General features: G+C 49.4%; 4 protein-coding genes and 1 long non-coding RNA gene across 18 annotated transcripts; 3 read left to right on the top strand and 2 right to left on the bottom strand.

Moving 5' to 3' along the window:
* Positions 1-8,273: 8,273 nt before the first annotated feature.
* On the top strand, positions 8,274-20,105 carry FNDC5 (fibronectin type III domain containing 5). Of its 5 annotated transcripts, XR_010411027.1 has the most exons (7): positions 8,274-8,517; positions 10,147-10,262; positions 10,768-10,966; positions 11,292-11,381; positions 13,207-13,340; positions 14,239-14,983; positions 19,969-20,105. XR_010411027.1 is itself a non-coding variant. In XM_064589533.1 (6 exons), the coding sequence occupies exons 1-6, from the start codon at positions 8,310-8,312 to the stop codon at positions 19,993-19,995; spliced, it is 774 nt and encodes a 257-aa protein (XP_064445603.1). In that variant the 5' UTR covers positions 8,274-8,309; the 3' UTR covers positions 19,996-20,097. The 5 variants fall into 5 exon arrangements, 4 of the variants coding, with proteins under 4 accessions (XP_064445603.1, XP_045754125.2, XP_045754123.2 ...); XM_064589533.1 differs by lacking the exon at positions 14,239-14,983 and having other exon boundaries at positions 19,969-20,097; XM_045898169.3 differs by lacking the exon at positions 19,969-20,105 and having other exon boundaries at positions 13,674-15,781.
* S100PBP (S100P binding protein) lies at positions 19,081-53,712 on the bottom strand. 8 transcript variants are annotated; one of them, XR_010411026.1, is made up of 8 exons: positions 53,574-53,712; positions 47,978-48,090; positions 46,451-47,262; positions 45,727-45,815; positions 43,729-43,832; positions 28,458-28,508; positions 23,972-24,059; positions 21,653-21,703 (listed from the first exon to the last, which is right to left on the bottom strand). XR_010411026.1 is itself a non-coding variant. In XM_045898173.3 (7 exons), exons 3-7 carry the CDS (start codon positions 47,258-47,260, stop codon positions 21,559-21,561), a joined length of 1,233 nt encoding a protein of 410 aa, XP_045754129.1. In that variant the 5' UTR covers positions 47,261-47,262; positions 47,978-48,090; positions 53,574-53,711; the 3' UTR covers positions 19,081-21,558. The 8 variants fall into 8 exon arrangements, 7 of the variants coding, with proteins under 7 accessions (XP_045754129.1, XP_045754127.1, XP_064445601.1 ...); XM_045898173.3 differs by lacking the exon at positions 28,458-28,508 and having other exon boundaries at positions 19,081-21,703; positions 45,727-45,812; positions 53,574-53,711; XM_045898171.3 differs by lacking the exon at positions 28,458-28,508 and having other exon boundaries at positions 19,081-21,703; positions 53,574-53,711.
* A 145-nt stretch (positions 53,713-53,857) lies between these two features.
* On the top strand, positions 53,858-80,078 carry YARS1 (tyrosyl-tRNA synthetase 1). Of its 3 annotated transcripts, none has more exons than XM_064589529.1 (13): positions 53,858-54,079; positions 57,248-57,394; positions 57,536-57,711; positions 63,576-63,786; positions 67,770-67,850; positions 69,650-69,742; positions 71,558-71,693; positions 72,375-72,460; positions 75,136-75,271; positions 76,148-76,245; positions 77,098-77,291; positions 77,788-77,929; positions 79,194-80,078. In XM_064589529.1, the coding sequence occupies exons 1-13, from the start codon at positions 53,915-53,917 to the stop codon at positions 79,302-79,304; spliced, it is 1,776 nt and encodes a 591-aa protein (XP_064445599.1). In that variant the 5' UTR covers positions 53,858-53,914; the 3' UTR covers positions 79,305-80,078. The 3 variants fall into 3 exon arrangements, with proteins under 3 accessions (XP_064445599.1, XP_045754134.1, XP_064445600.1); XM_045898178.3 differs by having other exon boundaries at positions 53,860-54,079; positions 63,576-63,705; XM_064589530.1 differs by having other exon boundaries at positions 53,940-54,079; positions 57,188-57,394.
* A 456-nt stretch (positions 80,079-80,534) lies between these two features.
* Positions 80,535-107,766, bottom strand: NHSL3 (NHS like 3). The gene is made up of 7 exons (XM_064589528.1): positions 107,344-107,766; positions 87,113-87,283; positions 86,977-87,032; positions 86,560-86,683; positions 85,850-85,966; positions 83,168-85,753; positions 80,535-82,727 (listed from the first exon to the last, which is right to left on the bottom strand). The coding sequence occupies exons 1-7, from the start codon at positions 107,576-107,578 to the stop codon at positions 82,705-82,707; spliced, it is 3,312 nt and encodes a 1,103-aa protein (XP_064445598.1). The 5' UTR covers positions 107,579-107,766; the 3' UTR covers positions 80,535-82,704.
* LOC135364204 (uncharacterized) lies at positions 98,523-102,560 on the top strand. The gene is made up of 3 exons (XR_010411028.1): positions 98,523-98,715; positions 99,922-100,015; positions 100,656-102,560. It is a non-coding gene; the product is annotated as an uncharacterized LOC135364204 (long non-coding RNA).
* Positions 107,767-133,093: the final 25,327 nt, after the last annotated feature.

Consider the following 133,093-nt stretch of genomic DNA (forward strand, 5'->3'; position numbering starts at 1 on the left):
CCTCCAGGAACCCCTCCCTCCTCTCCATCCCACCCCTCCTTCCTTCCCAAGTGAGAGTTCAACCAAAGGATGCCTCTCAGGCCTACCCTGTCCTCTCCCCACAAACCATCCCGTCCCACTCCCTCCTCTGGTGGTCCTGTATTGTCACCTGGTCCTCTTACAGCTCCCCAGCTTTTGGTTTCTCCACATCTAATCCCCTTCCTCCCTGCTTAATAACCTTCCATGGCTCCCCACTGCCTACCAGAGTAAGTGGGCATTGGAGACTCTCCATGACATGCTCAACCCTTGCCTCCCACTTTAGCTCCTACTCTCCACCTTCCTCTGATAAACCCCCTGAGGTCCAGCACCTCCTCTACAGATGGCCAGGATCTGCCCTACGCTGAAGAAGGGATCTGGAGCCAAGGCTGGGGAGCCTTGGCTGACCCCCAGATCCCTGCATGTGGGTTTTAACCTAGGTGGGGGTGGGGTGAAGTGATGCAGGCAGCTGGGGTCACATCCCAGCCACCCCTTGTCTGCACAATATTCCCTCTTCCCTCTGCTGGTGAAAGCAACTCTTAGCTGGAAGGGCCTCAGGCTCGATGGCTTGCCTTAGCTCCCCCATCCAGGCCCATCCTTTTGCCCCCTCCTCAAATCAGAAGTGACCCCTTCTGTGACACCTTTTCTGGCAAATAAGCATTTGGATCTTTCTTACACATTTTCATTGCATTACACATTCTGTTTGCTCCTGCAGCTCCTCCTGGTCTATCTCTGACTATTTGAAAATAGTTCCTGGGGTCACCGCAAAGGGAACGGTCACTCTTGGAAGTGGGATAAAGGGCAGGAGGCTGCGTGTCCACTTGTAACTGTATACACAATTCTGTGTGCATGTCTACAACCTGTGTGCATGCACTCAACCTCATTTGAGACTTGAGTCAAAATGTAAAGAGTCAAACATTTTTTTTAGGTTTTTTTATTTAAGTCGTCTCTACGCCCAATGTGGGGCTCGAACTCATGACCCCAAGATCAAGAGTCGCAAGCTCTTCTGACTGAGCCAGCCAGGAGTCCCCAAAAACATTTTTTAAAAGTCCTTCCTAAACTGGGATCTGTCTCCCAGAAGCCTTGTAGCAGCCCAGCTCTACCCTGGGGGGTTGCCCAGGGCTCATGGTCTCATGAGGACTCTCCCCCTGCCCCTCCCAACCCAGAAGAGTGATGGACTCCCCAGTCACCTCTGCAGCGTGGCTCCATGGCCTCAGGGACTGCACACATGCTGCAGGGCTGGGCCCCCAGCAGTGGGGGCAGCAGATCTGATTCCACTGTGGCCAGCTGTGTTCTTCTGGAGCTTCCGTTCTGCTGGGAACTTCCTCCTTCCTAGAGCTGCTGTGAGGAGCCCACAAGACACCGGAGGGTGGTGCACGTGAAAGAAGCTGCCCTGTGACACTGCGCGGCTCAGGGGTGCACACTCATACAGCCTGGAGGCACCCGCTCTTGTCCCCATCTTATAGACGAAGAAGTGGAGGCACAAAGAGATGGAGTTCCCTGCTTGAGACTGTGCATGGGACCCAGCTCTGTTTCTGGAGCTCTTTCCAGTGGGCCAGGATGCCTTGGAGAAGTGTGGGCTTCCCAGAGGGTTCCAAGGGACCCAGAGTCCCACAACCTAACCCCCAGGGGCTGAGGTTGCCATATCCCAGGAGCCTCGTGCTCCCGATCTGTCTCCCTTGCTGGGAAGATTGGGTCAGCTCTCCTTTCTGGCACCTTGGGCTCTCCCTGGAGCTGGGGATTTCCTCTTGGTTTCCATAGTAACAGTGACCAGAGGGGTCTCCTGAATCAGTGCAGGGATGCTGCGCGGGGACCTGCAAGTATGCACGCGCCCTGGGAATCACTGGGACGGACGGCCTTCGCTACAAGCACACAGACGCACGCATACTCACACACACGCTTGCACGTGCACGCACACCCAATGCACATGTGTGCACACCCACGCCCCCTTGTGAGCACACACGCGCAAGGTGCCCGATAACTGAGAAACGGATCCGGACGTCACCCACTCCCAGAGCCACCCTGGCCCCCTCAGACACAAGGAGGGGCTAGGGAATGAGGGACTTCTACTTTATAATACTCACTGCTACCTTTATAGATACTTACTGTGTGCCCAGTGCTGCATTTTCCTTTTCACGTATAACCCCTGCACCCCCCACAATGCCACTCTGAGACAGGCACCCAGTGAGGAAACAGGCTCAGAGAGAGGTGGGGGGATTTGCCACAGCAGGTGTGGGCCAAGCCAAGGTTTGAGTCCAGGATTGTCTGGCTCCTACCCTCCCCCCGAGACCTGTTGGTGCCTGACCTATGAGCCCTTGCCTGGGACCCACAAACACAGATGAGGAGGCCTGGCAATAGGTGGGACAGGAGCTGAGGCCTCCCAACTAGAATGCCAGGGTTCCTGGACTTATAGCTCTGGGTCATCAGATTCCTTCTCCAGCCCCAGTCATTCTGGAAACTGGGGAGTGAAGAGAGGTCCAAGGGACAGCAGGAACTTCCCAGTCAGCAGACAAGGAACTCTGAACAGCAACAAGACCCACCAGGAATCTTTTGCTGGTGAAGCTCCCTGGGTTCACTTGTGAGCTCCCCGCCCTTCCAGCAAAGGCAGGGATCCAGCAGCCGATGTCCTGGCTCCCCAACCTCATGGGCCTCTCAGGCAGACCCCTTGGAAGTGAGGGAGCTTGAGGTCAGAGGCCTGACCAGCCAGGGCAACCTGAGCAAGGCGTTGGGCTTGGGTGGCATCGTCCAGGAGGGAGCTTTCAGCAAGAGAATGTTCTGACAGTGCAAATGGGCTGCTAAGGAGATCGTGAGCTCCCTGTCACTGCAGGATCCCAGATCAGTAGGTGCTGGTGCTCCCTGCTTAGGAAACTGAAAATAAACAGTGACTGAGTCTTACATCATTGTCATCATCATTGTCTTTGTCATAGCCACCCCTGATTGGGTACCCTTTGCGTCAGACACTTGAAGACATGACTACTGCTACTGCTAATAAAAATAGCAGCCCCTATATATCCAGCCCTTATGTGGTTGCTCTTCACTGTCTCCTCACAGAGACCTGAGAGACAGGCGCTATTGTTAGGCCCATTTACAGATGAGGAAACCGAGGTTCCGAAAGGGCAGTGACTCGTGCACGGTGCAGGGACAGCAAGACCTACGTCCTGCCTGGCTGCTGAGTCTCTGGTCTGCCCACCTGGCAGCTGGCCTCCAGGGCAAAGCAGGGCAGCCTCCCCCAGTCAGGGCTGGGTTCCTGGAGCCTTTCCTACTCTGGGCAACATTGGCTTCACTATGGCCAACGAGGCGCCCTCTGCTGGCCATTCCTGGCTCTGCAGGACCATGTTCCTTCAGGCCAACGAAGGCCCTCTAGTACCTGGGATGAGAGAGGTGGGCAGGCCCTCCAGCCTGGGACCCTCACTTCAGATGGTGGTACCTGAGGTCACCCAGCCGGTCAAGGTTGAGCTGAGGTCGGAGTCTAAGGGCCATCTGATTCCCAGGCTCTTGTCCTTCCGCCCCTCCTTGGTAGGAAAGAGGTTTTACTCCAGGAGCCTTCACTTCCTACTGCAGCCCCCTCCACATCTGGGCCCCTAAAACAGGGCCTCTGGCCCCACTGCTCTTGAAGGATCTTGGGGAACCATAGTTTGTAGCTGAGAATCTGTCTCCAAGGGTAAAATGGGCCCCAGGGTTTGAGGCAATTTGAGGCATGGAGCTGCCCTTGATTGGCTGTGTGAGGTTGGGCGAGATTCTTAACCTCTCTGGGTGCTGTCAGATGGAAGTTGGTTCCTCTGTAGATGCTGAAGAACTGAAGAGATTTGAGGAAGTCTCTTTTGCCCAATCAGAAAGCCTCAACTCGCCCCTTACAGCACACCAGCTAACATCACCCCGCCCAGCCATTCTGTACCCCAGCACTCCATCTTTTTCATAGCCCCTAAGAGTCTCCGAAGGGCTATCACTTAGTCATTAGCTCACTGTTTTACCTCTCCCACTGGAATGTGAGATCCATGAGGGCGGGAATCTTATCAGCTTGGTCACGGCTGTGCCCCCAGGACCTCGCTGAGGACCTGGTACTTGTAGGTGTTCATACATACTTCTTGCATGAATAAAGCCCTCCCTAGCCCAACTTCTCTTGCAGCTTGGAACAGCCTTCCAAATCCGGGCTGTTTTTCCTGCTCCCATCATCACAGCCCATGAGCTTTAGCAACCCCTCTCACCCCTCCCTGCCATCCTCCTGTCTTCCCTGCTTCCCCCCACAAAGATTCTTTTTTCCCTCATATGACTAATTCCCACCTGACTCCCAGTACTAGTTAAGCTCAGGCATCACCTCCTCCAAAAAGGCCTCCCTGCTTTCCTTTTAAATTAATGCTCCCTTCTGACCTCTTTAGATCCTTGGTGCCTCATGGTGCAGAGGGTCGTGTCCTCTCTATTTTAAACATCTCTCTCCTCTACCATGGGAGCTCTTCGGGGCCTAGGGCCGATCTGGTTCATCACTTTGTCTTCAGCACCCAGGCCCAGGCTGGCCTGGCCCAGGCACTCAGGAAACATTGAGCTGGGCTGGTGTCATCACTGCTGTGATGGAGACTTTGAGGATTGGGCAGGCCAGACCAGGGTCTCCCATGGCAAGCCACTTCCTCACTTGGAGCTTCAGTTTCCTCATCTATAAAATGAGTATAACGATCTTGACTCCTCAGCGTTGTGAGGATTCAAAAGAAGCATCTCTCATGTGTGTAATGTGCTAGCACATGGAAAATATTTGGCGAGCGGTAGGTCTCTTCCCTGGTGTGGTCTTGGGCCCGGGCTTAGCAACTGCCTCTGTAAGCTGCAAGCGCCTGCTTGTACGTCCTTTAGTGAACCCTGGGCCAGGATCCCTGCCCTAAGGATCCCTCAGAGGGGAGGGGAGGGGGTAGGCAGCCTGGATCAAACTCCGTAATTCACTGGCTGTGTGATCCAGGGCAGGTTCTCACACCTCTCTGAGCCTCCGCTTCCTGATCTGGAATGGGAGCCAACAACACGTGACCCCTAAGACTCAGAATAACGGGACAAAAAGTCAAGTTCTTGGTAGGTGCTTGATTATTTATATACCCAAAGCAATCTCCTGCCCTTCTCCTGATTCTTCCTGTGATTTGGGGTGTGTATATCTAAGGAACTCCCTAGACAGGACCATGACCATTCTAGGCTGTGCAGGGGAGGCTTCCCATTCTAAATGGTTACCTGGGGTCTGGCCTGGGCACCTGCAGCCTGAGTGAGGTACTAGGACTGGGGGCAGCTCTGGGCACTCCGGAGGATCCAAGCACTCATGACTAGCCAGCCCCCTTGGAGAGGTCTGTGGAGTCACCCAAATGGAAACCAATGCAGCCTGAGAGGGCAGAGGCCCACCGCTCCATCCCCACCTAGATCCTCACTCATTCATTCATTCATTCTTCCACTGCCATATTTCCAGAATGTTGCACCGAGCCTGGTACATAATAGGTACTCAGTAGGTACATGTTGGAAGAGCAAATTTATTCCATAAATTCAACACACATTTATTGAGTGCCTACTGCTTGTAGCCCTGTGCTAAGAACTGGTGTACAGATGGTGCCCACACAGCAACTGGTCCTGAAGCCCACTCCCAAGATCACCAGGGGCTTAAATCCTCGCAATTCTTCCCACCTCCTACCCAGCTTCCACTGATTGCCAGACTCCAGGCAAGAAGGCTTTCCCCGGAATTGTGGTCATGCCCAAGCACCCCATGCATCATGGGGCCGGGGAAGGCTACACCCCCACAGGCACGACTCTCCGAATCCTCCCTGTCTTTCACTTCCTCCTCCAACCACTTTCCCCCTCCCTCTCAAAGTCTTAGACGCTGCCATCACCCACCCCCCTCCCAGTGCCCTACATCTACCCGGGGTTATACCTGGAGAGGCCAGCAGGTGGCGTCCGGGCTCCCCTTCCCCCGCGCTAGGCAGGACTCCAGACCCCACCAGGACCCTCTCCCTTCTCTTTTTCTCCCTAGCGGGGACAGGAGTGGACTCTGTGACCTCTAACTGACCCCTCTCCTTCCTGCTGGCTCCTGCGATGAGGCCTAAGGAGACTCCAGCTGCTCTTGCAGGCCCCCGGTTGTCTTATCCTGCCTGCTGGGGTTGGGGGGTCCCTAAGGGCCAAGCTGCAGCTGGTGGGGCGGGGCCGGGCGGGGTGGGGCGGAAGGCAGTTGCCGAGTGAAGAGAGAGAGAAGAGAGAGGAGAGAGAGGTGCTTTGGTTCCTTGGCTCCTGCCCCAAACAGGTGGAGGTCCCAAATGAGCCTCACCCCAGCACAAGGTATGTGGCTGGGGAAGCCGATGGGGCTGGGGGCTTCAGCCTGCCAAGCAGAGCAGTCCTGGCGGTACCGAGGGGCTGGCCGGTTGGGGTCCGCCCTCAGTAAGAACCCTCGAGCCCCCTCGCATCCTACCCTTTCCAAGGTGACCCATAGAAACTTGGGGGTCAGTGCAAGAAGTCCTGGGGTGGGCATTGGGAGAGAAGAGCCCCACTGCTGCTCCTGACCCACTGAATTTCGGGGAGCTATTTCCATCTCTGGACCTCAGTTTCTCGATCTAAAATGGTGGGCGAGGGAGATTTTGAAGACATTCTATGGGATAACTTTGCAAAGTGTCCCTTTTCAAAAAGGATTAGCCCTTCCTGGAGCCTCTGGAAGACCAAAAAGCCTTTCAGACCCAAAGGAGGGGCGCCGGGGTGGCTCAGTCGTTAAGCATCTGCCTGGGGCTCAGGTCATGGTCCCGGGCTCCTGGGATCCAGCCCCGCATCCGGCTTCCTGCTGGGGGTGGGCGGGAAGCCTACTTCTCCCACCTCCCCTGCTTGTGCTCCCTCTCTTGCTGTCTCTCTCTCTCTGTCAAATAAATAAATAAAATCTTTGGGGTGGGGGAAGACCCAAAGGAATGCCCCTTAACGGTGGAATTTCAGATGGGAGGGGCTCATCTGGAGATGTGGGGGTCTCTCCGTGTTGAGGGCCCTGGGGCCCTGGTCCATGCCTCCCTCCTCAACCTTGTTTCTCTGACTGGGACTCAGGGTGGAGAGTGCCACAAGTTGGGGGCCTTCCCTCGCAGCCGGCTCTTGGCGGAGGTCCCCCGTTAGGGAGAGGGTGGTAAGTGCAGGGCCGCTCTCTGCCTCTTCAAGAACAGACAGGGGGTGGATTGGGCAGAAGAGTGTGTGAGACCAAGGCAGGGACAGCAGTAGGCATAGGGGTGTCCCCAAGGTGGTGAGGAAGGAGCCATCCGCGCCCTTTATTAACTGGGGTTACTTGCCAAGTCTCCACAGCCCCCTGCACTTTAGAGTCATTAACTCATTCCCTGCTCACAGCACTCAGCGGGGCCAGAATGGTGGGGGAGGGGGCTGGAGCCACTCTTCCCTCACCCGCTCTTGGGAAGAGATTGTTCCAGATTGTTCTCTGGCTGGGGAGCATCTGGTACAGGCAAATTCTAGGATCTCAGGGATGGTAGGGTGCGTGAGTTCACTCTGGCTGCGGAGACAGTCGAGTCAAGCACACGCGTGGGAGTCAGATCAGCCTGTGTTCAAATCTGGCTCTGCTGTGGGTCCTTGGGCAAGGCAGGTGACCTCTCCGAGCTGCAGTCTCCTGTGCAAAACGGGGGTCGCAGAGCGCCCCTTAAGGGGTTCAGTGAGAAGGGGCACGATGCAAGTCAAGCTCTTGGCACAGGGTCTGGCACCCAGTAGGTGCGGGTTGTTATTCTCATGGAGCCAAAAATGGAGGCCCGAAGAAGGGGAAGGACTGGCCGGGCTCACAGAGCTAGGTCTCCAGTGAGTCTGAGCACCCTCTTCCCGGCCGCGGTAAACACTGAGCACCTACTGTATACACCCCAGCACTTACTCGGCTCTCTAGTCTACAACCCCCCCCCCCCCCACACACACACATGCTGTGACACTCCCCTCTGCTCACGTCTGTCCCGGCCCCGGCAAGGCCTCAGGTGTGGGGTGGGGTAGGGGGTGAGGACCCCCAGGCCGAGGGAGGGTGGTGGGGGCCGGGGGACACCGATAAGTGTCTGGAGCGCGCGTCCGCCCTCTCCCTGGGGGAAGGGCAGGGCTGGGGCCGGCGCGGGGCCGGGCGCGGGGGGACAGGGCCGGCGCGCGGGCGAGCCGTGGGCGCCCCGGCGGCCGGCGGGCCGGGAGGGGGCGGGCGTGGGGGGCGCCCTCCGCCCTCACCCCGCCCCGCGCCTCTCCCCGCAGCGGGGGCGCCCCGCCCCCCGGGCGCCCGACGTGGACGCGGCCGCCGCCGCCGCCGCCGCCGCGCGGGAGTCGCCGTCCGCGGAGCCGACATGCAGGCGGCGCGGGGGGGCGCGGGGCAGCCGGGCCGGGCGGGCAGCGGGCCGGAGCGCGAGCGCCAGCGGCCGCCGGGCGCCGGAACCGCGTCCCCCTGCGCCGCCCCGGGCCGGCCGGCCGGAGGAGCCGCCATGCGCCCCGGGCCGCCCCGCGCCGCGCTCCGCCTGTGGCTGGGCTGCGTCTGCCTCGCGCTGGTGCAGGCGGGTAAGGGGGCCCGGGCGGGGGGCGCAGGGGGGGCGCTCCGCGCGGGGCGGGCGGGCGGGCGGGAGTCCTCGGGCCCCTTCCTGCTCCCCGCCCCCCCAGCCCGGCCCCGGCCTCTTCGCCACCTCTTGCCTCCCGGGCCCGTCCTCCAGCCCCCGACCCCTGGCCCGCCACCCCAGCCTTGGGGGTGTAGGGTCTTGCGATCCCCAGTCCTCTCATCCCATGGCCCTGACCCCGGGCCTTTGCCTCAGGTGCCCGAGCTGAGCTCCCTTCTCTGGCCTGGGGAGCAGCTGAGGACACCAGTCCCCCCACCTTGGGCCTCCCTCCCTGTCCCCAAAGCCCTGCAGGACAACTCTGCGGGTCAGAGCAGGATGGGGTCCCAGTTTGCGTGAGCAAGTGTGAGGGGGATGGAGACTGGCACCCTAGAGCTCGGGGTGGATGGGGTGGACCCCTGAGCCCGCCGCAGTCATGGTCTGGCCTGCCCCCAGCGCCGGCCTCATCCTCACCCAGCCCAGCCTCTCCTGGGGCTCTGTATCTGTCCCTTTGGCTTCTGGCACCTCGCTCATCACTCCCTCTACCCATCTCTCTGTGGCTCAGTGCTTTCTCTCTCTCTCTCTCTCTCTCTCTCTCTCTCTGCTTCCTCTCTCCGTCTGTCTCTGATAGCCCACTTGTCTGTTTTCTGGTTCTGTGTCTGCCGCCACCTGTCTGTGTCCCTCTGTCTCTCTCTCCACCGATAGCTTTGTCGCCCCAGGCCCAGCCCCTGGGGCCTCAGGTCCACTCCTGTGTGGGGCAAAGGGTGCTGCTCAGGGCCAGGTCTTTCCCTTGCCGCACTCGCCCCTTGGGAGATGTAGACACTGTGTGACTCCAGGGACCCCCTTCCTGCTCTGATCTCCACCATCCCTGTCTCCCTCCCACTCCCTTCTCGACTGATCCCCTTTCATCCTCTTCCCACATGCAGAAGACCCTGCCTAGCCTGTACTCTTGACTCCCCTGAGAGAGCCTGCTCTGAGTGACCCCATCTTCCCCTGCAACCTCCCCACTTGCCTCTTGGAGCTGGCAGAGTGTGGAGATGAGGCTCACGTAGACCCTTCCCCAGGCTGCATTCTGTCTGCCTCACTGCGATATGGGGGTTCCTCTCCTGATCCTCACTCCCAGCCCAGGGCTCATCCTAGCCTGGCTCTTCTCAACCTCTGGGTCTTTCTCCTTCCCTCAAGGTCACTCACGTAACAGTGTGGTATTGTAGAAAGAGCACTGGACTGGGAGTCCTTTTGACTGCTTTCCATCAGACTAACTTTCAGCACCTGCAGACCTGGCCACCTAAGCCTCCCCTATGTCTGGCTCCCCACCTTTTACCACCCTTCCATTAGATCTGGCCCTGGCCCAGGCCCATCAGTTTTAGCTTGGCCCCGGATAGGGCCAGTGTGACTTGTGGGGGCTCCCACCCTGGACACGAGGAGCCTGGGCCTCTCAGGCCTCACTCTTGGACCACTAATGAACAGAGACCCACGTGCCAACCCCATTGGACGCCTTGCTTTCTTCCTTCCCCCACTGCGTGGCCTTCCCCAGGTTCCCACTTAGTGGGCCTGGGCCTCAGCAGGGGGTGCTCAGGCTCAGGTGCCTCCCCACCCCCAGATAGCCCCTCGGCCCCAGTGAATGTCACTGTCAGGCACCTCAAGGCCAACTCTGCAGTGGTGAGCTGGGACGTCCTGGAAGATGAGGTCGTCATCGGATTTGCCATCTCTCAGCAGGTAACCCTTGAAGGGCTGGGAGGGGAGGACACATCAGGATAGTAGCAGGGGATGGGGAGGAGGGTGTGCAGAAACAGAAAGGAAAAAGGAATCTAGAGCAAGAGGAGACAGGTGGAAGAATTGTACATATGGCTTGGAATGGGGACCCCAGAGGGGAATGGATCAGTGAGGAGGGCTCTGGGGCCTTTGACTGGAAACTGGGAATCGAAAGTCTGGTTTTGATCTCACACAGACCTGAGTTCGGGACCCGGTGCAAGTTCTCACTGGAGAGACGATCTCGGGCAACTGTTCTAACCTCTCGGCACCCACACCGTCTCCCTCTCTGTAAAATGGAGCTAGCGATAGTCTTAGCCAGCTGCAGAGATGAGGGGTGCGTGAGGAAGCTTAAGTGTGTAAAGGCTTTAGCTCAGTAGCCAGGTGAGCCCTTGTCACGGCCAGAGAGGGGGGCCGAGCGGGGTCGGTGGCTGGGCACTACCAACAGTGGGCCTGGCGTTTGCCCCGGCAGAAGAAGGACGTGCGGATGCTGCGCTTCATCCAGGAGGTGAACACCACCACCCGCTCGTGCGCCCTCTGGGACCTGGAGGAGGACACCGAGTACATTGTGCACGTGCAGGCCATCTCCATCCAGGGCCAGAGTCCCGCCAGCGAGCCAGTGCTGTTCAAGACCCCTCGCGAGGCAGAGAAGATGGCATCCAAGAACAAAGGCAGGCCTGGCACTGTTAGGGGGGTTGGGGGAAAAGGGGGGTCAGGGCCGGAGCAATGGGTGGCTCGAGGAAAGCACCAGCCCCCACTACCTCCCCGGACCCCCAGACCTGAGAGAGAGGAGGTCACCCTAGTCCCCGAGACAGTGGGGATATCAACTCTCAGCTTTGGCTGGCTGCCGCCCCAGGTAGCCATCAGCATGTTCTCGAATCTCTTTGTTAGGTGTCTGGACACCTGTAGAGATAAGCACTTAAGATCTTGGGCCTGGCCCTAGAGGGGTGGCTGGGGACTAAAAGAACCTCGGACCCAGTGTCTCCCTCCCCGCAGATGAGGTGACCATGAAGGAGATGGGGAGGAGCCAACAGCTGCGGACCGGGGAGGTGCTGATCATCGTAGTGGTCCTGTTCATGTGGGCCGGTGAGTGCCTCCAGGTTCTTCCTCACTTGGCCTCTGGGGAAGGGAGGCCCCTTTTCTCCCAAGAGTGGAGGCAGCTGAGAGGTGATGTGAGTAGTCTTGAAGTCCTGCTCTGGGGACCAGATGGGACCCCTTCTCTAGCTAAGCTCTCACGAGAAACTTAGCGGATTGAGAGCTAGCTGCCTCGGAGGACCTGTTATTTGAGTCCTTGCCCTTCCCTCCCTCGGGAGTAGTTTGGGCTCCTGGGGCAGACACACCCAAAGCCCCTTTGCCTTCTGGCCCTGGCTGCGGCAGCCACGCCTCCTTCTGGGGTGCCGGGCCTCCAGGTGCTTCAGGCTTGGGACACTCTTTGAAACCTACTCCTCCTTCTAGCCCCGGTTCTGAGTCCGCCTCCATAAAATGTCCCCAGTCTGTCCATGAGCATATGGCACTGCTTGTCTCTCCCTGTAGCTCCTCTTAGATGAGGTCGTTGGGCTCACGTCTCTGCCTTTTCCCACTTGTCTGTGAGCTACTCGAGGATAAATAACACATTTCATCTTGGTACTTAACTCAACCAGCATTTTCTGAATGGCCTCTCCGTTCCAGATAGTACTACAGTCATGACTAAGAAGAGCCCGGGGCTTGCAGGAATTGGCTTTAGGAGAAGCCAGACCCCTACTTAACTATAATTCAGTGTTATGGGTGCCAGGTATGGGGGCAGAGGAGAGGGTATTAATTCTAGCAGTAGAAACTAGGAAAAACACAGAGAGGAGGAAACATGGGATGGGAATTGAGCTTTGAAGGATGAATAGGAGTTTGCCAGGCAGCCAAAAAAGGGAACAGGGTTCTGTTGACAACATGTATAAGAAACAAATTCAGTTCAGTCTGGCTCAGTGCAGCTGTGACCCAAGAGAGAAAGTAGAAAGGGGGACAGTGAAGGAAGGTGAGGCTATAAAGTAGGCTGGAGTCCGTTTTGAGGGATTTGAACACCATGCCAAAGCTGTCTTAGTTTGGTGGTTGAGAGAGCAGGCTGTATTGTAGAAGCATCTGGAAAAAATATTTTGTAGGCACATCGAAAAACAGGCAGTTGTAAAAAAAAAAGGGAAAAAAGAAAAAATAAAGGCTTGTACCAAAGAGGTTTCTGGTGCATTATCAGATATGGCATAGATAGTATTTACATAATCGTAACAAGATAAACGTGGTGAACTATCCCAAGACTGCGATTGTGATCTGTTAGGATGACAGGAAAGGACGTGGGGGGAGATGCTAGCCTGTATCTACCAAGGTGGAAAGTCAAAAGATAGGATCTAAAGCAGGTGGATCCGGAAATAGCACTATAAATAAAGCAGAGGTAAAAATGGAGAAGACACCTACCAGAATTGGAGCTGGCTTCCTTAATAGTATTTGGCTTTCAAAAACTATCATGTTCACATATTAGTAGTTTGCTAACAATAAGCATTTAGCCGAGCGCAGACCCTGGAGCGCACACCCCGGCTCCCCGCACCGCGGGACCTTGAGCGGGTTCCTAGGTTCTCTACGTCGGTGCCCTCACTGCGAACTACAGGTGCCCTCCTAGCGCTCTGAGGACTTGGGGGCATCGGCCGTGCCCGTGCCCGGCTCGGCGGGCATTACTGTTTCTATTTCCCCTCACTGGAAAAGAGAGCTGTCAGGGGTTTGATGAAGGGAAGCGGGGGACTCGGGGCAGGGGGTGGCCGGCGGGGGGGCCGGTGAGGCAGGAGCCAGAGGCCACCCGGAGCTCAGCAGGTGCCAGTGGGAAGGAAACGGGTGGGGGCACTGGAGCTCTGGCGTCTCACTGCTCTCCCTTGTCCCCCCCCCCGCCCCCCCCCAGGCGTCATCGCTCTCTTCTGCCGCCAGTATGACATTATCAAGGACAATGAACCCAATAACAACAAGGAGAAAACCAAGAGCGCGTCGGAAACCAGCACACCAGAGCACCAAGGGGGAGGTCTCCTCCGCAGCAAGGTGAGCTCAGGTCTCGGGCCTGGGTGGGCGGCCCCTGGGCTGCAGCAGGGTCAGCGCGGGGCCGGGCGCGCATGCAGCTGGGCAGAGCCGAGCTTGGCCGCTGCCGGTGTGACGCAGGGGACGCTGCACGTGGATTTCGGACCTTCTCCTATGGCCGGGTGCCAGGGGCCAGTGGGGTTAAGAAAATGCTGTGAGTGGGGAGGGCAGAATGCTTGGTTGGTGTGGGACAGCACGAATAGGGGGTTCTGGGCTCATTTCGGCCCCTGCCGTGTTGTGTGACCTTGAGCAGGTGCTTCACCTCTTTGTACCTTCATTTCCTCTTCTGCAAAACAGATATGAAAACCTTGTCAGTGCTTGCTCTGAGCCGCTCAGAAGAGACGGTAGAGAAGTGGGAGGATCTCATGGTTCTGACGATGATTATCCAACAAACAAACATCTGGCCCTCTCTACATTTCCTCCTCCCTCCCATCTCCTCACACCCCCTGGCTTACTGTCTTCTCTCTTGGTTTCTCTCTGGAGCATTTTCCTGAAGCCTCTTAGTAACCCCCATCTCCAGAAGCACGTCGACAGTGTCAGGGGCCGAGGCCGCGCTCAGAGGCAGGTCTGCAGGATGGGAGAGAACCAGCCGGCGGGATGGCTCTGCTGGGGGTGGACCGGGGGCTGGGGGGCCCAGGGCCTGGCACCCAGTCTTGGCAGCTAAGTGAGTGAGGCCGAAGGCTGGGTTTGAGAAGGCAGAGAGACGAGACAGGCAGGCAGGGCTCCTCCTTCCCTTCTATGCGGGACAAGAGCCTGGCTTTCAGGCGGCAGCCCTTCCTTCTCGTGTCCTCCCCCTATTTTCAACCTTGCAAGAAGTCTATTCGATTAGCCCTGGCTGCTTCTCTCATTTTTTTCCTCCCAGTTTCCAAACAAGCCCTCGGTGAACATCATCGAAGCATGACTGCCTGTCTGCAGGGAGAAGGATTTCATTTTTCTTCTCTGCTGGTCTCCAGGTCCATGGGCACAGGGACAGGGAGGACTATGGTGGGTGGGAGGCCCAGCTAGCTGCACTGTTCTCCCTCTTCCCCATCCTAGTCTGGTGAAGGAGGCTGAACTACAAACCCAAATTCTGCAAAAAAATAAACAAGCCACAAAACTAAAAGGCCTGGCCCCATTCTGGAAAAGGCAAAGCTGCATGAGACACAGCCTTCTTTCTGCCTCCTCGCCTCTCCTGGACCGGCTTCCTCTTTGAGAAAATGCACAAAGCTCTTGGGAGATGACAAGCACCTAGACTGACTCCAGCGGTGTCTATCAGACCGAGAGCCATCAGGGAAGCCATGGGGCAGGGTCATGGCTGCCAGCAAGCCTTTTCTGGATCCAGCCATCAAGGACTTGTTTGTGGTGTGACGCACAACTTGGCGAGCGTGTAAGATGTTCTGTTTTGTCTCTTTGGAAAACACGACTGAAGGGCTTCACTCCAGAGGGCAGAGGAATTCCCCGAGCTGATTGCCTGAGGCCTCTGTCTTTGGCCCTTATTCCGACTATAACATCATTAGTCTGGAGTCTTAAGAAGACGAAGTGAGGAGGAGACCTGGGAGGTGCTGGCCCCATTTCTTTAGGAGGAGTCTCTTGGAGTTGGAACAATGCTGGCTTACACAACTGAAAAGGTATGTCCACGTGGGACATCCTAGGGGCTGCTGAGTCACCCGCTCTGGAGTGGAAACTGCTGGAAGACAGGCCTGAGCCATTACCGTGGACAGTCAGAGCAGCCCTGGCCTCTGGGGTCTCCATATCTCGCCATCTCATCCAGGGTTCTGTGAAAGCTACCCAGGGTCCTCATGTCCTTCCCTAGAGCCTGAGTGGTGTGAGGTGACAGGTCTCTCTCTCCACTGCCCCTTTCTGGTAAACAAAACAAAACAAAACAAAATGGTGCTTGATAAGGGAAGGCAGACTCTTCCCTGGGACTGACAAGTTACGGCTGCTGAATGCCTGCAGGGGAAGAGATGGGCCTCTGCGCCTTCCGTTGGTGGCGAATGACGGGCATGTGGGAGGACTGCGCCTAGCACAAGCCTGGCACAGAGTAGGCTGTGTGAATACCTGTTGAACTGAACGTTAAGAGCAAGTGGTCCCCCCGCCCCCCAAGCCAGAGAGCTGAAAGCCATCACCCAATGACCACCCCTTCCTTGCGGTCTACAAGAGCTCTCCCGGCTAGGCCAGCCACCACTCTGCTTGGCCCCAGTGTGGCAGCACAGGGAGGGAGGAGAGACAGGGTAAAAGGCAGATGTCAGCAATACTAAGGGCTTCCTCATGGAAGGGCATGAGGCTCCACTCATTGTCTTGTGACTTCCATCCCTGCTGAATGGGGCTGCAAGGCCAAGGCTCCTTAGGGGAGAGGTCCTTACCTCTGATCCAGTTAGAGCAATAACCTCTTTTTAAATGTAAAATAAAAGACAAATGAAAAGGCACATCCTTGTCTTCTGGTAAATGCCCAAATGTTACCCTCTTTTTCCGGCAATTGGCAGCAAGTCAGGATGTGTGGAGGAGGGAGTCCGTTCTCTCTCTCCATTTTGGCCTGCAGCTTCTTAGGGACATGCCTGCCAGCCAAGCTGGAGTTGGAAGGGAAATCTCGAACAGATGGGGGTGCACGTGTAGGAGGAGAAAATAGCTCCTCCGCCTTCCTATTACCGAGGCCTCCAAACCCAAGCTTGGGCTGCCTCGCCACACAGGTACGCAGGCTGGTGCTCAGTTTTTAGAAGGAAGGGTTCTCCCCTTTGGGCGGGGCTGGATGTTTTCCCTGACCAGAGGAATGCAGTTGTAGTGTCTCCCCAGAGTGAGGAGGGAAGGAAGGAGGAACTGCATGCTGTTTGGGGCGGTTAAAGGGACATCATTAGGATTCCAACAGCAGGCTGAAAGGTGGAGTAAGGATGTCATTAGCCAGTGAGCAAACCAGTGAATGGGACACCTCGAACACTCCTGTCCAGAGCCAGCAAGAGCTGGAGAGAAAGGGTCAGGTGAGGGGGACTTAGGGGCACACTGTAATGGAAGGTTCCAAGAGGAGGAGAGCAAGTCTTAAAGGCTGGGTGGGAAAGTGGAAATCTGTTGGCACCCAGAACTCTAAACCACACGTGAGAGAGGTACTTGCCAGGCCCCGGGTCCTGTGCGCCTGTCTAGTGCCATGTGGCGCAGAAGCCCCGAGGTCAGCACCAGGTACGTCCAGCCAGCTTTGGGGGCCAGGGGGTTAGCGGTACCTGTAGTACGTCAGCTGAGGGTATGAGGGGGATGGGAGAGGAGTGAACAGTCCGGTTTAGGGAAACCCCATTCCCTGTAGTTACCTCCCTAAACCCCCAAGTTCTACAGCGGAGCTATTCTTGGACCAGCCGTCATGCCCAGAACCCTACAGCTATGACTTGAGCCGGGGTCCCCTCTTCACCACATAGACCCGCAGATTCCTCACAGCTTGGGACGGGTGTAGGCAAGTTCTGGAGACAGAGGCCTGAACTGCAGGCCACGCAGGGCCTATGGGAGAATGCCAGACGAGAGGCGAGGCTTCCTTGTCACCGAGTGACCCCTCAGGCCAGCTACTTCTCTGGGGGGGGTGGTTTCCTTACTTGTCAAGAACAAAGGGGTACGAACAGAGTCCCAGAGCCCACCTGACACCTGGGAGTAGGAGCCAGGGGGCTTCCTCCCAGGAACAAGAGGGAAGCCCCAGGGTCTGGAAGAGGAGGACTGTGTTTCTGTGGGGCAAGAGTCCTTCTCTCTTTCTGATCCTGTCCTTTCAACCCAGGCTTTTCAGGGTAGCGTCCTCCAGAATCCACTTTTAAGACCTCTAATTCAGCTCTTTTTTTTTTTTTTTTTTTAAGATTTTATTTATTTATTTGCGAGAGAGAATGAGAGACAGAGAGCACGAGAGGGAGGAGGGTCAGAGGGAGAAGCAGACTCCCCGCTGAGCAGGGAGCCCGATGCGGGACTCGATCCCGGGACTCCAGGATCATGACCTGAGCCGAAGGCAGTCGCTTAACCGACTGAGCCACCCAGGCGCCCCTAATTCAGCTCTTTTTAAAAATATGTAGTATTGTACCACTCCAGTCATGTGACGTTTTAGATTGCCATGTTATTTCTTACCCTCTTTAAACCTATTTGAGTTTTTGGGTTTTGCTCTTAAGTGGCCTCCAAGAATGAATTACTTCCATAAATGGGAAACACCCCCTGGCTCCAGCCCCACCAAATATTCCCAGAATATTATGCAATATTCCCAAACCCTCAAGTGTCACTTGAAGCTAAGTCGAAGGAGATCCTCATATACAAATAGTTCCTTAGTGATAATAATGATTCAGGACTACGACATGGAGTGTTTTACAGGTTGTCCAAAAGATTACATACCACCCCCTTCTCAACGGGTGCTGGGGAAGGTCAGATTTTCTGTCTGTGGCATGTTCCAGTTGTCACTGGAGGAGGACAGGTGGGGAGGATTGACAAGGCAGGAGCTTGTTCATTAAGGAATTCCACCACTGACCAGCTGATACTTCCTGTGACAAGTGGAAATTTTTTTCCTGACAGGTGCTCTGACATACAAAGCAAGCATACCCTAGAACCAGCTTAGGAATAATTGTTTTCTCTTAGAAAAGCAGGACAACACAAAGAAAAGCCAGGAACTCTTTCTAGTTTTAGGTCCTTGGGTTTTTTTCTTCCTGTAAAAGCTCCAAACAGGCTAGAGAATGACCCCATTCTTTTGAGAGAAGGTCCATTTCTCCTCCTCCTCACTTTTCCGTAACATAAAACAAACTAAAGGTAAGAACACCACCACTTCAAGAGAATGCAGCCTGGTCTCTGAGACCTTTAATGTCTGCAGTAATGCATTGCTAAAAGGGAAATAAGCAACTACGGTACCAAGGATCTACACCTGACAGAAACAAAATGGGTATGTATAGGTCAAGAGTACCTCAGAGGAAGACAATATCAAATAGCTGAGTATTTAGCAAATCTATACTGAAGCTTTTGCTTGGACTATAGAATATCCATTAAACAAAACTTACATAACAGCAAGCCCGAGAGCCCGTCCAAACATGTCACTACTTATTTTCTCAGCATGAGTTGAGATTTTAAAAGCTTTGGCTAATACAGGTGACAAGCTTTTATTGCTGTTATCCTGGTCTCCTGGGTAAGTCTAAGAAGCTCAGGTTCCCAAAAGGGTTCTAAGGAACGCCGTGTCCCCCACATCTACCCACACTTATTCCACCTTCATCCCAGGTTCCAGGAGCAGTCAGTTTCTGGGGAAGTTGGGTTAAGAACTACCATCAGTTTTGTATGATCAGTTCTGGTTTCCCCTACCCCTTTCAAAGGGAGAATGCTCTGGGATGACTCAGCTTCCTCCTTAATCAGCACCAGCTCAGGAGAGGCAGACAGGGGTCCCCGCACAGCCATGGGAAGGAACGGAAGGCAGTGCTTGTCTGATCGGGCTGAGCTGGCTCCCCCTCTGCAAAAACAGCACAGTGGTATTTCAGGCTTTCCTATGTCAGGCTCCTGACATGCACTACATGTAGCTGCAAATCCCAATCAATTTCAACATTTCTTACCTGCTGGAAGGCCTTTCTCAACACTGTAATCTACCCTCAGAAGAATAGGGAGCGTGGACCCTTGCCTCCCCAGTACCACACTCTACTAACTGCCACCCCCGCCCAGACCCCACTAACCTGCCCACGCAAAAGAGGAAGGAACCCTCCTTCAAAGCCTGCAACAGACGGCCACAGTACATATGCCACGACAAGAACTTTTATTTCTCTTTAATGACATTAAACACAACTGCTACAAGGAAAAAAACATGATAAAGAGGAGGCACCAAACTTCGGTTTCGTAACTGATCCTGACATCTCAAGTCCATCAGGCCTGCACGAGATGCAAAGCTATAGGTTATTGCAAGCTCTTATAAGTAAACTATGTAAACAGCACGTTTTTACGCTTTGTCAAGACCCCTGTGGTGAGAACATCGTCATGAATGAAGAAAGCTAGGTAGGCAGTTAAACGCACATAACCCTTACTCAAATAAAATACAGCAAGAACTCAGGAAATACTAGACTGAGAACCCAACACCAGGTATGAGATATGCAGCTTTAAAAACATACTAAAACTCCAGATTTTACCTACTACCATCTTTAAGGCAAACATGCCTGGTAATGAGTTTTCTTTGGCTTTGTTTTTTTTCTTCTTAAAGAATACCATGTTAACCGCTAGAGAACAGTTCTCTCCTCCCCCAGTCCAACAGATTTAATTAAGCTGCTAACGCTTTGGAAAAACAGAATTATTTGAGCAAAGAGGAAATGTGATTGTCACATTTTCTAGTTAACCCGTCACTCATTTGGCAAAGGCAATGCTGCCATTACACATTCAGACTTAAACCCTCCTTTACCAGGAATGCGGGAAGATGAGCCTAAGCAAAATGCTGTCCCTTCACTCCTTGGGTTCGTGGGCAACTAGACAGCTCGGGTGCTAGTTATTCCAGCTACAATTAATTGTTATTATGCTATGGTTCCAAAGGTAGACGTCTGCTTATCTCACTCCATCATGCTAACTCAGGGAAACCTGGAGAAGTGATTAATGTAGTAAATGTCCATTATGCCAAGTAAAGTAATAGATTTTGACTCTTGCCTTTGAACAGAACTTTGCATTTGGTCCCAGAATCTAAACCAAATGTCCAAGGAAGAGAATTCTCACCTAGATGAAGACAGTAAACACCTCGGGACATCCATCTAAGCTGATTGGTGGCTTGAATGACCAAACCTTTCCCTCAGTTTCTAGAGCAAGGTAGGGTGTTTAAGATGGGTTTCTCACATACAAAGGTGGGGCTGATGAAAACACAAAACCAGACAGAGGCAGTTAGCCCAGTATCACAGGCCATGCTATGGCAACCATGCCCAGCCCTCACGGAGGGTGAACAGCATGAATGCGGGACTGCAAAACCTCCCAACAACTGTCTAGAGCCATCTGTAAAGAAAGAATAACAAACTCCTCAGACATCCCTCAGGATGGCTGCACAAAGTCTGTCAACTTAATTTAGAATACCAAACCTTTAGATCAGGTAATGCTTTTGTACACAGGCTTAATCACAACTACATTAGACCCACATTAGTGGTTTTGTCCAATTGTGTTTCAGAGGTTTAACCAAATGAGATGGTAACAGCTGGAAGCTAAAGGCACGTCTTGTTAACTAATAATGGAGACAAAAAAGTGCCTCTCCAAAGTCTCTCCGACAGGATGGAGCTCATTGACTAACACATCAACTCATACTTGAAGTTGGAGTTGAGCAGATGAAACGAAGACCAACTCACACCTCAGTAGCATGGGCTTTCTGGCTTGTCCTGGAGGTAAGACTCTGGGTGGGGAGCTCTTTAGTAAAGAGAGCAGGGAGGCTGTTCTTAGGAGGCAAATCTAGGTCTAACAGGATACAGGAACACACCAATAGAACCTAAGGAGCATAATGGTCACTGGTGAAAAAAGAAGGAAAATCCTTGAGAAAAGGCAGAGCAGACAATCCGTCACAAGACCACAAATCGACAAGGGTTAGTCAGCAGTCTTCCGTCAGAGTTAAGATGTGTAAGATCTGTAAACCTATTGTGCAAAACATATTTAATGAAGGGGGGGCAAAAAATAAATAAATAAAGGCAGCTAGTAAGTACAAAAAGGAGAGAAGATTTACACTTTTAATTTGTCCTTTCAACAGGATTTTTGTCCTGCTCCATCCTACTTCAAATGTCCTGGATTACCAACTTTAAAATACTGACAAGTACTCAAGAGATTCAAATAAAAATGTACAAGGGGTTGTTAAAAGTGACTTATGTCCACTTATAAGTCATCAGCAATAATTAACACTGGCTTGCAGCCTGGTAATCTCTTCCTTACAGGAGATTAGAAGATGATTCTCTTTTGGGCACCAGAAGGAGACTTCACCTCTGTGAGGAGGTGGGTGTTTTGCTTGAGCCTAGGTATTCTGGCTTAATGCAGGCTTTCAAGAAGTGGCCACTTTCGATTTAAATAAAAAAAATTAAAACGTAACAGTGCTTAAACTTACATGCACACAGACAAACAAGAAGGACCTTATACAAAAAAATTTCAAGTCAGCAATGGAAATTTCCAAAAGGTGACAAGTTCTTTAAATAAAAATCTTGTGGAAAATAAAATTCAAAATCTACAAAGCACAAAAGAGCAGAAGATAAGATGCTGCTCTGAACAGGACCCTGGATAGGGACCTTCACTGCTGATGGGATGAGACAAATGGACTTGATGGGAAGTCCGGGAGACGCTGGAACCGATGGTGGCTTCGCCTGTTCCTGTCGACCCACTGAGTCAGACTGTATCTCTGCAGAGGTTTCTGCCGGAACCGAGCAGCGTAGTTTCTATCAGGAGAGAAGGAAAATAAAAACAGGAAAGATGAGGGTTTCAGCTGGAATGGCTATTTGTACACAAAATTTAAATGGCCTAGGCAACCATTTTAAGAATATCTTTACTTTGGGGCGCCTGGGTGGCTCAGTCATTAAGCATCTGCCTTCGGCTCAGGTCATGGTCCCAGGGTCCTGGGATCGAGCCCCGCATCGGGCTCCCTGCTCGGCGGGAAGCCTGCTTCTCCTTCTCCCACTCCCCCTGCTTGTGTGCCCTCTCTCGCTGTGCCTCTCTCTCTGTCAAATAAATAAATAAAATCTTTAAAAAAAAGAATACTTTTGGGCACCTGGGTGGCTCAGTCAGTTAAGCATCTGCCTTCAGTTCAGGTCATGATCCCAGGGTCCTGGGATCAAGCCCTGCATCGAGCTTCCTGCTGAGCAGGGAGTCTGCTTCTCCCTTTACCCCTCCCCCCTGCTTGTGCTCTCTGTCATGCTCTCTCAAATAAATTTTTTTAAAAATCCTTAAAAAAAAAAAAAAGTATCTTTACTTTTGGATATCAGATATTAATTTTACATTTCAATCCTCACAATTTTAGAAATTATTTATACTATTTTATTTATGTGAAAGTCAAAATGTAAGCGCTTTTTCCTTCCAACTCCGAAGCCAGTTGCCAAAGAGGTATTATGGTGATATGTGTCATATACATGAATGTTAAGAAAACCTAACATATAACGTATAATAATGTTTCAGTAGGAAAAAAATATTTTCTCCCTCAAGAAACATTTAAAACAGGATCTATATTTCGTTGGCTGCATCAGACCTGTACCTCCAACAGGACCTCACTGTCTGACACAGCTCAAGGTTGCTCAGGACACAGCAGTTAAAATTAGAATAAAATTCCCAGAGAAGGTAAGTCAGCATGTGAGTATCACACTGCAAGTTTAGAGACTGAATAATTAATAGCATGGACTCACAGTAAAGTTTCTTGAGCTTCTCCTTTAATCACCCCCAGTCCTTTAGGCTGGGGTTCTGAGTAAGACCCTCTGAGATAATTTGATCTCATTCTCAACTCCAGCTGTTCCTAATAACCACCTGGGAAGCTTTTTAAAGGTAAAGATTCTTGCCCCCAACCCCTGACTTAATGACTTAGAATCCCTTGAGGCAGGACCTGGACATCTGTATTTTTAGATATCTCCGCAGGTGACTGTCAGTAGCCAGAGCTGAAAATAATTCTAACATTTTATGACATTTATCTAGCCCTATATGCAAGTACTTGCTGAATTCTTTAAATACGTCACCTCATTTAATGTGAATAACAATCCTATCAGAAAAGCACTATCGTTAATATCTTGTAGAGGTAAGGAAACTGAGTCTCAAGTTAAATAACTTGTCCAAGGTCATAAAGTGGAGTAAGTAGAAAAGCCTGGATTTGAATTCACACCTATCTCCAGAATTCATCTAATAACCATCATGCTGCCCTATCTTTCTGAGATCTGCTATGATTTTGGCAACTATAGGGTCAACACTGAGTATAAAGGCCCTGAGGTGGGAGCATGTGTGACATATTCGAAAAATAGCAAGCCAGTGTGACTAGTGCAGAATGAGCAAGGGGAAGAGTAATAGATGAGGTCGGTGAGCTAACCACGTCAGCCCAGGCCATGGTCCTTATAGCGGATTGTGAAGATGGGAAGCCACTGGAAAATTCTGAGCAAAGAAGAGAACGTGAATCTCTTTGGCTGCTGAGTTGAGAATAGTAGACAGGCAAAGGCTGAAGCAGGGAGACCATTTAGGAGACTTCCAACAGTCCAAGTGAAAATGATGAGAAATGGTCAAGTTATGGATATATTTTGTATGTAGAGCTTATGGGATTTGCTACTGGGTTGAATATGGGGTGTGACAAGAATCAAAGATGACTCCAAGATTTCTGAGTAACTGGATCAAAGTAACTGAATAAATCTGTAAAACCACACTACATCAAGAATCCAGAAGATCCAGAATAGAAAGGCCCTTTGACATGAATTAGTCCAACATATTAGTTTTAGTGATGTGAGGACCAGAGAAGTGGCATGACTTGATCAAAATTATATAACTAAGTTATAAACTGCAAAGCTAGTACTGGACCCCCCATTTCCTGAATTTCAGCTCAGTTCTTATTCCATTATATTCTACTGTTTCTTTTCCCACCTCTGGAATTAAACAACAATTACACCCCAACTCCCCACAACATTCCGCCTACAGCCAAATTTTCCTCCTCCTCCTCCTCCTCCTCCTAATCACCCACTCACCTCATGGTGAGGTCCGAAGGATGCTGCCATTTTGGGTTCTGCCTATGACAAACTTGACCCATCAGGGCATACAGTTCCCCCGAGGCACCTGTGACACAGAGGGATCGTGGTTAGGAGGCAGCTCAGTGAACTTGCCCATGTCAGCCTACGTCAAAGCATGTGCTTTCAGGGAAAGAGAAAACAGGCACTGGTCCTAATTATATGAGTATCACAAGCAGTCAGCACAAAAACTGTAAGCCAGAGAGGGGAGCTTGCTCTCAGATGATGATAATGATGATGAAGCAATAATGACAGCCACCATTCATTCACTCAACACTTAATAGCTCCTACAATGCGTGAGGAACTTCAGTGATCTCTAGAATATGGTGGTAGACAAGACACTGTACCTGCGCTCAATTAAGTTATATAGAAGACAGGAGATTCCAAAACTTGTGGTAAGTGCAGTGACAGGAGAAACACAGGCTGCTGTGAAGCACAGAGACTGGAAGGTGGGGGTTTGAGAAAGCCCTCTCCAGGGTAAGTAAACCAGAAGCAGGGATCAAAAGGATGTCTAGAAGTTAGTGAGGTAAAGAGGGGTGGGGGTGCGGGTATCCAAGAGAAATAGCTAATATGAAGGCCCAGAGTTCTAAGACAGCAAAATACATTCAAGAAACGAGAAGTTGAGAATAGAAGGCAGATGGGGGCTTTCTGCTAACAAGAAAAGTTGTTGGAGGCAATTTCTCAAATACCTGGGAGCCTGGCAAGGTGCTACGCACTTTATATACTATCTTACCTAATTCTAAAAAAAAAAAAAAAAAAAAAATCTCATATGGAGATAGTTGTTATTAACATCTTTTTGGAAAGGGGATACTGTGGCTCAGGGAGGTGGACTTGCCTTAAATGCTCAATCTCAAAACTGGCTCCTGTCTGACTCCGTACTTTTGCCACCATCTGATAATGCTAATTTTGCACTTAAGGGCTGAGACTTAGGTTGAAGCTTGCAAAAACAGAAATTATGATTAGAGAGAACAAAATAATTTGCCTAGACCAGTGATTCTCAAATTTCAAAATGTATCATAATCAGGGGAAGTATTGTAAAGCAGATTACTGGGTCCCAGCCCCACAGTTTCTGATTCTGTAGGTCTCCAGTGGGACCTGAGAATTTGCATATCTAATAAATGCCCAAGTGATGTTGATGCTGCTGGCCTGGGAACCACACTTTGAAAACCACTGCCCTAGACAGTAGAGACTTTTCTTTCAGCGAGCTCACACACTTCCCATTATCTTCTCCACTGTGCTCTCAGAAACCAAAAGCAGTTGAACTAGGCTACAGACTATCTTTTCAAGTTCTGGTAAAAGATATTTACTTAACTTTTAGGACCAATCTAATTTATTGGAAGCCTCAAGAAGTTGAGCTTTGTAGAGAAAGTATATACTTTGAAGTTAGGCAGACTTAAATTAAAATTCCAATCCAGCCACTAACTAGCTCTGTGACCCCGGGCAAATCGTTTCACTTCTTCCAGGCCCACTTGATTCATCTATGAAATACAGACAATACTACTATCTAGCATGAAGCCCAACATTAGGAACACAGCACATAAAAGACTCAGCACAGTGCCTGCCACAAAGCCGCTGCGCAGTACGTGCCAGCTATTGTTACGGTGTTAGAGCTACAGGCCTATGTTAGTTCGCAAAGACTCTTCGAATCGTGTGACACTCACCTCTCTGTAAGGAAAAATGTTTATTAAGTGGATCAGTCTACACATAAACTATGACATGCTTTATAACACTCAGCAGAAATTCTCTAACCATAATGAGATGATACTCTTCAGGAAAAATTTATAGATTCATTACAAGCTTCTGTGCAGTTAAAATAAAAAAGTACAACCAACGGTAAAAGAAGACAATTGACAAAATGAAAAATACATTTGAGGGCGCCTGGGTGGCTCAGTTGGTTAAGCAACTGCCTTCGGCTTAGGTCATGATCCTGGAGTCCCTGGATCGAGTCCCACATCAGGCTCCCTGCTCGGCAGGGAGTCTGCTTCTCCCTCTGACCCTTGCCTCTCTCATGTGCTCTCTCTCATTCTCTCTCTCTCAAATAAATAAATAAAATCTTTAAAAAAAAAAAAAGAAAGAAAAAAAAGAAAAATACATTTGAAACATGTCTGGCAAAGTTTTAATGTCCTCACTCTACAGGAGTAATCTCCTCATAAACAAAAGAGGTCAAAGGACATGAATAGGCAATTCATAAAAGTAATACAAATGATCAATAAACATAATGAAAAATGAGTCCAATCTCACTAATATGGGAAGAAAACATATGAATCTCACTTCTTGAGAAGGAAATATAAATCAGAAAAGAATTTCTCCTTTAAGAAGGGAAGTAGCTTTAGATTAGAAAATCCCTTGCCTGCTGGATGTCTTAAGTTAAAATCAAAGGTCTCAAATCAAATTGCCTTTCCCATATCCTACATTCACATCACTAGCACCCCAATCGTTCTAGGCCTGCAAAAAAAACATTTTAGTGAGGGGAAAAACCAGCTTTGTAGGACTTTCAAGATATGTTTTTCCTGCCAAAGCATCACTAAAGGAGGGCTGGCATGATACAGATACTGTGGTATCCGATCTCAAAATGGAACAAGATTATCTGTAGACCATGTCCTTCAGCTCACTCATCTCTTACCAGCTAGATCCTGATGATGGAGGCTAAAGATATACTATAAGCCCCCTACAAAGAAACCTATTCACTTTAAACTCAAAGGGGAAAAAAAACTGGTCGATTAAGCCCAAGGAGACTTCAAGTATTAAACAGCTAGGAGTCATAATCTAGCAGGAGCAACTTACATATAGCACTTACCGTGTTATCAGACATTGTCCTATGAGCTTTACCTATATTAACTCATTTGTTCATTGTTATAGTAATCCTATGAGGTATTTTGCCCATTTCATAGATGAAGAAACAGAGGCACAGAGAAACAATCTGCCCAAGGTCACACAGTTAGTAACGGAGCCTGAATTCTAACAATATAATACCATCATCGAGTTGAATTTCCATAAAACTTTTTCTGGACTGACATTTCTTAGTGGGGATTAGAAAGCAAGAATCATATCACAGTATGTCTCTTGTATACCCAGTTGGTACCTCGCACAGTGCTGAGTAAACAAGGGCTCAATAATGAGGTCTCAGCTCATGCACCAAGAAATGTTAGTTCTCCTTAGCACTAAGAACTTACTGATGGACTAGAGTAACCTTTTTTGATAAGACTTAATGATCTAGAGATAATGGGAGCTACATTTATTAAGCATTAATTATGCACCAGGCACTTTGCTAACTGCTTTGCATTCACCCTATCATCTAATCCTAACCACCACATGAGGCAAATACCATGATCCCCATCTTACTCATGATTAAACTGAAGCTTAGAAGATACTCATCTATCATCTAGTAAATGGGAAAGCCAGGATTCAAACCCAGGTGGAGCTAATAATCCAAAAACCTTATTTCAGCTCACAGCTCCTATCTCTTCTGCCAAATTTAGAGATGCTAACAAGAATGGAAATGTTTGAATTTTCTCTTCACAGTCTCTAACAGATGGGCTTTCTTGGACCAACAATCAGTACCATGGGTTTAAGTTGTGGCTAAAAGGTGGCGAAGACTGTCCTTTGTTTTGTGCCTAAATAACAATGAAAGAGAAAAAAAAACCTTAACATTGCAGGAATGAGATAAGCAATTCATCTAAACCTTAATCTATAAATATGTAGCTCACTAGTTTTGGGGACAATCCAGTCTAATAACTGTCTTTAATAAGTTAGGTCAATCAATTGTTAAAGAGGAGGAGGAATGGAAGATGCTGAATGCTTGCTATGCCAATGGCCCTTCAGACAAGTTTTATATGTCACCATACTTTGTACATGACCCTGTTTAATTAAGTGCGGCACATGACCCACAAACAGAGAATCTCTCAGCTGGCTAATGACCTAAGAGCTGGCCTGGCACCAACAGTAAGTGAATCAATCAGATACTCTCCTTCAGAATGAGACTGTGAGCTTTAGTAATGAGGGTGAGAGAGAAGAGCACACAGGCAGGGCTCCAGAAGAGACCAGACACACAGGAGACAGCTAACAGAGAGCAGCAGCAGAACTGGTCAGAGAAAGATCAGAAGTATGAGAATCACTAACTCAGCAGGAGAACCTGCACAGGGAACAAAGGCACCCATTTCTGAGGGGCATGAGGCTTGGCTCTATGGCTGATTCTTTTCACTACAAGAACCGGCTGTGTTGGTGTCTAATCTTCAGTAAATCCTTAAACTCGGTTACTTAAAGGCAATCACAATGTCTCTGTTCCTCGCAATCAAAAAAATACCTAATACAGGGGAGGGGATGAAAAGGGAAAGAAAGAAAAACATGTGCTATAGGGGTGCAGGCTACTGCTTTTATAAATACATTAATAAAATAGGAATAAAAAGGAAGAAAGATTAAGTGGAAAATAAGAATGCAAATGTGTCACCTCTAGGTCAACAAAACTGCGATGATCTAGTGCAAATCTTGACTGATTTTCCTTGCAGACAGGGCAAAAAACAAAAGAAAGAAATAGACATTATTATATATATATTATATAACTCATTTTTGAAGTGATGTATTAGATGGGGGCTATTGAGTGACATATGAATGTCCTCAACAGTAATGCCAAATGCAGACGCAGAATGTACATAACCATTGTTGCTTGTGATCTCCATTAACAATCAAAGCAGAGACTTCTACTCCTAAGCATGATGAATGGGCTTACCTCCCATTCTAGTAAGCAACTAGAAACTGGGCAAAATATATGAAACAACTGTTTTCAGACTGCTCAGAATCGTGATTCCTGAGAGAAGGGAAGTAACTGAAGTGAACCTGGAAACTTCTTATGAGTCTCTGAGTCTATAACTTTTCAAAATAAAAAGTTTAAAATGAAGGCAAAACAAACACTTTGTAAATAAAACAAAAGCAGAGAGACTTCATTGCCAGCAGACCTGCACTATAAGAAACTAAAAATTCATCAGGAAAAAGGAAAATAACAGATGGAGAAGAATCAAAGGCACTGAAAATGGTAAATATGTGAGTAAATATAAGACTTTATCTCATTTTAAAAAGTCTTTAAAAGATAACTGTTGAATGGGTTGAAGGGTTAAACATGTATGTATATGTAAAATGTATAAAAATAATAGCATAAAAAACAGAATGGAGGGGCACCTGGCTGGTTCAGTCAGAAGAGCACTCGACTCTTGATCTTGGGGTCATGAGTTCGAGTCCCACATTGAGTGTAGAGATTACTTAAATAAACAAATAAACTTAAAAAAAAACCAGAATGGAGATTTTGAAGTGTACTGTTATTAGGGCCTTATATTATATGTTAAGTGGTGTATTATTTGAAGGCGGACTGGTAGGTTAAAGATCCATATTGTAAACAATAGAATCACAGTTCTCAAGGTGTGTTCAAGAGTCCCTGGGAGTCCCTCCACACCCTTCTGAGGCTTTACAAGGTCAAAATTATTTTCAACACAATACTAAGATGTTATTTGTCCTTTCCACTTGCATTCTCTCAAGTGTACCATGGAATTCTCAAGAGGCTATATGACGACAGAGTACAGAACCACATATGAGGATCTGGCAGGCTTCTGTTAAGCCAGGAATTAAAAGAGATTTGCAAAAATGTAAATCAATGCCATTATTCTCCCTAAATTTTTGGTTTTGTTTTAAAAAAGTTATTTTTAGAGGCGGCTGGGTGGTTCAGTCAGTTAAGCATTGGACTCTTGATCTCGGCTCAGGTCATGATCTCAGGTTTGTGAGATGGAGCCCTGTGTCAGGCTCTGTACTGGGCGTGAAGCCTGCTTAGGATTCTCTCTCCCACTCCCTCTGCCCCTCCCCTCCTCTAAAAAAAAAAGTTATTTTTAATGGCGCCTGGCTGGATCAGTCAGTGGAGCCTGCCACTCTTGATCTCTGGGTTGTGAGTTCAAGCCCCATGTTGTGTGTAGAGATAACTTTTTTTTTTTAAGTTATTTTTAATAAAAACATATTATTTATGTTAATGTGCAAAAGTTTATTTTTTAAATATATTAATATTTAAATAATTTTTCAGTTCTAACTTTTAATATGATTGAGTATAGAGAGATGTAACCCATACAAACAAAACTTTGGGGTCCTGAATTTCTAAGAGTGTAAATGGGTCCTGAGACCAAAAACTTTGAGAACTACTACCCTAGAACAACCACTAAAAATAAAACAAAGGTATAGGTAATAAATCAAGCATGGAGATAAAATGGAATACTAAAAATACTTAAAAAAAAAAAAAAAGGCCAGGAAAAGATGAAAGAAGACACAAAGAACATAAACAAATAGAAAACAAGTAATAAGATGGTAGATTTAAAACCAGCCATACTGACTGGACTAACGCTCAAATTAAAAGACTGAGATTGTAAGGCTGGAAAAAAGAAAAGCTAGACTCACTATATAGTGCCTACAAGACATCCACTTTATTTTAATTTTTTTTTTTTAGAGAAGGAGCGGGGAGGGGCAAAGGGAGAGAAAGAGGGGGAGAGAAAATCTCAAGCAGACTCCAAACGCAGCACCTGCACGGGATGAGAGGCTCCATCTCACAATCCTGAGATCATGATCTCAGCTGAAATCACAGGTCGCACATTTATCCAACTGAGCCACCCAGGTGCCCCAAAACATCCACTTTAGAACACAAAGATATGAACAGATTAAAAAAAAAGGTATCATGCACACAGTAGTGAAAAGGAGGCTTAACGACTGCCTTCGGCTCAGGTCATGATCCTGGAGTCCCGGGATCGAGTCCCGCATCGGGCTCCCTGCTCGACAGGGAGTCTGCTTCTCCCTCTCCCACTCCCCGTTTGTGTTCCCTCTCTCGCTGTGTCTTTCTCTGTCAAATAAATAAATAAAATCTTTAAAAAAAAAAAAAAAAGGAGGCTTAATGGCTACATAAATATGAAACAAAGTAGACTTCTAAACAGAGTATTACTAAGAATGTTAATACTGAATGTTACTAAGATTAAAAAAATGTTCATAATGATAAAAGGGGTCAATTTATCAAGAGGATATAATATTCCTAAAAGTGTATGCCTCCAATACCAGAGTTTCAAAATACAAGAGGCAAAAACGGACAGAAGTGAAAGGAGAAACAGGAAAATCCACAATTAGAGTGGAGATATGAACACTCCTCTTTTAGTTAGAAAATCTGTAAGGATATAGAATTGAACACCACCAGCATCCTACAAAACCTCACTGAAATGTATAGAACACTCCACCAACATCAGAATATACACTTTCAAGTGCACATAGAACATTCACCAAACAGACCATATGCTGGTCTATAAAAATAAGTCTCAGTATATTTAAAAGAATTGAACTCATACCGAAAATATTCTCTGACCACAACAGAATTAAGCTAAAAATAATAGGAAGATAGATGAAAACTCTCAAATATTTGGAAATTAAGTAACACATTTCTTTTTTTTTTTTAAGATTTTATTTATTTGACAGAGAGAGACACAGCAAGAGAGGAAACACAAGCAGGGGGAGTGGGAGAGGGAGAAGCAGACCTCCCGCTGAGCAGGGAACCTGGACGTGGGGTGGGGCTCGATCCCAGTGGGCGCCTCTAAGTAACACACTTCTAAATAACCCATAAGTCAAAGAAGTAATCACAAGGGAAACAGAAATTGCTTTGAGCCAAATGCAAATAAAAATATATCAAAATCTGTGGGATGCACCTAAGCAGCACTTAAAGGAAAACCTGTGGCTTTAAATGCTTACAGAAGGGGCGCCTGGGTGGCTCAGTCATTTAAGTGTCTGCCTTTGGTTCAGGTCATGATCCCAGAGTCCTGGGACTGAGCCCTGCATGGGGGGGGAGGATCCCCACTCAGCAGGGAGTCTGCTTCTTCTCTGCCCTTCCCCATTCATGCTCTCTCTCTCAAAATAAAATCTTAAAAAAAAAATGCTTACAGAAAATAGAAAGATCTCAGATCAGTAATCTAACCTTCCACATTAAAAAGCTAGAAGACGGGGCGCCTGGGTGGCTCAGTCATTAGGCGTCTGCCTTCGCCTCGGGTCGGGGTCCCAGGGTCCTAGGATGGAGTTCCACATTGGGCTCCCTGCTCGGCGGGAGGCCTGCTTCTCCCTCTCCCACTCCCCCTGCTTGTGTTCCCTCTCTCACTATGTCTCTCTCTGTCAAATAAATAAAATCTTAAAAAAAAAAAAAAAAAAAAGCTAGAAGAGCAAATTAAACCCAAAGTAAGTAGAAGAAAAGCAACAACAAAGTGGAGAAAAAAATAAAAATGTAATAGTCAAAAACAATACAGAAATATGAAACTAAAAATTTGCTTTGGGGGCAAAAAAATCAGTAAAACTGATAAAACTTTAACTAGATTGTCCACGAAAAAAAGACAAATTACCAATATTAGAAATGAAACGGTAACCATCACTACAGATCCTACAGTAATTAAAGAAATAATAAAGGAACATCATGAATAATTTTATGCCAATAAAATAATAAACTTAGATAAAAATGGGCAAATTCCTATAAGACACAAATTATCGATATGGATGCAAAGATAAAGAAATTCTGAAAAAAACCTCCAGGGTTAGATGGCTTCACTGATAAATTCTATCAAACATTTAAAGGAATAAATACCAATCCTACATAAACTGAAACACTTCCCTACTTATTTTATGAAGCCAGTACTACTATGATACTTAGAGGACAACACAAGAAAAACGAAAAACCAAAACTCCTTATAAACAAGATGTAAAAACTCTTAAAAATATTAGCAAACTTAATTAAGGATAATTCAGTAAGGCCAGTGAGTTTATCCTAGGAATGCAAGTTAGCCTAAGAGTCAAAAATCAATAAATGTAATACACCACATTACAGAATAAGTCAAAATACCATATGACCTTCTAAATAAATGCAGAAAATTCAACTGACAAAATTCACCACTCATTCATGATAAAAACTCTCACCAAACTACCAAAAGAAGGGGAACTTCTTCAAACCTGATAAAGGGTATCAATGATAAATCTACAGCTAATATACTTAATGTACTAGAGGTCCTAGCCAGTGCAGCAAGGCAAAAAAAAGAAACAAAGGCCTATAGATTGGAAAGGAAGAAATAAACTGTCCGTATTTGGAGATACCATGTTAACACAGAAAACCCTATGGGATTTATCAAAAAGTTACCAAAAGTATCAAAACCACAATGGGATATCACCTCACACCAGTCAGAATGGCTAGTATCAAAACAACAAAAAATAACAACTGTTGGTGAGGATGTGGAGAAAAGGGAACCTTTGTGGACTATTGCTGGGAATGTAAACCGGTGCAACCACTATGGAAAACAGTATTGGAGGTTCCTCAAAAAATTAAAAATAGACATACCATATGATCCAGTAATTCCACTCCTGGGTATTTACCCAAAGAAAGCAAAAACATTAAGTTGAAAATATATATGCACCCCTATGCTTATTGCAACATTATTTACAATAGCCAAGATATGGAAGCAACCTAACTGTCTATAATAGATGAATGAATAAATACACACACACACACACACACACAAGAATATTAGTCGGCCATAAAAAAGAATGAGATCTTATCATTTGCAACAATATGGATGGGCCTAGGTGGTATAACGTTAGAGAAATAAGTCAGACAGAGGACAAATATGAGTTCACTTATATGTGGAACCGAAAAAACAAAACAAATGAACAAAAAAACAAGAAAGACTCAAACACACTCTTAAACAGAGAGGACAAACTTGTGGTTGCCAACAGGAAGGTGGGTGGGGGAATGGGTGAAATAGATAAAGGAAATTAAGAGGTACAAACTTCCAGTTATAAAATAAGCAAGTCATGGAGATGAAAAATACAGCATACAGAATATTGTAATATTTTAATAATATTGTATGGTGACTATACTTATGGTGGTGACCATTTATTAAATTATAAAAAAGCACTGAGATACTGATGAATTTAACCAAATACGTGCAAGATCTGTACAATAAAAACTACAAGATGTTACTGACAGAAATTAACAAGGCCATAAATAAATGGAGAAATATATCCTGTTCACAGATTAGAAGGCTCAAGTATTGTTATGATGTCAGTTCTCCCCAAATTGATCTATTATAGATTCAACACAATCCCAATGAAATACCCAACAGGTGTTTTTGAACAAACTGACAAGCTGAAGTTAATTTTTTTTAAAAGTTATAGAAATCCAAATAATTTCAAGACTTGCTGTAAGTTATAGTAATCAAGACAGTATAATATTGGCGTAAGAACAGACATGTATATCAGTGGAACAGAATAGAGAATTCAGAAATCCATGGAAAGGATCATCTTTTCAACAAATGGTGCTAGAATAACTACATATGCATATATAAAAAAGAACCTAAGCCTTTGCAATACAAAACTCACAATAAATAGTATGATCACTTTGGAAAAGTTATACAAACACTCTATGACTCAGCAATTCCACTCTAATTATTTACCTTGGAGAAATGAAAATACACATCTATACAAAAACCCATATATGAATGTTCATAGATGCTTTATTCATAACAGCCAAAGACTAGAAGCACAGATGTCTTTCAACAAGTGACTAAACTACAGTATATTAATACAAGGAAAAATTCAGCAGTAAACTACAGAACTACTATATACACACAACAACAAAGGTAAATATGTAAAAATTACTCCAAGTAAAATAAGCCAAACACAAAAGGACACATATTTCATGACTCAATTTATATGAAACTCTAGAAAAGACAAATCTAATTAGAGTGACCAAAAAGAAATCAGTGCTTTCCCAGTGCAGGAGCTGGGCAGGGACAGAATGACTGAGATGGAGCACAAGGGAAATTTGGGGGATAGTAGGAATGTTCTATCAATCTTGATTGTTGTGATGATTTCACAGGTGCATAAATTTGTCAAAGCTCAGCAAAATGTACCCTTAAAATGGGTACATTTTATTGCATGTAAAGTATACCTCAGTAAAGTTGATTTTAAAAAAAGGGCAAGGCATAAACAGAGACTGCATGAATATATCTCTCTAGTTCGTAACATCCCTTACTAAATTAGAAAAGAAAGGTCTCAAAACGGTCTTAGCAACCATATAAAGAAACTAGAAAAAGAGCAAATGAAACACAAAGTAAGCAGAAAAAAGGACATAATAAATATCAGAATGGAAATTAATGAATAGAAAATAGAAAAATAGAGAAAAATCAGTAAAACAAAAGCTGTTTTTTTTTTTTAAAGAAAGTACTACATCATAGTGTTCATAAACTTTTCGCTAGACTGATTAGAAGAGAGAAAACACAAATTACTGATACCAAGAATGGGAAAGATAACCATCACTAGAGAATACTATATAAAAGGCAGGGGCCTGGGTGGCTCACTCGGTTAATCATCTGACTCTTGATTTCTGCTCAGGTTATGATCCTGGGGTTGTGAGATCGAGCTCCCCCACCCTCCATTGGGCTCTGTGCTCAGAGCAAAGTCTACCTGGGATTCTCTCTCTCCCTTTCCCCCTCTCCCTAACTGCATCCTGGTTCTCTCTAAATAAATAAATAAAAATCTTTAAAATAAATAAACAAACATAAATAAATAAGGAAAAGGCTAATAAGGGAATGTTATTAATTTCATGTTAATAAATTTAACAACTTAGATGAAATGGTCAAATTCCTTGAAAGACTACAAAGGTTACCCAAAAAGAAGTACCAATTCTTCTATACAAACTCTTCCAGAAAATTTGAAGAGGTAGAAATACTTCCCAATTCATTCTGTGAGGCCAACATTACTCTGACACCAAGACCAGATCAAGAAATTACAAGTATAGACCAATATCCCTTATTAAGGCAGATGCAAAAATGCATAATAAAATTTTAGCGAATCAACCCAATGCTATTACTTTACAAGGATAATACTTTAAGAACCAAGTGCAGAATGAATTAAGACCAGAAATGCAAGACTGGCTTAACACTGGAAAATCAAATAGTATAATTGTCTAATTAATGGACTTTAAAAAACACAACACTATGATCATCTCAACAGATGCAGATAAACTATTTGACAAAATCCAGTATCCACTTCTAATAACACTCTCAAGAGTGTAAAGTTGATAATGGGTATCTAGGAGATACAGCTAACATTATAGTTAACATAATAGTGAAAGACTAAATGTTTTCCTCCTAAGATCAGCAACAAGTTACCTGTATTACTTGTATTAAACATTGTACTGGAGTTCTAGCCAGTGCAATATGGCAAAAAAATTAAATAAAAGGCATCCAAATCGGAAAGGAACAAGTAAAAATGTGTTTATTTGCTGATGATCATAGATACAGAAACTGATGCGATCTACAAAAAAGGTACCAAAACTAACAAGTGAATTTATTAGCAAGGCTGCAGAATATAAGATCAATGTACAAAAATCACCTGAATTTCTATATACTGGCAACAAACAATCCTTTGTAAGGATGGGATCATCTGGAATTCATACACTGCTAGTGAGAATATAAAATAGTATAACCACTTTGGAAAAGTTTGGTGGTTTGGGTTTTTTTTAAAGATTTATTTATCTGAGAGACAGAAAGACAGCCAGAGAGAGAGCAAGCATGAGTTGGGGGAGGGGCAGAGGGAGAAAATCTCAAGCACTCCCAGATGAGCACAGAGCCCAACTCGGGACTCAATCTCACGACCCTGAGATCGTGACCTGAGCCGAAATCAAGAGTCGGATGCTTAACCAACTTAGCCACCTAGGTGCCCCAGGTTTGGTAGTTTCTTAAAAAATTAAACATACACCTACCATATGGCCCAGTCATTTTACCCCTAGATTTTTACTCAAGAAAAATGAAAGCATATCCATACAAAGATTTGTACATGAATAGTCATAACAGCTTTATTGGTAATAGCCAAAATTTGGAAACAACCCAAATGTCCATCAACAGGTGAATGGATAAACAAATTGTGGTATATTTCTATAATGGAATACTGCTCAGCAATGAAAAGGAATAAACTATCAACAAAATGATGAATTTCAAAATAATTTTGCTTTGAGAAAAGCTAGTATATATACTGTATGATTCCATTTACATAAAATTCTAGAAATTACAAACTATAGTGACAGCAGATCAGTGGTTGCCTGGGAATTGAAGGGGGCAAGGAAAGGCAGGAAGGAGGAATTACAAAGAGGCACAAAGAAACTTTGTGGTGTGGTATATTTATCTTAATTGCAGTGAGTTTCATGGGTGTAAAGAAATGTCAAAACTCAACAAGTTGTATACGTTAAATTTGTGTTTACTGTATTTGAATTATTACTCAAAAAAGAAGAAAATCGGGGCACCTGGGTGGCTCAGTCGGTTAAGCGACTGCCTTCGGCTCAGGTCATGATCCCAGGGTCCTGGGATTGAGTCCCACATCGGGCTCCTTGCTCGGCGGGAAGCCTGCTTCTCCCTCCTCCTGCTCTTGCACACTCTCTCTCTCTCCCTCTCTCTTTCCCTCTCAAATAAATAAATAAAATCTTTAAACAAAAAAAAAAAAAAAAAATCTTGAGATAAGCAATTAGTTCATAAAATAAGAACAACATAATATGCAAAGGGAACAGAACAGGAAAAAAAAAAACTCTTAGAAATCATAAATGTGAATATGAAAGTAAAGAAGCCAATAAGAAAATGTCCCAGCAAGTGGACTAATTTGCATAAAATAATGGATAAAGAGAAGGCTAAGAACTTCCAGAGAGAAAAAAGCAGGTTACATTAAAAGGAATAAAAATTAAATTAATAACAGACTTCTTCACAAGAACATTAGATGTATGCCTTCAAAATTCTGAGGAAAAATGACTTTTAATTTAGAATTCTATACCAAACTACCAATCAAGTATGAGGATAAGGATGTTTTCAGATATGGAAGGGCCACCCAAATTTATCCATCATTTTCTTAGAAATTCTCAAAGAATGTGCTCCACTAAAATAGATCAAAAGGAAGAAATGGGGATCCAGAACAGGATTCAATCCAGGAAGGCAGCAAAGGGAAACACCAGGATGATAGCTCTGCAGCAAGGCTACAGAACAAGCAGTATAGATTGGAGCAGAACACAAGGCTCTAGAAAGGTCTCCAGAAAAAAATTTTAAAGGAATTGATAGATTACTGGGTATGTCTGGGCATTTGGGGGGGAGGGGGCACGACACAGACACACAGACAACATAGATAAGGATGTAAGTTACATTTGTAAAAAAAAATTAAGGATAAATTAATTTATAGTTTAAAAAAACAAGTGTGGTAATTAACTACTTCAGAAAAACAGATTCGAGAAAATGAAACCATAGTATACTATCTGACTTCGCAGTGAGCAATATTTGCATAGCTATAATACCGATGGATATGGATATAACCACCATTTAGGGCAACTACCACCAGAAAACAGAAAATAACAAGCGTTGGTGGGGATGTAGAGAAACTGGAACCCTTATACACTGTCAGTGGGATTGTAAAATAGTACAACCACTGTGTCAAACAGGAGGGAGTTTCCTCAAAAAATTCAAAGTAGAACTACATATGATCTAACAATGCTTCTGGGTACATATCCAAAAGAACTGAAAGCAGGGTCTTGAGGAGATAGGTATCTCTAGCAGATGCGCACCCATGTTCAAAGCATTATCATTCACAACAGCCAAGAGGTAGAAGCAACTCAAATGTCCACTGAAGGATAAATGGATAAACTGTGGTATATACATATAATGGGATATTATTCAGCCATAAAAAGGAAGGAAATTTGGCACATGCTACAACACAGATGAACCTTGAGGACATTATGCTAAATGAAATAAGCCAGTCATAAAAAGTACTGTTTGATTCCACTTATATGAGGTATCTATTTAGGCAAATTCACAGAAACAGAAAGTAGCATGGTGTTTACCAGGGACTACAGGGAAGGGAAAAAGGCTAGTCGTTTTTTAATGGTATGTATAGAGTTTGAGACTTGCAAGATAAAAAAAGTTAATGTGAATAAATTTAACACTACTGAACTGCACACTTAAAAATGGTTTAATTGGTGAATTTTATGTTATTTTGCTTACCACAATTTTAAAAAAAAGATTAATAGAGTCATGTCAGTAGACACAGGAGCCCACTTGAAGGAAGGAGTTCCCATTGGTCAAATTTGAGACAAACAGAGCATCAAAAAAAAGTAATGACTATTATCAACTATAACACATTAATTTTTAAAAATCTATGAGGTAAGGGGCGCCTGGGTGGCTCAGTTGGTTAAGCAACTGCCTTCGGCTCAGGTCATGATCCTGGAGTCCCTGGATCGAGTCCCGCATCGGGCTCCCTGCTCGGCAGGGAGTCTGCTTCTCCCTCTGACCCTCCTCCCTCTCATGCTCTCTGTCTCTCAAAAAAAACAAAACAAAAAAAACAAACAAACAAAAAAATCTATGAGGTAATAGTGATACTAAAAAAAATCTTCATAGAAGAATGGTAGGTAATCATTGTAAAAGAAATTATATATTTAGAAAATGAACACTTTCTATACAACTCTCTGTATAGTAGCCGATTTAGGTAAGGATCATCAATGAATATTCAAATAATTAAGAACTGCTGTGGAACAAGATATTCAAATGATACTGAAGCAATACCCCACAGATGACTTACTAATTACAAAGGGGAAAATGTGCCTTATAATGGAAAGATGTGGCAGTTAACACTTCATTTTTTTTTTTTTTTTAAGACTTTAGTTATTTGACAGAGAGAGAGCGAGGGAGAGAGCACAAGCAGGGGGAGCGGCAGGCAGAGGGAGAGGAAGAAGCAGGCTCCAAGTTGAGCAGGGAGCTCGACGCAGGGCTGGATCCCAGGACCCTAGGGTCATGACTTGACCCAAAGATAGATGCTTAACTGACTGAGCCACCCAGGCGCCCCATGGCAGTTAACACTTTAACAAAGTAATCAAACTTAGCATCACTATTAGAACACCCTGTCATTAGGTGATGCCCCCTAATCTGATACAGGATAAATAGACAACAGTACCTATAAATTATACCAGCCAAAAATGCTTACTCTAAATCTAATCCCTCCTCTAGATCCAACTTCCAGTTTACGGGAAATACAGGGGGATAGAGGAACAAGTTAAACGACACCACAAGGAAACAATCAGACACAATTCAGAATGTGAGACAATCTACAAAACAAGTGACCTAGATTAAGAGAGACTAAGAAGACAATAATTAAACACGTGAACCTTGATTAGATCCTGTTTGAACAATTTACAAGAAGACATTTTTGGGACAACTGGGGAAACTGGAATATAAACTAGATATTAAATGATTTTTAAAAATTATAATTAAATATATATTTCAAAAATAAATAAATAAAAAATGTTTAACCTCACTAATTATTAAAACAAAATATGTTAAAATTTACCTATCAAACTGGTGACAAAAAAATTAATACAATTTTTGGGGGCAGGACAATCTGGTAACATGTAACAGAGGTTTTTAAAATATTTATATACTTTACCCAGCAATTCCACTTCTAGGTATTCATCCTATAGAAATAAGAGTTGTACATAAATATTTATTGACCAGAATGTTCACTGCAGCATTACTAATGAAAATGGGCACAACCTAATTATCCAAGACGGAATAATAAATTATATAATACTTTGTAATCATTAAAAATCTTGAGATATTTAACATGAAAAGGTCCTTAGAATACATTAAGTATTTGGACGGTAATAGCTATTTTTTGTGATCCCAGAGGGCAGAACTAGAAACTATCACTGGAAACTACAGGGAAGCAGAGTTTGGCTCAATGTAAAGAATAACTTTTCTAAGAATTAGAATTTTTTAAGCAATGAATGGCCTGCTTCATGATTTAATGAGTTTTGTATTATTAGAATTCTAAGCAAAGGCTGAATGGTCACTTGGCAAAGAGATATATACTGATACATTAAGAAAATCTTAATGATCCTTTTCTACTCTAGAACTTATAATTCCATATAAAGTTTTCCATGAGCTGCAATGTCAGGAAGAAGTTGCTGGTATTTCTTTCTAAATGTTATTAGAGACTCATGTGGCATTAAACTAAAAAGAGATTATTTAGTTGAAGGATGATTTACATTATCATATTCTGTACCAAAAACATACACATTATTGATAAAGTGAAAGATGATTAACCCAATGGAGAGGATTCAAACTGAATTGGCAGGAACTACATTTAAATCCACTCATTTTAATTTCTCTGTATCTAATAAAGAACTTGAACAGTTATACTTTTCCAAGGTGACTGAGCACTACACATATCAAAAAGGACAGGAGGCACTATATGCTTCCTCTGTTTGCTTCTGGTTGCTCTTTACTTCATATATAAATAGAGGAGCAATGAAATATGACCCCCCCACTCTCCTCTGCAATTTAGTATATAATCTTTAAACTCTGGATGCACGAATAGCAGGCAGTGGGAAGGAACACAAGAACATGGTAGCACACTGGGTTCCTAGAAAGCAGAAGCCTGTGGACACCAGAGGCCTGTGAAATTTTTAGAATAATTGGTGATGTTCACAGTTCTTAGATGTCAAAAAGGAATCCCCTAAAAGATGCACTTTAAAAAAAATAAGTAACTTTTTACTATGGATATTTTTTCAAATAGACACAAAGTAGAAAATAACATACCGAACCCACACATAACTATCGTTCAGCTTCATTCATCAACATTTTGTTAAAGTTGTTTCCTCTAATTTTCCAGGGTTTTGGCTTTTTTTTTCAAGATCTGAAAACAAACACCTGACATCATACTATTTTACCTATAAAAACCAGTGTGAAAGGACACCCTTTCTTGTGAATAATACCAAGTGTTCAATAAATGTCGGCAGCTATGGCTGGGTACTGTTCTATGCATTACAGTTGTACTTAAATTTTCACATATGCTAAGCCTCATTATTACACCCATTTTGCAAATGAGAAAACTGAGTTTTTATTGGCTCAAGGTCAAAAAGCCAGTAAGCAGTGGAGCTAGGGTATGAACCCAGAAGTTAACTTTAGACTAGACTTTACTTTCCCAACCACTAAAGTATGCTGTCTTTCCTCTATATGCATTATTCTAGTTGTTCCTCATGGGATACAGATTACTATGGTAAAGTAGGAGAGAGACTGCTGAATGGGAGAGAGACTGGAAAAGATGCTACAAACATGAGCAGCTGCTCACTGCTTTTCTTAGGAAATTTTCTTTTCTAAATGCCCCAAATGAGAAAGGAAAATATAATTGGATATCATCAGTCTGAATTGCCTAGGACATAAAAGAAGGTCACTTCACAGAGGGAAAAGCAATGTTCAAGTCTCTTCCACAGAGGTTAAATATATACAAACTTCTTTTAATCTGCCCCTCCAATCAATGACCCGGGTGAAGGGGGTCCAGGCCAGTGGGAGAGGAATGTCTCTAGTTCCACCAGCCAGACCTTTAAAACAGTTCAAACAAAGAGAGCTCACAAGCAGAGAGCTGAGCAATCATTACAAGTAGCATTTGAATGCTTAATGAAAGCTGTGACTAAAAAATAAAAGGACCTGGAATAAAAAATTCTTCTGGCCAATGTAGTTCTAAAACTACTAAATAATTAAAGATTCATAAATAAAGGGGAGTCTCCTCTGAATCTTCGGCGAAAAGTTCCCCTAAAACTCTTCCTAGTGATTTATGACAGATCTTCGAGTAACAGAATTATCTTCCCCATGGAGCCTACCTAGAGCATCCTCTTTCCCCATCTTCCACTGTCCCCAAACGCAAACAAAAGTGCTTCTTCCTTGCTCCTAGTGCACTTTATACACAATTCTATTAGAATTATATCTCTACTGATTAGAGGTATTCCAATCAATAATGTGGTATAATTATCTTTTCCTTCTCTGATCTATCAATTCCTAGAGAGCCAGGACCCTACTTTGATCCTCTTTACATTTCCAATCCCTAATCTTCAAACCTACCACCACTGAAAGTAGTTGAGAAAGGTTTGCTAAATGAACAAAGAAGCTGAAGATGATGGAATATGGAGCAATCTTCATGAGAAAGAATCCTTTTATCAGTACCTCTCTAATCTCGGCACCTTCATTATAGCCCACAAGTTCCCCTCCCTTTAGGAGCTTTCCGATCAGCTACTAGTCCAGGATGAATAATAACATAGACAATAATCTCTTGAGGCCTGGAGAAAGAATCCTGTCATTTTGGTTTGTAAGAGCTTTTAGTGAACCAGGGAGAACTCAGCTTGAAGAATCTGGAAGGTAGTCAAAACCTTTTAAGAGCTTTTATTCAAATGTCAAGATGCAGAATGGTATTTGAAATACTTGCTTTTTACATTTAAATCCTAAAGGAAACAAGGAAAAGAAATAATTCTAAATAAAAAACTAACAATTACTAAGCAGCCCCTGGTCATCCACTTCTATTTTTCAAACAAAAAATTCCCTATCTAAAAAACTACAGGTCTGGTTTCAGCCCTCAACCATAGCGGAGGCACTCTTCATGTACTGGTATGAGTCTCCTTGGATCACCCTCTAATACTGGTTAGCCAAACCACTTAAGATCTTATTTGGTTAGACAATCCCTTCAAGTAAAAATCTTTGGGTAAGAAAGTTATCTCTCTCATCAATTTAAGAAAACTCAAAATAATCTCCCAGTTTAATCTGTATTACCCTGGAAAAAAAAAAATCCCATCACATCTTTTACATGCCATTCTTTGGCTACCATGTTACCTTGGTTAGTGTCCTTCGGGTGTTCTATATGAGCAATGACTTCCTTGAGATAACTTTCCTTCTGCTTTTCTAGATCTGATTGTGAAAACGTCGGAACATTAGTCCTTGAACAAAGCAAACCAGAAGGAGGAAAAACAGTTCATTAGAACCATGAGTATAGTGCTTTGTAGAGGGAAGTCATATATTGCTGATCAGTTAAAATTACTAACTTGCAGAGGCAAAATACTCTTTAAGATCCAGTGACAGAAGACAGTATTAGTAAAAAGCTGAAATCAAGTATGAAGGTAAGAAAAAAAGGAAGATGAGAAATAGATATAAACTCCTGTTAACAGGGCATAAGAAAGTGAAGATTACCTAGTCCCTAGAGAAAGAAAGCACTCGTTGAGTAATTCAAGGTTAATCAGGACATAGCTAACTTGATAGCCACAGAAAAACTGAATTAGATAAAGACCAAAAAGAACCAGCTGGGGGCACCTGGGTGTCTCAGTTGGTTAAGCAACTGCCTTCAGCTCAGGTCATGATCCTGGAGTCCCTGGATCGAGCCCTGCATCGGGCTCCCTGCTCAGCGGGGAGTCTGCTTCTCCCTCTGACCCTCCTCCCTCTCATGCTCTCTGTCTCTCATTCTCTCTCTCTCAAATAAATAAATAAAATCTTAAAAAAAAAAAAAAAAAAGAACCAGCTGGATGTGGCAATTAGAATACTGGTGACCTTGGCAAGAACAATGTCTGGCCCTTGCTCATCCTGACTGCACTGATAACTGTGGAGTCAGTGGATGAGAATATTGAGATAGTAAGTACATAACTGCCCCAAGTAGCCTGACTTGGCTCCTTGGTATAATTTCCACTTTAAGTAAGTCACAAAGTTTCCCTCAATTATGCAAACAAAACAAAACAAAAAAAACAAAAAACTGGGGTTAGGGACAGTAGTCAAAGGGGACGTTAGCCTTATTTTTAATTTATTTAAAAAAATGTAAAGCAGTGGGGCGCCTAGGTGGCTCAGTCAGTTAAGCGTCTGCCTTTGGGCTGGGTTATGATCCCAGGGTCCTGGGATGGAGCCCTGCATTGGGCTCCCTGCTCAGCGGTGAGTCTGCTTCTCCCTCTCCCTCTGCCTGTCGCTCCCCCTGCTTGTGCGCTGCTCTCCCTCTCTCTCTCTCTGTCAAATAAATAAATAAAATCTTAAAAAAATAAAAATAAATAAAAAATTTAAAGCAGGGGCACCTGGGTGTCTCAGTCGTTAAGCATCTGCCTTCAGCTCAGGTCATGATCCCAGGGTCCTGGGATCAAGCCCCACATTGGGCTCCCTGCTCAGTGGGAAGCCTGCTTCTCCCTCTCCCACTCCCCCTGCTTGTGTTCCCTCTCTCGCTGTGTCTCTCTGTCAAATAAATAAATAAAATAAAAAAAAATTTAATATCTGTATAATCAAAAAAAATTTTTTTAATCTCATTGTAAGGAAGCCAATCTGACTCAACCTAAAAAATAGCTTTGCTAATTGAGAAGGCCCATGTAGACACTGCCATCTCCTGGCAACAAGAGAATAGATTGAAAAGGTGACCCAAATCCACAACCTCCACTATAATTTTTCCCCAAGGACAGTTGCACTCAAGTTGGGAGAGATGACAAAAGGATTTTCTACATAATTGTATTTTAATATTTGTGTTAAAATTATTCTAACCTCCTGTCCTGTGACCAGGCTTCCTGATGCACAGGAAAAGAAATCTTACATTTATACAGTGCTTTCACTAATATGTCTTTTTTACTCCCAAAATAACCTTGTGAGGCAGCAGAAAAGGCATCATTAGCCTCATTTGTTGACAAATAAACTGAAGTCACAGATCATTTGACTTGCCCAAGGTCACAGAGCTACATGTTAGTGGTCCCAGAACTTAAAAGTATGCCTACACCTGGTACATGGTTTTACTCCACACTAAGGGGTAACTGAGGAGGGGAAGAAAGAAATTGAAGAGAACAAACAGAAACCAGAATATTATCATACTGTTACCTTGTTTTGGCTTGCAGAACAGGAATGACTTTGCCTAGTCTTCTCTCATTGACTTTCAGCTTCCCCGAATCCTTGTCAAGAACATCCTGCTTTCGTTCAGAGCAGAAGGAAAGATAATTATAAGGAAAAAGCTGAAAACACTATTGATGGACATATTCTTTTATTCTTAATAAAGGCTACAGAGGCATATTTCTGAACCCTCCTGTGTACCAGGCACTATGACAGATACTTTAAATGAGATAGTGACTGTAATTTTAAGGAAAAGGAAGAAATCCTAAGTGGCATGCCCATTTGATAGACAGGGAATCAGGCTCAAAGAGGTTAGGAAAATTGCCCAAGATTTTTCAGCTCTTCAGTGGCTGATCAGGTGCTGTATCTCATTTAGCGTGGCAACCAAAGATTGAGACTTAAGCTGAAACCCAAAGAAGGGAAAAATAATAGTAAAATCATCATTATCTTAGTAATTATTCAATAAGTAGTAATTTAATATTATATACCAGTTACTATAAATACATTATTTCATTAATCCTTACTATACTGTGAAGTATTATTTAGTACAATTTATAGATAAGAAATATGAGGAAACAGAGAGGCTAAAGAATTTTACCAAGGTCACAGTTCTAGTCAGGATTCAACTCCCAATTTGTTTGATGAATACAAAGCTCTGCTATACAGCTTGTGAATGAAAATAATTTTTCTCTTTACATTGAAAAAATATACTTACTTTGTTTGATGAACTGGAAACAACCGGAAACCTCACTTCACAATTTGATTTATTTGATCCATTTTTCCAGGAAGACCCCGTATTCGGAGTCTCTGAATGGTCCAAGATCTGAGAGAACACAGGTGTAGTTTTCTTACCGTCAGATATATTTTTATCAGACACAGTTTGTTCAAAGTCATTGTCTGAAGGAGAAGAGAGTGGGGGCACATCCCAAGCAGAATTACTGGGACTGATCCCTTTAGACTCAGTGCAGAGTTTGCTCTCATCTGGGCTAAGACCATCTTTTCTCATCTCTTCCCCAAGGGAGGAGGGTTTTTCAGTATCTTTGGATGAATCAGTCTTGTCCTTATCAAGCACAGCATCACAAACTGTTGGATCAAACGGTGTAACTGTTATTTTTATAGGATTCTTTTCTAGTGCAGAGTGTCTGTTTAATGGTTTAGTAGGAGTTGGTCCATGACCAACTGATGTACTTAATTGAGGTAGTTTCAAGAGGCCAGGGGTCTCAGCTACTGGTCCCAAGCTATACAATGAATTTTTCTCTTGGGAAGTATCAAATAGAATTTGACTCCCTTTCCCTCCCTTCTCAACACGCCTGCTATCATCTTTAAGGTCATCATCCTTCAAGAGCTCCTGAATATCTTCCTCTGTGAAACTAAAATGGCCATCATCTTCTTCTCCCTCAGACAGATCCAGCAAGGAGTCATCCAATCCATCCTCATCCAAGGAACCCCAAGAAAATGGGGCATTGTCTTTAGGCAAGAGAGAAGTTCCAGAAGACTGTTCAGAGGGCACAAGTGAGCACGTCATATCTGGAAAAATAAGAGGCAATTTCACTGAGGAACAGGAATTACCCCTATATCAACTTCTATCTGTTCTACAGTGGTGGTGTCCTGATATTTCGAATTCTTTGCACTGTGACTTGCAACATGAGAAATAATTTTAAGATATTTACCCTTACCAGGATCATGGAAATATACATTAGAACAGTGACATATTTTCTTCCTAACAAAATAGTGAAAATTAGGATGCCATAATATCTAAGTTGATAAGGATATAGGAAATAAGCATCCTCACACACTATCAGTATAAAAGAGTGTAAGTCAGCACAATATTTTGTGGAGAGTAATTTGCAATACCATTTGACCCCACAATTTCAATTCTGTGAATTTTTCCTGCAGCAGTACCTATACAAGTGCACATGGATACATTTGTAAGGATGTTCAAAGCAGCATTATTCAAAAGCGCCAAATATTGGAGACAACCTAAATGTCCATCACCAGAATTGCTCAGTGAAATCATGGTACATCCATACTATGGAATACTTTACAACTATTTAAAACATAATGAAGTAGATCAATATATACTATCATAGATTAATATCCACAACATACAAATAAAACAAATATATATTATGTAAAATGTTTGGATTCTCACGGTTTATACTTTAAAAAAACAAATGTACAACTTCTAAAATTAAAAAAAAAAAAAAAAACACTTTAAGAATATAAGAATTGTCTTCCATACTGTGTGGAGCTGCTGGTGTGATCTCTTTGCCACGAGACCAAATGGAAAAAGGTTTCAGCTCCCGCTAGCTGTTCCTTTCAGGAGACTTGTCAAAATGATTGACTCCCACCTTCCTGCAGGCACAAAGAAAATTAGAGGATCTTCTCATCACTTTCAACTCTGCTAATTACAAAGTCAACTGTATTATGCTTTAAGGTGCTCCACCTATTAATTTTGATCTTGATTTTTTTTTAAATACCAGAAAGTTGGATTTTGAGTCAAGAACATCAAAGAAAAACCTTTAGAGGAAAAATTATGCAACTAAGGAACTAGTTTTGTTCCTCCCAACAATTTTGTACTTTCTTAAGAATATCATTTGCTCCAGTAAGATGAATACTGGCTCGGGAGTACTGAGACCTTGCTTGTAGTCCTGGTTCTGTCACTAACCAGCTGTAGTAATTTGGGTGAGCCACTTAACCATTTGGACTTGTTTCCTCATTTATAAAAAATGGGGACAGGATGGAGAAGAGGGACGAGGCAATGTCTTAAGATTCCACCAAGATTTACAAGTTAATCATGACCACACATGCCGAAGTCTCATTTTCAATTTATATATAAATGCAAAGAACAGGGGCGCCTGGGTGGCTCAGTCGTTAAGCGTCTGCCTTCGGCCCAGGTCATGATCCCGGGGTCCTGGGATCGAGTCCCACATCGGGCTCCCTGCTCCGCGGGAAGCCTGCTTCTCCCTCTCCCACTCCCCCTGCTTGTATTCCCTCTCTTGCTGTGTCTCTCTGTCAAATAAATAAAATCTTTTAAAAAAAAAAAATGCAAAAAACAGATCCAGAAAAATATAAACACAAAACTGATGACTGTTATAACCTATGAGGGGACAAAGAGACATCAAGGGGAGACTTCAGTGTCATTCTACTTTTCTACTTGAATATTTGTAAATTACTTATATAATTAAAACCTAGCTTTTAAACAGTGATGGACCTAATCTAAATTATTTTCTAGATGGGAAAGGTGATAAAAAAAACTTCTATTTCATATATCATTTCAACATCTGAGAAGCTATAAGAAATGCTTAAACACTAAACTCAGTAATTTGGAAAATTCCTTATTAGCCTTCTGTGAATTTCCCCACACCCTGCTTTCCCTCCACTTCCTGAATTTTAGCTTTAGCTCATGCATTCTTTCAGAAAACATTTTCTGAGCTAATATCATCACACAGCACTGAGCAAGATAACTGGTTTCTATAGGACTTCTTAAAAAATAAAGACATGGTTTCCATCCTTAAAGAATGTATAATCCGGGGCGCCTGGGTGGCTCAGTTGGTTGAGCGACTGCCTTCGGCTCAGGTCATGATCCCAGGGTCCTGGGATCGAGTCCCACATCGGGCTCCCTGCTCCTTGGGAGCCTGCTTCTCTCTCTCTGTCTCTCATGGATAAGTAAATAAAAATCTAAAAAAAAAAAAAAGAATGTATAATCCGGACACCTGGGTGGTTCAGTCAGTTTAGTGTCCAACTCTTGATCTCAGCTCAGGCCTTGAGCTCACGGTTGCTGAGTTTGAGCCCCACACTGGGCTCCCAGGACCCTGGGATCATGACCTGAGCCGCAAGGCAGCCGCTTAGCTAACTGAGCCACCCAGGCACCCCTTAATGGGATTATTTTGAAGCAAATCCCAGGCATCACATCATTTCATCTGTAAATAACAAGGATTCCTTACCATAAAATATATGGTTTGGGTAACCAATTATTTTATAAATTATTTTTAAAGATTAAAAAAAATCAGTATCCAGTAAGTCCACACAAGGCAACTGGTCGATATGTTTTGTATTTTAATCTATATATTCCCCGTCTTTTTTTTCCCTTGCAATCTGTTAGAGAAACAATACCATATAGTGTATGGATACATATATCATTAAATTATAAAAACTTGCATGGGAATAGGAAGCACAAAATTCAAGACAGTGGTTACCTCTGGTAGTGGAGAGGGAAGAGAAATGGCAAGGGGACATGAGTACCTTCAATTCTATCTATAATGTTTATTTCTTTAAAAAAATGAACAAAAAAGACCTATAAAAAATATGGCAAGGGGGGGCCTGGTTGGCTCAGTCAAGAGCCTATGACTCTTGATCTTGGGAGTTGTGAGTTTGAGCCCCACATCAGGCACATAGAAATTACTTTAAAAATATATACATGGCAGGGTGCCTGGGTGGCTCAGTAGGTTAAGGAACCGACCCTTGATAGCAGCTCAGGTCTCGGTCTCAGGGTTGTGACTTCAAGCCCGTGTTGGAGCTTAAAAAAATAAAGGGCAACATAATGAGACAGGGAAACCATTTTAGAAAGATTCCATTTCTGCTATTTTTCTGCTAAGTCCCGTTTACTCATCTTCTATATTTTGCATCTGAGTAAAACAAAGAAGCTATGTTGCCACTCCAAGGGGAGATAAGAAAGTTAATCATTCTCTGAGTTCCATCCTAGGCCTTAAACACCTGATAACATGTAAGAACCAGATCCCAAACATGTTCCCAGACATTAGCTTAAAACAAACCTTGGCTGACACTGGCATCGATATCCCCTACCTTCAGTGATTTATGGAATAACACCTATTGTTCACCTTACACTCACCTTTGATCGGAGGCTTCCCTGGGTTCCTGAAGGCACATGTACCCTGGACCCCTTTCCACTATAAACCCATAACCTCAAGTGACAGAGCGACTTACTTTTCATTTTCGGAGTGTCCCAGACACTCCATCTGCTATACTCTATCACACTATTCAATGAACTCTGCTCTCGCTTCCTCCTGGCTCCCATTTGATTCCTATTCTGCACAAAGCCAAGAACCCTGGTTGGCTGGTATCTGAGAGACCCCCTCTGAGTACTCGGATTCAGCCTGCCTACATTGATAAAATAAAGCTGAATGGCGTGATAATGGTATCATTATGTTACTTCCTATACATTTTATATGCTTAGAATATTTAATAATAAAATTATTTTTAGGGGCGCCTGGGTGGCTCAGTTGTTAAGCGTCTGCCGTCGGCTCAGGTCATGATCCCAGGGTCCTGGGATTGAGCCCCCGCATTGGGCTCCCTGCTTGGTGGGAGGCCTGCTTCTCCCTCTCCCACTCCCCCTGCTTGTGTTCCTGCTCTATCTCTCTGTCAAATAAATAAATAAAATCTTTAAAATATAGTTTTAAATTAAGAAGTCAGTAGAGAAAGACAATGATTACATTCTGTAGTTTCAAATGTCCTCTCCTATACAACAGGGACCATCACAGTAGCTACCTCATAGTGTTGTTGCCAAAATTAAATGAGACCGTGAACTAAAGCACTTCAAGTACTACAAGCACAATGGAAAAGCTAAGTAGTGGCTACAGTTTCTATTTCATCCCACCATCATCACCTCCCTGACCCCTAAAGAGGTCTTAATGAAGCACAGGAATGGTAGGAAAGAATGTTAATCTAGTTGAGAACTTCCCCTAGGTCCTTGCTTGTTAGAAATTATCTAGTATACTCTAATTTCTTTCAGTTTAACCGAGCATTCAACCATATTGCCACTGAATTAATTAAAGACCAGGCTGTGTGGACATCTGAAATATCGGGCAAATCCCTTGAATTAATAGTTATTGAAGTAACAGAAGAGGGACTGACCTAAATTCAGAGACCTCACAAGTCACTTAAAAGTCTCTGAACCTCAATTCAGATGAGAACACTCATCTGAAAAATGGGGGATACAATTACATGCCGTTATCTTCAAATACAGATTATCATGAGGATCAAATGAGGGGATGTTTATGAAAGCACTCTAAACCTAAAAGCCCTATACTAATTAAAGTTGATATTTAATGAATTTGCAAAAGGGGGGAAATCTCAGATAAAATTAAGGTCTAAAGTGAATTTCCACAAGACAGCCTTAGCGCCTGTCTGCCATTCTACCATTAACTGCCTTTCTTGGCACTTGTTTTGTAACTTCCACCTAAAATGAGGATCTCTTTATTTTTAAGGGAAGAATATTTTTCTCATCTCCCAAGTCTATCTCTTAATTCCTCTGCTCCCCATCCCTCCTGTGACCCTATTCTGTCCTTCCACATCTCTCTCACCTGTCCACCCCCTTCTTCACACTTCAGTTTACCACCCCCTTGCTCTGTTCTCTAACCACCTAGCTGCAACCTCAGGAACTGGTTCCCTTTCTATTTTTATCGTACCTAAGAAAACCTATTGCCTTAGAGCACAAAGCCTTTATTTTATTCAGGCCACTAAAACTGCAACACCAGACACAACCCTATATCCCTCTTTCAAGGTTCTAAAACCAAGACCATTACCAAGCTAGATCTGATAGGTATGGCCAAGGGCAAAGATTATTTCCAAGGGACAGGCCTTTGATTTCCAACCTTCCCCAATAGGCAATACATGTGCAGCACACAGCACAAAAGGCACTCACTAGGCTTTATCACTCCGTAAAATGGGCATAACACTTAAAATCAAAGTGAACTGAAATAATCTGTAAGAATTCTGCAACTTCCTTTGAAGTAAATGGAAATACTGTAGGACTCAAAAACAACCTAGGGCTGGAAATTTCTGCTTTAGGTTAACATTCCACTAGATACGGATTCCAGGATTCTCATTCCACAGGGTCATAGAAACTAAGTATTACTAAGCTACAGCAACAGGTTTCTTTTTAAAAAGAAAATGTTTTAATTTAGACAGGATAGCTAAAGCTTGCAGCCTCTAACAAATCCACAAGAAACTGGAGATCAGCAGGTAGGCAATCCAATCACTTCTTTCCCCTCTCTGGGGCCCACCCTGCGGTGCCAGCTGCCTTCCCTCCCTCCCAGGAAGGAACTGGTGACACCTCCAGTCCCGAGAGCCAGGAAGAAGGGTGACCCATGTCCACCCTTCGTAGGAGACTGCTTGGGCTGCCCCCTGCTCTCCCCCAGAAATGCGACGGCCTCAGCACTGCATCGCCCTCGGGGCCGGACCTTCGCACTTCCCTCCTCCCTCCTCCGAAAACATCGAGAATTCCCGCCACCCCGCGGAAGGCGGGAGAAGCGCGGGCTGGCTCCCCGCCCCTCCCCCCGCAGGGGCCAAACCGACCCCTCAACAGGCCTGCGAGATGCACCACTCACCCGGAGGGTAGCCACACACACCCACACCTCGGTGGGACCGAGGCCCCGCCAGCCCAAGGGGTGGGTCATCCTCTCCCTCCCCCACCCTCAGGGCGCGGCGGGAAAATCTTCTCCCTAGCAACAGTTCCCCCCAAGTGGGGCAAGGGAAGCGGCACCCCCAACCTACCCAACACACCCATCCTCCCCCACCCCCACTGGGCAGGGAGACTGACAGCGCTCCCCGCCTCGCAGGTGACCCGACGGCCTCCCTCTTCCTCAGCAGGGTGAGGGGCATCTACCGCCCGCCGACGTGGAGGTGGGGCGCAGGGACACTCCCCCTCCCGCCGCCATCACCTCAGGAACGACAACCAGCCCTCTCCCAGCAGGGCGAAGGCCTCCCAACCCTTCAACGGGGTGGACGGGCATGTATGGCCCCCTGGAGAAGCAACAGGCGCCCCCATCCCCCTCCCAGCCGGGAACGCAATCCCCCTCGTCCCTCCCGCTCTTCACCTCCGGAAGCGGGGCCGAAGCCTGGGCGAAAGACTGCGCCTCACTCCGCCCCCTGCGCCATTTTATCGCCCCCTCCCCGACTTCCCCCACCCCGAGGCAGCCGGGCCAGCGCAGGGGGGAGGGCAAACAGGCAGTGATTGGCAGGAAATCGCCCCGCCCCTCAGGGGGTTGTGCCCCGCGCAGACGCCGCAACCCCGCCCTCTGTGCCGCCTAGCCTGCCTACTGGCTCCGCCCCTTTTCCGTCTCATCGACCCGCTCGACTCTCAGTTGCTCCTGACTCTTTCCTGTCCGCTCTTAGGCTAAGGGTTCAGGCCGAGGAAGCCGAGCGACGAGCTCAGCTGATGCAACCTACCTGCGCCCTCGTGACAGTTCCCGGCACGCGGCGGCGGCGGCGACCGAGGAAGCGGCGCGGTGCCGGGCTGAGCGCGGGAGATAGGGGCGACGGAGTCATGGGGGACGCTCCGAGCCCTGAAGAGAAGCTGCACCTTATCACCCGGAACCTGCAGGTCGGGCCTCAGAGTTGGAAATGCGCTGTTGGGGACTGGGGGCTCGAGGTCTAGTGACCCTGAGCCTCACTACTGGGTCCTAAGTGTGTGGGGTCGGGGACTCCGCGCCGAGGCAGCCCAGAGAGACTACAGCCCTCGCTGCTGGTTGGTCGGTCGGCCAGTCAATCAAGCAGCAATTATCTGGGTCGCACAGAAATGACAGTGGGCCTCACCTCCTGTGTGCAGTTACCTTGTGTTGAGCCCAGCTTTGAATCCAGGACTCCCACCCCTCCCAGCCTATTATGTGCTAGGCGCGGTGCGAGGCACTGGGGATACGTCAGGGCCCTGCCGTCACAGGGCTTGTCTGGAGGGAATCAGACGTTAAGAATGACCCATAATTCAAAAACTTAGTTACAGTTTGAAACAAGTACTGTAAAGTACTATCCGTGGAGCTTTGGAAGGAATTTAGGGGAGAGAGCTGGGGGAGTGTCAGGGAAGGCTGAGGAAGTGACCTCTAAACTGCGCCTTGATGATGCAAATCACTTCACTCCACATCTGTTCCTGCTGTTTCCAGGAACTGCAGGAGTAGAAGTTAATCACAAGAAGAATGGGTTGGGGGGCATTTTAGGTAGAAGGAAGCCAGGTCCAGACCCAGAGGGGAGAAAGAACACTGGTTCAGAGAGAAGGCTGATTTGGCTGGAGTAGAGTGAACAAAGTGCAGATCAAACAATAAATATATATTGCTCATTTCCTTGCCTCCTTCAGGCCTATTGTCACATTATCGGGAAGGCCTTTCCTGACTACTTTATTTAAATAACAAACCCCCTCTCACCAGAATTGTCTCATCCCTTGTTCTAGCCTTTTTTCATTGTTGTTTCTCCATAGAACTTACCACCATCTGACATACTATGTATTTTACTTGTTTGTTGAGAAGGGATAGGCAGGGACCAGGTCATGAGGGCCTTGCATGTTGTGTTTAAAAGCAAAGTTTATTCTAAGAGCAGTGATAACATTGGTTGGGCCACAGCTTGGTTGTTTTTTTTTTTTTTTTTGATCTTTTTTTGAGATACAATTCACATACCAAAAAGTCCATCCTTTTAAAGTGTACATTCCGGTGGGTTTTAGTATAGTCACAAGATTGTATAATTAGCACCACTATCTCATTCCAGAACATTTTCATCACCAAAATAAAACCTGTACCCATTGGCAGTCACTGCCCATTTCCCCCCTCCTGGCAGCTCTAGGGAAACACTGATCTTCTTGCTGTCTTTAATTTGCCTATTCTGGACATTTCATATGAATGGAATCATGCGATATGTGGCTTTTTATGTCTCATTTCGTTCACTTAGCGTGTTTTCAAGGTTCATCCATGTTGTCATACCCATCAGAACTTTATTCCTTATTATGGCTGAAAAATATTCATGATTATATGGATATATCACATTTTGTTTCTCCATTCATCAGTTGGTGGACACTTGGGTTCTTTCCATTCATAACTTCATCTTAACCAGTAATTTTTGCATGCTTCCTCTTAGCCAGATTCTTTGTCCTAGTCTCTTTCCACAAAATAATGCTGGGTGGAGACAAAGGATACACAAAGCTAATGGCATTGACTCACTCAGGTTTTAAAGGGTAAGTGATATGACCTTTCTTTGGGTGGCAAGAACTCTCCCAAGTTCCAAATAGTCAGGCTTGGAGGGTGCAGGATCCAGCCGCCAGTGACCTTAAAACAGGATTTTAGTAAGTCCTGCTGATAGATGAGTAAAACCAGCAAAACAGTTTTTGTCTTTCATGGCTTCTAACTGCCTCCCCAACCATCACTTGGAAGAATCACTAAAATCTCTTTTATTAGCAGCATACTGACCTATTAGGATTTTTGTAATATTGTCTTCAGGCAAAAGGAAACCATTAAATAGTAAATAGGTGAATGAGTTAATCAAGTTTTGCGTTTTAGAGATTTCTCTGGCTGCCTTCTGGAACATGGACTAGGGGGAGCAAGAATAGATACAGGAGTCCTGTTAGAAGGCTATTACAGTAGTCCTGGTGTGATCTGATGTGGCCTATTGGCCTAGACTAGGATGGTGGTATGGAGGCAGAGAGAAGGAGGAGGATTTAGGAGCTTTGGGGTAACTTAGGCAACTTGATGAATGATAGTACCATTTACTGCACTGGGGTGAAACTATAAGTGAAAAAGATGGATGGGGAGCGAGGCGGGAAGGTGAGAGCACGAGGTTAATTTTGAACATGTTGAGTTTGAATTAACTGGGTTGATAACAAGTACACTGTCCCATATATGGATGTGAGCAGGAGATTTGATAGTTACTAGCTCATAAGTAGTAATTGAAGCATCTTAAAAGGGATCAGCTAGGGAAAATGTAGAGTAAGAAGAGAAGAGATAGGGCTGTAAGGATTGCTAATATTTAATGATTAGCAAGAAGAACAGCTGCAAAGAAATCTGAGCCAACAGCCAGAGAAGTAGGAGGAAAACTAAGAGAATAGAAAAGTGGAAGACCAAAAGAGGGGAGTGTTTCAGGGATGGAGTGAGGACTAAAAAAATTTTCATTGAGGGGCGCCTGGGTGGCTCAGTCGTTAAGCGTCTGCCTTCAGCTCAGGTCATGATCCCAGAGTCCTGGGATTGAGCCCCGCATCGGGCTCCCTGCTCCTTGGGAAGCCTGCTTCTCCCTCTCCCACTCCCCCTGCTTGTGTTCCCTCTCTCGCTGTGTCTCTCTCTGTCAAATAAATAAATAAAATCTTAAAAAAAAATTTTTTTTTCATTGAATTTAGCAACAATGGGAGTCATCCGTGATCTTAGCCAGAGCATTTTTAGTGGGGTGATGCTGTATGGAATTAAACTGGAATGGGAGATGAGGAATAAATACCAGAAGAAGAGACAACTATTTCAAGAAGTTGGTTCTGAAAGGAAGGAACATGAGTTAGAGTAGATGGAGGGGAGGATGCAAGTAGGGACATGTCCCATTCCCTAACATCAGTGGCATTTCACTGGAGTGGTACTAGCAACAGCACCAACTAAGGTTGGTTCTCACTGAGCCCTGAGAGTATGGTTGGACCTCCCTGCTCGCTCTGGGCTTAGACCCCCAGTGATACGTGCTTTTGTTTTCCTTGTCACAGGGTAAAGGATGAGCAAGGTGGGGCACCAGCATTAAACCAGCTCTTCTGCTTCCACAACAGGAGGTTCTGGGGGAAGAGAAGCTGAAGGAGATACTCAAGGAGCGGGAACTTAAAGTTTACTGGGGAACAGCAACCACAGGCAAGCCACATGTGGCTTACTTCGTGCCTATGTCTAAGATTGCGGACTTCCTGAAAGCAGGATGTGAGGTAAGAAGTAATGTTTTGTAAACCAAGCAGTTCCTTGGGGAGTGGCCAAAAGAGAGATTTAACAAGGGCAGGGCAGAGAGGTGGATTTGGAGGTACTTGGACAAAATTCAATTTTGTTGGTCCCTTATCTCTCATGTCCAGGTAACGATTCTGTTTGCGGACCTTCACGCATATCTGGATAACATGAAAGCTCCATGGGAACTTCTAGAACTCCGAACCAGCTACTATGAGAATGTGATCAAGGCAATGCTGGAGAGCATTGGTGTACCCTTGGAAAAGCTCAAGTTTGTCAAAGGCACTGATTACCAGCTTAGCAAGTAAGTTCTAGATTATCCACCCTCCTTGTGGCTCTCATGCTTCTACCTAATTACAGGTCTGAGTCCAGGCACTCTTTAAATTTGGATTAGAAGCCATTAAAAAATTTATACTCTTTGTCCTTTTTTTTTTTTTTAATGTTTTATTTATTTATTTGAGAGAGAGAATGAGATAGAGAGAGCATGAGAGGGGGGAGGGTCAGAGGGAGAAGCAGACCCCCCGCTGAGCAGGGAGCCCGATGTGGGACTCGATCCCGGGACTCCAGGATCATGACCTGAGCCGAAGGCAGTCGCTTAACCAACTGAGCCACCCAGGCGCCCTATACTCTTTGTCCTTTTAAGTCATCCATCAAAAATGTACTTAATGCCTATGTACTTCCCATTTTGCTGGAGATGTGAATGTAACCAAAACAAAGTCCTTGGCGTTGCAGAGCTCACAGCATATGGGAGAATGATGATCAACAATTCAGCTTCCGTTTTTCCTTCCAGCCTCAGCAAATAATGATTAAAGAAAGGTGAAAGAAAAATATTTCACTTGTTTCTCATCTCTCCAACAATTTTTTTTTGAAGATTTTATTTATTTATTTGACAGAGAGAGACAGCGAGAGAGGGAACACAGCAGGGGGAGTGGGAGAGGGAGAAGCAGGCTTCCTGCTGAGCAAGGAGCCTGATGTGGGCCTCTATCCCAGGACCCTGGGATCGTGACCCGAACCAAAGGCAGACGCCCAACAGACTGAGCCACCCAGGCAACCCTCCCCAACAATTTTTATTGCTTTATATCTTTATCGATTTTATTCATATTTTTAATATTAGCATAGATACGATTTTGTGTCCTAGTTTTTTTAACTTGAGTAATTTCCTAAGTAATTCCTCCATGCTGCCTCATAGTCCCCACATTTTTTTATTTTTAAAACCTCAGTTAAGCCATGTATCACTCCACTGGTCACTTTTGCATTTAAACCCTTAGAACAGCTTTTTAAGGTAAGCATTGGTGTGTCCTATTTCACAGATAAGGAAACAGATTCAACTGTAACTGTCTCAAGTTCATACTTGCTGTAAGTAGAAGAGCTAGGATGTGAACCCAGATCTCTTGCTTACAAGTTCATTTCTCTTTTTACTTCATTGATCATATTTTTTTTTTCTTTTAAAGATTTTATTTATTTGAGAGAAAGAGCGCACGAGTTGGGGGAGGAGCAAAGGGAGAGGGAGGACCAAGCAGACTGTGTTGAGAGCAGAGCCTGACACGGGATCGATCCCATGACCCCGAGATCATGACCTGAGCCAATACCAAGAGTTGGACACTTAACTGACTGAGCCACCCAGGCACCCCAATTGTAATTTTCTTTAGCATTCCTCACTGTTGGACATTTAGAGTTTGAAATAAGGCACATAGCGCCTGGGTGGCTCAGATGGTTAAGCGTCTGCCTTCGGCTCAGGTCATGATCCCAGGGTCCTGGGATTGAGTCCCGCATCGGGCTCCCTGCTCCTTGGGAGCCTGCTTCTCTCTCTCTCTCTCTGTCTCTCATGAATAAATAAATAAAAATCTAAAAAAAAAAAGATTGAAATAAGGCACATAACTTTCTTTTTTTTTTTTTAAAGATTTTTTTTTAATTTTTATTTATTTGAGACAGAGAGAATGAGAGAGGGAGCACATGAGAGGGGGGAGGGTCAGAGGCAGAAGCAGGCTCCCTGCCAAGCAGGGAGCCCGATGCAGGACTCGATCCAGGGACTCCAGGATCATGACCTGAGCCGAAGGCAGTCGCTTAACCAACTGAGCCACCCCAGCGCCCCAAGGCACATAACTTTCTTATATGTAAACAGATGTTTGAATCCTCGGCCTCAGTAGAGTCCCTACAATTTCATTTATTTTTACGTTTGTTCTACAGATATTTATGGAGCACTTATTAGATGGCAAGCACTGTTCTGGGTCCTGAGTATACAAAAATATACTAAAACAAAAATCCCCATCCTAATGGGGCTTACGTTTCAGCAAGGAAATACAGTCAAAGGAAACAAATGAAAAAGTAATGTATACAAACTGTGTCAGATGGTGATAGGTGCTACATAGCAGGCAGGCAGGAGAGAAAGTTCCTGGGGATTGGGGGGTTTCTATTTAAGTAGGGTGGCTAAAAAAGACCTCTATAATAAGAAGACATTAAACTGAGACCTGAAGAAGGTGAGGGAGTGAGTCATGCAAACAATGACTGAGTTCTTACTATATGTCAGACTCTGTTCTAGGTCCTAGGATTATAATAGTGAATGACTCAGGGAAGGCTTTTTTTCTCCCAGAATTGAACAGAATTTGGGGTTTGGGCAGATAGGATACATAAATAAAGCTACCTTGCTTCAAAGTCACTTGATCTTTTTGTATACGCAAAAGTGACTTCAAAGGAAGAAGGCTTTTTAAGTATATGCTTTCATGCACTCTTCTCTGTTCCCGACAACAGCAATGATAGACAAAAACATTAAAAAACCAGAGGACATAGCCAGATTCAAAGACATGCTAAACATCTCTGTGGTAAGAAAACAGAATTGAAATGCAAATTGGTGAGTTGGTCTGAAGTTACAGGTTTGCTGGGTTCTAGTCAAGAAGCGGACAGTGGGGACAAACCAGGCTTACTGCTTAAAGCCAGAGTATAAAGCAGGGCTTTTACCCTTTTCCCATTCCCATCCCTACCCCTCAAGGAAAGTAGAGCCAAGGAGTAGGGGCACTATTAGTCACCTGCCTGGGTCTTTAGGGACTTTTGTCAAGCTTCAGGCCTATGGAGACTCGACTGTATGCATACCAAGAATTAAACCAAGCTGACCACCATTTATGAGTGTTATATCCATGATATTACCTCAAAGACATAAGTTCTAACATGCCAAGGAGTAGCATCCATTTTTAGAAAGGAAGTGATTAAACAGAGAGAGGCAGGGATGAAACATATATACAGAAATAAAAAGAATCATTTAGAAATCTTGAAAATGTAAAAATCAGTCATTAAAGCTAAACCAAACCAAACCAAATCAAACCACAAAACCCCACAGGGGCACCAGGCTGGCTCAGTTGGAAGAGTTCACGACTCTTAATTTCAGGGTTGTGAGTTCAAGCCCCACGTTGGGTATAGAGATTATAAATAAATAAACTTTAAAACAAAACCCAAAAAACTCCACAAACCAGCCTTCAATAGAAGGCTTCAACTCTAGACTGAACAAAGTTGAAGAGAAAACTAGAGATTTGTGAGATAGTACTGAGATTCACCCAGAATGCAGCCCAGAGAGATGGACAGAAAAACTGTAAGTGTTTGAGATGTGGATGAGGACGTTTGCTTCCAGCAGTCTGGCACACTGGGTACTCTGACCAGCCTTACTACTGAAAACAACTAAAAATGCGGGGTAAAATATTTTTTAAACATCCTGAATGCTTCAGATCAGTCAATTGACAAATTAGTCAAGAATACTCAGTGGCCAGGGCGCCTGGGTGGCTCAGTTGGTTAAGCTACTGCCTTCGGCTCAGGTCATGATCCTGGAGTCCCGGGATCGAGTCCCGCATCGGGCTCCCTGCTCGGCAGGGAGTCTGCTTCTCCCTCTGACCCTCCCCCTCTCCTGCTCTTTGTCTCTCATTCTCTCTCTCTCAAATAAATAAATAAAATCTTAAAAAAAAAAAAAAAAAGAATACTCAGTGGCCAGAAATCAAACGAAAGTAGGAATATGAAGATATTTTATTTCAGGGGTGCCTGGCTGGCTCACTCAATAGAACATGCCCCTTTCGATCTCAGGGTTGTAAGTTCAAGCCCCACGTTGGGTGTAGAGGTTACTTAAAGATAAAATCTTAAAAAAAAAAAACAAGATACTGTATTTCAACTAATCTAAGATGTCATTAAAAATATGGCTGATTAGTCTCTAACGTGCCAGTGTTTAAAAGACTTACCTAGATTTTGAAGATATTAAATATTTTTTTAAATGCAAAAAGATGCATTTTGTAATCTGTAAAATACAATTCGTAGAACACTAAGACTACTAGTGCCTCAAGAGACCTCGTTGAACTATATGGGATTGAACTTTGGTTTCAGTGGCCTCACAGAGCACAGTGGGGAAAAAAAAAGAAAAAGCTAAGAAAATTGGAGTACTAGGCCAGGAGGTCCAATATTTGAATAATAAGTGTTATGGAAAAGGGAACAAAGAGTCAGAGGGAAGGAAATCATCAATGAAATAATTTATAGAACAGGTAAATGAGTGTCCAGAGTGAAAGGGCCCATCAAGTGCCTGGCACGCTGGATGAGAATAAACCCATGCTACAGTGCACTATCTTGAAATTTCACAACACTAAGGACAGAAAAAAAGGGGGGAAATATACTACAAACTTCCAAAGGGACAAAAGAAGTCACATAAAAATTTCAGGAATCACAATAGCTTTGCATTTCTCAAAAGAACACAGAGGGTGATGAAGCAAAGCCTTTAAACTTTTGGAGGAGGGGCACCTGGCTGGCTTGGCCTACTGATCTTGAGGTTGTAGGTTCAAGCCCCATGTTGGGTGTAGAGATTACCTAAAAATAAAATCTTTATTTATTTATTTATTTTTAAGATTTTATTTATTTATTTGACAGAGAGAGACACAGTGAGAGAGGGAACACAAGCAGGGGGAGTGGGAGAGGGAGAAGCTGGTTTCCCGCCAAGCAGGGAGCCCGATGCGGGGCTCGATCCCAGGACCCTGGGACCATGACCTGAGCCGAAGGCAGATGCTTAACGACTGAGCCACCCAGGTACCCCTTGACTCTGTAGTTTCTGACAAAGAATATAGGATATTAATCCTTGCCAGTTATGTGTTTTCAGTATTTTCTCCCAGTTGGTGGCTTGTCTTTTTACTTGATTTTACTTTTGATGTACCGAAGGTCTTAATTTTAACTTGAATTCATCAATCTTTTCTTGTGATTTGTGCTTTTGGTGTGTTTTATTGAATTTTCATTGCCCTGAGATTGGTTGATAGTCGTATATGTGTACGGTCTTTTCAATGTTTTATAGTTTGGCCTTTACAGTTAAATCTTTAATCTAGTTGGAATGGAGGGATCATTTTTTCCCCATATGGATAACTAATTGTCTTTGTACCACTTTTTCTTAAAAAGTTTATCCCTTCTCTGCTGATCTGCAATGCTGGCTCTGTCATAAATTAAGTTTCCATAGTTATGAGGATCTGTTTCTGAATTCTCTGTTCTGTATCAGTGGTTAATTCTCTATCCCCCTGCTATATAAATGACAAAGGATTTGCTATCCAGAATACTAAGGAACCCCCAAAAAAGAAAAAGAAAGTAGAAAAATGGGCTACTTGCATAGATACTTCACAGATGAGGATACATAAATGACCAATAAAAACATGAAAATAACTTTTTTTAGATAAAGATATTCAGATATTTTACTCTTACACTTGAATGGTAGTTCAGGTGGGCATAGGTTTTTAGGTTGCAAACTGTTTTCTGTCAAAATTTTATTTTTTCTTTTTAAGATTTTATTTTGGGGCGCCTGGGTGGCTGGTTAAGCATCTGCCTTGGGCTCAGGTCATGATCCTGGGGTCCTAGGATCAAGCCCCAAGTTGGGCTCTCTGCTCAGCGGGGCTCTCAGCCTGCTTCACCCTCTTCCCCTCTCATCCCCGCTCATGCTCTCGCTCTCTCTCAAATAAATAAATAAAATCTTAAAAAAAAAAAAAGGAAAGACATAAAAAGCAAGTGGTATTTTGTATAAGACAAAGAACCAGTCACATTTTAGAAGCTACCAGGCAGCAGAGGTCTTTTGGAATGTCTTAAGATTGGGAGAGTGAATTAATGTGCTTTAGGATCAGAGTGAGGCCTTGGCCCAGTCTCACAGCTGTCCCCACTTCCTTTCCTCTTCAGAGAGTACACACTAGATGTGTACAGACTCTCCTCCGTGGTCACACAGCACGATGCCAAGAAAGCTGGGGCTGAGGTGGTAAAGCAGGTGGAGCACCCTTTGCTGAGTGGTCTGCTGTACCCCGGATTACAGGTACTGGGAGGGATGGAGTTGCCCAAGGACCTTTTCTGCTCTGGTTCTAGCTACTGGTCACTCAGCCCCAGTGAAGCCCAGGTACTTGCTGTTCCTTCACTGTGCTGTAGGCCTTCCTTCCTGTCTCTCTCCCCTTCCCTTTGACTTCTTCAGCTGTAGGTCCTCCCCTATCTGTCTGCACTTTAAAACACTGCTCATCTCACACATCTTTTTTTTTAATTTACATTAGTTTATTTGCAGATAAACATTAGTTTATTTGCAGATCGTATATTTTTTTCTTTTTTTAAGTAAGCTCTAGGGGCACCTGGGTGGCTCAGTCGTTAAGCGTCTGCCTTCGGCTCAGGTCATGATCCCAGGGTCCTGGGATCGAGCCCCGCATCGGGCTCCCTGCTCCGCGGGAAGCCTGCTTCTCTCTCTTTCCCACTCCCCCTGCTTGTGTTCCCTCTCTCGCTGTGTCTCTCTCTGTCAAATAAATAAATAAAATCTTTAAGTAAGCTCTATGCCCAGTGTGGGGTTTAAACTCACAACCCTGAGATTAGGAGTCTCACCCTCCACTGACTGAGCCAGCCAGGTGCCCCCAGATTTCATATATATATATATTTTTTTTTTTAATAGGGAAATGCATTTTTTTCATCTTTATTGTATCATTTATCATTGAGGGGAGGATAGGAGGTTTTGTCTATTTATTCCATTATTTCTCTTTCTTAGAGAATCTCTGTGTTTTACTTATTTAGGTGAACTTTACATGAAAGATCTTAAAGAATACTTTTTTATTTTAAATGCTTGGGGAATTTACAGAGTTATTTTCCTGGATTGGTAATTTTTATATGTTTTCTTATAAAGTACATTTCAGTTAACAAATCTATTTACACAGGTATACATGGAAATTCACACCAGTTATTTATAGATCATACTGACAAACCACATTGTAAGTCTTCTATGCAAAGGTACAGTGGGTGTGACTATTGGCTGAAAATGGCCTGATGACTAGGCTTTTTACACATACATAGTAAATGGGTTTGTTTTTTCATGTCTGCAGAATATGCCAAACACACGGAGGCCAGTCCTCTCAGAGAATGCTTTGCAGTGTCACATATCCTCTTTATGTTGATTATGATCTCTTAAGTGAAGAAAATTTCAGAGTGATGTGTAAAAATAAATTTTAGGCGGGGCACCTGGGTGGTTCAGTCAGTTAAGCAGCCAGCTCTTGATTTCCATTCAGGTCATGATTTCAGGATTGTGAGATAAAGCCTTGCCTCAGGCTCCACGCTCAGTGGGGAGTCTGCTTGAGATTCTCTCTCTCCCTCTCCCCCCACCACATGCCATCTCTCTCTAAAATCTTTATTTATTTTTTAGGATTCTATTTATTTGACAGAGAGAGTGAGAGAGCACAATCAGGGGAAGCCTCAGGCAGAGGGAGAGGGAGAAGCAGGCTCCCCAGGACCCTAGGATCATGACCTGAGCCAGAGGCCCACACTTAACTGACTGAGCCACCCAGGCAGCCCATAAAATAAATAAATCTTTTTTTTTTTAAGATTTTATTTATTTATTTGACAGAGAGAGACACAGCGAGAGAGGGAACACAAGCAGGGGGAGTGGGAGAGGGAGAAGCCAAGCAGGGAGCCCGATGTAGGGCTCCATCCCAAGACCTGGGACCATGACCTAAGCCGAAGGCAGACAACGACTGAGCCACCCAGGCGCCCCATAAATAAATCTTTACAAAACAAAACAAAATAAAATAAATAAATTTTAGGCATGATCCTATTTTCTGTTAAATGAAGCACATCATATTTCATGTGTGTGCATTTATATGAGCAAGGAGAAAGAGAAAAATTCAAACCGACTTGTTAATATTGGTAACTAGCTCAGAAAGATAGGACAAAAATGGTATAGACTTAACTTTTTCTTTGTATGTATATATTTTTAGATTTTTTTTTTTTTAAAGATTTTATTTATTTATTTGACAGAGAGAGAGATAGTGAGAGCAGGAACACAAGCAGGGGGAGTGGGAGAGGGGGAAGCAGGCTTCCTGCCGAGCAGGGAGCCCGATGCGGGACTCGATCCCAGGACCCTGGGATCATGACCTGAGCCGAAGGCAGACGCTTAACGACTGAGCCACCCAGGCGCCCTATATTTTTAGATTTTTATTTATTTATTTATGTATTTGAGAGAAAGCAAGCACACATGCAAGTGGGAGGGTAGGGAGAGGGAGAGAGAATCCTCAAGCAGACTCCACACTGAGCTTGGAGCCCAACGAGGGCTCCATCTCACAACCCCGAGATCATGACCTGAGCTGAAAGCAAGAATCAGACACCTAACTGACTGAGCCACCCAGGCGCCCCTCTTCATGTATGTCTGTAACGTTTGATATGAGGGGTACCTTTGCTCCTCCTCCCGTTCGCATGCACTCTCTTCCTTGCTCTCAAATAAATAAATAAATAAATAAAATCTTAAAAAAAGATGTTTGGTAGAAGAATATCAAGCCTAACCTCATCACCTCCAAAAGAGCTTTCTACGGGTTAAGCCTGGACATGTTCTAGATCTGCCCTGCCCCCTGTGGTAGCCTCTCCTCTAGTCGTGGTCATGTGTGGCTATTAAAAATAATTAAAATTAAAATTCTTAGGTTTCAGTCACATTGGCTATATTTCAAGTGCTCACAAGCCACATGTAGCTAGTGGCTAATCTACTGAACAGCACAGACATAGAACATATTCATCATTCCAGAATATTATAGTGGACAGTGCTCTTCTAGATTATTCCAGCTTGCTCACCTTTCTCTTCCCCTCCTTCTTCCTCTTTCCTCCATTCAATTAGACGTGAAATCATACCAATTCTACTTTTAAAATCTCTTAAATGTGTTCTTGTTCTACATCCCTGCTGACCTGGTTCGGCATTGTTTCCTACCTGGCCTCTCACGCAGCCTCCTCGCTGTCTTCTTTGTCTCCAGTCCAAAGGGCTCTACTCCGTGCCCTGCCCTCTTACTGGTGTGATCTTTCTACAGTGTGGGCCAGGACGATGCTAGGCACCCTAGCGTGATGGTCAGGATCCTTACTTCTCTGATGCCATCACTAACCACTTCCTACATCCGTTGAAGTTTGTGCTTTTGCATACTGAATCACTAATTTCTCTAAACATTTCACACCTCTTTGCCATCTGACATCTGTTTCCTCTTCATGGTGAAAAACATCTATATATTCTTCAAAACCAGGGTCAGCCCACAGTCTGATTCCAGGAAGCCTTCAGTGCCACCTGTCTGACCAGCTAGAGAGAAGCATTTCTTTCTTTGTTCCTTAAATGAACATCTCAGGTAGCCCTTCAAACACTGCACTGAAATTAGCTGTTTACATGTCTCTCTTCTCAAAGCTGGGTAATTGGCTTCTTATAGGCCGAGTCTGGGTCCAATTCAACTCTGCATCCTCAGGGCTGGTACTAGGCCTGGCAGGTAGTAAGTGACAAAATCAGCTTAGTCTTGTCTTTTGTTTCTGAGCTCTCACAGCACGTTCTTCTTACGCCTTTTTTTTTTTTTTTAAGATTTTATTTATTTATTTGACAGAGGGAGAGAGTGCAAGAGAGGGATAAGCAAACTCCCTGCTGAGCAGGGAGCCCAATGTGGGGCTCCATCCCAGGACCCTGGGATCATGACCTGAGCGGAAGGCAGACACTTAACTGACTGAGCCACCCAGGCGCCCCTCTTATGCCATTATTTGACATTTGTCACAGGCTGCGTTATTCAGTGGGTACCTTTGACCCAACTCTGGTGTGTCTGCTCCTTCTTCCCTCCCTTCCCCATGGACTGTGAGCTTCCCAAAGGCAGAGGCTCTTACTTTTTCCCCCAAGACATCCACATGGAATTCTGTCCACCACAGGCACTCAGCTAATGTTTATGCTGTTCTTGAGGCCAAGAGGGAGGCTGGATGCTGCTTTATTTGCTTCCTGGCTCTACTTTCTGAAAAAAATGTAGTGGTTTTCAAAAGTTTCTGATTTCCCAGATCCATAGAGAAGAAATACAGTAGGAGTTTATGCTCATGTGGTTTTTTTTGTTTTTGTTTTTGTTTTCCACACAGGCCTTGGATGAAGAGTATTTGAAAGTAGATGCCCAGTTTGGAGGTGTTGATCAGAGAAAGATTTTTACCTTTGCAGAGAAGGTCAGTGTTCTCTTTCCTATCTTTTTTTCTTTTGTGCCTTAGGTATACAATTAAGGTTTATTGACTATGCCGGTCCCACCACTCATAACTATATTGTATGGCTGGGTATTGTTCTCCCTGTTTTGCAGACGAGAAAACTGACTGTCGAGAAAGAAAGTTGTCTATTATCACACAGTTAGTGACTAAGCAGCAGTTAGCCTCAGACCTGACTCAAAAGCCAGAAAGCTGCCCCCAGACCTGTTGGATTTGCTTCTTTCCTAATAACACAGTTTCTAGGGAAAGGGACCACCAGTCAACTACTGGTCTTTCCCAGAGCATTCAGTCCATATTGCTCTGGATCTTACATAAACCACTTATCCCTGAGATGAGGCTTAACAGGGCTTAAAGGAGGAAATCAGAGCAAACCCTTAATAGTTCTTTTTGGGGAAAGAACTTGAGTAAGTTGGAAAGGGCCATTGAGAAATGGTTGTTATTTTTGAAAGTTTCTCAAAACCTCATCTTGGCAAGGGTATGGAGAAAACACTTAGTGGAAATGTAAATTTCCGGGAGGGTAGTTTTCCCTGATAATTATACAAATTGGTGCTAAGGAAATAATTTTAAAAGTGCAACTCCAGTTACATATGAAAGTATTTATCACATTATCCATTTAAAGGTAAAATCTAGATACAGGGACGCCTCACTAGTTCAGTCGGTAGAGCATGCGACTCTTGATCTCAGGGTTGTGTGTTCAAGCCCCACATTGGGTATAGAGATTACTTAAAAATAAAATCTCTAAAAAAAAATCTAGAAATAAACTCACATCCAATGGCAAGGGATTATTATGTTATGATATGTGTTACGATAACTCCTTACAATGGAATATTATATAGTATTCTTTAAATACTTTAAATTTATTTAAAATTTATTAAATAAATTTTTTGGATGTATTTTTTATTAAGTTTCTAATTTTATTTCCAGTATAGTTAACATACAGTGTTCTATTAGTTTCAGGTGTGCAATATACTGGTTCACCAGTTCTGTACATTTCTCAGTGCTCATTACGCAAGTGCACTCCTTAATCCTTACCCCCTATTTCCCCCATCCCCTCACCCTCCTCCCCTCTGGTAACCATCAGTTTATTCTCTGTAGTTGAGTCCTGTTTCTTGGTTTTCTCTCTTTCCTTTTTTTTCCCCTTTGCTAGTTTGTTTTGTTTCTTAAATTCCACATATGAATGAAATCATATGGTATGGTATGGGAGCCTGCTTCTCCCTCTCCTTCTGCCTGCCACTCCCCCTGCATGTGCTCTCTCTCTCTGTCAAATAAATAAAATCTTTAAAAAAAAAAAAGAAAGAAAGAAAGAAGTCAGTCAGAGAAAGACAAATACCATATGATTTCACTCATGTGGAATCTAAGAAACAAAACAAATGAACAAAGGGGGAAAAAAAGAGAGAGAGGCAAACCAAGAAACAGACTCTTAACTGTAAAGAACAAACTGATGGTTACCCCAGGGGAGGTGGGTGGGGCACAGGGGAAGTAGGGGATGGGGATTAAGGAGTGTGCTTGTTGTCATGAGCACCGGGTGATGTATGGAAGTGTAGAATCACTAAATTCTACACCTGCAACTAATATTACAGTGTATGTTAACTAAAGTTTAAATAAAAACTTCAAAAAAAGAAAGAAAGAAAGGTTGTATATTCAGTAAAAGAGATTGGAAGAACTATATCAAACTGTTACGTTGCTGGCCAAGTTAGATGAGATTGGGGCACTGAGGAGCAGTTTATACTAACACGTGCTTTGTGTGTTTCTTTCTAACCCCTCAGTACCTCCCTGCACTTGGCTACTCAAAACGGGTCCATCTGATGAATCCTATGGTACCAGGATTAACTGGCAGTAAAATGAGCTCCTCAGAAGAGGTACGTTTTCCAGCTCTGACTTGAGTTTAGAAATCTTCAGCAAGAAATGAAGGGATTGAGGACTCAAAAGAAGAATCCCCTCGCTAACTAGAATTCTTGTAGATTTGAGTTCCAAGGACTCTGAAGTCATCCAATTAATTTCAGTGGTTCTTGAGTATTAAAGGACCCAGAAGCAGTCCTGATGGGATCCAGTCATAATCTTAACAATTTTACTGTGGCTGATAAAACACACTAGCAAAAGTAATTTCTTCATTCATAGAACTGTGGTAAGATTCAGCCTTGTTCATGAGGTTAATGAGGCTAGGGTTGCATTTCACCATATAGCATCTTGATTCTCAGGGTGATGTTTGATATAACTAATGTGATAAATACAGTATCTTTTAACAGTTAAAAATCCTGCTTAGGAAAAGTGCACTTTTGATCACTAAGGGTACAGAATGGAGGATGTAGTGGGACCCAAAGATGTGAAAGGTTGAGTTCTGGGTTCCCAAACACAGCTGAGCTTCAGAACCACCTAGGGAATTAAAAAAAGAGAGGAAAAAAAAAAGCATTGATTCGACTCTGTTCTTAGAGATTCTGATAAAGTGGTTCTGGCAACATCAGGAATCTGTATTTTCTTTCTTTCTTTTTTTTTTTTTATTAACATATAATGTATTGTTTGTTTCAGGGGTATAGGTCTGTGAGGAATCTGTATTTTCTTTCAAATTCCACTAGGTGATTCTGATTGAAGTCACATTTGGGTGTTCATCTAGTTCTTTAAATCTGACTTTTCAGTCTTTGATCAGAGACCAGTAAATATACACATGGAAACTGTTATTATTTTTAAAGGAATATATAAAATATTTGTTTTTCTCTGTGTTAAAATGCTCCAGGTATCAGTTATTTCTCTGACAGAATATCATATCACTCACCCTATTTAGTGACTTCACCGTATCTTAGCCCTGGAAATCAGTGTTAGCAGCCATTTCTGAACATGACTGCATCAGAATCACTCAGAGAGCTTTTTAAAAATGCAAATACCTGGCCCAACCTCAAGAGATTTTGATTCATCTCCTGGTAATTTACATTTTTTAAAGGCACCCCAGATGATTCATACATAGGCATACACAGACCAGAATTTGGTAACCACTGAACCCAAAGAACCATGAGCTTACTCACTCCAAAATAAGAAACAGTTCCTATTACCTAAAAAGGGAAAATGGCTCTAGATACTAGGCGGTACCTGATCTGGGGGGGTTGCCACGTAGCAAGCCGCTCACAACACTGTTCTGGGCAGTGACAATGAGTATGCCCTTTTCAGAAAATAGTTTTGGGCCTGGCAGTTTTGGGTAGCTTAGGCAAATAATCCTAGAGAAGGCAGAAACAAAAACAATAAAAACCTCTGCAAAGATATTCATTGTAATATCGTATATAATTTGTAAAAATTAGAACAATCTAACAGTTCAGAAATTATGTTGTCACTAATAATTGGGAATGTGATACAGCATACAAATTAGAGGCAAAGACTAGATAGCCCCTCAGAAATACTTACGATATAGTCTCAAGTGAAAAAGCAAAGGGTAGACATTTGTTCTCAAACTCTACAAGTTTGTAACGATTCTGTGTGTTATAGGCCTGGGAAGAACACAGGAAAATTGAAATTGTGGTTTTTGTCAGGTGGCAATATTGTGAGTGGTTCTTGACTCTGATTAATTCTGCTTTTGTTAAATTTGTTAATGTTTAAACCTCTGTTAAAAAAAAAATTAAAATACACAGATTAGTTGAGCATATCTCATTTCCCACCATAAGAGGTCCCTTCTCCTCCATGGCTTATAGGAGTCCAAGATTGATCTCCTTGACCGGAAGGAGGACGTGAAGAAAAAACTAAAAAAGGCCTTCTGTGAGCCAGGGAATGTGGAGAACAATGGAGTTCTGTCTTTCATCAAGCATGTCCTCTTTCCCCTCAAGTCCGGTAAGATATTCGATTGCTTCTCAGAGGCCAGGCGGAAGGAGCAAAACTAGTACTAGGATCATTCTTGTGGTTGGTCAGAAGTCTTCCTTTAGAGATGGGCTTCCCTGATTCTGTGCTCTGACTTCTCATATACCGGGGTACACTTGCACTAGGGATGTCATTTCGTTGCCCATGAGATTGTCACCAGGTTGGGTTCTAAGTGGGGTGTCAGGGTGGGTGGGTGTTGTAGAAATGAGGGCGGGCACAGGCATGCCAAATTAGAGCAATGAGAAAGAAATGTAAGGCATGATCCTTCCCCTTGAGTGTGGATGCCAGCTGGGTTTCTAGCTCATCTGATTTAAGATAAATGCCATATAATAAAGTTTAAAATATAACAGAGGGGCGCTGGGTGGCTCAGTCATTAAGCGTCTGCCTTCGGCTCAGGTCATGATACCAGGGTCCTGGGATCGAGCCCTGCGTCGGGCTCCCTGCTTAGCGGGAAGCCTGCTTCTCCCTCTCCCACTCCCCCTGCTTGTGTTCCCTCTCTTGCTGTGTCTGTCTGTCAAATAAATAAATAAAATCTTTAAAAATAAATAAATAAAATATAAAACAGAAACTACAAACATCTGTACCATTTGAGCTAGGAATGCTGACTCTGCCATTATCAATGACTTTGTTGGCATGGATCCTTTTGTCTTACAGAGTTTGTGATCCTTCGAGATGAGAAATGGGGTGGAAACAAAACCTATACCGCTTACTTGGACCTGGAAAAGGACTTTGCTGATGAGGTAATGCCAAAGGAGGAGTAATCCCCACCGAATTCCTTCTGACAGACCTCTCCTTCTTGGCCTAGCCAGAAGTTTCTGCTTGATGATCTCCAGGGCCATGTATTGTGGGTAATGGCTTAATGAGGGTTCAGGTGGTTCACGGGTTAGGCAAGCAGATGGCAGCTGAAGTATTGGTGTCCTAATCACCCTGCAAAGGATTTAACCTGGAATGAAGAACCAAACCCAGCAAGATGAAGCATTTCAGGGAGAGGGGCAAAGTCAAGGTTCAAAAAAGAAACACCTCAGAAAGGACAGCATAGAGGATCCTGCTGATCTCAACAGACAGCTTAAGAGAAGAATTACTAGGTGCCTGTGAGTTAGGCACCATGGTAGGGGCTGGCATTACAGAGGATTAAGTCCTCATGAAGCTCGTGGTCTGGAAGGAGAGGCGGACGTGTAAACAAGTATCATTGCTGTGTGGCTATATGATGATGATGTATACACGGTCCAGAGATCAAAGAGGAGGAAGTCATTACCTGGCTGGCTGGCAAAGCTTTGCAGAGGGGACAACATCCAAACAGAGGGAATAAATTGTGCACAGACATGGGCAGATGAAATAGCACAGTATGGAATCGCAAGTGGTTTGGTCTGACATGAGTCTAAAAGGTGAGGCGGAGCGTTGTGGGCGAGCTAGGCCAGGCCAGGTCATAGTGAAGATGTGGTAGTGGTGGGTATGGGGAAGGAAATGGGGGCTTTTGATTGACTCTGACTTTGGGTTAAATCAGCAGTGTGATTGGGCTGTCAGAATGTTCATGAAGTCTTGCTATGTAAGGCATCAGAAATGTGGAGTCTGGAACCAGGGAGCCGATAGTCCATTCATTTCTCCACCGTTGTGAGTACATTTGGGCTTGTTCGTTCAGCCCTGGACTCAAACTTTATGAGGTTTATTGGACAGTCTGGGCTGTGTTGATGGGGAGAGGAAGGGGGCTGTGATAAGGAACAGACCCAAGCCCATGTCACAGAAGCACAGTTGAAAGAACTGGGGATGTTTGCCTGGGAATCAGGCCTGCGTTCAGTCCTCCTCAGATACCTGACAGACTCTCGCGGGGGAGGGGTTGGATTTCTTCCTGTGGCCCCAGAGGGCTAAGCCAGGTGTGCGCGGGTGGGGCCCGCAGTGGGGCGTGTTCAGGTTCAACATCAGGGAGAGCCGCGCAGTGACCTTGGTTGGATGGCAGCGGGCGGGCTGCCTCACTTGCCCTTTCGCCCCCATCGCTGAGGTGTTCGGGCAGAGGCCAGAAGTCCACTGCAGGCAACCTGGTGTGAGGGTTTGAACGTCACATAGCGGAAAAGTCTCCACGACCTCTGAGCTCTGCGGCCCGTAAGGCCCGTTTTTTGGACGTTTCGCAGCCGTCGCTCTGAACCCCTCTATCTGCAGTCTGAGGCAGGCCACGGGACCCACACGGCACTCCTCAGCCCCGTGAACAGCCGAGGTTGGAATAACGAGAAGGATAGAAGAAACGCGTCTGAATTAGAGCCTGGAGCAGCACTAGGCAAGGGCACGTTCTGTGACTGCGGACACGTTCCGGACGGGCCGTGTCGGCGGCTGCTGCCGGCCGCGTGCGGTCAGCCCCTCCGTGCGCGCCGTGCAACTGAGGAACCGGACCGCGCTTTACACTTAAGTGGCCACACGGGGCTAGCGGCTACCGTGCTGGACAGAGCAGGTCTAAAGCTTTTCTACTATTGAAAATTAAACATTCCTAAGGAGATGAAAGAATATCAGAAACAAAAATGGAGGCGTTGTTGTATTACAGGTATTCACAGCTAAGAGATAACCCCTCAGAACACCTAGCAGAGCCTTGCAGGGGCCAGATTTGGGATGTGAAAGTACTAGTCACAGGACACAGGAAGAGAAATTGAATTGCTGAGCTCCTGCCACGTACTAGCCTCGCTCACCATATTCACCCACATTATGTGATTGAATCCTCATTCTGACTCTGAAGTATAGGCATTGTCTCCAGTTCTTAAGTAAAGCATCCCAAACTTAGAGGGGTTAAGGGCCTGGTCCGGGTCACACAGCTAGCTGGGACTCTAACCCCGGTCTGTCAAACTGCAATGCCCTTGCTCTTTCTTCTCGCTCACTCAGCTCCCCGCCAGGCTGTCTCCTCAGGTTGCCTCTGTGAGTGTTTCTCTGCCTGTAAATGGACCCTGGTTCATGCCACTACTTGAAGCATGAATGGAGGGACTAGAAGAATTTGATTAATAAAAACATTCAGCCTCCAAAAAAAAACTTCAGCCTCTAAAATCCCTCAAGTTATTGCAGCTCAGGTCATGATCTCAGGGTCATAAGATGGAGCCCCGCATTGGGCTCCACGCTGGGCATGGAGCCTGCTTAAGATTCCCTCTCTCCTTCTCCCTCTGCCCCCCACCCCTGCGTGCACTCTCTCTCTCTCAAATAAATAAGTAAATAAGATAAAATCCCTCAAGTTAGTATGGAATTCAGAGTCAAAAGACCTAAATCTCAGACAAGAAAAATAATCTTTCTGAACCAATGTCCCCCTCTTGGCTTTGTCAGCTTGACAGGGCTGTTCTGAGGATCAACAGCCTACACTTTACACACACGTTATCTTTAGTAGACTCAGACGTGCCGTGCCCCACTCCGGTGCCTCCTTTCACCGGGCCTTTGTACACTTCCACAGGTTGTACACCCTGGAGACCTGAAGAATTCTGTTGAGGTCGCCCTGAACAAGTTGCTGGATCCTATCCGGGAAAAGTTTAATACTCCTGCACTGAAGAAATTGACCAGCGCTGCCTACCCAGAGCCCTCCAAGCAGAGTAAGGCCAGCCAGGGAGGAGCAGGGCCATGGGCTGCATGACATCGTCAGGACAGAGAGCCTGTCGGTGGGCTTCAGAAAAGGCTCTGTCTTAAATCGAGAGCCCGAGAAGCCAGGGGATCTGAAGTGCAAGAATATCCTACCCCGTCAACTCCTGGAATGGAACTTGCGTCATCTTGATTTAGGTTTAGGCGATACTGTGATTACATCCTGTTGTCCCCAGCCTACTGGTGTGAGACATGCACTGTGATCCTTGACTAAATCTTTCAATTAAGAGAGCAGTTGGGTTAGACCATGAGGGTAACACAGCTACTCAGGCAGAGCCTGCACAGCTCCTTAGGGAAGCTCGTCTTGAGCTTCGCCTAATTCCTTTCCATATGCCTCTGACTGCCTCTTAGTTGGCCATCCACTTATCCATGACGCTGAGATATTAATATGGATGGTTTTGTGTGACCTTCCCCGACTCAATAAATGTATGTGGAGAGCACGAATAGAAACAGCTAAACATAGCAAAGCTACTACTGTTGTCCCCCCCCCTTCCCTCCCCACCAGCTAATAACTGAGGGAGAGAATAGATGAAAATCTGGCATGTCACTTCTCAAAGGTTGCTGCTCCTGTTTTAAAGAAGATATAACTAGGGGCACGTGGCTGGCTCATTCGGTAGAGCCTACAACTCTTGAGCTCAGGGTCATGAGTTTGAGTCCCATATTAGGCGTAGAGATGACTTTAAAAAGAAAAAAGAAGATATAACTAAAGGGGTAGATTCTGGGGATTCCGCACGATACCCTGCTAGTGTCCCCAGTGGGTGGTGTCAGCAGTTGACCTATCATGGCGAAGGAGGAGAGTTCTGATCCCCTGGGGTTCTTCTCATTCACAGAGCCATTTGCCAAAGGCCCTGCCAAGAATTCAGAACCAGAGGAGGTCATCCCGTCCCGGCTGGATATCCGTGTGGGCAAAGTCATTAGTGTGGACAAGGTACTCGTTTTTCACCACATCCCAGAGAGGCAGATAGGGGTCACGTTTGTCTGTTTCCATCTGGAGGAAACCTGGCCTGGGAAGGGAAGTAACATCCCTGAGGTCATATTGCAAGTCAGAACACAGGTGCCTAATCCCAGGTGTCAGGCTTTTCCCTTCGCTGCCTCTGAACCTTACGCCACCAGACAGCCGGGAACTCAGGGTGGGGGGAGGATATTAGTCAGAGGGAGCCTGCTCATTAGTTAAATCCGGTCCCATAGATTCCTCTGGTCTCTACCAGCTCAGCTGGACTTAGCTACAGGCCTTATCTCGGATCAGCCACTGTGTCGCCCTGTCCCATCCTACCCACCCACCCCTGAAAATGGGGAAGCGAGAGGGACTTCCTTTTTCCCAGAGACGGAAGGTTATGTAACCAGTGACCTGGGACCATTGTTGTGGACTTTTTTTTCTCTCCCGGCATTGTTTTTCACTGCATAGACCCTACTACGAAACAACTTTGAGGTTAGCTGCTGGTGCTCTTCGACATGACGAGGCCAGCCCTGCCCTCCCCCCGACCTCCGGGCTGGTGCAGCGCGTGGCCATAATGATAGCCACCCAGACCCGTCCGGGCCTCTTGACCTCTGGGGGAGACTCCTTGCCCCGCCTTTTACTGACAGCCTGCCTCTTGGCAGACAGTAAAATGTACCCTCCCGGCCCATTCTGTCTGCTGTCTGGGGCCTGGAAAGAGTTTGCTCCAGAGGGCCCCCTAGGAGCCTATGCTGGGGAGTAGGATGCCCGCTCCGGCAGTCCGAGGGCTCGCCGGGCCCCGTCCGTGATCCGTTGCTTTGTGGTACTAACCTCTCTTGCCGGCAGCACCCCGACGCAGACAGCCTGTATGTGGAGAAGGTTGATGTGGGGGAGGCCGAGCCGCGGACTGTGGTGAGCGGCCTGGTGCAGTTTGTGCCCAAGGAGGAGCTGCAGGACCGGCTGGTGGTGGTGCTGTGCAATCTGAAACCCCAGAAGATGAGAGGCGTCGAGTCCCAAGGCATGCTTCTGTGCGCTTCTACGTGAGTGAGAACTGGGGGCGGGGCCGGGGCAGGGGGATCGGCCCACGGGATGCCCTGCCACGAGCCGGGTGGAAACCCTAAGGACACTGTCCAAAAGATGGTACATGAAGGAATTAGTTGTTGGGCAAGTACTGTGAAGGAAGCACTTTACCTAAAGGTAGTTTTATTAAGACAGAAATTGAAGGCTCCGAGCAGTATGCACATGCCCGAGTCTCTCTACCAGTAGGAGATGGAGCCAGGAGTCAAACCTAATTCTCACTGGCCGTTCGGGCCTTGCTGTCTCTGTTATGTCCTACTCCTCCCCTGAAAGCCCAGAGTTTGGTATCTCTCCCGACAGAGGGTTTCAGGGTAGCCATAGTCAACCCAACCATGGTAACATCCAGAAACATGATGCAGCACTGAGGGCCCCTCCGTAAAGGTCCTGATGCCTTGGCTTCCACGGCAGCTGCAGGCAGGCCACAGCCTCATTCTTTCCTCGTCCTGTGTGTCTTCTCAGAGAGGGGGTAGACCGCAAGGTTGAGCCTCTGGACCCTCCTGCAGGCTCTGCTCCCGGTGAGCGAGTGTTCGTGAAGGGCTATGAGAAGGGCCAACCAGATGAAGAGCTCAAGCCCAAGAAGAAAGTCTTTGAGAAGTTGCAGGTAAGTAGCTGGCCATGCCTCGTCCCCTCTCTTGCCTGGGCTGCCTGGACTGGGTCCCCAGACTGCTGTGTTACTGGGTCCACCACTGCCCTCCCCCTCCCACCCACCCACCCCCTCCCTCCCTCCCCAGGCCTTCCTGCCTCTCTAAGCCCCTCCGTTCCTTAGTCCACACCTTTCCAGAGGAGGTGCCTGCAGAACATGGGAGCCCTCGCACATACTGAGCACGGACAGACTATTTAAGGCACTGTGTGAGGGACTCAGACATTTCCTCTTCTGATCTTCAGTCCACGATCGGAGGATTGTCCCTATTTTATCTGGCAGGACACCTGCCAAGGCCACAAAGGGTCACCAGAAGCCATGGAGCCAGGACCCCCTCTCCCACCACCAACCCGCTCTGGTCTTAGAGCCCTCATTCTCCGTCTGCCCTCTGGGGCGTGGACTCACACACAGCCCGTCCCCATGGCCCCTGAATGCATTCTTCCCTTCAGCAGGTACTGAGCCCCTGATACGCATGTCAGCCACCGTTCTAGGTGCTCGGGCTGCATCAGGAACAAAGCAGCAACCGTTCACTCTCTTCATGGAGCTAACGGGACACATGTGACCTTCCCTAGTTAATCCCGCATTTCGTTGCTCAGCCAGAGTGTGTCTGGGGGGCATAGAGTCATCCTGCATGTGGTGGGCAGGTTTTACCCACTCCCTTCTTTCCTACTTTCCCAGGCTGCTTTTTTGAATCACTTATTTTTCTTGCTATAAAATAAATTTCCAATATAGAAATGTCCAAAGTATAGGGAACATGAAGAAAACAAAATACCCATAGTCCTGCCACCTAGAGTTCCTGGGAAATAGCATTAGTGATTCTTTCTTTGTGGACTTTTTCAATGCAAGGAGATAATGTATTTACAGTTTGAGTCCCACCATATGTTTATTTTTTTTATTTAACTTGATGCCAGAAAAACGTGCCCGTCTTTTTAAATACCGAGAGGGGGGATCTGACTGCATAGTGTTGAATCATAATTACTGTAATGTAACAAAATTATATAGCCTTTTAAACATTGAAGTTGTTCTCAGGTTTCCACTATTCGTACGCTCCAGCGGATGTCTTGCTACATAGTTCTTTGCACTTACTCGTGACTGTTTTCCTAAACTAGATGCCTCGGATGAGCTGGCTTGCCGGGAGGGAAGAGAGGCACATGAGACCGTGGGGAAGGGCTGTCCTCAAGCTGCTCTCACCGCCACATTCACGGCTTCTCTTTATTTTGTGCAGGTTGACTTTAAAACCTCTGAGGACTGCATCGCACAGTGGAAGCAAACCGACTTCATGACCAAGCTGGGGTGCATCTCCTGTAAATCGCTGAAAGGGGGGAACATCAGCTAGCTATCCTGGCATCCTGCTCCCTCCTCCCATCCCGAGTCATCTGCTGTCTCAGTTTGCTCCGTCCTTCACCCATTTACCCATCTCCCCATCTCCCAGGACACCAAAGCAGGAAGTTGGGGACTTTATTAGGGGTGGAACTCAGTAAGCGGCAGCTCAGCCTCCCCAGAATCCAGAACCATCCTGTCGGGGCTGCTGGGCTACTACAGAGCCGCTGACTGCCCGCCCCCGCCCCGCCCCGCCCCCGGGTAGTAACGAGGGTGGGGCGGCAGCAGGGAGCCCAGCTCTACCTTCTCCCCCTGGCAGCTGACTGGAGAAATCTGGTTGCAATAGGACTCCTAGAAAAGGTTTATGCCACAGCCCTTCTAATTGGAAGAATATTGGTTCCCATGTTTTCCTAGAGTTCTCCCAGCAGCTGTGCCTCTGTCTGGGATCTGGTGCCTGAACTGAGCTAATTACAGCCTTTCCCCAACAGGAAATTGTGGGATTCGAAAAGGAAAGGGAGGGGAAAACAGAGAACCTAGTGGTCTACCAAGTGGTGGGCAGCTTTCCCCAGTGCCTGCCAACCCTGAGGCCCAGGCCCGGGGCTCCTGCCGTTTCTTTCCCTTGATCCTGCGGGGTTGGGACATTCCCTAAACCAGCTGTGTGTTAATATCAGAAGTAAGGCCGATGGCAGAGCCTGAATCTTTCTTCAGAGAGGGTGGGGTACTTCTCCATAAGGCATCTTGATCAGAATCACTGTCACTGTCAAGAATTCAAATAAACTGAACAAGAGTGTCTGGATGGGGCCTGTGAGCCGGACCATCTCAGGAGGGAGGAACACAAGTGTGGAGCAGCTGCAGGGCCCCTCACCCAGCCCAGGCTGCTTGTATCTTGGACTTTTGACCCTGTAATGCGGCGGGGGGCGGCACTGGATGGATCAGAGACACTTCGACTTTTCCTTTGGCCGTAAACGCAGAAGAGGCCAGGGGTGCCTGAGTGGCTCAGTGGGTTAAGCGCCAGACTTGATTTCGGCTCAGGTCATGATCTCAGGGTGAGATCAAGCCCTGTGTTGGGCTCCACGATGGGTGCGGAGCCTGCTTAAGATTCTAGCAAAAAAAAAAAAGGGTGGGCAGAAGACACCCACTTCGGGGTCCAGTGCTTACAGCAGGCAGAAAGAATATTTTCCCTCCTGATAGTGGGCGCAGTCCCAGACCCCTGTCCCTCTCCCATTAAGAAGCAGCAAACCACAGCCAAGTTTTAATCATTTAATTAACACCTTTGAATGAAACACACACAGAGCTTTTTCATGTGTCTCACTCAGGCTTCAGGGCAGAGGGAATGGATTGTTTGTATAGACATATCAAAGACTCAGAAATTTAAAGAAATATATATATACTTCTCTCTCTAACAGTTTTATGGAAATTAAAAATCAGAGGCTTTTGGTCTCTCCATTTGCACTAGGTCAAGCTCATTTACCCCAGAGGACAAAGAAGGGTTGCCTCTTCTAGATCCTCCCTTCTCCTTTGTACTCTGTCCCACCCAGTGGGGAAACAAGCTCAGAAGATTCTAGCTGAGGATAAGGAGCTCAAGTAACATTGAGAGGGGAGAGCAAGAAACACAGAAGCTGGGCTCCCTCCCACCTCCAGCAGCTCTGGGTTGCCGCCAGAGCCTGGTCTCGTGGAGGCGTTGGCCTGGTCTTGGTTCCCAGGGCATTGGGTCAGGAGCTCTGAGCAGAGCAGTGCATAATGACTATCCTCTTTCCCCAGCTCACTGGGCAGGTGCAGTGGGTACCCAGTAGCTGCTCTCCCTCACCCGTGGGGCAAGGGAACAACCGTGGTTGACAGCTACAGGGAGAAGACAGTGTGAGGGTGGGCCAGAGGAACCTGGGCTCTCGTACCACATCCCCTGTGTTCCCAGCTCTTGTTCTGGGAGGGGTTCAGTCTCTCCAGAGAAGCAGCTAAAAGTGAGGTTCCTTGCCAGGCTCAAGCCCAAGTCACTGTTGAGGAAAGAGGATCAGGACAGAAGGGGTGGCCCAGGTGGGAGCCACACGACGAGGGAAGCGCCGGGGCCGGTGGGGAAGCCAGCTTACCTAGAGAGGTGGCACAGGCTGAAAAGAGGTCATTAAAATTCCTAGAGGAGAGCTCAGTAGCAGAGGCTGACGGCCAGGGAGCAATCACCCAGCCTGCTCCCTAGGAGCACGGAACCCCCCTTCATTGACTAGGGAAGAGTCTGCAATAGAATGCACCTTTGGGTTCCCATCCTTGTCACTCAGCGCCAGCGCCCCCCCCTCCACCCCAACCCCGTGAAACCGCCTGGGCTAAAAGGCAGCTGCAGAAAGAACATGCACTGAGTAAAGAGAAAGGTCACAGAATGTAATCTGTAGGGCCAGGTCCGGGCCCACTGCCCAAACAAGCGCTCCCCCCGGCCAGACCCCTCCACCCACCTCCTCAGGACTTCCTGCCCAGCTGAAAGGGACACAGCTTTGCCACAGCCCATGGGCTCCTGCCTCGGAAGTGTAGCGCCTGCCCACCCCCACCTGACCCAGTGAGACAAGGGGCGGATGCTTGGCATCACCAAGTGCCCACTGAGATGTCTCCCTATTCCGTTCTCCCACTCTCTGAAGACAGAGGGCCTGTGGACCTCCCGTCTGGTTCCTCTCCCCCACCCCCCACCCCCATTTAGGCCCTGGCAGTCCCCCACTTCTTGTCCCCGGCATGGAGCACCCGGCAGAACTAGAAGGCAAGGAGGGTGGTTGGTGCTAAGTTGAGGCACAGGAGGGCTAACCCCTGCTGCACCCTTTGTGCTTTGGAATTCCACAGCCCCGCTCCTGCCTCCAGCCTGGAGAAACCTGTGGGAATAGTGACTCGCCCACCTCCAAGAACTAAGAAATGGGCAAACCGGATCAGAGGGAGGGGTCAGATTGGTCCCCGCTATGGGCTGGCTAAACGGGGACTGATGCTGCCGCCATGTAAACAGGCCCTTGGAATGTGGCTTCGTGGGCCCTGGAGGATGGACATGCAGCTGCTTTTCAAAAGTGCGTTGATTCGGGACTACCGTATGTGCATGATTTGGACATGGGGGGTAAAAGGAAAGAAACTCAAATGAGATGCTCTGCTCCCAACAGTGTGGCCTCGAGGCCAGCAGGGGGCGCAGCCACCCGCTCCCACCAGCTACCTCCTCCGAGATGAGGCCAAGGCCAAGACAAGCGGCCAGAGGGGAATCCATTCAGGGGGGAAAGGCATGTGCTGGATGACTCGGAGGACAGGATCACCACCAGGCTTGCATAAATATCGAAGGCTGTGAAGGTTAAGGCTGCAGGCGTCCTACTAGATCTGCCGTATTCTCTCGTCCTTGGAGCTGCTCAGGTCCCTGAGATTATGTTCCTGGGATGGGTCAGCAGTGCCAGCGAGGTGCCTGGTGGTCAGACCAGCTCTTTCTGTGGGTCTGCGGGGGGGGGGGGGGGGGGGGGAGAAGGACACACTCAGCAGGGGGCCTCCCAGTTGGTTCTGGACGGCCCACAGCACAGCCTCTCCTCCTCAACTGACTGGCCTCGCCCGCAGCACCAGCCAGATGCTTTACACACACGAAGGCAGGCACCGCCGCCCTGCGCTTTATGGCGAGGACCTGGAGGCCAGGATGAGGAGAGAAAATGGCAAACTTGAGGTGGAACTCAGTAGGTCTGACTTCAAAGGCCCACACACCAGGCTCCTTCGCTAGCTTATCAAGGGTGACAGCTCACCCTTCCCAGGCAGCCTGACCCCAGAAAAATCTGGAAGATCTGGTAACAGATCCCCGGTAGCGGGACTTCAGGCACCTCTTTCCCACCACCAGTGATGGGGGGACCCCCCGACCACACACACACACACACACACCATCCACTGTACCTGAGCCAGGCGGGCCCAGCTTCTGCTCCTCGGGGCCCACCAGCTGCACGACGCTTCCGTTCTCCACCGGCTCCCCCTTAGTCCTGTCCTCAGCTCGAAGGAGCCCGTCAGTGGGAGGAGCAGGAAGGGACTCGACCCGGGGAAAGGTGGGGGAGGTGGATGGCAGGACCCCCACCGGGGGCTTGCGGGCCACGGGTGGGGGAGCTTTAGGTGGCTTCTTTGGGGCTTGGGATGGCCGCTGCTCTGAGACGTTCCGAAGTTCAGCCACCAGATTCCGCTGGAGGTCAGCCTGGGCCTCAGGGGACACCGGCCGCTCCAGCTGCAGCTTCTTGGTGCCCTTGGAGAAGATGAAGCTGGCCATAGAGGCAGGGGACTGGGGAGACCGTGGCTCCGCCTCAGGCGGTCCATTGGGCTGGCCACTCACAGGGTCCTTGCTGGCAGCCAGACCGGAGGCCTTGAGCCGGACAGCAGCATGGAGCCCTGAGGAGGGGCCAGGCGCTGGGCTGGCCCGCCCTGACAGGGCCCTCCGGAGCGGCTTCTGGGGGGCGGATGGCCCGGGGGCCGGGGTCGCAGCTACCGCAGGAGCGCCCACAGAGCGCAGCCGCACCATCTGCAGGAGCGAGGGCGTGACCAGGGGCGCACCAGCATCCTCCCTGGGGGCCGCACCGCCTTTGCTGCAGCCCACTGGTTCCTTCCGAGGGACCTTGGCCAGAAGCCCTGGGACAGAAGCAGCCGGAGGTGGGGCTGGTGGAGCTGGAGGCGGCTCTGGGGAACTGAGGAGCTGGCTCTGGGAAGAGACGGTCACTGGGAAGGACGCAGCAGCCAGGGATCTGACAGGCTCTGGGGCGTCTGGAGGGCCCGCAGGCTCAGGGCCAGCCACAGAGAAAAAGGCCTCCTCAGGTGGGGGGAAGTCAGCCATGGACAGGTCGTGCTCCTCAGGTGCAGGAGGCGGGGGTGGGGGCCAGCTGGGGTCTTGGAGGGGCTCCTCCGCAGTCTCTGGGGCAGACAGGGCCTCAACCACCTCTGGCTTCTTAGTGGGTGGGGGGGGAGGATGGTAAGATGGGGGTGGGGATGGTGGGGGTGACTTGTCTTTGGAGGCCCTGTGGGATGGGAACCCAACGGGAGACTCCTGTGGTGGGATCAGGGAGGTCTGCGGAGTTGGCAGAGGCTCAGGACTCACATCAGTGGTAGAGACGGGCCCAGGGACCACAGCAGGAGTAACCGGAGCAGGAGCCGCTTGGTTAGGACTCTTGGACTTGGAAGGGGGTGGGGAGAAGGGGGCAGGCACCTTGGGGTGAGGAGGTATGGCAAACCTGTCACCCAGGGTGGTCGACATCTGTGTACCAGAACGGTCTGAGGGGGCTGGGTCAGAGGATGAGGAACAGAGAGACGTGAGGGAGGAGGAGACCGAGGCCCCAGGAGACCGAAGGGAAGTGACACGCTCTGGTTTAGGGGGTTGGGCCTTGCCCGGGGAAGCAGGGGCCCCTGTGAGACCCTTGGGAGGGAGGGTAGGGGTACCACTCTGGCTCGAGTACCCACTGGAGGGTGAGAGCGTCCGTTCTGGGGAGCGTGGGGGACGCCGGGAGCCCCCTGGAGACAAGCCAGGCACCCAGGTGCCCGCTGAGCTGGAGGGACAGGGGGCTGCCCCCATCCCTTCTGACCCACCGGTGGTGGGCGGCCGGGGCAGCTGCGGCGGCTGCTTCCGCTCAGGCTTAGGCGGCAACCCCAAGGGCCCGTCGGGGGCTGCCGGGCCCCGCTGATGGAGTGAGTAGGTCCGGCGGGGAGGCGGGGGGGGCCGCTTCAGCTTCCGCAGGGACACGCTCCGGCCCGACAACTGCCCGCTGCTCCGAATGCTGACGGTGTCCGAGGCCTCGGCCGTGCTGCCCCCGCTGGGAGAGCCCCTCCCGCTGCCCCCCTGGGGAAGGGGTGCCACACTATGGCTAGCCACAGAGCTCTCGGGCCGACCCTCAGAGCCACCCTTAGAGGAGAGAGTGGAGCCGTCAGACACGATCGTCTCTGAGGACTGAGAGTGGCTCCAGGTGTCACTGGAGGAGGAAGGCTGGCGGCTGCGGGGCCGCGGACTGGAGGCCGAGGAGAAGCGGCCCAGCGAGTGGACAGAGGCCGGGCTGGCTGAGAGCAGGCTGCGGCGGCTCAGGGTGCGCAGGCTGCAGCGGCCCAGGGCCACCACGTCCACGGTGGGTGGCAGCACAGCGTGCGGGATCAGTTTCGACAAGTAGGTGGCCTGGGGCGAGATGGACATGGCTGGGCTCAGGCGCTCGGGAGGCCCTGCCCCTCCCGTCAGGCCGGGCACCGCTAAGGACATGGGCCGGATCACCGGCGGGGGCCGGGGCCCAGTGGACCGCCCAACGAGGGTGTCATCCCGGTAGATACGGTCAATGTGGCGCTGCAGCATGGCCTCCACCTCGGCACCAGCCTCGGCCTGCGCCTCCAGCGCCTGCAGCGACACCCGGGCGCCGGGCGCCGAGACCGGGCCCGCGGGGCGGCCGTCCACCGTGGGGATGCGCAGCGCATCCCGAGGACCAGGAGGCCGAGGGCTACCTGGTGCCTCGCGCTCGTGCCGCAGGCCTGCAAGGGACAGGGAGGACATGGGAGTCAGCAGAGGGGGCGGCCGGGGCTCCCCCCGCCCCCCCAGCCCCCCCGCCCTCCTACTGTGCGGCTCACCGAGCTCCTTCTGCACGTGCTGCGGCAGTCCCAGCACCGTGCTCCGCCTCTCGCGCCGCCGCCGCCCTGACTTCCCAGACGATTTGGAAAATGAGTCATGGGGTCGGAAGGTAGAGCCTGGGGGCCAGTCCAGGGGAGAGAAACTGTTAGAGCAGGTCTCGGGGCACATTGTGCAGAGCACTGCTTTCGTAGAATAACTAATAAGAGCTCTGCAAAAAAAGATCTCCATAATCAAGTAGGCGCGGGCAAAGCTAGGTTAAACAAAGCTAGACACTTCTTTTCGGTACGACTTCTGGAAGGCTTTACTAGGCCGAGGATAATTTCCATTTAGTGAACAATTATTGTGTGTTAGCATGCTAAACACTTGGCATTCATTCCGATAATGTAAGTACTCTTATCCTCATTTTTATAGCACATCAAACGGAAGATTGGAGTGGCTGAGGGTTGGCCCAAGGTCACACAGCTGGGAAGGAGCAACACCAGGCTCAAAACCAGGTTTGCTGACTCCTAACCGTCCTGCTTTGCAGCTGGGTGTGCATCACGAGTCTCCAAGAAGACACAGGATACTGTGTTTCCTGAATTCACTGACTCACAGAGCTTGGGGAGGTGCTACATTAGGAGGAAAAGGGGAAAGTTGCAGGGGCTGGGACCCCAGATAGTGCCCACCACCCCTCTGCCCCGTCCAAGAATCCGGGCTGGTGAGCAGACACCTTTGCGCTGGATCATCTCTGAGCGGATAGAGAGAGCATCCTCTGCTGTGGAGCTCTCAGCCGTGTAGGATGTGGTCTGGCTGCAGAAGGAGATGCTATCTTCATCCGGCCCCATCCGGGAAGACTGTTGGGGGAAGAAGGAGATGAGGCCCTGGCCTCAGGCCACCCCAGAAGCCTACGTGGGCCTCTTGCTGTTGCCTCTTCGGGGCTCCCCTGTGGAGCTTTGGACTCCGATTCTCCCTGGCTTCACCTAGCACTGAGCAGACCTCAGCTGGACTAGCCCTTAGGAGTCATCTAGTCTACCCCTTCGTGATACAAAAAGGAAACTGAGATCCAGAAGGGTTCAAAGACATACTTGCCAGAGATTAAGCAGGGAGGGAAAATCAGAGTCAGGACTGAGCTGGGGGCAGGGCTCACCTGGATGCTCTGGGTGTCTCCATGGTCCCAGCCACCCTTATTCAGTTTCTGTTTTTCTGGAAGACACCAGAAAGGTGCGTTGGGCTAGGCCCCTGACCTTGGAAGCCAAGAGTAGTCCTGGAGGGGAGAAAGTTACCTTGGTGCTGTAGGGAACGGAGCCCCTCCTGGGCCTGTGTGTGCAACTCTTCCAGGTGAGGCGGCCGCCCACTGGGGAAGAAGACATTGTCCTGGTGCTCATCCACTACGGACCCTGGCCCCTGGCCAGGCCCCACACTTAGACGTTTATCACTCTCAGCCTTGGCAGAGCCTAGTGGAATGGAGGAGGAAGAGAAGTGAGGCCTGAGAGCATGTGGATCCTGGGGATGCACAGGCCCCACACAACAGCACCCACAGTCCCAACACTGCACACAGCCCCCGGACATACATGCAACGCCTACTTCCCCCAATCTGTACACACAACTCACAGTCCCGTGTTATACACTCAATACACATGGCCCCCATGTACATGTACAAACTCTACCCAAGCGTGCTTATATCTGAGTACCCACACCACACAAAGGACCCCATACAGGTCACCATACCCAGGCACACAAGCCCCACAGGCCTCAGTCTATATACACACCCACAGACTCCAGGATGTACACAAACAGCACCCAAGTATAAACACCTCGGAAACCAGCATCAAACACAGGGGCCCCCAGAGAACATACCCAGCCCCCACAACGTCCACGGTCCCCATTCTGTACATATACAAACAGTACCCAAATATACATACAACTGTGCATCCACATGTCACTCAGGGCCCGACACAAAGCACCCCAATATACACACAGCCCATAGCGAATACATTTCTCTTGTCTCTACACCCCAAGCTCCACTTTAGGGAAAACCAACCACCCCTTTCACACACCCCCTTGGCCCAGGCCCAGGAAGACACCGTGGGACACTAGGGAGGGCTGTGGGCTAGCAGGGGTTCTACAGAATTCCCATGAAGTCCTGGGAGGAGGGACAAACCAGGGGTATGGCCTCTGTGTCCCCTACTCACCCATGTGGCTGTCCCTTAGTGGAAGGATGGGCAGGGGAGGGGAGAAGGCGGCCCCGGGGGCCCTCCACCCCCAGACAAGGCAGCCCCAACCTCTCTTGGGAGAACAGTCCCAGGCATCCCCCTCTCCTGGAGGCCCCAGCCCCCGGTGCAGAGGAGCCAGGGATCCGTTACAAAGGATCCTGTTACAGGCCCCGCCCATGGGGAAGCTGGTCATCTAATCCTGGGAATGAGGGGCTGTGTCAGCACTTTGCAGCCCCAGCCCCCCTTTAAATGGAACCCACAACATAAGCAAAAGCACTGGGAGGATCATGTGACCTTGGCAGCACCTTGTAGAGGGGCAGGAACAAAACAAGCCCTTTAAAGGGCCACGCCCCACAATCAGGGGCTTCAGCTCAGACGCCTGCCCATTCCTACCTCCTCAGCCCATTCTTCAGCTCCTGCCCAGGGAACCTGGAGGAACCCTACAGGGTCAGAGCTCCTAGGTCTCCCAACAACCCAAACCATGGAGTCTCGCCTAATCCCTGAATTTTACAAGTTGGGGAAACAGGATTGAAAAGGAAAGGCCTTGCCTAAGGTCATCCAGCAAATCAGAGTCAGTGCCAGGACTAAGCTCCAGATTCCCAGGGGGACTCCTGAATCACACTCAAAGCGAGGATCCCCTCCCACCCCCCAAAAGTCCAATAAACTCTGGCCCCCATGTCTTAATCCTGGCCTAAAAGCCCAGTTCCTAGAAGCAGAAAGCGGGCAGAGACCCCTCCCTCCAAAACTTCTCCACCGTCCTGCCCTCCGCCTCTAAACAGCATTTCAATGATCATGCCCCAAACTCCAGCGGGGCTACTTTCCTCTCGCCTCTGCTCCCCACATCCCATCCTCCCACACATGCTGACTGATCTGGGGGTCGGAGGGGGTGCTCTGCCTCTCAGACCCGAAGCATGAGGATGCACCCAGTACAGTGTGGGTACCTCCGGAGGAAGCAGTCTCACCCAAGGGCTGCAGGCTTCAAGGTCAGAGACACCTGGACCCATCCTCCCAAACCCAATCAAGCAGGGCCCAGACAAAGGCAGCGGAAAAGCCACTGGACAAAGGCACAGCGGAGGACAGGGCAGTCTGGCCGCCTTACTGCTCCCCATCCCCCACCCACTACCCTTCCCCGGCCTTGATCCCCCTTTTTACAGAAGGGTCTGGCAAATGGAGGTGTCGGGGGGTCCCTCCTCGCCCCCTCCCCAGCCATACCCACTCACCCTTCTTCTTAAAGAGCCCGAGGAGCACCGGGAGGCGGCGGCCCAGGAACACCACCATGACTGCGGGCGCCACCAGGGCCGTCCCCTATTCCGGCCTCTCCAGATCGCCGGGCGCCGCCTTCACCATAAGCCGGCACCGAGTGGTGCAGTCGCCCGCCCAGCTGCAGAGCTGACTCCAGGCAGGGAGGGGGAGGGGCTGCTCTCCAGGTCCTCCTCCCACCTGCGCCACTGATCCCGCCCCTCGAGTGGAGTGCAGAAGCAGGAACAGTCCCAGATTCTGACGGGGAAACTGAGGCCCGGAGTCTGCGGATGCTTAGCTCTGGTGGAGAGCAGGACTAGCAGGGCTGAAGATGCTCAGGGCCCCGGGGGCAGACCACTAACCCGTCCCCAAGTCCTTTTCTAAACAGTCAGGAGCCAAAGCCATGGCAGGGGTCCCAGCTGCCAGATGGTGGGTAGAAGAGCCATTAGACCACACTTGGCATGATGCCCATCCCCAAGTCCTCCTGGCTGGTGAGGGTCATTCCCTGGGGAAGGAACTCAGACATGGAACAACAGCCTGGCAGAAGCCCAGAACTGCCTGTGCCGGCAAGGCCATCGGCGAAGGCCCCTGGAGGGGTGGGAGCCAGCCCAGGACACAGGGACACCGGGAAGCCAGGGAGTTGTCCAGAGCAGAAACACAGTGTGGCTGCTGGGAACAACTCCTCGTGTGTCTGTTCAGACCCACGCTTTCCAAAGGACTTTCTTCCCACTTCGGTCATGTGGGAAGCAGGCCAGAGAAGCACTGTGAACTCTCCAAGGTCACACGGCAGAGGCAGGCTTCATCGTATACCTCTTGCTCCTCCAGCCCAGGACCCTTCCCACTGGCCCCACTCTGTGACTTGGTGACTGTTGGATCACCAGGCTGAGAGAATGGAATTAGCCAAAAAAAACCTGGTCGTAGGCAAGGGCAGTAAAAATGAGGGGTAGGAGGAGGTAACTGGAGGGAAGACAGCTCCAAGTTCAAATTCAGCTCTTGTCACACCCAAGTCATGACTTCATATGGAAACAAGACCAATGAACTCCTCCTTACAAGACTGTTGTACCCATTCATTCAATCAGCAAGTATTTATTAAGCTAGTACAGGGGCCATAGCGAATGGAGGAGAACTTTATCTTGTTCACTCTAGCGCCTAAATCAGTGCCTGTCATACCGTGAGTTCAATAAACATTTGACAAATACATCAACAAGGTACACTAAGAATACAATTTTAGATTAGTGAACACTGAGGAGCTATGATAGGGAAGGGGGCACCTCTAGGGGGTATGAAGGAAAGTCTAAGGAAAGGCCATTGGAACCAAGACCCGCAGAAGGCGAAGGAGCGGGCCAGGGCAAGTGCTGGGCGCAGAGACAGCACTTCTGGACTGAGACAGCAGCCAGTGTAAAGGCCTAAGACAGGAGTGGGGGCAGGGGGTAGGGGGATGGGGGGAGGTGTCTCAGAACAGACAACGGAAGGCCAGTGGGGCGGGAATATGGTGAGCAAGGGAGAAAATGGCAGGAGCCAGGTTGGGTGGGGCCCCATAGGTCAGCATGGAAGGTTCATCTGGGTAATGACAGTGTTAAGAGATCCCCTTGGGCAACTCCGGAAAGAGTAGCTGGTAGCTGAGGCTGTGGAAGAGAAAGTCTGTGAAGCACTGCCCCCAAAATCATCTCAGGACACCACTCTCTCGCGCAGCACCTTTCTCCCTGAGTCGATAAGAATTCACACGTGGCAAACAAGGGGCTTCCCTCTGCAGCCCCTGCCCCATTTGCTGCCCTGCCTCTCAGAGACCACTCAAGCAGACGCTGAGCCCTCACTCTCTGGAGAACAAGCTTTTGTGCAGCTGGATAGGATGTAAATCCACAAATCATTTAAATCTAAACAAACAATCCTAAGAAGTAGGCACTTTTATCCCCATTTGACAGATGAGGAAATAGAGGCCAGAAAGGGCAAGCTGGGAAGGGTAAGGTGGCATTTGCCCTCAGGACAACTTGAACCCAAAAGCTATACCCTGTCTGCTGTGCGAGCTACAAACCTGATCTCCCCTCTGAGGAAGGGCTAAGGGACCCTATCATCCCCAGAAATTCGAGGTTTCTTGGCCACATCCTCCCCTTGTCCCTCTCTTAGGCCAGACCCATCCGCCCCTTATTAGCCCCGCTCAGACACAAAGAGCAGTAGCCCCACACTTGCAGGGAGATTAATGCCAGGGGCTGGGGGAAGGCAAACAGTCTCTGCCCTCAGGGATCTTACAACAGCCCTTCGAGGCAGGTTCTCGAACCTACTGTCCCGTAACTGATCCTGGACCCATGAGGCTCAGAGAGCTAGGCGACTTCCCAAGCTCTGGCTGACTCCAAAACTGAAGACTTTAATCACGCAGGACACAGTCATCCTCAGCTTCCCCCTAACCAGGGAAACTCGGGCGTGAGCTCCACGAAGGGCGTGGGGAACAGCAGCTCAAGGTCCCAGGCCCACAGCTGGCTGTCAGGGCCACAGCTGCAAATGCCCAGAGGATCCAAGGCTCTCACACTTGATAACATCTGGTTGCTCTAGCAACACCCCTCCCCCCCTCCAGCTCGGCCAGGGCCCGAGGTCTCTCTGAGCCGCTCAAGGCTCAGGCCCACACACCTGTGACTTGCTTAGGGAGGGGCTCAGCAACCTGAGTCTCAGGAGGAGGGCAGGGTCCTCACAAAGGAACTGGGGCCGACAGAGTGGAAGACCTCGCCCAAGGCCACATTTAGAGTCCTTGTTCCAGGACCTTCGGCCCTGGTACAGTCCAGAGGTGCAACCAGGGGCTGAAGCTCACCACCAGCCTCCGCCTCCCCTCCTCCTCCACCTGCCTGAGGAAGGAAGCTTCCTGGATCAGAGAAGACACCTTGCTCTTGGCCACACCCCCCACAAGAAGGGCACACCGGGAAGCACACAGGCCAAGTTCGGGAGCTCAGATCTAGTCCACCAGCAGAGGTTCTGTGCACAAGGACCTCCAAAATGTCCCACTGGGCCCCCCCACCCCGACAGGTGCGTGCTCTCAGGACCACATCCACAAAGCACACCCAGGCCACCCTAATCCAGCTCCTCGTCACACACCAGCACGACTGCAGACTCACACAGGGCCCAGCCAGGTGGCTGTGTGTACACAAAGGCAGGTGCATGTACCCCCCACTCTGGGGCTTTCCTGAGCCCGGGGACAGGGAGGAAAGGGGGAGGGAGCCCCCAACCCCCAAGGCCAAGTGCACATTTGTGCTCATGCGTACACATTGTCTTGGCAACATCCTCCACGGGGTGAGGCCTCAACCTGCCCCATTCCAGAGCAAGGGGCGGGGGCGGTGGCACGCCCACAGCCAGGCAGGCCTGACTCAGGGGAGAGGAATGAGGGGGGAAGGGCACAGCTGCCCAGGTGGCCTTGCTCAGGAGCTGGAACCCTCCAGGCCTGGGTCTGACCCCACTCTCCCACCACCACATTGGACCGCAGGCCAGTCCAGGAGGCAGGATTCAGAGTGTTCAGAGGTCCTGAGTCTCAACCCCTCTGTCCTGGTGGACAAACCAGGGCCCTCCAATAGGAGCAGACCCAGAACACAGGGAGATTTTATTCTCTTAGAGACAAGACAAAGGGACATGAACATCACAAAAACCTTCAGGTGAAGGTTTCTCTTTTTCTTCTGTCTCCCAGAACACCTAACAAAAACCCGAAAGCCATGTATGACTTCCCTTTTTTACAAATGAGTACAAGGAGGCTCCAGGGAAAGTGACTTGCTCAAAGTCACCCAACCAGGAAGTGGCTGAGCCCACAGCCAAACTTGGGTCTCACTCAACGCTTTCATGGTCCTAAGTCTGAGGAAGTTACGGGATCAGGGGGGCTGCAACCTCAGTTCCTGCTTAAAGAGGGGGGGCTCTACACCCCACCTCTACAGGGGGGAAATCCCCCTCCTTCCTTCCCTCAGTGGGAGGCCCCACCCTAGAGCAGAGCTGCAGAGCTGACAGGCCGGTTCTAAGGTAAATATTGGGGGGCAGGGAGTGCCCCTGACAAGGAGAGGAGGATCCCATGCCTGGGGCGCCTGGGGGGAACCAGCAGCAGTGCAGGGAGGAATTAGCTACAATAATATTAATAAATGTCATAACGAGTTTCCGGGTATCTGCTCCTGACAATGACATAACAATCTCTTTCAGCCAGGATGTGCGTCTGACTTTCTGAGAGCCCTTTCCTTTGTCCCTTCAAGGCACGGTTCTCCCTATTTTACAGATGGCGGGAGGCAGCCACAATGAAGTCAAGAGAGGAAAGGCCTGGGAGTCAGAAGGTCTGGATTAGAGAGGCCTTGGTCGAATGAATCAGCCTCTCTGGGCCTCAGTTTCATCTGTGAAGTAGGACTCACACCCACCTCACAGAGTGCCTGGGAAATCCGAAGCCACACACAAGCAAGTGCAAACACAAAGTGTTGGGCTCAGAGGGAGCCTCTTCCTCTCCAGGGTGGAGGGATGGGTAAAGGTCCCTCTCGGGCCTTTCCACTCACAACACCATAATAAACTTGAATTTATCAAGTGACAACCAAGTGAGAGACACACGTGGTCTCACTAAATCCCCCTCGCCATATGGAGGCACTCCCTCGGGGTCAGTGACTAACCCAAGGTCACACAGCTAGTGACTGGCAGAGTCAGGGTGTGTGAGCCCAGCTCTGACTGGCTGTAAAATCCTGTTCTTCCCATGCCACCAGAGGCCTCTTCTCCCACCCACTTCCGGAGCTCTCTTCAAGTCCCAAGTGGCATTAAGGACCATTATTAAGGTCTGATAAGAGACACTTAATAAGAGCTCCCTCTCAACTCGTCAGTGACCTAGCCCTAACCCTTCTGTTGGGGAGGGAAGGGAATTTCAGGGCCAGACCAGAGACCCCACAGCCCTGGGAGTCAGGAGCCTCGGGTTTGAGCTCTCCCTGCTCCTCAACTGCAGCATGATGCTGAGCCAGGCCGTGCCCTTTTCCGAGCCTCAGTGTCTTCATCTGTGAGATGGGAGGGTTGGCGAGCCAATCTCTAAAGATCCCTCAGCATGTAGGACTCTGCCCCTAGGAGGGTAGTGTTCCCCCACTTTGGGTCAGGGCCTGGGGCAGCAAGGGGGTTCACCTTATCTCAGATTCCTCAGACCAGAGAGGGCTGGGCCAGCCCCTTGTCTGGAAGCCCAGGGTTTCCACAACCAAGTGCAGACATACAGTTGGTCATAAGTCTCCTCCAGGAAAGTGGAGGAGACAGGGAGACGCTGCGGTGAGGGGGTAAGAGGAGCGTGACTTTTCCCAGCTTTGGGACCTACCAAAGGCCCCTGGCACTCCAAGTACAGAGGCAGGGGGAGGGAAGAAAAGAATTCCAGGTGGTCTGACTCCACCAGGGACTCAGTCCATTCCTTCAATCACTTCATCTGCAAGGGGGGCCATGTGTATAAACCTGACAGTACAATGTCTGGGAAAAAGAGGGTGGTATGGTGGATGTTCCCTGGGCTCTCAATTCACATCTTCCACCAATCCCCCAAACTGCCCAGGACCAGATGCCCAGTGGGCCTGGGGAGGGGAGGGTGGGGTTGGATTCCTGAGATCCAAGGCCAAACAATCCCAGCAGGTTACAGTATCTTTCCAGCAGTGAGAAGGCCTCTCCCTGTACCCCCCACCCCCTTACGCTTCCCTTTGTCCAAGGGCACTGATCCAATGGACCAAGATTCAAGATTCCTTGAATCTCAGTTCTTCCATTTCCCACCTGCTCCCTCTCTGAGCCCTTGGGGGGCTTCAATGCTTCCTCCTCAATCCCTGCCCCTCTCCCACAGCACTTCCTTCACTTGTCCTCCCTACGAAGTCCAAACCCCCAGGACCTCAGGCTTTCTTTGCCCAGAGGATCTGCAGGCCCCTCAGTCATAAGAAACCCATCTATTCCTAAACTGATTAAGGGCACAGGCTTCAGAATCTGACAGGCTTGTTTTGAATCTCGGTTCAGCTACCTCCTTGCTGAGTGGCCTTGGGCAAGTGACTTCACTTCTCTAAGCTCCAGCTTCCTCATCTGTTAAATGGGGACTATAATGGCTTCTAGCTTATAAGACTGTTGCGGGACGAATGAATTAACCAATGTAAAGGTTTAGCATAGGCCCTTATTTTTAGCTCTGAGTTATTATCTCTGTCACTGTCCCCCAGCTGAGCAGCCTCGAGCACAGAGACTTCATAGCCCTCTCTGGCCCTTATTCCCAACATCTGATTAATCCCAGGTCCTATCACTTCTGCCTCCTCCTCCGCAGTGTCTCTGCAGCTGCCACTCCTCTCCACTCCCACAGCCCCCACCCTGTCCCCAGCCCTCACCTCACCACCTCTCCCCTGGATTACTGCAATAGCCTCCAGACTGCTCTCTGGAGCTTCCACTCTCACCACCCCACCCCCCAACCTGTCCTGCCTGCACCTGCCCCTCCTGTGGCGCCATCTTCCTAACACACCACTTTCACGGGCTCCTCCCTTGCTCAAACACCTTCACTGGCTCCCTATGACCAACAGACTCCAGCCCTCTCTGCTTGCCTTGCATTCTTTCCCTCATCTTCTCACAGATGAATCAAATGGATAAGTACTCAAACCCCAGTCCCATACCTGGGCATGTGACAGCAGAGGCCCAGTGCTGGGGAAGCCTTAGAATCCTCAGCACAAGTAAGACCAAAGGAATGGAGGTTTGCATTCACAGTGGAACTCCTTCTCTTCCCAAGCAAAGGAAGGAGCCTCAACTACATTTCTCTCCGGCCTCCACGCTCAGGTTCAACTCTATGCCTTTGCTCACGACCACTGCCCCAGAGCTGAAGTGCATTCCTGGTCCTCTCTCTCATTTAATCAATAATTCAGGACTCACTCCAACCCTGTAGTTACTTCAAAGACCAAATTAAGACCGTCTCCCCAGTCTTCTAAAACTGTCCCCAACCCAAAGCCTTCTGAATATTCCTCAGCCCCCACACTTATTTCTGTGTTGCCTTGACATTGCTTTCTGGTTTTTTAGGACCACCTTAAAGCCTGGTTAGTCCCTGAGTTGCAGCAGGAACTTAAGAGCACACGGGCTAGTGGGCGAGACTGTAAACAGAGGTTTCTTCATCTCTCTCTCTCCCACCACAAATGGTCACAAGTCCGGACCCACAGTTGGTTCTCAGGAAACCATCAGATTAGAGTGACCACAGGAGAGCAGGCAGAGCCCCAGCCCCACCCCTCGGTGCAGAATCCTAGAGGAGAGACAGGTGGACACATCCAGGATTTCAGGATTGCTAGGACAGGGAGGCTCCTGGAAGGTCCCGGAGTCTCTCATCAATCCACCTTCTGAGGAATCTGCAGAGAGCCCCACCAGAACTTAATTAACCCTTTTTTGCTGTTATTTTATGACGATTACTCTTCAAACCGCTACTGGCAAATGACCTTGCACAAGCCCACCTTCTCCAGACCTCAGTCTCTTTATCCACAAAATGGCTAGACAGAACTGTAAGGGTCCCAGAAGTCACCTAAGCTACGCTCCCCTAAATCCGCCGACAGGCCCCTCTGTGGGAGCCAGGAGGTGCAGAGAAGTGAAAGCAATCTGCTCAAGGTCACCAGAGCCCATACCGGAGCCGCACTGAAAGCACAGACCCCCTAATACCCAGCCCAGGTTCTTCCTGTCACCCCTTATGTGGAGGGATGAGATCATCAGGCTCATTTCAGAACCTCTAGGAATGTGGGCCACCCTAGGAAGACATGGGTGGATTTCCCTCACCACAGCAGAAGGAACCCCACCCCACCTTCTCCAGAATTCTTTCACTCCCAAAGATCAGAAGGAACACCTGCCTCTGTTGAGGACCCCTTATCTTCCTCAGGGGAAGGGGTAGATTCACCAGGTAAGGGAACTAGCCACCCTCCACAGTCCCTCCTCCAGCACCCCTTGGGACTCTGGGGGATACCCTGAACTGTCGCACCTGCTGGGGAAAACCAGGAATCCCATTTCCGAGCCCTAGGGTTGGAAGCCTTTTCTCCATTCTCCCCCTCTACCCACCCCCCACTTGGGAGGCAGGAATGTGACCCGCGGAGGGATCCCGCAGCACGCCGGAAAGGGCTGCGTTCCAGCTCGGTGGCTGCACTGAAAGGGGGGACATGCGGCAGCGAACACGGGGACCGCCGGTGGGGGGAAGGGGGACGAGAGGCAGCGGCGACGCAGGTGGGGGCGGGGAGGGAGCCCAGAGAACCAGTCCGACTCCTGATCACGCCAGATGGAGGCGGCCCCGAGTCTCCAGCCCCTGGTTTCCTGCTTCTCCCCTGCACCTTTGTCTCCCCTCCCTCCTGCAAACTTTCAGCTTGTTGGGGGCTAACAAGTGTGTGTGTGTGTGTGTGTGTGCAAGCGCCTTAGGCTCTGTCTTTGAGCCTGTTGGGGGCTAACAAGTGTGTGTGTGTGTGTGTGCAAGCGCCTTAGGCTCTGTCTTTGAGCCTGAGTGTGGGAGTCTGGTTGGTTGTGCAGTTCTGAACCCGTGTGTACATCTATGTGCCTAAGCCGCTGGGCAACTGTACCTACATGACTGATGTGTGTGTGCGATTGTGTGAATCTGCGCGTGTGGCATAATTCGCGTGGCAGTATAAACCGTACACCTAGGTATGTGTACCTGTGTCTCGGGGTCTGTGCGTCCTACAGCCATGCTGTAGGTGTGAAATGTATATGTGTCTGCATGTCCGTACATTTGAGTGGGTGTTGTGACTGTGAAAATTGTGAACATGTACGTGTGCCCGCCCGTGGGTATTCGTATGTACGTGTGCCTCTTTGCGCATGTGAGGGGTGGGGTCTGTGCGGGGGATTCCCGGCCCCCCACGCTCACACCCACCAAGCCCCGGGAGGGGGCAGCAGCGGTGGCGGCGGCTGCGGCAGGGAGACCCTCCTCCCCGCCTGCCCCGCCCCCACCCCCGGCCCCTACCTGCCGGCCGCTTCGCCGACCGCCCGAACCGCCAGAAGCTGCGGGCCCGGGGGCCGCTGGGGGCCTTCCTCTTGTGGTGTGAGTTGCCCATGGCGGGCGCGGGAGCCGGCGCGGAAACCCTAGCGCAGCCCAACCAGCCCGGCCGCCGGGCCCGCAGCCCCGGGAGGGAGGCAGAGAGACGCGCGGGCGGCCACCGCAGGCGCCCCCAGCCCCAGCTCAGCCACGCCTCCGGGCTCTGCGGCCAATGGCCGGGCCGGGGGCGGGGACGGCTGGGGGGCGGGGCCTCGCGCGCGTCCCGTAGGCTCCGCCCCTCCCCGGACCTGGGAGACCAGCTGAGCCACCCCACCCAGAGCGCTCGCGAAAGGCCAGCGTGTCCAGGTGGGGCCGGCTGGTGGCCCGCTCTCCCGGCCCAGGGGCCGCCTCTCTGAGGACTGCAGTGGAGCCCGGAGAACTCGGAGCAGGGCCCCAGACAGGCAGGGTCCGGAGCCTGGCTGTGCTAGGGCCCACCAGCCTCCACCCCGTGAGTGTCACGTGTCTGTGTGTGTATCTCCTGTCTCTATGCCTGTGTGTACAAATGTATCGATCTGACTGTATTTCTGTGGTAGTCGAGTTCAAAATAACAGCACCCTTTTATATAGCTTTTACTATGTGCCAGGTGCTCTGATAACTGCTTTCATGCCACAAAACAATTCTATAAGGTAGGTACTTTTATCATCCCCATTTTACAGATGGGGAAACTGAGGTTCCGTGAAGTCACCTGACTAGCCCAAAGTCAAACAGCAGTAAGCTGCAGAACTAGGACTCAAACCCAGACTGACTCCGATACCCACTGACCATGCTACTACCCCTCCAGTTTATCTGTGCCTATGCATGTTAACTGGGCATTGGTAATTCTATGCTTCAGTGTGGCTGTGTAGTTGTGTACCTGGGTATAGGTCTGTGACCCTGAACACTTGGATGCCTCTGTGTGTGAGACTGTGTGCCTATATCCATATGGAGTCTGTTTTCAAATGTCTGGATGTGTGCTTTTGTGCGTCTGCCTATGTAATTGTGACTGGCTCTGTCACGTTGTGTCTGAGTGTAAGGAATGGAGTGTGGAGGTTAACGTATGTGAAGCTGCCCGTGGCTGTGTGCCCCTCACTCACCCCCTGTCGTACAAGTCTTTTGTTTTTCAAACCTAGGCCAGGCTTCACCTCTTCCAGAAATCTTCCAGGCTGCCAGGCTGTCCTCACCTCTATGTCCTCACAAGTGCCCTTGTGCCCAGGGCCCAGCAGCCTGGGCAGGGGCTCTCCTTTACCATTGCTCTACCCTGTCTCTCCAACTAGGGGCAGCATGGTGTAGCAGAGACACCGCTGGGCTGGGAGTCCAGAGCCCTCAGTGCTAATCCTTTCTGCCACCCGAGCATGAGCAGACCCCTCCACTACACTGTGCTGCCCCTTATGCCCAGTGGCTCCAGGGCACCCCGTGCCTCCCTGCAAAATGGTAGAGTCAGAGCTGATCTCTACCCTCCTTGAGGCGCATACCTTGCTAAGAGTTTGAGGTTAACAACAATGCAGTCCCTGAGGGGTTATATTTATTCATCCATCCAGAAAACACTTGTCAGACATACACTATATATACCAAGCTGTGTGTACCAGGCTCCTGCTTTGCACAGAGAAGAGAGTCCTAGTGTCAAAGCTGGAGGAGACCTCAGAGTATCTGCTAGCCCAGTTCCCTCAATTTACAGGTGGGGCCCATAAAGGGGAAAGGTGGTGTGGAGGAGCAGAGAGAACACTCAAGGATAACATCCAGATCCCTTGGCATGAGTTGAGCAACGGCAGGTATGCAAAGAGCTTCAAGGGACGTCTGGAGGGTAGCAGGTGCCTTGGCCTTTGCAAGAGGCCTGGCAGCAACTGCCCTGCCCCCAGTTCAACCTCATCTCCCACCACAGCCCTGCTGCTTGCCACCACCCCGCTCTCCCACTGCACACCTCCAGGTCTTCCCACGTGCTTCTTCCTCCTCCACTTTTGCCTGGAAGATTCCTCGTTCTCCTCAGTACCCTGCCCGACAGTCTGTTCCTCCAGGGAGTCCTCCCTGCACCCGTCCTCCCCCAGCTCAGCCCTCTGTGCTCCCACCAGCGCTAGTGCTGCCCTCTGATAGAACCGATCACACCCCAGGGCCCGCCAGCAGCCTGTGTAACACTGTCCCAACACTTGTCTGGAGACAGCGGTTCCTTTCCTTTCCTTTCCAACCAGAAAACAAGCTCCCCAGGACAGTGATCGCCTCCCTCCCCTCAGTATGCCCAAGCGCAGCACAGCGATGGGCGCCCAGCAGGCGCGCTGTGGGTGTTGAACGGGAGCTGATGGAAGCAGAGACGGTGGGCTTGCCTGCTGAAGGAGGTGGTGATGCTGCTGCCTACGTACTGGGAGAGGGGAAGCGGTGCGGGTGGGAGAGTCCCAGTCTCACCTTCTTTCACTACAGAGGCTGTGCTGGCTCCAGGATCCTAGAGGAAGAGTGTTGCCCCCAGCCAAGAGCATAAGAGCGCCTGGGGTAGGACCGTGGGAAGGAGCTGGTATGGAAGACCAGAACTCCTGGAAACCACAACATCGGGCCTGAGTGCCTCATGACTCTCTGGAACAGCGCGGTGAAGACCTCGCCTAGCTAGAGGCTTGGAGGAGAGGGGTGTCCTAAGCAGACAGGAGGCCCGACCTTGAGCAGACCCCAGCAGCAGCCTCCGGGGAATTATGCACTTTGCCAGAAGATTTGGGGTTTAAACCCTTTGCAAGCTGAGCTGTCTCCGTCTCCCCTCCGTGCCAGTCACAGGCCTGGGCACCCTGTGAGTAGAGCTGACAACCTTTGATGAACCGGCCCCTGAGGGCAGGAGACACAAAAGCAGACAGTGGAGTATAATAATGGGAGAGATGGACAACGATTTCACCCATCCTGCCCCAGGAAGCTGCTGCCACCTACTTTTCCCCCAAGTCGGCCCGAGTGGGGTCTGCCGGATCTGCAGACGTGCAGCCGGAAGGTGGAAGTGTGGATACCTGCTCTCCCCACCCCACCCCACCCCACTTTCACCGTGGCCCAAACAATATACAATGCCTCCTCTCATTAGTTTTCATCCGCATGTGACAGGCCAGGAGCAGCTGAGACAGCTTTGAGGGCTGGGGAGAGGGGGATTTCCGGGGGACAGCTGGGTGAGGGGAGGCTCTCCCTCTCCCCTCTTCTGACAAGAGGGGGAATTTTTCTGGCCGCAGGATTTAGCCACCCCAGTTCAGCAACCCTTGCTGGCAGCCCTGCTTCAGGGGCAGGAGAGGGACAGAACAGTGGGGGGAGGGCCCATCCTAGCCTGAAGGGGATTTCCAGAACGCTGGGACGTGGGCCATGAGTGGGGATTTGAGGCCTCCGCGAGGAGGGAGGCGGAGAGGCAGCTGGAACGAGCCCTTGAAGGTGCTGGAGGTAAGGGAGAGGATGGAGGCCTTCTTGGCCTCAGCTTCGCGCTCATCTCATCCCACTCCTGGTAGGGGCACCTCTCTGGGACGGGATTTTCCATTGGAAGTCTGAACAAAGGAGTAGGGAAGCTGAGGTCAGCCTGGCGGGTGAGGGCTCCTAGTCCACCTCTAGTGCTGGCCGGCTGGATGACCTTGAGCGAGACACTTCGTCCTCTGGGCCTCAGCCGCCCGTCTGTATGTGCCATGAGGGCAGCCTGTGGCATCTCAGGCCGTCGACGCTGAGCATCTGGAATTGGCAGATGCCCAAGCTCTGGGGCCCATATCGGATCACCCACCTATTACCCAAAGCCACTTTGTGCCAGGCCCTGTGCTGGGCAGGGCAGAGGGAAAGGACCATCAACCCAGCTCCTGCCCTCAGGCTGTTCAAAACAGTGAGGGATGGCGATTCCTATACCCACAGAACCCAGACAGCCAGTTGGCCCCAGCCCTTTGCAGGTGCCTTGCCCGATTCCAGCCCTGCAAATCCCTCAACCCCCCAGCTTCCCCTCATCCTTCCATTTTAGTTCACGTGTCACCTCCTCCGTGAAGGCATCCCTGATGTCACCCATGGGATCACTATGCTCCCTCCTTTGTCCCACTTCTTGACCCTTAATTACCTGTTCAGTGTCTGGTTCCTCCCTCAGATTACGAGGTTCGTGAGACTGGGACCTTGTCTCTCATTCATCCCCAGGACAATGTCTGGCACATAGTAGGTACTTATTACCTAATATTAAATACTTACTAAGTATTTTTTTTTAAAGATTTTAATTTATTTGAGACAGAGAGAATGAGAGACAGAGAGCATGAGAGGGAGGAGGGTCAGAGGGAGAAGCAGACTCCCTGCCGAGCAGGGAGCCCGATGCGGGACTCGATCCCGGGACTCCAGGATCATGACCTGAGCCGAAGGCAGTCGCTTAACCAACTGAGCCACCCAGGCGCCCCTTACTGAGTATTTTGATATACATTAGTGAGGCTCCCTCTCCCATCTGGACCCAAGATAGATAATGCCCATCCCTTTACAGGGGCCTGGAGGAGGTGGACACAGAGTCCTGTATGGAAGTCACTCCCCCACTGGATGTATGCCACAGCAGAGGGAGCCCTGCCCCAATCACATTGGTCCAGGCCCCAGGCTAAGGACACTGAGATGCCCTACCCAAAAAGGTGGCCAGAAAAACAGACTGTCCAATTCCAAATCCCTTAAGCACCCCGCTCTAGTCTGGAGGCAGTAATTTCCCTGGGGGCTATCACAGAGATGATGATGCTGGCGCCGGGCCTTGAGGGATGAATAAAGGTTCAGTGGATAGAAAAGTGAAGGGAAGCACACCCTAAGTAGGGGAAACAGTGCACGCAATGGCACAGAGTGTGGAAATACATTTTTACTGAAAAGCAAACAGAGGGGCACCTGGGTGGTGCAGCCAGTTAAGCATCTGACTCTTGATTTCAGCTCGTGGCCACGATCTCAGGGTTGTGAGATCGAGCCCTGCATGGGCTCTGTGCGGGGCATGGAGGCTGCTTAAGATTTTCTCTCCCTCCCCCTCTGTCCCTCCCCCCCCCACAAAAAAGAAAGAAAGGCAAACAGACACTATCCTACCCTTAGATAGGCCAAGTGTCCATTATCCAAAGTGGCTTTGGGTCCTCATTTTGCTTTAAAAGAGCAACAAAGGGGCGCCTGGGTGGCTCAGTCGGTTAAGCGACTGCCTTAGGCTCAGGTCATGATCCCGGGGTCCCAGGATGGAGCCCCGCATCAGGCTCCCTGCTCAGTGGGGAGTCTGCTTCTCCTTCTGCCCCTCACCCCGCTCGTTCTCTCTCTCTCTCAAATAAATAAATAAAATCTTAAAAAAAAATAAAACTAAATTGAAAAATGAAAGAGCTATACAGGCCCCTTCCTCAACAGAGAGAGATGGCATTAGTCACACGGATTCTCCCCGCCCACCTTACTATAACATCTAGGCCACTGGGTCCCAATGTCTTGTCCATGACTGGCCAAAAGGCAGACTCTCCTTTCCTGAGCATGGCTCCCACCCTTGTGGCCCCAGCCCATTCTCCAACCAGAATTTTAGAACCAGGAGGGCTCTCAGAGGCCATGAAACCCCATCACTGTCAAGACAGGGCATATGTGGCCCACAGTGGGGCAGAACTCAAACTCAAGAGTCTCTCCACAACTCCACACCAAGGAGAGTTCCTCCTGAGTGAGTGGCCAGCATTGTTCAGGTTAAATCTGCTGGACCTCAGTTCTTTCAGTACTGAAGCCACCCGCACTCTGACCACCCGGTCCCCTCCCTGGCCACTGCCCACTGCCCAAGAGGAACCTTCAGGAGGGCTACATTCTCCTACAGTGGTTACTGGTTCCCCCTCTCCAGAGGCAGAAACAGACCTAGCCTCATACTGTTTGGCTTCCAGAGTGTGGCCTCAGGAGGCCGACAGAGTTTCTGCCATTGCCATGCCGTGAACATCATTTCCATGCAGGTGGGGACCTTGCCTGTCCTGTCCCAGGTATTCGCATTACCCTGAACAGTGCTGGACACGACATAATAAAGAATGTGTCTTTTTCAAATAAATGAAGCTGAGTGACCTGGATCAACTTACTTTTTACCCACTGGGCCTATTTTCTCACCTAGAAATGGTAATAACTGCCCATCTCCCAGGTTGTGGTTAAGGACAAAGGAAAACATTCATGAAAATGCCCAGCCAGGGTCTGACACATAGCAGCCTTCATGTTGCTTCTTCAAATTAGCCAGCACACGGGGCGCCTGGGTGGCTCAGTCGGTTGAGCACCCGACTCTTGATTTGGCTTGGGTCATGATCTTGGGGTTATGGGATCAAGCCCCGCCAATGGCTCCCCACTCAGCGCAGAGTCTACTTGAGATTCTCTCTCTCCTCTCCCTCTTCCCCTCCACCCACTCTTTCTCTCTCTCTCTCTCTCAAATAAATCAATCAAATTAGCCAGCACCCTGCCCTCCTTCTACACTCTGCTCACCTCCTGCAGAGAGCCTCCCCTGGTTATCTACTGGGCTCCAGTCCTGGCGTCTGTCCCAGAAACACTTCCTCCCCACATACTTGTCTAGAGTCCAGGCGATATTTCTGGAAAATATGGATTCTTATTTGTTTACCTTTCCTTATGCCTGAGTCTTCTGTTGGACAAGGGTTAAGAATCCACCTTCCGTGGCTTCCCCCTCAATCATCATCATCACTGCCATGGGTATCTGAGGTGTGACCAAGAGTTGAGTTCCAAACATGGATCAGCTAACGTCCAAGTCCTCAGCATCACAACTGCAGAAACCTGCTCCCATCCAGACCATTCTCCACAGTTCACAAAGCACCTGCATCTCGGTTATCTCATATGACCCCTGAAACACCCGTATAAAGCCAGGATTTATTCCCCCTATTTTATAGATCAGGAAACTGAGGCTTAGAGGGGCTCACGATCTGCCGGTGTCACGCGGCCTGGGAGGGCCGGCAGAGTTGTCCTGTCAGCCTCTGAGCCCATTCCCACCAGACTGGGTCCTTAGAGCTCAGGTGAAGGTGATTAATAAGAGTAAGCCCTTGCATTTCAGTGGTGATTTCACGTTCCTCTAATTTCCGCATTCGCTCTTGTGAGATCTTACAGAGACAATCTTGGCGTCACGGACCCAGCAATGCAATGTCCAGCCAGAGGGTCACCCCTGTGAGAAGGTCCCCTCTCTGCCCTGAGACAGTAATCAGTGGGGCCACAGAGAGGTTGCTGCCCAACGTCACGGGGCTTGCTAGTGACTGAGCCAGAATTTGAACTCTCATTTGCCTAACTCTCCTACTCCTCCCACTCTGCCAGCTTCCCTCAATTCTCTCTGGGCCTTTTGCCATCTCCATTCTGAACATTTTCCCCAGAAAGAGTTAAGTCTTCTCTGGGCTTTCCCTTCCTGACCAGCAGTGCCAATGGAGATTAGAGAGATCGGATTTATTTCTCTTAATAAACAGAGAAGAAGTTGGGCCAGGCAGGTGACAAGGAAACAATTGGAATAATAGGAGGCTGGAGCAAAAGGGAGTAGGACTTCCTCTGGGGGCTACCCCCAGACCTGGAGATACAACAGCCAGGGGCAGGGAGGTGGTTCCTATGCACGTGGGCTCAAATCAGGCGACATGCTGCCCAGAAAGCCCAGTGCTACCAGATACCTAACACAAGGCAGGGAGAGGCCTACCCACTGACCCAATGACCCCAACCCAGGCTGTTGGAGCAGGGACCTACAGGGTCAGCTTTTCCAGCCCCTGTCTCCAGGCTGGTCTCAGAGGGGAAAAGGGTCCACTGCCCTGGGGTACACCACTAGCCTTCTATCTCCAATCCTGACCATCTGACCAGAATCCATCCTGCTGCAATTCTGACCCATGCCCTCTTGAGATGGGGATGACTTCAGACTGAATCCCAGTGGGACAGCATTAAGACAGACTCTGCATCCAGTTGGGAGCCCTGAGAAACACCCCTCACCCAAACCCTCCCTCAGGGCTTGGCCCAGCTATCCCTGCCCCAGCACCCTGACTTCTATATGTGCCTGGGCCAAAGGCCCTCATCCAAAAGGAAGATCAGGCCGGATGCAATCACACAAGAGGCTTTTCACACTCTTCCTGACCCCTCAAACGGTCCTTCTAAGTCTCCTGCAGAGGAGGTGGTTAAAGGACACCGGGAGGGTAAACACAGTATGGGATGGGCCCGAACACACCGCCATTTCCTCACCTCTGGCCCTGCAGCTCGAGCCAGAGGAAAGGTAGACTTCGGAGCAGGGCAAGCCCCAAGGGAGCCCCACCCTCTTGCAGAGATTCATGCCCTACCCCTCAAAAGGGACACAGAAACAGAGGGGGAAATGAGAAAAGAACCAAGCAAGTGCCCAAAAGGAAAGTGACCCCAGCAGGGATGGGCCAAGTCAGCCACCCCTTCCCTCCCCTCAGGCTGCCCATCCATCAGGCCAGAGAGAGCCCAGAGACAGGGAATTGGCTGTGGTTATTTTAAGTACCCATCGCAGCTCAGGTACAGCCTCTCCATTAATGTGGGCCTCAGTTTCCCCCATCTGACACGGGCATGTTTCTACCAGGACTGGGGGAAGGAGTGATGCGGAGGGGCACCACGGCTGGTTCTCATCGGGGAGCTCAGCATGCCCGGAGGTGGATATTTGCCGTTTGGCCCAGGGGAATGGTGAGGGGGGCCGGGTGGGAAGAGCTAACACCGGTAAGAGCCCAAAGCATGCTGTGCTCCATGCTGGGTCCTCCGTGGGGCTGAAACACCTTCTGAGTGCAGCTGACCTTCTGGACCTGGAGGAATCCCCACCAGAGACGCAAGGCCACCTGCCTCTCCCATGGGCCCCAGGCCAGAGCCGACTGTCCGGCCCCCTGACTCAGCAGAGGGCAGAAGCTGGGTGAGTCTGGGGGAGAGGGACTGCCTCACCGTCCCGAGAGCCAGACTACCAGCACTTCCTGCTTAAGCCCGGAGATTCCTGCCCCAGCCCTAGAATGGGGTCGGGCTGAGTCTGGGAAATGCCGGGGCGGGGGCGGCGGAGAATGGGGGGTGTCGGGCTGAGCCCCGGGCTCTCCGCTCCCCCGGCCCCGGCGCCTAGGGGTTCACCCCTCCAACACGCCGCGGACCCCCGGCGGAGCCACCCCGGCAGCACCCTCGGCGCCGGCCGGCGCGCAGCCCAGGTGCCCGGCCGCCTTACCTCGGCCTTTAGCCTTGGCCCTCCTGGCCTTGTCGTCCGCCTTCTTGGCCCGGGGGGCGGCCGATTCGGCTCCCTCGGCCCCCGCCGCCGCCTTCTTGCGCCGCTTGCCCCGCAGCCAGCTGAAGGCGCGGCGGAGGCCGGACGCGCCGGAGCGGGACTTCTTCCTGCGCGGGGGGCCGCCCGGGCCCCCCGGCTCGTCGGCCGCAGGTGCGGCGGGGGGCTCGCGGGCCGCCATGGCGCGGCGGGCGGACCTCCGGCGGGGGGTGTGGGGGGCGTCAGGCCCCGTGCGGCCGGGCACCCATGCGCGGCGCGGGCGCGCGGGCAGGCGGCCGCCGCGGGGACACGCGCCGGAGAAAAGTTTGGGCGGCGGAAGCGGAGCCCGCGGGGAGCGGCCGGCCGGCGGGAGCGGCGCGGGAGGGGCGGGCCGGGCGGCGGGCGGGGCGCGGAGGCCGGCCGGGAGCCGGGGAGGGAGCGGCCGCCGGGCGGGGGCGGCGCCGCCTGCCGCCCTCCCCGCCGCCTCCGGCCGGCCGTGCGGCTCCGGGCGCTCCGGGCGCCGGGGGAGGGCGGGGTCGGGTGGGTCGCGCGGCGGCCCGGGGGACCCAGAGGGCGGGGTCGCGGGGCGGGGCGGGAGGAGCCCGTCCTGAGGTTCGGTGCCGGCGGGGGCACGAAAGGGTCTTCGCTCCGCGGGAGGAGGTACGGGGAGGGGAGCGGGCAAATGCTGGGCTTGGACCCCGGGACAGCTATGTATCCTGAGTTCAGCCTGGGAAGACCTGGGGGTTCTAGCATTCTTCTCCTGGAATATGGGAATTCTGAGAATTCTTTCCAGGACTCAGACGGTACTGGAGGTTTGCTCTAGAGACTGAGGCTGCTGATGCACCTGAGACCTGTGACCGAGAGCGGGCTTTCCTCTCCAGTCTGGCGATTGGGAGTCTCCCCATCACTCCTAACCCCCCGTTCATCGCACCTTCCCCCAGTGTCAGCCCTCAATGTGGAGCTGGGATCCATGCTTCCTGCGCTCTCGCTTCACCCTTTAGTGAGGGGGAATGAGGAGAGTCGTGCCTCAGTTTGCCTGTGCCTCAGTTTACCCTTGGACTTCGCTGTCAGGCCCCAGGGCACCCCTGCCTGGGCCTGAATTCTCCACTGAGATGCTCAACACAGATTAGGGCTGATCTTGGGCTTGATAAACTCACAGCTTCTAAGGGGCTTTGAGATCCTCTTTGGGTAAGAAGTGGGACTAAGGATGGTCCTACGGAAGAAAGCCTTTAAGAATCATGAAAATGCTGTGCTCATTTCCTCCAGGCCTCTGGCTCTTTATCATAGCCGACCAAGCACTTTTAAATCATCAGATCCCACAACAAGCCATGAGGGAAGCAGTGCAGGGAGTGTTACCCCCATAGCACAAAAGGGAACCTGAAGCCAGGAGGGGACACTGATTGCCCAAGAGCACAGAGATGGTCAGCGGCAGAGGAGCCAAGACCAGCAATCTAGATCTTGCCTCGGCCTGGTCCCCAGGACTAGAAATTGCCCCAGGGGGGCACCTGGGTGGCTCAGTCATTAAGCGTCTGCCTTCGGCTCAGGTCTTGATCCCAGGGTCCTGGGATCGAGCCCCGCATCAGGCTCCCTGCTCCGCGGGAAGCCTGCTTCTCCCTCTCCCACTCTCCCTGCTTGTGTTCCCTCTCTCGCTGTCTCTCTCTCTGTTGAAAAATAAAATCGTAAAAAAAAAAAAAAAAAAGAAAAGAAAAGAAATTGCCCCAGGGGCCAGCTGTGGGTGCAGGGGTCCCAAGAAGGGCATCGTAGCACCCCGCCAGTTAGAGTTTGCCTTCATCCACCCAACCTGACTCTGGACACATGGCTTTCTCCTGGTCCTGGTCTCCACAAGGGCAGAGACCCATTTTTCTGGGGAACCCAGTCCAGGCAGCCCTGGCATGGTGTAGACAGCACTTACCCTAACGTTGAAAATAATTACACTGCAGGGTTTGGCTTCCCTAACCTGCCTTAGCCCCCTGCGTGTCCCTAGGGGCTCAGCTGTGGCAAACCTGGGGGGTTTGAGGCAGATCACTATCCTTGGTGGGCCTCAGTTGCCCCGTCTAACCACCATTCGTTCAGGTCTAGCCCACATCCCAGAGGACCCCTTCTGGGTCAGGCACTGGGCCAGGCACAGGGATCACAATGAGCCCTGTCCTCATGTTCTCTCTGCCTAAACCAGCACTAACTAGCCTTAAGGACCCTTCCTCTCCCTTGCTTGGTATGTATCAACGGAGAAGGGTTACAGGCGAGGCTGAGACACAGAGAACAAGCGCCATGCAGGAACTTGGCCTGTTGGATAGTGCGGAAGCACTGGGTAGGGAGGAGAGAGGAAGGCAAGTCGACTCTGGTTTTTGGAAGGGGCGATCAGGAGAAGGATATTAGTCAGTCTTGTCCCCCCACCAACCCTTTCAGCATCTCCTTCTTCCTGGTGGCCAGGACTGGCTACATCATTTGCAGGGCCTAATCCAAAATGAAAATGCAGGGCCTTTTGTTCAAAAATTACTAAAATTTTCGGGCACCTGTGTGGCTCAGTGGGTTAAACATCTGCTTTCAGCTCAGGTCATATCTGAGGGGTCCTAGTATCAGGCCCCTTAGGGCTCCCTGCTCAGCAGGGAACCTGCTTCTCCCTCTCCCTCTCCCTCTGGCCCTCCCTCCCCGACTCATGCTCTCTCTCTCTCAAATAAATAAATAAATAAGATTATTAAAATTTTCAAGAAGGCAGGGTGCCTGGTTGGCTCAGTGGGTGGAGCATAAGACTTGATCTCAGGGTCATGAGTTTGAGCCCCAAGTTGGGCCTAGAGCTTACTTAAAAAAAATTTCAAGGGGCGTCTGGGTGACTCAGTTGTTAAGCGTCTGCCTTCAGCTCAGGTCATGATCCCAGGCTCCCTGCTCCACGGGAGGCCTGCTTCTCCCTCTCCCACTCCCCCCTGCTTGTGTTCCTTCTCTCACTGTGTCTCTCTCTGTCAAATAAATAAAATCTTAAAAAAAATTTTTTTTCAAGAAGATAACAGCAAAGCATTCAACCAAGTGTGGAGCCTTTCTGACTTCAGGGCCGGGGTGACTGGGATCTATGAAGTTGGCCCTGACAGCGGTTCATATAATTCCTTAGAAAAGCTCCCTTCAAACCACAATCCCCACCCCCCCACCCCCCCACCCGCCACAAGAGTGCCTGGCTGGCTCAGTTGGTAGAGCATGCAGGGGTCCTGACTTCAAGCCCCACACAGGGCATAGAGTTTACTTAATTAAAAAAAAAAAATTGAGGGGCACCTGGCTGGCTCAGTCAGTGGAACATGCAACTCTCGTTCTCAGGGTTGTGCATTCGAGCCCCACATTGGGTATAGAGATTACTTATAAATAAAATCTTTTTTAAAAAATTGGAAAAAAAAAATCCCCACAATCCCCAGGAGTCAGCTCAGAGATTGGATCCCCTGATTTGGAGGTGGGGAAAGAGGGGAATGGGGAGAGATCAGGGTTATTTTCCCTTCACTGTTTCTAACTCCCAACATCCAGACATTCTCACCTCCCAACTCCAACCTGGACTACTCTCAGACCAGCAGCCCCAGCTTTCCCTCCTGTCCCCCGGCCTAATGGACAGACATACTTCAGAGACACCCAGAGAGGGCTAGCCTGGGAAGGGCTAGCCTGAAACCCTGCCCTCTAGATTCATGACTACTCAGCTCAGCTACCGTTTTTTGCTGGCCCTGTGGGCAGCTAAGGAAACAGACTTTCCAGCAGCCCATGTCGGCAGGGCCCAAAGTCCATCCTGGAACCAGGCTGTCACCTGACCAGGCAGGAAGCTGCAGCCCCAGGGAGAGACCAGCAGCCCCCAGACCCTCCAGCTTTGCCCCCTCTGTTTCTGGAAACCCCAGGGCCACCCTGATGTCGCACCCATACCCACCCAAGGCTCCCCCACCTCCTACTCCCAGGGAGACCTGCCTCCCATGAGCTCCAGCTTTGTCCTCCGCTGGGCCTGGTCTTCTTCCAAACTCCAGACTGGGCAGCCAGGCCAAGGTGTGGCTGAGCCTCCCACATTTTACAGGGAACACCAGGAAGGAAAAGAGCCTGTAAATCACATAGCCAAGGGTGGGAGCACCTGTGACTGCCCTCAGTTCTTAGACCAACTGGGGGGCTGAAAGTATAGTACAGGGAGGAGCAGTTCTGCAAAGTTGAGATATGGAGTGATTAATAGCACTCCTATTCCATGGATAAGACAGCCTAAGAAGAGGTGGAGTGACTTGCCCCAGTCACATAATTACCTCTGGACAGAGGTGGAATTTAAAACTGGCTTGTGTTCACGTGTGTGTTTGTGGGTGTATGTGTTTCCTAACTGAGCACTTGCTTTATGTCAAGCCTCCCTACTCCATGCCAGGTGCTTTCAAGGGTAGACAGTGAAGACCCTGGGAAGAGAAAGTACTTCTCCTGGGACCTCCCGAATGTTCTGCTTAACTTTGAATGCACTTGCATGCATTTTTCTGGGGAAAGCTCCATAGCTTTAGCCAGATTCCCAAAGGGGTTCCTATTTCAGAACGAACTAAGAATCTACCCTTTGATCCTTTTCAGTGGGAGGATAAGATAGAAAGAGGCCCCTGGCATGATGCTTTCCTCCCCCTCTCCTCCCTAACGTGGGGGTGGGGGTGAGAGGAGCCATGCAGGTCCCGTCCTCACTGTGGGCATTCCCTGGTCCCCTGCCCTGGCTGCTGGCATCCGAGGAAGCAGGTTAACGTGTCAAACAACATCCGCTGAGGTCTTCTTAGATCTTCCCAGCACCTCCTAGAATCAGGTCCTGAGCCTACGTGCGCCCATTTCCCCTGCTGGGTTGAGAGGTGAAAAAGCACCCAAGGGGCTTGTGGTGGGCGCCCAGAACGAGACGGAGCCTGGTGGGCTCCCAGCGCTGAGTTGGTGCCAGCTCCTAGGAGGCTGAGGAGGGAAGGGGAGAGAGAGTGAGACAGGAGAGGGCAGAGGAGAGTGGCGAGCAGGGGCACAAGAGAGAAAGGAGAGGTCGCTCTTGCCACTGCCCAATCTCCAGGGCAGGACAAATTCTGATTCCCTTCATTCTTTCAACAAACATCTGAGCACCAGCTCTGTGCTCCAGGCTCCCAGTTGGACTGTTACTCTGTGATCCGATTGTCACTCTCTTCGCTGTACACAGTGTAGAAAAGTGGTTTTCGGGGCGCCTGGGTGGCTCAGTTGGTTAAGCGACTGCCTTCGGCTCAGGTCATGATCCTGGAGTCCCTGGATCGAGTCCCGCATCGGGCTCCCTGCTCGGCAGGGAGTCTGCTTCTCCCTCTGACCCTCCTCCCTCTCATGCTCTCTGTCTCTCATTCTCTCTCTCTCAAATAAAAAAAAAAAAAAAAAAGAAAAGTGGTTTTCGACCTTTTTCTTTTAGCAGTAGAATTTTCTTTTTCCCCTCAAACAAAAGCCACCTGCCTTTTATCTGAGAGATGAAATGGATAAGAGCAATGTTTTCTACGTATAAATTTAGTTTATAAACCAATTTATAACCTTTACTTACCACAAAGTAAATCAGTGGGAACCATGATGATGGACTAAAAATTTGAAACCCAAGTTATAAGTGATGGTCTGGGTTTTAACTGAGAGCCGGCCTTCCATTTGTTTCTGTGGCAATTTGTTTTATTATTATTTTTTAAATATTTTATTTCTTTATTTGACAGAGAGATAGAGAGAGAGCACAAGTAGGCAGGGTGGCAGGCAGAGGGAGAGGGAGAAGCAGGCTCTCCACCGAGCAGGGAGCCAGACGTGGGGCTCGATCCCAGGACCCAAGGATCATGACCTGAGCCAAAGGCAGCCCCTCAACCGACTGAGCCACCCAGGTGCCCCAAGTGGCAGTTTGTTTTAATAGGTAGTTAGAAAATACTGCGCCCATAGACAAGCAAGGGCGAATGGTAAGAATTTTAACAACTCTGGGGCGCCTGGGTGGCTCAGTTGGTTAAACGACTGCCTTCGGCTCAGGTCATGATCCTGGAGTCCCGGGATCGAGCCCCGCATCGGGCTCTCTGCTCAGCAAGGGGTCTGCTTCTCCCTCTGACCCTCTTCCCTCTCGTGCTCTCTGTCTCTCATTCTCTCTCTCTCAAATAAATAAATAAAATCTTTAAAAAAAAAAAAAGAATTTTAACAACTCTGTAGAAATGTCAGGAGAAGCTTTATTCTGAGGTCTGCCCTGAAAGGAGTTATCCAGCCAGCCTTAATGACCTGTCAAAAGTTAGCCTAACCTTGTTCTCATCTCAATCCTGCCACTAACTTGCTGGGTGTCCTTGGGTGAGACACTTGCCCTTTCTGGGCACCAGCTTCCCTATCTGAGCGTCCGATTTCACCCAGGAAAGTAGTGAGTGTGTGGAGGTATTTGAGTGTGTTGGGGTGTGTGATGGGGGTGCAGTGCACATAAGCAGAAACTTCATTACTCATCCTCACCGCCTACCCCCATCCCAGCGCTGGGCCTGAAGAAGGGTCCACAAAACCACCCAACTGCCCAAGTTCGAAGGCAGAGGCGGGTTGCCATGGAGACATGCTTTGTTTCCCTACTGTCTGGCTGCCTCTGACAAACACAAAAAGCCGGGCCAGATGGACACCGACCTAGGCCAAAAGAGCAGGGATTTCCTGACCCAAGATCCACAGGCCTCACTGCTTTCCAAGGAGAAGGGTTCAGTTCTCAGTTCTCAGCCCCAGAACAGGGGGATGACCAGCCTGACCTGCCAGCTGAAAAGGCTTCCCGTAGGGGGCTGCCAGGTGGGGCCCTCAAGGTATTTGCAGACAGTCACTCCACCAGTCCTAGGCAGCAAGCCGGGCCCTGTGCCCAAGGGCAGGGCTACGAGGGAAACACCCACACTTGGGGCCTCAAAGAAGCTGGGAGTAGGGTCAAGATCTGTGGGCAGAGCTCCCTGCCCACGATCAGAGGGAAACAGTTGGATGTGGATTGTCAGAGAAAGCTCCCACAATCCACACAGAGGCTTATACAAACACAGGCTGACATACCCACACGCACACCCGTGTGAACTGGCATACCCAGTTATATGGACACACACCCTAAAACACAAACCCAGCTACACATCGATATATCTAGATACCCATAAACACTCAGGGACACAACATACTGACATCTAAACACACACAAATATGAGAACATATTGAAACACAAACTCATACACAGATGTATCACCCGCATACACACACACACACACACACACACACGACCAACACACCCAAACACATATATAGAGACATGCCGAGTCACACACACACACAGATACACAAATGCACACACTCCCGGATGCACAGACCCTCATACACAGACATCCACCAACACAAAAACAAACACAGATACTCAGGGACCCATAAACCAAAGAGATATCCAGAAGGCCTGTTGCACAAATACAGATACAAAGAGATAAACAGTTACAAGTAGAAAGGCAGACCCGCAAATACCTCATGCAGATCCAGGCACCGGGAAGAAAAGGGAGCTGATACCCTGTGAGGGTCAATTCTGCACGGTTCTATCTGTAGCATCCTTTAAAAATCCTTCCGACCATCTGTGAAGTTGGTAGCAGTATCAGGGCTCCTTACAAATGCAATAATGTAGAATACGGAGTCTCTACAAGGCCCAGACAGTGCGGGAGGAAATAAGATAAAATGTGAAAGTGGCTCGTCACCCACGTTCCCCAGACCAGCCAAACACTCTTCATGCTGGTGGGCAGGATATACTTCTTCTATGCGTTTACATACAAGCATGTAAAGATACTACAAGTCTGAACATTTTCCATAGAACCAACTCAGAGAGGTTAAGAAATTTGACCAAGATCATAGAGCTAACTTAGCAGCAGAATCAGGATTTGGATTTAGCTCTGATTCACTCCAAAGTGCTCTTTCTGCTGCCTCAGCCCGCAGACAACCGCGCGTTCACAGACAGACAGATTCACAAAGGGGAGGCCCAGGCCCAGGGGCAGGGGGAGGGGCCGCACCTCTGGGCTGGAGAGGAAGAGAGGCCCAACAGGCTCTCTGCCTGCTTGCTCTGGGTCTCTCGGTCAGCTCCTCTGGCTACTTTCTGGTAAGGAGCAGATGTATTTCCTGGGACTGGAACCTTTGAATCATTGACCCCAGGTGAGCACCACGCAGGTGACTCAGCGATCCACACACAGCTCCAACACCCAGACTATCACAACCCACTTCTGCCAGTCTCCTGACCCCTCTCACCCCGTCAATCCCTTCACCACAGGTCCCAGGGATCCTTTCCTAAGGCTAAATCTGGACCTTGTCCTTCCGCTGCTTAAATCCCTTCCTGTTGTCTCCAGAATGAATCCCAGCCTCTTAGACACATAGAGCCCTTCGCTCCCTGGCCCCAACCTGCCTCTCCCCATTTTTCCATTTGGCAAAGTACTTCTCCTCAGGACCAGCTCACATTCTCCTCTTGTTGAACCTTCCCCAACTCCCCATGCAGAATCCCTCCCTGCCTCCAGCCCCCACCCCCACCCCTACTCTCACTCCACAGTCTGTCCAGCAGACAGCCACCTCAAGACTTAAAATCATCACCACTGATAGACTGATTAACTTCCAGGACTTGCCCTGAAGGTGCATTATATAATGATCGCCCTTCATCATTACAGTAGCCCTAGAGGGATAAGAACTATTGTCCCCATTTTACAGATGGTTAAATGGAGGCTCAGAGAGGTTAAGTCCCTGCCTTACAGTCTGATTTTCTTGAAAGTCAGTCCTTGGGCGCCTGGGTGGCCCAGTTGGTTAAGCATCTGCCTTCAGCTCAGGTCATGATCCCAGGACCCTGCTCCACAGGAAGTCTGCTTCTCCCTCTCCCACTCCCCCTGCTTGTGTTCCCTCTCTTGCTGTGTCTCTCTCTGTCAAATAAATAAATAAAGTCTTAAAAAAAAAAAAAAGTCAGTCCTCGATCAAGCCATATACAATCACATTAGGGCAAACATGTTCATCTCTGAATTTCGGGTGGGTGCACAGGCTTGGCACAGTGGGGAAGGGCTGGGTGAATGGTTGTTGAATGGGGTACCCATCCATTTGCTGTCCCCCGGGTGACAGAATAAGAGAGGATAGAGGAGAGGAGGAGGATGGAGAGACCCTGGCATGGCCCCTGCTAACTGGGATTCCCCAACAAGTCACCGAAGGCAAGAGTTTCCTCAGGATCTGGCAGGGGCTGTCCCTGCAGCACAGGGACATCTGCACAGACCCTGCTGGGAGAGCGGGTGTCCTCTGCCTCCTCCACACATCCCTTCAGTCAGGAGCTCTGAACCAGTGTGTTATTAAATATTTACTGTTTCCCACTCTGCTCAGCTTGGTGCCAGGCCCCGGAGAAGGGGACCAGAGAGCAGGGGACAGGCAACTGTTTACAGTTAATGATCACCTACCAGGTGGCACAGAACTCTCCCAACAGCCCTGCAGCTCGGGTTCTCAGCCCGACTTTTGCAGCTGGAGAGACGAGGCTCAGAGGGGGAAGAGGCTGGTCCCAGATCACACAGCCAGCGAGCCAGGATCCAGAGTCAGGTGTGTGCACGTGTTCCCGGTGTCCTGAGCCCCACCCCCAGCAGGGAGGATGTGGGCCCAGCTCAGTGGAGACTCCAGGAGGCCATTTTTGAGGTGGGGCTGCGGCTGGAAGACAGCCTGCCTGGCAGATTTTCTACAATAACAACAGCTTGCGTCTGTGTGGCACTTTCACTTCCATTAGCTCACTCTGCCCTCCCCAACATCCCCTTGGGTGCCTATTATTGTCTCCACTTGATGGATGCGGGATGGAAGCTCAGTGAGGTCAGGTGATTTTCTCAAGGTTGCACAGCCTGTATGCATGGCAACTTTTGAACCCTAATCCTCCTGCTGGGTCTCCCTGCTTCTCCCACTTCTGCCCCCTTCCAGCGGGCCTCCGTGCTGCCCAAGGGAGCTCTCAATCATAAATGTGAGCTTCTGGTTCCAAGGGCCTGCTCTCTCATAACACAGAGGGCCGCACCCTTGCCCAGAAATGATTCCTCAGCTCTTCCTGATTTGTCCAGCTTTCAAGCTCCTATTCAGCCTCCAAGTGCCAACTCAAATGCTAACTTCTCTAGGAAGGCTTCCTGGATTGGCTTTCTTCATACAAACCTCTAATAGAGCAATTATCTCATTATAGTTAATTGCTTGACTGTCTCCCTCACCAGACTGTGAGCTCCTGAAGGGCAAAGACAATGATTTTTCAAGTCTCTTCACTGCACCTAGCTTTGCTGTCTCAGTAAGCACTTGCTGAATGAATGGAAAGACATCCCGGAGGGCTGGGCCTAGGGGAAGATGGTGGAGTATTAACAGAAATAGGAGCATGAAGAAGAGAACTTGGTGTTTGGGGAGGAACAGAAAGGGGTGAGATTTTGCTTTTGGCCATTTGGAGCCTGATGTGCCCAGTAGGTAGGAGCTGGAAGTGGGGTGGGGACAAAAACAGGCCAGGAAGAAAGGATATTAACAGTAACTGAGGGGTGCCTGGCTGGCTCAGTCTGTAGAGCATGCAACTCTTGATCTCAGGGTCATGAGTTGGGTATGGAGATTACTTATAAATAAAACTTTAAAAACAAACAAACAACCACTAACTAATACTTGCTATGTGCCAGATCCAGTGCTGAATGCATCATAGACATTATCCCATTTGATCCCCAAGACATAGGTAATACGAACCCGTTTGATGGAGGAGAAAGTTGAAACTCAGAGAATTAAATTAATTTATCCAAAGTTACACAGCTAGTAAATTAAGGGCAGAGCCAGGAGTTGAACCCAGGTCCCTATGATGCCCAAGTCCATGCACCTCATCCATTCTCTATACAGTAGACTAGAAAGGACTGAGCTTATAAACACATACGTTTACAGGGTGGGAGTAGGAAGCCCAGATGAGAGAGGGAACTGTCTAAGAGATAGAAGGGAAACCAGCAGGGTGGTGTTTCGGGACAAGAAAAGAGGTCCAAGAAGGGCCTGGTCAGCAGGGCCTACTGTCCCTGAGAGATCAAACTGGGTTGGGTGCAAGATGTGGCAACTAAGAGTCAACCTTCCAGAACGCTGCTTCTACGTGCATCGAAGAGTCAGTAAAGGGACCTGCTGAGTGGGAGGTGAGGAAACGGTGGTGGCTGGGAAGAGGAAGAGAGAACCCAGAAAAAAGGGAGCACCCCATGGGTATGAGGACTTAGGAGGGCAGGGCAAATAGGTTGGGGCTGGCTTGGAAATACTGGGGAAGGGATGCGAGCAGGTAGGAGGAGAACGGTGAGCAGGTGAGCACTTTAGGCTGAGCCAGCCACTCAACACAAGGACACTCTCAATTTCTTCCTCCACAGCCCGGACATTGTCCCTCCTCCTCCTTCCCATCCCCAACTTGCAGGCCAAGCCATCTTATCCTCATTCCTCCTACCCTCTCCCTCCCCCACTCTGCCCCCACAGCTCCCCTGAGTTTGTTCAGGACCTGCCCCCCCCACCTCCAATCTGCTGTCTCACCCTCCCTGGCTCAGCTGGTGAGGCAGGCAGGGAGGAGTTTCCAGGCAGGAAAGGGCTGAGTCACTCAGCCACACATCTGGTCTCAGATCTTGATACCCAGCTGGAAGGGGTAGGAAGGAAGAGGCTCCTCCCCCACAAGTCCTCCTGGCCAGTCCTCACATTGCCTGCTGGGAGGGGCAGGCTGGGAAAGGAGAGTCCCAGCTTTATTAACAACCAGAATTTGCTGGGCTGCTTCACCCACTCCAGCAGGGGTCCTTTGCTTCCGTGACTGCCTTTTAGGCTCAGAACAGCCCTGAATAGTAGGGTTTGTCACCTCTATTTCACAGGTGAGAAAACTCAAATACAAAGTGGCGTGGGCGAGGCCACATGATTTGGAGAGCTGGTCTGTTGGTGTCCCCATCCCATGCTCTGGGCACACAGAAGGCGGCGGTGTTTGGAGACAGTGGAAAAAAGCCCAGGGGCTCCAGCACACCAGTGGGTGATCACTGCAAAAGCTAGGTTGGGGGAGGCACTTGGCCCATGCTCCTGCTAAAATGGCCCCTTCCTAGGGGCGCCTGCCTGGCTCAGTTGGAGGAGCGTGCAACTCTTGATCTTGGGGTTGTGAGTTCGAGCCCCAGGTTGGGTGTAGAGATTACTAAAAAAAAACAAAAACCTTAAAAATAAATAAAATGGCCCCTTCCCAAAGTCCCAGGGAATGGAAGACCCTCCTTTCTCCTCTGTGCCCTGCTCTGTCTGGCCATGCTGTTGTTGGCTCAGCTCTGAGCCACCCCTACCTCATTCCTCAGAGTCTTTCATCCTCCACCATGCTGAGACGAATAGCAGGAGCCTTAGCTCCTGCCAGTCTGCACTCTGCCGGGGCATAGTGTTCCCATTGTCCTGAGCAGAGAGGTGTCCGGGTCCCGGGGAGAGGCCAGGGGATCATGCCAGGCCTCTGCTCTTGTCCCAGGCTGCTTTGGGGCACAGGCTGCTTTTTTAGGCACATCCAGTGTGCCCTTGGGCAGGTCACTGCCCCCCTCCCAAATGGGCTTTCCACTTGTATTATTCAGAAGAGCAGGCACATCAGCATTCTTCCATAGACCCAGACCCATCCCTGATATTAACTTTTAATTGATTTAATTGTATTTAATGTGGCTGGAGTCACAGCTGTGCCACTCGCTATGTGACCTTGGGGCAAATTTCTGGACTTGCCTAAGTCTTATCTTCTTTAAAATGGGAATAACGGGCGCCTGGGTGGTTCAGATGGTTGAGCGTCTGCCTTCGGCTCAGGTCATGATCCCAGGGTCCTGGGATCGAGTCCCACATTGGGCTCTCTGCTCCTTGGGAGCCTGCTTCTCCCTCTGCCTCTCTCTCTCTCTGTCTCTCATGAATAAATAAATAAAAATCTTTAAAAAAAATAAAAATAAATAAATAAAATAAATAAAAATAAAATGGGAATAACATGGGGCACCTGGGTGGCTCGGTCGCTCAGGTCATGACATTGGGCTCTCTGCTCAGTGGGGAGCCTGCTTCTTCCTCTACATCTGCTCTCTCTCCCACCCCTACTCCTACTCGCTCTGTCTCTCTCAAATAAATACCTAAAATATTTAAAAAAAAATAAAATGGGAATAACAACAATATTACCTCCCTCCCAGTGTGGTTGTCAGGACTTTTTATTTATTTATTTATTTTTTATTTTTTATTTTTTTTTAAAGATTTTATTTATTTATTCGAGAGAGAGAGCACAAGAGGGGGGAGCGGGAGAGGGAGAAGCAGACTCCCTGCTGAGCAGGTAGCCCGATGCGGGACTCGATCCTGGGACCCCAGGATCATGACCTGAGCCGAAGGCAGTCGCTTAACCAACTGAGCCACCCAGGCGCCCCTATTTATTTATTTTTTTTAAGATTTTGTTTGTAAGTAATCTCTGCACCCAACATGGGGCTTGAACTCACAACCCTGACATCAAGAGTCACATGCTCCACCAACTGAGCCAGCCAGGTGCCCCATGTCAGGGTTGAAATTTAGATAACACCTAAAGCAAGTACCACATAGTGTTTAGCAAAAAAAAGCTAGTATTGTTATTGAGGGATTTCTTTTATTTATTCATTTATTTATTTGACAGAGAGAGACACAGCGAGAGAGGGAACACAAGCAGGGGGAGTGGGAGAGGGACAAGCAGGCTTCCTGCTGAGCAGGGAGCCCAATGAGGGGCTCGATCCCAGGACCCCGGGATCATGACCTGAGCCGAAGGCAGATGCTTAACGACTGAGCCGCCCAGGTGCCCTTATCGAAGAATTTCTGATTACAAAATGAATTCATGCTCAAAGAGAATTTGGGAAATGTACAAAAGCACAAAGTCATCAATAAAAATCACCTGTAATTCCACCCAGGACTTTTTTGTGATGATTTTCTTCCACAGAGTAGAACTGCCGTCCCTCACCCTCCAGGGGATTGACCCATGTGCTTCCAGGATGAGCAGGGAGTGTGGGGGGTGGATATAATCTACATTTCCTGTGTCCTCTCTGGGCCTCAGTTTCCCTGTCTGGAGAGGAAGGGTTGAACTACTCAGGGAAGACAAATATAATTGCACATGCTAACTGCTTCCTCAAATGAAGTAGCTCGGAGCGCCGTGCTTAACGAATCCTGTCTGCATGGACGCGGAAGGAGCGGTAGTATGCGGATCCCGTGGAGCCGCTGTATAGGGTCTAAGAAATCCCTAAGAATCACTTCAGTTTTTAACATTGTAAGAACATTTCCTCTTCTCATTCTACTCCCTGTTCTAGATCGTGGCTTCCTCTGGGGCATGGGGAGAGAATCTTTGTCTCTTCTCCCACCTCAGGCCTGTCCTCAGCAAACTTCCGAGGAATAGTACTCAAATAGCTCCCATTGAACATGCTGCCTTGTTGTACCTTCTCTGTAAAGCCAACTAGGACTCTCCTTAAGTCAGACTCCCAACAGGGGAGCTGGAGAGGGAGGAGAGTTTGAGTTTTTCCTCACTAAAAAGGAAGCATGCAAATATATGCATACCAGCAGCCATTCCTCACCAGCCCAGGCTTGGATATTTGAATATTAAATGATCCTATGCAAATGAAAGCATTATCAATAGCAGCCACTTTTCGTTTTTTAGACAATAGGGCCTGAGTGGATGGGCCCAGGGTCAATCCAGCCCTCCTTGCTAGGGAGAAAGGACAGTGCCTAAAACACTCAACTGAAAGATTTAAAACTGGCTTTAGTTCTGGTATGACAGCTATGTGAGAGGGGCCTGAACTCAGTAAGGGAACAGAGACACAGAAAGAGCTAGAGACTCTCTAGGGAGAGGGGTGGGCTCAATCATGGGGGAGGGGGGTTCTGTAAAAGATATGGGGACTCAGTGATGAGGAGGGTGCTAGAGAGCAGGAGGAAGGGAGAGAATTCACTGAAGAGAATTCTCAGGAATCTGCCCTGTCATCCCAATGCCCATCCTTCCCCCCCCCCGCCCCCGCCTCCCAGTTCTGGAAGCTCGCCAAGGGCTGTAACCTGAGGGACAAAGAGGGGCAATCCTCCAGATGCCTGGGTAGGGCCATCCCAGGATTCCAAATGCCTTGCTGCATCCAGGCAGCAAGGTCCAGCCTACAGGACCCCAGAGGTAGGAGGAAGCTCCCAGGAAAGTCTCCCTTGACCTCCATGGCCCCAGGCCAGACCTAGCCTCTGGTGTGGGGGGCTCGCTCCCAGCCCTGGCTTCCTAGCCCCTGAAGTCCTCACTGCTCAGGACTGTGGTGTTGCCTGAGTCCTTCTGAGTCCTTTTGAATCCTTTCCCGGCAGACACAGGTCTCCAGTTTCCCTCCAACTGTTAGGAGGAGTGCCTGACACCAAGGTGCTCGGCTATGTCCCTCCCAGTCATGCTGACTATAGACCCCAGGATGGGCTCAGGTACCTGAGCTGAGTTAGGAAGGGATCATTGAGTTAATGTCCCTAGAGCCTATCTACCCATTTCTTTTACTTCAAGCCCTCACTGAACCTCTGTCCTCTCACTGAACCCCCATCCCTTCATTGAGCCCCAATCCCCCCTCACTAAGCCCTCATCCCCTCACTGAGCCCCCATCCCTTCACTGAGCCCCCATCCCTTCACTGAGCCCCATCCCCTCACTGAGGCCCCACCCCCTCACTGAGGCCCCACCCCCTCACTGAGCCCCGCCCCTTCACTGAGCTCCACCCCCTCACTGAGCCCCCATGCCCTTTCACTGAGCCCCCATCCCCCTCACTGAGCCCCCACCTCTTCACTGAGCCCCAATCCCCCCTCACTGAGCCCCCATCCCCTCACTGAGTCCCCATGCCCCCTCACTGAGGCCCCACCCCCTCACTGAGCCCCGCCCGCTGGCTGATTTCCTATCTCCCTAATCTAAATCTTGTTTGTAAACCTCCAGTTCCCAGATGGGACACTTGAAACTGCAGCGCCAGGAACAGTGTTGTGTTCACCGCGTCTCGGCCTTAGCCATACCAGCCACATCCTGTCTTCATCATGGCCGGGGGCACAAGTCATGAGGTGGAGGAGCTAGAGGCAAAGGGATCAGTAATAGCCTGTAAGGAGAGCCCAGTGAAGGGCCTTCTTGGTCAGCTTCCGTAGTGGCTCTGGGCCTGCTCTGCCGGTGGAAGGGATGTTGAGAGGATGCTGCAGGCAGAGAGGCAGCTCAGCCCCCGGCTTGCCAAGACCAAGCCAGGGGCTGGAACACAAGAGCAGGCCCTGGTCCCTCCCTGATCCCCTGAACAAGAGCTGCACTGTGCACACCCCTCCCATTCCCCCACTCCGCTCCTCAGGCCAGGACAGGGTCAGGCAGGGCCACCCATGGAGGCCGGAAACAGAAGGACACCCAGGCAGCAAGGAGCAAGGGAGACAGGCTTTGAGATCCAGGGTCAGGGATCCACAGTCAGACCCGCAGGCAGAGAGAGGCTGTATGCTCACACCCCTCAGTCTGGAGTGGCAGGGGTGACCACCAGGTGTGCTAGACGTCCAGGGACACAGAGGAGCAGACTCAGGTGAGAGAGACCCAAGCCCACAGGCATAGAATCGGGGAGACTGATTGATTCTGGAAGTAAAGATGACCCTGAAGTGCCCCGGAGAAGGACGCAGGATTCCCAGGCCCCCCTGCACAGCCACAGCCTTCAGCAGAGCCCCATGGCCCCTTGGCTGACTTCATTCACTTGTCCACCCACTGAGTCACGGCAACTCGGCTCTGCCAGGCCCGTGTTGGACAGTAGGGGGAAAGAAATGAAAAGGCGCTGTCCCCAGCTTCATGGAAGCAGCTGAACCCAGGGTCTGGGCTTAAGGGAGTTGTTGATGTTCCAAGGGACTGCCTTGCCCATAGTCCTTTCTAAGGGTTTCTTAGGTCACCAGATTGAACGGAGTGACCCAAATGCCCTGCCACTAAGTGGCCCCGAAGTGGTCTGGCTGAAACTGCCCTCCAGGAATCAGATTCACTGATTCGGGGGGTAAGGGAGCCACCCAGAGAAAGCTGTGAGCAGGATCATTTCATCAGGAGCGAAGCACAGCCATGATGCGGGGCAGGGAGGATGTGCAGGAAGAGCAGCAGCCGAGGCCCAGACCGACGGAGCCTCTGTGACCAGCAGCGTCACACGTGGGAGCGTCGGGCACCTGCAGCCAGGGCAAAGACCGGAAGTCTGGGTCAGGGGAGGTGTTCTGCTTCCTGACCACCCACGGGGAGGCTGTGAGGGGCAGAGATGAGGGGCGCCGTCCTTGTCTTCCTCACTTCCCCACATGGCTTCACCACAAGTCTCGTCTCCTCAAGCACTTGCATAAGCATTTCTCTGGGGCCAAAGGAACATGGTCTTGCACATCCCTGCCTCTCTGGCCTCCTCCCAGCCAAGCCGGGCCTGGGATCGAGAGGGAGCCACATAGGGTAGCAAGAGCCCTGGACTTGAGTCCAGAGATGAGATGCAAGTCGTTTTAGCACCTATCTGCCTCTCAGAGCCCCTCATCAGCCATGGGAGTGATGCCCGCTGCCCCAGAGGCTGCTGGGAGAATGACATGAGATGGTGGATGACAAGAGGCCACTGCGGCCTCCCCCTGGGGCCCACCTTTCACGCTGCCTCTGGCCCCTCGTCCCATTTTCACTGCTTTCATCCCTACTCCAGAAGGGCACCCAGGACTTCCATCCATCTGGGACCCCTGGCTCCAACCAGACTCCCTCAGGCTGAGTTGGGGGTTCTAGCCACCTTCCCAGGAGCCTGGGTGGGGTTCTGATCTGAAAGAGGAGCCTCCAGGGGAACCTGGCTGGCTCAGTCGGTTAAGTGTCTGCCTTCCTCAGGTCATGATCCCAGGGTCCTGGGATTGAGCCCCGCATCAGACTCTCTGCTCAGTGGGGAGCCTGCTTCTCCCTTTCCTTCTGCCCCTGCTTGTGCTCTCTCTCTCAAATAAATAAATAAAATCTTTTTTAAAAATTTAAATAAATAAAAAAATAATAAAAGAGGAACCTCTGGGGGACAAAGGTCAGTGGCATTGTGGAATTTCAAACACTTGTGACCAGCCAGTGGGGAGACTGCTCAAGCCTGGGCCTACTTAGTCACATTTTCTGTCAACCCAGTGCCTCAGTCCAGGGGAAGGGGCCCCAGGCAGGGAGCTGGAATCTGGTTAGAACAGGAAGTCCTATCAGGCTGTCGTTGGGGCTCACATGAGACGGTGTCACCTCCGCTCTTGGTGTGATGCCGCTAGGGAACTCGAGCCACCTTTCTTCATTTCTACCCATATCTCATCATCTTTCTACCTTACTTTTGAGGACTCGTGGCCAGTCACCCACCCCCCCACTTCAACCCTGTCCCTAGTAACATGCAGTCTGAAGCTAGAGAGACTTGGGTTCAAATCCTGGCTCAGCTGCTTCCTGACTTCCGAACAAGCTGTCTCTGAGCGAGACAGGAGCAATAAAATGACAGCATGAGGGTCATCTGTGTGGCGCAGTCGGTTTGGAGTCCGACTCTTAGTTTTGGCTCAGGTGGTGATCTCAGGGTTGTGAGATCAAGCCCCATGTCAGGCTCTGCGTTCAGCACAGAGTCTGCTTGAGATTCTCTCTACCTCTCCCTCTGCCCCTCACCCCCCGCTTGTGCTCTCTCTCTCTCAAATAAATAAATAAAATTTAAAAAACCCTTTAAAATGACAGCATGGGAAGGGCCAAGCAAGTGGCCGGAGGGTTCCCTGAATGTCAGTTCTCTTTCTCCTTCCCAGGTCCAGGGCCCTGGGCTGGGGCCATCCATCCGTAGGGCTGGAGGAGGCCAGGGGTCCTACCCTGAGCTTTAGGAGTCATGGGATTAAACACATGTGCCCACTATGTGACCTCCAGCAGGTCACTGCAGTGCTTTGAGCCTGTCTTCATCTGTCAAGTGAGGTTCCATAGAACATGCATCGCAGGTGTTTGGTCCCCCTTCTCTGGTCACAGCCGGCTGACTGGAACAAAGGACTGAGACTCCCTTTGGGTGGGAGGAGGGCAAACTGGGGAAGAGGAGGATTGTCCTTGCAGGACAGAGACAGGAGGGAGGTGAGTCACCAGGAAGAGGAGGGCAGGGGTTCTGCTTCCTGACCACCCACAGGGAGGCTGTGAGTGACCACCAGAGGAGCTGGCTGTTCTGAAGGCTGGGGCAGGCCTTCTGCCTCCATGGGCTGGCGGTCAGCTGGAGGGGTCTGCTGGAGGGATGTGGATTCTCCAAGGCTCACACCTATTCTGAGCGGACTCTGCCAGTGACACACAGTCCCGCACACACTTGTCCATGTGGTCACACAAAGGCACTCTGGAAACAGACACGTTCACACACTCCTGCACACTCAGGGACATCCACACCGTCACCCATAGACCCAAAGACACACTCAGACACGTCCGCAAACCCATCCACACGCATTTTACACTCAAGTATATTCACACACAAAGGCACACATTCAGACACATTCACACACGCGCCTGTGCACGACATCCGCTGATGGAACGTCAAGTGCACAGACGCCCAACCTGAACCCTCAGGTGCATTCACACCGACATCAAAAGGACCACACTCAGACACAATCATACACACTCCCGGCCAGCTGGGGCCACCCGCCCAGACACACGGACAGACACAAAGAGAGTCACGCATTCTTGCACACCTGCTGGTCCACTTGAGCACTTCCTCACAGTCAAAGGCACACACTTCGTGTGTACCCACTCCCATATACTCTGGAACCTTCAGCCGGCCCCGCGGATACACACAGGCTAGAACGGTCAGGTACACTCACACCCAGCCGCGCCCACCCAGCCCCGCGGCCATTCCCCCAGAGGCTCGGCCCTCCCTCCCCACCCACTTCCCACCGTCCTCTGGGGCCTCCGGGGCCTCCGGGGCCTCCCTCCCGAGCTGGGGGAGGGGACGGGGCGGGGCTCGCCCTGCTGATGTGGCGGCTGCTCGCTCACCTGCGGCAGGCAGCGCCCTTGCCAAGAAAGGCTTAAAGGAGCGGGAACCCCACGAGCTGAGCTCATCGGGTCTCTGCCCCTGTTCCCAGATGGGGAAAGTGAGGCCCACAGAGGGGTCAGATGGTGAATGGGACTTGAACCCAGGACTCCAGCGCCCGGAGCCGAGCGGGGAGGGGGTGCTCCTGCTGGGACCTGGGACGGGGAAGACTGGGCTCCAGGCCTTCCTTCCGCCTGCGCTGGCTGGCTGCCTGTCCCCCCTGTCCCCCCGCAGTGTTCCCAGTCTCCCCAGCAGGCACTCCCAGCCTCCCGCACCACGCACCCGAGGTGCAAGCCAGAGCCCTGGGCATGTGGCGCGCACACGCGCACGCACACAGTCCCTGCTCTCTGTCACATTTATGTCCCCGGTGTTCTCAGACCCGGATGGGAGGTGGCCTGCGCAGGGTGAAGCCCAGCTTTGCTACTTCCCAGCTCTGTGACTTAGTGCAAGTCCCTTGCTGCCTGAGCCTCAGGTCCCTCACCTGTAAATGGGATGATGGTCTCCGAAGATTGGATTGGCGAGGGAATTAAGGCACGTAATAGAGGCAGCGTGCTGCAGGGCCAGGCCCAGGGACTCCAGACAGGTTTAGGGAGTGACGGGAAGACTTCTGAATGAGTTGCCGGGACAAACTGCGCCAAGCCAGCCCACCCAGTCCTGGAGCCCCTCTGGTCCTGCTGCCTCCGGGGGGATCCTGCACTTCAGCCTCTGGTAGTGTGGGCTGCTCTTAGGTTCGATGCCTCTCCCAAAGCCCTGGCGGCCCCACCCAGCCCTGGTGGAAGGAGGGCCTGGCTGGTGGGCAGGGGGCAGGGGTAGAGAGGGGTCAGGGAGAGACGGCCATACCCCTGGGAGCCCTCAGTCTGATGGGGAAGATCCAGCTCAGCTCTGCCCCTGGGTTACCCAGCTTAGTCAGACCCATTCTGACGTTGGGTCCCCAAGGCTAGTTAGTGGGGGAGATAAAGGCCTTGCCCCAAGGATTCTGAGTCTGATGTGGGAGCCAGACTATTCCAAGAGCTCTCAGGCTGGTGGGGGGGACTCCCCGGCCCAGGCTCCCAAACTAGTTGGGGAGCTATAACACTTCCCTTGGCATCCCCAGGCTGACGGGAGCAGTTCGCCCTCTCCTAAGGGGCTACCAGGCTGATAAGGAGACATACCACTGTGCTCAGGGACCTCAAGTCACAAAAGAAGAGAGTGAATACATACCTAGGACACAAAGGTACGTAAACACACAGAAGCAGAAATGAGCAATGGATGGTGAGTCTCTGTGACTGTGTGTGCGTGTGACTCTGTGTGTGATTTGCCTCTGAGTATGTGTCCTGCTTCTGTGACCAGGCCCCCGGAGCTGAGGCTACGGAGGAGGCTCAGGGGGCCGAGCCAGCTGGGTCCATCGCTCATACACGGGACATGCGCTTATGGAACGTGCACTTTGTGCCAGTCACTGGGCTGGGCCCTGTGACACCGTGGAGCCCTCGATGGGGTGTGGCTCCTGCTCTCAGGGCACCACTGTGTAATGGGGCCAGAAGAAGCACTTAAACAAGCAATTCCTTTATGTTGTGACTTGCTTAGAGGAAGTCCAGGAGGCATCAGGAACACAGGGGAGGGGGGCGTCCTGGAAGATGGGATATTTAAGCCGTGCACTGAGGAACAGGCTTTAGGTCTGGGGAAAGGGTGTGCAGGTAGAGGGAACAGCATAGGCGAAGGCTGCCAACCTGGGGAGAGCGAGCTGAGGACAGTTTTTTTTTGGACGAGGTGACTGCATGGGTTTTAGAAGAGGTAGGCAAGCAAGAGGCAAGTCATAGCTCCAGTGTGAGGGGTGGGGTGGGGTATAGTGGGAATGGCCAGGGGAAACTTTCTGGCCAGAGCCTGCACCCCGGGGACAGAAGGACAGTGTCCAGAGGAGCCTGGCGGTCTGAAGGTGCAGGAGCAAATTCAGGGAGGAGAGGAGAGGAGAGGCTGCGGGGTGGGGGGTTTAGGGATGAGCTCCTGGACGGGTTTCTGGGCTGTGCTGGGGGAGAAAGAGAGAGAGCACCAGGGAGGCCGGGGGAGCCTGGGTAAAGCCCCAATGGATCCTGAGTCTGTAAGGGGGATGCAACAATAGTTCTCTCACAGGGTAGAGGTAAGGATTACAGTAAATACACTCTCCCAAGTCTCTCTCAGTGAGCTCTCCAGAAGCTCATGTATTTGTCCCAAGAACTATATTATCATACTCTCCCTTTTAAAGCTGAGGAAGCGGGTTCAGAGACGGCCAAGGTTGCAGCGTGAGAGTGAGCGGGCTGGACTGGACTGGAACCTGGTCTGAGTCTAAACCTGGCTCCTTCCTTTGAGTCCCACAGCCTCCAGCACGCGAATGCGCCTCTTGAATCGGTCGCTGCTGGCTCCCCGTGGATCTGGTGCTATTACTATTATTACTGTTTATTATCAATTATGACTGTGATGCCGAAGACATCTTTGGTTCGGCGGGGCTTCAGACCTCCCTGCCGCCCGCGTGCCTTTCTCCCCCAAAACTCCGGGCCCAGGCGGCCCCGCGCGGCGACCATGGGGAACAGCCACCCCCCAGGTGCGGGGGTCTGTGTGGTGGCGCCCCCTGGAGGCAGCGGTCGGAATCGCCGCGAGAACCCTACCGCTGAGCGCTGGGTCCTCTGTGGTGCTTAGCACCCCTACAAACCACAAACCCCCAGACAGCGGCCACAGCGGGCAGGGAGGGAGGAGAAAATAGAGGAGAGCGTTTATCAAGCGACTCTTGTATACTGGGCAAGGTGCTGGGCATTCCCTCTGTATTTTCTTGTGGAACATCCACCCAACCTCATTTTCCAGCACTGGAAACTGAGGTTCAGAGAGGTTAAGTAAAGCCCAGCCATGCAGAACTGGATTTGAACCCAGGCCTGGGCTTCTCCTGGGTAAGTCTGAGGAGGAAAAGGCCACCGGACACTCCCTAGACTATAAGATAAGCCTCTGGAAGTCATGCATATTGACAACCATGATGATAAAAAATGATTCAGTCATTAGCCGAGGCAGTATCCTGAATTGGAGTGCCACCATTTCCTGCCTGTGTGACTTTAGTCAACTAAGTTGCTAATCTGTCTGAGCCTCAGTCTTACCATTAGTAAATGAGCTTTATTACAGGCCTTCTGTTTGGGGCTCTCGCCCTGAGGATCCATTGCAGTAACGGAGATAAAAGGCTTAGCTCCGCACCTGACATGTCATGGGTGCTCAGGAAAACAACTAATATAATTTACTCATTTGGCCATTATTTACTGAAAACCTAGGGGCTAGGGATATAACAACAAAGAAATACAGATGGGATATTTATGCATTAATGACTTCCTAGTCTCTATGTTTCTAGGATCTAGCACATTGTCCAGCTTAATAAATGTTAAAATGAATGAATGAATGAGTACAAGAAGGCAGGCAGGCAGTCAGGTAGGAAGGAAGAAAAGGAAAGGAGGAAGGGAAGAAGGAAGGAAGATACTGCAGTAGGTCAGCCCCTGGTTGCAGTTTTGGGGACAGCTAAGAGGGAGAAAAGGGAGTTTTTAAAATAATAGTTATGATTTCTTGGGCACTTAGAATGCATCAGGGGGCGCCTGGGTGGCTCAGTCGGTTAAGCGTCTGCCTTCGGCTCAGGTCCTGACCCCAGGGTCCTGGGATCGAGCCCCACATCAGGCTCCTTGCTCAGCGGGGAGCCTGCTTCTCCCTCTCCCTCTGCCACTCTTTCTGTTTGTGCTCTCTCTCTCTTAAATAAATAAATAAATAAATAAATAAATAAATAAATAAATAAAAATCTTTTAGAATGCGTCAGGTACTCGACAATGCTTTTTGTGTTCTAGGTTCACCCTCACAGCAAACCTATGAGGTTAAAAGTGTCATCTGATTTTACGGAGAAGACAACAATCCGTGAGGTAGAGTGCCTTCCCTAAGGTCACACAGTGACTAATTGCAGAGGAGGTTTTAGGCTTGGATTTGTGCCCCGGCTCCCTTGAAGTAGTGGGCTCTTCCTATCCTCCTCCGGCCTCTAGATGGGAGCTCTTGGCACACAGAAACGCAGCAGAATGGCCTCTACCTGCACCAGTAATAATGAGGAATGTGCTGCCCTCAGCTTTTGGAGCAAGTTCACTCCACTCGCTCATGTGCTGAACCTCACATTTGATTACTTTTCACAACAATCCTGTGAAGGGGGTATTAATTGCCCATTTCACGGACAGGGAACTGAGGTTCAGGGAGGTTGGCTTCCCGAGTTCCCGTAGGGCATGCTCTGGAGTTGGATAGAGGCTGCTGCCGAGGCTCCACCCGCTGAGTGGCCCTCTGGTGGCTCCCTACTTTGAAGCTCATCCCTCTGCCAGTCATCCCCCGTATTCCTCCCCGCTCGGCCCCCTCCCTGCCCTGTTCTCCTGGCCAGGGTAACTACAGGCAGAAGTCTGAGTGAGGTGAGCTAAGAGGAACCTCTTGGGTTGGGCTCCCGCCCAGAGTGGTGGTCAGGGCACTGTTCACCTAGGATGAACAGTGATAGGATTTTGATCAGTTCACAACTTTACCAATTCTGGTTTTGGTAGAAACTTAGAAAAAGGGTCTTCCTGAATTCTCTGCCAAGGGCTCACCTTCCCTTGGTTTAGTTCTTAACCTTAGGGATCTGAGCAGGAAAAAGGGAACACAAAGCATTAGCCAGGAGAGGGTTTAATGAAGGAACTATTCACAGAGGTGTGGCAGGAATGGCGAAGTACCCTGGGGCTTCCGACAGTGGGATGGAATCATTTGGGGGGAGCCTGAAGGGCAAGGGGAGGAAACCTTGTTAATGAACCTGGAGAGAGTTGGACCCATGGGTGCAGGCGTCCCCTCAAGAGCCATGGCTTTCAGTGGAGGAACATAGTAACTGCCAAAATCACAGGGGGAGGCGGGTAGTAGAAATATCTCAGTCTAACTCCCCTCCTTCACACTGACCTCCAGTCAGTGTCTCCTATTGGCCAAATTCCACCGGAAACTATAAGGCCAGGTGAGACTGTCAGCAGGGGTCAGCCCCAGCAGAGAAGCATGGAGTGTGGAGGGCCTTCTCTGTTCTTCCTGGACATGGCTTTGTGGAGGGGCCTGAGAGACAGCATGGCTGTCCCCTCACCCTTCCTCCTCCTCCCAGGCCCAGGTCCCTTTGTCTGCGAGGGTGTCCCAGTCCCGGAGTTCATCTCTCCCATCCCTGGCTTCCCCGGTTCTCACTGCCTACCACATCACTCAGCTCCCCGATTGAGCATTATTCTCTGCGTGGGTTTGTCTCCCCAGATATCAGTTCTTGCCTCCTCTACACTGTGAGCTCTTCGCAGGCAGGAGCCTGGGCCAAATAGGGCCGATCGCCCTGAGGCGGGGCCTAGCACAGGCCGAGTGCCACTGTTTGCCAAGGGAACTGAGTCCTGTGTCCTCACCTACCTCGCTTTGTCTCGGTAGACACAATCTGAGCACATGCGAATACCTGTTTCCCTGAGCACACCGGGGCTCTGTGGTGGCGAGCAGCGCAGGCCTGGGGCGTAGCGGGCATCAAATGTTGTCTGAATTGGCCTAGGTAGGACCATTCTTCTTTCTCTCATTCATTCAACAATATTTATTTACTTATTTATTTGAGATCCTATTATGTGCCACGCCCTGTGCTGGGCACCGGGGACACAGCAGTGAACAGGACATGCCAAGTCCCTGCTCTCACGGGGCTTCTATTTTAGTGGGGACAGCAGAATAGGAGGAAAACCAACAATATGATCGCAGACTGTGATAAGTGCTGTACCGAAAATAAACAGTACATGGATAGACATTTATGCCGGGGGCGGGGGACATTAGGGAAGGGTTTTCT

This window comes from Mirounga angustirostris, unplaced genomic scaffold, assembly GCF_029215605.1.
Source record: "Mirounga angustirostris isolate CCGP_5_RB_7025 unplaced genomic scaffold, mMirAng1.0.hap1 SCAF_4, whole genome shotgun sequence".
Lineage (NCBI taxonomy): Eukaryota > Metazoa > Chordata > Mammalia > Carnivora > Phocidae > Mirounga > Mirounga angustirostris.

Bases quoted from the DNA above. Each gene is read 5' to 3' on its own strand.
- FNDC5 (XM_045898167.3), top strand. From the start codon at position 8,310: ATGCAGGCGGCGCGGGGGGGCGCGGGGCAGCCGGGCCGGGCGGGCAGC. The intron at 10,967-11,291 runs GCAGGCCTGGCA...CCCTCCCCGCAG, and splicing joins GATGGCATCCAAGAACAAAG to ATGAGGTGACCATGAAGGAG. The intron at 11,382-13,206 runs GTGAGTGCCTCC...GCCCCCCCCCAG, and splicing joins GGTCCTGTTCATGTGGGCCG to GCGTCATCGCTCTCTTCTGC.
- S100PBP (XM_045898171.3), bottom strand. From the start codon at position 47,260: ATGACGTGCTCACTTGTGCCCTCTGAACAGTCTTCTGGAACTTCTCTC. The intron at 45,816-46,450 runs GTAAGTATATTT...TCTGAACGAAAG, and splicing joins TTTCCAGTTCATCAAACAAA to CAGGATGTTCTTGACAAGGA. The intron at 43,833-45,726 runs GTAACAGTATGA...GCTTTGTTCAAG, and splicing joins GTTCTGCAAGCCAAAACAAG to GACTAATGTTCCGACGTTTT.
- YARS1 (XM_064589529.1), top strand. From the start codon at position 53,915: ATGCAACCTACCTGCGCCCTCGTGACAGTTCCCGGCACGCGGCGGCGG. The intron at 75,272-76,147 runs GTAAGGCCAGCC...TCTCATTCACAG, and splicing joins CCCAGAGCCCTCCAAGCAGA to AGCCATTTGCCAAAGGCCCT. The intron at 77,292-77,787 runs GTGAGTGAGAAC...GTGTCTTCTCAG, and splicing joins ATGCTTCTGTGCGCTTCTAC to AGAGGGGGTAGACCGCAAGG.
- NHSL3 (XM_064589528.1), bottom strand. From the start codon at position 107,578: ATGGCGGCCCGCGAGCCCCCCGCCGCACCTGCGGCCGACGAGCCGGGG. The intron at 87,033-87,112 runs GTAACTTTCTCC...GGTGTCTTCCAG, and splicing joins CCGTTCCCTACAGCACCAAG to AAAAACAGAAACTGAATAAG. The intron at 85,967-86,559 runs GTGTCTGCTCAC...ACTGGCCCCCAG, and splicing joins AGAGATGATCCAGCGCAAAG to GCTCTACCTTCCGACCCCAT.